This window comes from Carcharodon carcharias, chromosome 1 (genome assembly GCF_017639515.1).
Source record: "Carcharodon carcharias isolate sCarCar2 chromosome 1, sCarCar2.pri, whole genome shotgun sequence".
Classification (NCBI taxonomy): domain Eukaryota; kingdom Metazoa; phylum Chordata; class Chondrichthyes; order Lamniformes; family Lamnidae; genus Carcharodon; species Carcharodon carcharias.
Window position 1 is genome coordinate 149,124,124 of NC_054467.1, and position 144,179 is coordinate 149,268,302.

At 42.1% G+C, this 144,179-nt stretch overlaps 2 protein-coding genes across 2 annotated transcripts in view; one reads left to right on the forward strand and one right to left on the reverse strand.

Moving 5' to 3' along the window:
- The first annotated feature begins 10,583 nt into the window (after positions 1-10,583).
- On the forward strand, positions 10,584-83,305 carry slain2 (SLAIN motif family, member 2). The gene is made up of 8 exons (XM_041192788.1): positions 10,584-11,177; positions 22,153-22,301; positions 37,052-37,222; positions 43,554-43,715; positions 47,981-48,346; positions 56,239-56,382; positions 69,799-70,096; positions 80,287-83,305. Exons 1-8 carry the CDS (start codon positions 10,792-10,794, stop codon positions 80,351-80,353), a joined length of 1,743 nt encoding a protein of 580 aa, XP_041048722.1. The 5' UTR covers positions 10,584-10,791; the 3' UTR covers positions 80,354-83,305.
- A 53,513-nt stretch (positions 83,306-136,818) lies between these two features.
- The window catches only part of LOC121285165 (peptidoglycan recognition protein 1-like), a 24,349-nt gene continuing 16,988 nt past the window's right edge, over positions 136,819-144,179 (reverse strand). The window contains exons 4-5 of the mRNA XM_041201417.1: positions 138,986-139,104; positions 136,819-137,170 (exon numbers count right to left, since the gene is read on the reverse strand). Coding sequence (XP_041057351.1) covers positions 136,995-137,170; positions 138,986-139,104 — 295 coding nt within the window. The 3' untranslated portion in view covers positions 136,819-136,994. The remainder of the gene's footprint in view (positions 137,171-138,985; positions 139,105-144,179) is intronic.

Consider the following 144,179-nt stretch of genomic DNA (forward strand, 5'->3'; position numbering starts at 1 on the left):
TCTCTCTCTCTCTCTCCGCCTCCCACACACACACCTTAAACCAGCTTATATTTCAACTCTTTCTTGGACTCGAACTCAAGTTCTGTCGAAGGGTCATGAGGACTCGAAACATCAACTCTTTTATTCTCCGCCGATGCTGCCAGACCTGCTGAGTTTTTCCAGGTAATTTTGTTTTTGTTTTTGTTGTGGATTTCAATGCCACTGTTCCAGCTCCTCTCACCAAATCCTCACTAATTCAACGTTGCTAAAGTCTGCCCCCTACTGCAAGACCACAGACAGCACAAGTGTACAGGGTTATGCTCCCGCTCCTCTTTCAGCAGCAATAATAATTTGTTAGATCACGTCCTGTGAAGGAACCTCTGCTGGAGATTCAGAAGACTTTTTTTCCAATGTTTGGAATCACAGGATGTTGTGCAGGTAGAATGAGCAGATAAAGCATTGAAGGTGAAATATTGACTTTATTGTTCAGTTTTGGTTTTTAGATGCCATTTAACCTGTGGCTATTTGCAAAGGGTTGGATCACTTGGTGAAGATGTCAGCTTTTAGATCATTACATACCTCACAGATGGTGACGATATCTCTCCTGGGGCCTTCTCTCTCATGCTTCTTGTCTCAACTAGGGTTCTGAAGCAGTAATTGTCTAGGCAGAGCTTGTTGCTTTGCTGGTTGATGCAATAGTCTTATTAATATCTGGGGGGTTATGTATACATATAATGGTCCAATTGTTTTCCAAGCTAATGCCAAATTTCTTGTGATTGGGTTTCATGTGAACAGTGCTTTCTCTGGGTCTGTCTCCACACTGTTGCCCAGGAAATCCAGAATTGGGATTTTGCACTGAAGTTAACCTAAAGCTTTATGAAACTGATTCACAGTGTTTTGACATTTTGCTTTTGTTCAGCCTTTCTACACAGAAATTGTACTGCTTCTCAGCATTGACTTTGCGGAGATGTTGAATTTTAGTTCGAAACTCTGTTATTGTTGAGAAAGAAAGAAAAAAACAAAAACTTACATTTATAAACATTCTGAAGTGTCGTCACTTTTGAAATGTAGGAAACATGGCAGCAGATTTGCACGTCCATGAGATGATAGTCAGATAATCTGTTTTAGGTGTTGATTGAGGTATAGTACAAATGTTGGCCAGGGCATTGAGGAGAAGTCCCCAGCTTTTCTTCAAACATTGCTACATGGGACATTCCATGTCCATATTGAGAAGTAAGATGGGGTCCCTGTTTCAAGTCTCATCCAAAAGTTAGCACCTCTAATAGTCCAGCACTCCATCAGTTCTATATTGATGACTCAGCCTGGATTTTATAGTCATGACCCTGGAGCAGGATTTCAACCCATCAACTTCTGTCTCACAGGCACGAGGAGAGCCACTGAGACAGAATTGACACCTAGCACTGTAGTACTATTGCCAGATCGTTCTGCTTCTGTTTTAATGATTTTCCTGCCGTCATTAGTACATCAGTTTACTGATCTACTTTTGGTCATCATAGGTTTCACAAACTATCAAGTAGGCAGATCGACTGCCCACTGGGCATTTTGCCCATGTCAGTAGACCCACCACCATGTTGGGAGCTGGCCAGATAGACCCTAGAGGTCTCCCAGTGGGTTCCAAGGAGGTGGGGATGCTCCTTAGTGAGTTTCACAATCTATCATCACCTAGACAATGCTTTCTACTAAGTACAATTAGAAGGTTGCCTGGATGGCAGGTTCCTGGAAGTGGTCACCCACAACCAGATAGATTTCAGCACTGACTTCAGCAAGTGGTGAAAAGGTGGAAGAGGCGGATGGTGCAGGAATGCCCCAGGAATGTGGCACTCTCAAACTGATATTGAACATTGAATACCAGCAAGGGTGACAACACTTCAAAGGGGTGCAGTCCTGAACCTGACATTGTGAGGCAAAGAACTACACAGGAGGGTGTCGTGTTGGAACGCAGTAGTAATTGGAGATTGAATAGTCATGGGAAAAAGCAGACTTTTCTGCTACTGCCAACCTGAGAACCATACGGTATGTTGCATCCCTGATGCCAAGATAAGGTAACATTTACCAAGGAAAAGGACTTTGTCAAAGCTATGATAAATGAGGAAGTTGCCAGGATGCTGGATCAAATAAAAATAGGTAAAGAAGAGACACTAGAAAAACTGGCTATACTTAAAGTGGATCCGGTCAACTTGATGTAGGCTGGATGGAATGCATCCTAAGGTGCTAAGGGTAGAAATCACGGAAGTGCTGGCCACAATCTTCCAATCCTCCTTAGATAGAGGGGTGATGCCAGAGAACAGGAGGATTACAAATGTTACATCCTTGCTCAAAAAAGGGAAGAAAGATAAACCTAGTAATTACGGGCAAGTCCGTTTAATGTTGGTGGTGGTTGTTACAAGTTCAAAGACTACAGTCTTTCTATTGCAGTTTCTTTATTGAACTGAATGTAAGATAAGGAGTCCCTTATGGCAGAGGTCACATGACTATGGCAGGCAATATAGGACATATATTAGTGATAGCAATTCAAAACCCAAAAATCCCCATTTTCATACCAAACAAAAGACACAAACACCTCATTTTGCCAAAGAACAAAAGGCAAATGTGCATGCTTCATGTGCAACTGTGAGTTACCCAACTCACCCACTATATCACAACTGTTCTCATGCATTAACAAACTGTTCATTATTCTCATCATTCGCTGCACATGCATTGCATACATAATCATTAAATCATGCAGGTCTCTTAATAGTATGGGTGCACGTTTCATTGGCTGTTTGACTAGGTGATGTTCCCTCTCCAGGGTGTGTCATTTCCATGGCATTTGTTGTCGCCATGGTAACTGGTGTTGTTGTTCCATTTCTGTTGTTGGGACTGGGGGAACTCTGGGAGTGATGGTTGCTCTGTACTCTGCAGTGAGTGAGATCCAACCTCCTGTTCAGTCACTTGCAGTGAAGGAACAGCTCCTATCGTTGTTCGTATATGCCTCTGGCTGCGTCAGTATCTTTAGTCATTCACTTACACTGCATACGATTGAGGTGACAACCACCCTACGCATGTCCCAAGTTGCCACATGGGCTGATTCCTGCTGAGAGGGTTAAAGGTTTGTATCCTGTACTGGGTCTCCAATGCTCAAGCCTGGTAATGGTTTGGCAGTTTTGTCAAAATGGAATTTGGCTTTCTGCTGTTTCATCTTGTTTTATTCACTCACATTTCTGCTTTCAGTAGCTTTTTTGCTATTGGAAGAGTATTTTGAGTGCAGTATGACATTAGCCTTTGGACTGGACTACTTTCCATGCCTTCAGTCGGTGTGTTTCTCCACTCAGGAATTGTCTTGTATACATCTGTGCTAGATTTGCTCGATTTCTTGATTATTCCTTTGGCAAATTTCACTGCCACCTCAGCCTTTCCTTACTACTGGGGATAGTGTGGAACTGTTGTATAGTGTTGAATTTCCCAATCCTTTGTGAAGTATTTGAATTCCTCATTTGTTAACTGAGGTCCCTTGTCACTCATCACAATGTATTGAATGCCATAATGACTGAACTGTGCTTTCAAGCATTCTATTATCTCTCCTGTCTTCATTGAAGTCAGCTGGTCTACCTCTCAGTATTCAAAATAGTAGTCTACAGCGAAAAGATAATCAGTTCCTGCTATATTGAAGAGGTCTTTTCCCAGCTTCATCCATGTTCTGTCTGGGATGTCATGCGACATCAACAACTCTCTAGCTTGCTACTTGTTACAAGAACCGCATTGGCTGATGTGGTCTTTAATTTTATTGCTCATGTTTGACCGTAGAGTACTTCTCTTGCCTTCCTCAGACTCAATTCAATTCCTTAATGGCTTGCTTGGATGTGTTTCAGCATCTCTCTTCCATCTTCTGAGGGATGATGACTCTATTTTCTTTGTACAAGATGCCATCTTGCACTGTCAATTCATCTTGGTATACCCAATATGCTCTGGTGACCACAGGTGTATCCGTGATGTTCTCAGACCATCCTTTTATCAATACTTGCAGCATTTGTAGAATTACATCTTGTTGAGTAGTTCACCTGATTTGAGCAAGGCGCTTGTCTGTCAGATTCACTGTCTCTGCTAGGTTGATGACTTCCAGAGCATGTCAAGCTGCTGTTTCACTTTGAATCTGGAAGATTTCACATTCTGTTGCAACAGCCTCAACTTTTTCATGGGCAGTGTTGCTTTTGACAGCATGTCAGTTTCTCTTGCCTATATGTCACGTCCAGATGATATCTTTGCAAACGAAGCAACATTCTTTGTAGATGCTTTGGAGCAGATAATAGCAGCTTGAGAAAAATGCTTTGTAGTGGCTTGTGGTTAGACTCCACCATTACGTTGTCTCTCCCAAGCAGACTTTGATTAAAATGCTCACAAGCAAAAACAATAACCAGGCACTCTTGCTTGATCTGAGTGTAGTGTTGTTCAGTTTGCATTAATGCCCTGGATGCAAATGCAACTAGTCGTCCTTGCTGCATTAGGGTTGATTCCAGATCTGTCTCACTGGCATCACACTGGCTAAGTGACTTCATCATTGACGTCATAGTGCTTCAGCACAGGCATTATCATCACTAGTTGTTTGACTTTAGTGAAAGCTGCTTTTTGTTTTGTGCCCCAATACCACTGCACATCCTTGGCATTGAGCTTGTGTAATGGTTCACACACTGACAACAAATTAGACAAAAATTTTGCTAAGTAGCTAATGAACCCAACAAATCATTGCATGCTTTCACATTTGTTGGTCGCTGCATCGCTGCTACAGCTTTGACCTTGTTAGAATCCAGGTGAAGTCCTTTCATTATTCATATGTGACCTATGTACTTGACTTCAGACATCTTCAATTGCAATATTTTCTTGTTCAGTTTCAGATTCAGCTGGCGAGCTCTCCTGAGCAGTCATAGCTCTCTCATGGTCAGCTCTGGCTTCTTCCATTGTGTTTCCTCATCCATAGACTAGTAGATCATCCACTATGGCTTCCACTCCAGGAAGATCACTGACTATCTCATGCTGTCAGCGTTGATACTCTTCTGGAGCCATGGAAATGCCAAACGGCATACGCAACCATCTGTATCTCCCAAGTGGTGTCCAGAATGTAATTAGAATGCTGCTTCTTTCATCCAGCTTCACTTGCCAGTAACCATCCTTCGTATCTAGGGTAGTAAAGATCTTTGCCTTGGCAAAGTGTGGGAAGATTCCTTCGATAGTTGGCATGAGATAGTGAGATCTCTTCAAGGCTTTATTTAGTTCCTTTAGGTCTATGCATACTCACAGCTTTCCAGTTTGTTTCACTGCTACCATGCTGCTAATCCAGTCTGTAGAAGTTGTTACTTTCTTAATTACTCCTTTTTTTTCCAGCTCTTCCATCTTGTTTATGAGGCTTGACTAGAGGGCAGCTGGAACTCTTCTCAGCAGATGCTGAATTGCTCTTACAGTCTCATTTACTTCTAAATGATATTCTCCTGATAGACACCTCAACCATGTAAACACATCTTTGTACTCCTCTAGGACCTGTTCAGCAGTCAATGGTTTTGTGTGCTGCGACACATTGTAAATCACTGTTGGCACGTTTAATGTTACCAGTCCAAGCCTTAGACTTGCTGCAGCTGAGATGAGTGGCTGTTGCACAACGTCTATGATATGGAACTCCAGATCTTCATATTTGCCATTGCATTGGGCTCTCAGACTAATTTGTCCTCTTGGTATGAGGATCATGCCATCAATCTTATTTGCTAGAGCTTCATTTTAGGATCGCCATGTTGAGTCACTTCGCACAGGTCTGTGAAGGTCATGATGTTGCATGATGCACCAGTGTCCATCTAAGACTTCTTGTTCATTTGATGCTCTCCTTCTGTGGTCATCATTCGAACAGTCACAAACCATTTATCACTAAAGACTCGACGAAACCAACCTGTTGTATCGAGTATAGTACTTCTTTAGACTCTTCTACTGATATCTCTCCAGTGGCCATCTGTATAGGCTTGTTTTGCTTTTTTCTGGCCAAACACTTGAATGCAAGATGATTCGGCTTCTTGCAATTAAAACACTGCTTTCCTCACACTGGACAATCCTTCTTTTCCTTTGCACAATGTGCTCTACAGTATTTACATCCTGCCCTTTGTCTGCAATTGTTCTGCTCATTTGGTCTGGAATGTCTCTCAGCATAATGTATCTCCTCTTCTGTTTTGCCATACATATGCTCTAATTAATGTTTAACAACTTCTTCATTTCTGCACACATCAATCACTTTCTTGAGAGTAAGTTTCTCCTCTCTCAGTAGACTTGCTCTCAATGTCGCAAATCCTAAGACAATTCTATCTTTAATGAGATCATATTTTAGTTGCCTGAATTCACATGATTCTGCAAGCTGCGTTAGTGCAGTCACATACTGATCAATGGACTCTTTTTCTCCTTGAGCCCTAATGTTGAACACATACATTTAATAAGTTACATTCACTTAGAGTTAAAATAGACTCATAGACGTTTACGGCAACAGAAGGAGGCCATTCAGCCCATTGTGTCCATGCCGGTCAACAAAGATCTGACTACACTAATCCCATTTTCCAGCACCTGGCCCATAGCCCTGGAGGCTTTGGCAGTGTAAGCGAATATCTAAATACTTCTTAAATGTTATATGAATTTCCGACTCAACCACCCTTTCAGGCAGTGAGTTCCAGACTTCCACCACCCTCTAGGTGAAAAGATTTCTCCTCAACTCCCCTCTTAGCCTTCTACCTCTTACCTTAAATCTATGCCCTTGGGTATTGACCCCTATACTGTTGGAAAAAAAGTATTTTCCTATCCACCCTATCTATGCCCCTCATAATCTTATACATCTTTATCAGGTCCCTCTCAACCTTTGCTGCTCCAAACATGCCCTCAAGGTTTTCAATCTTTCTGAAGTCTGTTTTTTCTGTTCTTCAGATAGATTTAGGGTGGAATACAATTTGCAGCAGTCTCTCCCCAATAGTATTAAAAGCATTGCTACTCATATCAGCTCCAGCTTGTTAGTTAAATCTGTTGCAATGTTATAGTTTCACCATTGCAAGTGGAAAAATTTGCAGTTCTGCCATATATCCCCTTTCATTTCAACAGGAGCTGGGAGTAGACATTTTTGCAGCCATTTTTGCCTCGCCCAGTATTTTATTTTCAGTCTTCAGCTTGTTAGCTTTTCCTTGTCTGTGGTTTTTTTCAGCAGCTTTTAGCAGGTTGGAACATTTCAGTGTTCTTCTTTCAGTAGCTATAGGCTTTCTCTTGCTACTTTTCAAAACTCAATTTCAGCTGTACTCCTGACACCATGTTATGAGCTCAAAAATTAAGTCTTTCTAGAGTAGTGTCTTTAATGAACTGAATGTAAAATGACTGCCTGCAGGGAGTCCCTCATGGCAGAGGTCACTTAACTACAGCAAGCCAGATAGGACATGTAGTAATGATTGCATTTCGAAATCCAAGCAGTAGTGAAGCTTTTATAAACAATAATTCAGAAGAAAATTAACATCCTCTTGGACAAGCATAGACTAATGAGGATAACCAGCATGGATTTATTAAGAGAAAATTGTGTTTGATTAACGAGATTGTGTTTTTTGATGAGGGAATTGAAAGAGTGGATATGGGCAGTATAGCTGATGTTGTGTATATAGACTTTCAAAAGGTGTTTGTAAAGTATCACCCATTAGACTTGTTAGCAAAATTTAAGCCTATGGATAAAAAGGGCAGCAGCAGCATGAATACAACATTCATTCAGAGATAGGAAACAGGGAGTTGTGAATGGCTGGTTTTCTGACTGGAGAGAGGTTTATAGTGGAGTTCCCCTAGGTTCATCCCTAGGGCTACTGCCATTTCTGATATACATTAATGACATGGGTTAAGGGGTATAGGCGCAATTTAAAAAACTGCAGATGCCACGAAAATTGAATGAATCTATGGTTTGTCATTTTCTCTTAGGGGAAGTAAGTAGTTGGGGAAAAGGATGGAGCCAAGGATGCATCCTTGGGTGACTCCCATGGTGACAGCACAGGGGTAGAAATTATGATTGACACGTGAGAATAGTCTTTGGATAGAATAGTGGAGACAGAAGCCTTAGATTCATTCAAGAGGCAATTGTGTGGCATGGTGGCTTCTTTTTCTGCATGGATACATATAATATTGTTGATCTTTATTTATCTTATGACACAAAGATTCGACATCAATATACAGTTAGGAGATGTCGCATTTCAGTGTCAAAAAATTTCGTGAGTCCTATTTGTTTCTAATTATAAAAGTGAAGCAGTGAGATGTCAGATTTGAGAACGTAACTCCCAACACCTGTGCTGATATGATACTTCATATTTTGTAACTGTGCCAATGAATAACCTCATTCTTTAATCAGAGATTTTTCCAAGACTTTCTTTCTGTTGGGTGTGCTTTGTGCTTTGGAAATTGGCTGGTATCCAAGTATCAACTTGACTCGTAGGTAATACTCTGACCTTAGAATTGAGTTGCAGGTTTAATCCCAGTCCAAAACATTAGTGCATAATTGAGGCTGATTTTTTTTTTGAAAAATATACTTTATTCATAAAATATCTGGAAGAACATTACAAAACATTTCAAAATCACCATCACAAAAAGTACAATCAGATTCAACTTTTACACATGGATCACAGGTGCTTCAATACAGTCAATGAATATTACAATCATTTCAATATGGTCATTACAGAAAATCAGACAATGGTACTGGGGTTATCAACATACATCATGTTGCACTCTGAGGTGCTTCAATACAATTATAATACAATAAGTATTCAATGCATACATTCATTGTGAGCTCTACAGCCCGAGGGGCTCTAAACAGATCCCAGCCCCTCGGTGCACTATGGCAGAAAGGTCTTAGACAGCGACTTTTCCCCATTGCGCCTTTGCGGCAGCTGCCCCAAGCTTTAGTGCGTCCCTCAGCACGTAGTCCTGGACCTTGAAATGTGTTAGTCTGCAACACTCGGTTGGGGACAGCACTTTGCGCTGGAAGACCAATAGGTTTCAGGCAGACAAAAGAGCGTCTTTCACTGAGTTGATGATCCTCCAGCTGCAGTTGATGTTTGTCTTGGTGTGTGTCCCTGGAAATAGCCCATAGAGCACAGAGTCCTGTGTCACAGAACTGCTTGGGATGAACCTCGACAGAAACCACTGCATCTCTCTCCAGACCTTCTTTGCAAAGGCACAATCCACAAGGAGGTGAACAACGGTCTCATCCCCACCACAGCCGCCTTGAGGGCAACGTGCAGAGGGGGTGAGACTCCTGGCATGTTGGAAAGACCTGACGGGGAGGGCCTTTCTCACCACCAGCCAAGCTACATCTTGGTGCTTGTTGGAAAGTTCTGGCAATGAGGCATTCTGCCAAATGACTTTGACAGTCTGCTCGGGGAACCATCCCACAGGATCCACCCTCTCCTTTTCCCGCAGGGCCTCTAAGATGTTACGTGCCGACCACTGCCTGATGGACTTGCGGTCAAAGGTGTTTCTCTGCATAAAGTTTTCCATGATGGACAGGTGGTACGGCACGGTCCAATTACTTGGATCGTTCCGTGGCAGTGTGGCCAGACCCATCCTTCGCAACACCGGGGACAGGTAGAGCCTCAGCACGTAGTGACACTTGGGTGTTAAGCAGAAACTTCAGTGCAGTATGGATGAGATGCTGCATTATTGCTGCTGTCACCTTTTGGATCGGATGTTAAAAAGCAACCTGTCTGTTTAGTTGGATATAGGTCTTTTGATACATTTTCAAACAACAGCCAGAGTTCACGAAGTGTCCTGGCCAACATTTATTCCTCAACCAGCACCAGCAAAACAGATTCACTCGTCATTTATCTCTTTTTGGGACTGAGTTGCACGCAATTTGGCTGCCATATTTGCCAACAATACAACCGTGATTACATGCAAAAACAGCAATTTATTGGTTGTGGATTGCTTTGGGAGGTCTTAAGAATGTGAAAAGAACAAAGAAAAGTACAGCACAGGAACAGGCCCTTCGGCCCTCCAAGCCTGTGCCAATCATATTGCCCGTCAACTAAAGCATTTTGCACTTCTGGGGTCCATATCCCTCTATTCCCATCCTATTCATGTATTTGTCAAGCTGCCTCTTAAACACCACTATCGCACCTGCTTCCACCACCTCCTCTGGCAGCGAATTCCAGACACTCACTACCCTCTGTGTAAAAAACTTGCCCCGCACATCTCCTCTATAGTTTTCTCCTCTCATCTTAAGTCTATGTCCCCTAGTAAGAAGGGTGCTATATAAATGCAAGCTTTTGTTTCTACATTTACCAGTGATGTAGTGTTCACCTCCTTCTCACCTTACCCAGGTTAGCATTTTAAAGGGATCAGCTGTGGTTTGGAATTCTTGGGAAGTATTTGAATAAACGAAATACTCTAAGGTCGCATTCTTGTGATAAACCTGGATTGAATACCAGCTCAGAGCAAGGGAATCATCACAATCCTAACTGAGGCACGGGGGAGGGGAACATGCTGATGATACATAGCTGCGCTACGCGCTGACGTCATGAATGGGGCCGTGGGTGGATTCCACTGACGTTAAGGCCCTGTTGGTTAGGGAGGGACTCGTTGACGACACGCAGCAGGGTGGAGACCGGCGACAGGAAGATGGCGGCCGGCAAATGATGGCCGAGCCGGAGTTGGGCGTGGGAACCGTGCGGCTGTGATTGTGGGAGCTCGGCCGCGGTTCGTCATGTACCGATAGGCGAGGAGGAGGAGAAGAAAAAGTAGAATAAACATCAAGCGAGGAAACGTCGAGAAACGCGGAGGATGGAAGACGTTAGCTCGAACGTCAGCGCCGACCTGGAAGTACGGAAGCTGCAGGAGTTGGTTCGCAAACTCGAGAAACAAAACGAGCAACTAAGGACCCGATCCACGCTCCTGAACCCCAAACAGCCGCCTCCTTCCCCTGCAGCCAGCGGCAATGCGTGGCAGCCCCTCCCCGGCTCCTGCCCAGACGTTCCGAGTCTGGAAGGGGAGGCTCTGTCCCACTTTCCGCCCCGGGGAGGAGGCGTGTTTCAGCCGCCGGCCTCGGCCTCGGTGTTGGGCGGCAGTGAGAGCCCCGAGCAGGGGGAACGGACGGTGCTGGATGAGGTGACGGCGCTGGATCTGGAGACAATGGCATTGGAGGATAAGGAGGAGGAGGAGGATAGTTGGTGAGTGAGGGAGGGAGGGTTCAGGCTGACAAATGGCACTCCCTCGAGTGTCTGACTGGCGGCAACCTCTGACAACATGTCTAGGCAGACGGGATGGGACTAACTGCTTTTCCTTGTACTGGAGTCTCTTCCCGTTTGTTTGCCATTTGGCGTTTTAATATAGTTACGTATTTTGGGCTATTTTTCAGGACAGTAGCATTGATGTGTAAACCTGAGCGATTGGGGCACAAGTGTTAGTTGTGTGTTATTGCCTTGGGGTGGCTCAAGTTTCTCTTCGTTCTTCAAAGATCTGCAGTTTAGGATGTAATAGGTACTTTATCAGAAGACAATTCGTAGTTGCTCTCTGGGGCAAAGCCGGGGAAAATGGAGCGTTGTTCATGGGGTGTCCAAATGCCAGTTGAGATTTTAACGCAGTGAATGGAGAACTAATGTAGTTGACGACCCTTTTTAATAAGTTACATGAAGAAAACACGTTTGTTTTATCAATTGTTATAGATTACTGCAGTGGGTCTGAAGCTGGTTTTCCAATCTGTATAGCTGATGTCTGCAGCTACCATAATGTAAACAAGCCTGCTCCCTTGTCCCAACAACTTAGATCAATGAAAATTGTGTGCAAATCTGCTGTAAAGATAAGTGGAGCCAGTTTTAATATTAACATCCAGAAAGCTGGTTCCAAGCATTTGATTTTTATGTAACTATATAAAAGAGTAGATGCCTCCTGTAACTACATGGAGATACATGAGTATAAAAATGCCTTGATCACCTTTGCAGCTTTGATTTGGTAATCAAACTCTCACCTCACTGTTTCATGGCATCACCTGCCATGTTTAACTAATGTCCCTTGGTCATAGCCTGCTTCTGCACTGTAGAGCAATCCAGTCAGTACTGTTAATTCATTCTGAAGCCAGATGAAGTAGCAAACCAGATGTCAATGTTTTACGTAATACTAGATTTATTTACAGAATGCAACATTACAAAACCCTGCCTTCTCCCTAACACAGTGTACCAGAAGTCCCTATTTATACGCTTCAAGCATTAACTAATTAAGCCCTTAGGCTACTGTAGCAAAAAACAAATTTTAATGGAAACTTATCAAATTAAGATATAATTTTGAGGGCTGATGATGCACTCCAGTCCCTGTGGTACCCAATGATTGCTGAAGGCCTCAAGCATACCAGTGGACACAGTGTGTTCTCTTGCCAGGGGTACCAGGCACAGAAGAAAGACAGGTAGCCAAATCTAATGACCCTCTCAGCCACTGCTGCCTGGCCCTGTAAATGGGCACCTTGACCAGGCCCAGGAGCAGACTCAAAAGGAGGTCCTCCAATCTGACTGCCCCGCCTCCCCAGTCTGACTTTATACTCTTTTGAGCACTGTAAAGGGGCACTGTAACAAAAATCAAAACTTTAAAGGACACATTGAATTAAATCAACATGTCATCCCATGGCTGATGATGCACTCTAGCACCTGCAGTGTCCGCCAGCTGCAGAAGACCTAAAGCACGCTGGTGAACATGGCGTGTTCTCTCACTCTCTCCAGGGACTCTCCTGGGCACAAATGTAGCCTCAAGTTATTTAATCAGTGTCCTTCACCTATGTATCTTTAACCTGAAAAGTACAGTTAACATACTATTCCCTCAGGTGTCCATCCAGTTTCCTTTTGAAATCATTCATTATCTCTGTTTACATCACTCTCACAGGCAGCAAGTTCCAGGTCAGTACCACTTGCAGAATAAAAAAAAATTCTCACATTCCCCTGGATCTCTTGCCCAACCCTTAAATCTTTGGCTTCCTGTCCTTGTTCCATCCACTAATGGGAACAGCTTTTCTTTGTCTATCTTATCTAAACCTGTCCTAAACTTATACTACCAAATCTCCCCATAGCTCTTCTGTTCCTAGGAGAACAACTCCAGCTTCTCCAACCTAACCTTTGGGAGATAATCCCTCATCCCTGGAACCATTCTGGTAAATCTCCAGTTCACCCTTTAGGATTCTTGCATCCTTCCTAAAGTGCTGTGACCAGAAATGGATTCATTATTCCAGTTTGTGGCCTAACTAGGTCCTTATACAGGTTTAGCATAACTTTCCCTGCTTTTGTACTTATACCTCTATTTATGAAGCCCAGGATCCCATATGCTTTGCAAGCTGCTTTCTCAATATGTCTTACCACCTTCAAATATCTACCCACATAAATCCCCAGAAACCTCCGTCCCTTTTACATTGTGCAATTTAGTCTCTCCCTAGCCCTTATGCCAAAATGCATCACCTTAACCTTTCTGAATTAAATTTAATCTGCCACTTGTCTGCCCATTCTTCTGGTCTATCTATATCTTGTTGCAATCTGTTTGTATCATCCTCACTCAGTCACTTCTCCAAGTTTGGTGCTATTGGCAAATTTAGAAATTCTCTAATTTCCAATATTCAAGTCATTTATATATGTCAAACCAACAGTGGTCCTGGCACTGATCCCTGGAAACACCACTGGCTACTATCCTCCAATCTGAAAAAAATAACAATCTACCGTGATTTGCTATTTTTTTGGCCTTAAGCCAATTTTTTTTTATCTAAGTTGAGGGCTGACCCTCCTATTCCATGAGCCTCAATTTTGTTAACCAGCATTTTAAGTGGTACTTTTCAAACACTTTCCTAAAATTCATATAGACAACATTCATTCCATTTCTTTCATCAAACTTCTCTGTTACTGCATCAAAAAATTAGATTAGTTCAGCACGATCTGCCTTTTACAAATCCATGCCGGCTATCCTTAATTAAATCAAATTTCTCCAAGTGCCTGTTGATTTTTTTTTTCCTCCGATTATTGTTTCTAAAACTTTATCCATGACTGATAAACTAACTAACTGGCCTGTAGTTGCTAGCATTGTCGTAGAGTCGGAAAATAGGCCCTTTGGCCCATCATTTTTGTACAGGCCATCAAGTACCTATTTATTTAATCCCATTTTCCAGCACTTGGTCCGTGGCCTTGTATGCAATGATGTTTCAAGTGCTCGTCTAAATACTTCTTAGATGTTGTGAGGGTTCATGCCACTCCCACTCCCTCAGGCAGTGTGTTCCAGATTCCAACCACCCCTGGGTGGAAAAAAGTTTCCTCCAATCTCCTCTAAATCTCCTGCCCCTTATCTTAAATCTATGCCCCCTGGTTATTGACACCTCCACTAAGGGGAAATGTTTCTACCCTACTTACACCCCTCAATTTTGTATACCTCTATCAGGTCCCCCCTCAGCCTCCTCTGCTCTAAGGAAAACAACCCTAGCCTATCCAGTCTCTCTTCATAGCTGAAACGCTCCAGTCTTGGCAATGTCCTGGTGAATCTCCTCTGCACCCTCTCCAGTGCAATCACATCCTTCCCATAACTCCTTGCACTTTATTGAATAAGGTTGTGACTCTCTGCTCTTATGTGACTTGGTTTTATATTTTGCTTTATAATGTTCATGTGAAATGCCTTGGGGTGTTTTATTACGTTAAGTGCCATATGAATGTAACAGCTTGTATTTATGTAGCGCCATCAGTATTTTGAACAAGGACGGATTCATGCACATAACATAATATATTTTAAAATAATATACATTAAATTTGATCAAGTATCTAAAATATTTAATAATTCAATTTGTTTTTAAAAAGGCACTCATAAAATTTTCTATCAGTCTAATCCTGGAGGAAACTCTAGTTTTTGCATTTGGGTGAATGAGGCTAGCCCAATCGTTTGAAGCACGAAGCTGCACAGGTAGTTGTTCATTTGGTTGCTAGTCTGAATTTCTTATTAAATGAAATGGGTCCGAAATTGAGCTTGACAACAGCAGTTGCAAAATGCGTCCACTCTGTTTAGTTCACACTTCTGCCATATATCATGCCGAGCGTCATTTTGGTGAAGGCATTAGGGTGAGAGCATCTGATGTCCACCAGATATACGCAAAGCAGGCAGATCATGATGTCACACACCATCCAATGATACCAGTACTGCCATTTTGGAGCTTCACAGTCCGGCTGACGACAACTCTTAAACTCGCACTTAACATATCAGCCACATAAGTGCAATTTAAGATCATTAGCTAAGATTAATGGTTAATTCTCCTAACTGTGGCCACAATTCTACAATTATTCAGTGCTTTCCAGAATTTAAGTTGCAAAAGTCTAAGGGAGTGCCATGGCCAGGTAAAAAGAAACTTGCATTCATGCAATACCTTTCACAACATATGAAAGTTCCAAAGCATTTCACAGCTAAGCATTGTCACTATTGTAATGTAGGTAACATAGCATCCATTTTACACGTGGCAAGCTCCCACAACAATGTGCTAATGACCAGATAATATTTTTTAAAATGTTTTATTTTGAAGGATAAATATTGACCAGGAAAGAAGGGATAATTCCCCTGCACTTCGAATTGTGCCATGGAAGCTTTTATGTGCTCCTTAGAGAGCAGACATGACCTTGGTTGAACATGTCTTCTGAAAGACACCTCTACCGCCAGCGCACAATGCAAGATGCACTACAACAATTTGCCAAGATTTCTTTCACAGCGCCTTCCAAACCCATGACCTCTACTACCTATAGTAAGGGCAACCAGGTGCATGGAAACACTGCAAGCAAGTTCCCCTCGAAGCCACACACCATCCTGACTTGGAAATATACCGCCGTTCCTTCACTGTCGCTTGGTCAAAATCCTGGAACTCCCTCCCTAACAGCACTGTGGGTATATCTACACTACATGGTCTGCAGTGTTTCAAGAAGGTGGCTCACCACCCACTTTCTCAAAGGCAGTTGGCTTGGGCAATAAACATTGGCCTTGCCAGCAACATGCCATGAATGCATATTTGAAAAATCTGCTTCAGCCACAGTGCATCTCCCCTTTAAGAGGTGCAGAGTAGCTTTAAGTGGTACTAGGAAGTTATAGTTTTGGGCCCCTTGCTGATGCATACAGCCAGTGAACACAGCAGTCATGCTGGTCAAGCAGCATGGAAATTGGGTGCTGTCTGTATTTTGATCACCACGCAATGAACCTGTGCCCATCGTGATCCCTATGTCCATTTTGAGGGGCTTCAAATTTCACACCATATGGCTTTAATAAGTTAATTGTACAATGGACAGAAAGGATAATTGTTCTTTTTATTTTCCTCATCTTCCTTTCACTCTGAAGTGTACAATTTTTGCTGATTTTTGAATCATGTACAAAAACTGTGACTCTTGCATTGGAGACAGTACAGTGAAGGCTCACTAGATTGGTATCTGGGATGAGAGGGTTGTCTTATGAGGGGCTGAATGATTTGGGTCTATGTTCTCTGGAGTTTAGAAGAATGAGAGGTGATCTCATTGAAACACACAAGATTCTGAAGTGGCTTGACAGGGTAGACACTGAAGTTGCTTCCCCTCACTGGGGAATTTAGAACAAGGGGGCAAAGTTTCAGGTTAAAGGGACAATCATTTAAGACTGAGCTGAGGAGAGATTTTGTCACTGAAAGGCTTGTGAATATTTAGAATCCTCTACCCAGAGGGCTATGGTTGTTTAAGGCTGAGGTAGACAGGTTTTTGGTGTCATGTGGAATCGGGGGATATGGAGAGCAGGTGGGAAAGTGAAGTTGAAGCTCAAAATCAGCCGTGATCATACTAAATGGCGGATCAGGTGTGACAGGCTGTATTGTCTACCCCTGCTATTTCTTATGCTCTTGTGTTCAAAAAGTTTGAAAATGAACAGCAACATTCAATTAAACATTTCACATTAGGCATGAAGGTTACCTTATTTCGCTACATGTATAATGTGTAATACTGAAATAGGTAGACTTTATTTCCAGTATCTCACATAAGTGGGCCTGAAGTCCTTTTCCAAAATACGCTAAATTTGGGATATTTGTGGTTATCTATTTTTATAAAATTGTAAGTTTTTTAACAAGATAATTCCATATTTTGCTGTGGTTTCACCCAGTTTGCTGTATTGAGAGAAACTCCTTATGGTCACCCGTCTTGTGCAGTTTGACTTTTTATGAAAATAATATTTGGGTTATTTGACTGTTTGAAGCAAATGCCTTCTGATGTACGATACTGAACAAAAATTCATCTCGGTGAAGAATTTCTTGTATTTCAAATGTTGAATTACTTTTTGAATCGCTGATCTTATCTGCCTTTTAAAGTTCTTTAAAATTTGCCATCTGGGACAATTTTTAGGAAAAAAATTAAGCAATTTCTTTGAATGCATAACCTAAAACCCCAGCTGAAATACTCATGCATGGTTAAAACTAAATAACATGAAGTAAATGTGCATCTATCCTCACTTTTCATCTAACTTTCTAGTGTGTATGTATGTTTCTTTTAATGTACATGTGTACTCACTGTTGCCAGACTTCCATCAACATAGAAAAGAAGTCTATAGTAAATGCCAAAGTATTTTTGAATATATTAATGTTTTGCCTTTTTATCTTCCTAGAAATTGCTTTCCTACATCCAAACTCTAATATTTTCTAAAAGTCTTGAACTGACACTCTCCAGATTGGAAGAATAAATAATTTTACTAATAGTTTATTTTATTTCTGAAAGTGAACCTCTTCTCTTCCTCATGTAAATAATTTGCCTCGTGGTAACTGCAGTAGTGACAGTTGATGGGTTGAGGTTGGTTTTGCCAACCAAAGTTAGTAAGGAAATAATATCACTCACTGTGATGGCAGAGTTATGTCACTTGTGATTAGTGTTTTTTGCAACCAAGGGGAAAATTAATCATTAACTGTAAATTGTGAGATTTCATTCTATTTTGTTATATCCTGTGATCCTGTTACTTATTTGAAGGTAATTTCTACAGTAAGATGTGCCTATATTTTCTATCTACCTTCAGGACACTGCTTTTTTAATATGTCAATTGTAACATTATGAAATTCTTTTAATTTCTCATTAATTTGGTTTGTTCTGCTAAAACATCCTATGTTTTTTGTTTCACAGTTGCCCAAATTATTCTTTCTGTGCCATGATTATGAATAACAATTATCCCCCCTCCATTAAAATGCTTATGTTTACACACAAGTTTTCAGGCTATAATAGGCTGTTGCACAGTAGATGACTTTAAACGAGATGCAGTGATGAGAGGTACACAAACAATATTATAATGTGTATCATGTAGCCATTTGAACCAGGCAAAGAATCTTTTATAAATTGACCTTGCTGCCATTTAGTATGATTACCAGTTGTATATCAGTTGGTTGTTTAATTATATTCAGGTGGTTAGCATTAATTGAGGGCTCACCTATGAGTATATATATTGTGGTATTGAAAATGTGACATCTTTACTTAATGGTTTGATAAATTATCTTCCACAGCAGAACTGCCCTTTTGCTCGTTCCTCTGTGCTTCATACTGTAGTAATGATATCATACCTGCAACAGACTTTTGCATGTGAATGACTCATATATATCATAAAAGCAAAAAACTGCGGATGCTGGGAAAAACTCATATATATTGTTGCCCAAAATATGGGTTTTTGGTGGGGTTTTAATTTTTACTGCTTTTATGACACTGCTTTGTGTAGCCCTTACGTCACCCTCAGTTAGTTATTTTTTTAAAGAATGCAATATCTAAGGTTAAGTAATAATTTAAATGTATGACCAGTTGACTTTTGGTGGTGGGAGGAAGATTGTTGAGGTTATTGGGAAAACTCACCACTGCCCTTAGAAAGTCTCATCTGAAGGATGGCACCTGTAACCATTGTTATGACAGGTCCCCGGGCAAGGTTCCCCAATTTAACTCCCAAAACGGGCCCTCAATTTTGTTATGCTCCTGGGTGAAGAGGAATGAACTAGCTCCCCTTCTTTATTCAAACCCCACTGTTGGTCGCAATAAGGTTAATTTGTAAGGGATCCCTCCCTGCCGGTGGATACCTTTTTCCCCAGTACAAATGTATTTATTTTTCAGCAGGAGCCAATTTAACCAGGCTTTCTTGAATCGAAGAAAGAGTAAGTCTATTAGTCACTAAAAACCCAAGAAGAATAATAATACAACGCACATACGCACAGATCAGCAACAGAGAGACTTCGCCTGCAACTGCAGGCGTGACTAGTTAGTGGTCTTGTGCTGTCAGACTCCTAGCATACTGCACTGGTCTGCAGTAGGTTTTTAACCCTTTTTCCCGCGCATTCTGAGAGGAAGTAGTCGTCTTGCATTCATATCAGAACTATTTGCACATTGAGATGTAAATCAGCAGAAGAAGGATTTTTGGGTGACGTTGAGACATGCAAGTCAGTCTTTTGTCTCTGCAACCACAGAAGATTAAAGTCCAGTCTTTTGCATCTGTCCTATCTCCCTTTCAAGTGTCCCTGTTTCAAGAAGGCCATGACACCTTTTCAGGTGCGACATTCCATATTCTCTCAGGACAGGTCTGTCAGTATATAATCCACATAGGAATTTTCTGGAAGTGGTCGCTTTACATTGTCAGCTATCTTTTGCTCAGTGTTTGCTTGTATTCCCATAAAAATCCACAAGTCGTCCTTAAAAAGTCCAATATGTCCATAAGTAATTTGTGGTTATTGGCTTTGCATGACACTTCCCCTGCACTATGAATGAAATGAGATTAATTCTCATTTCAATTACAGGGGGGAAATATATAAAACGCCACACACACGTGCACACATCCTAGCCTTGGTCAGTATTATCCCTTCAGTTCTAACTGGGCCTCTTTAAGTTCTGGGCAGAGCTTCTGTAATCGCATTTGATTTTCTGGCAATGTGGGTGATTTTTAGCTGGTATGGTTGGAAAAACACACTCCAACAGAACAAGCTGGCATTCTGTGTCTTAAATTTCTCCACAAAGGTTAAAGGGTTGTGGTCAGTATAGACTGTGGTCCCTCTGTATGCATTTCGGGCATATATCTGTGTTTGAGAGCCGGTAATAAACTTGAGGGTTTCCTTCTCCACTGCAGAGTACCATTTCTGATGCTTGTTTAATTTTTTGAAGAAGTACCCAATTGGTCTAGCCCTGATTGCTCTTCCTGGAGGACAGCCCCAACCCCGATGTCACCCGCATCTGGCTACTTTAAATGCTTAGTGATGGTTCACAGCTGCAAGCACAGGCTCACCCTATTAAAATGGCTTTCAACTCTTCGAAAGCTGTCTGGCATTTATCACTCCATACTACTTTTGCTTTTTTCTGTAGTCAGTTTGTCAGCGGGCCAGCTACTGTACTGAAGTTCGGAACAAATGTGGTAGAACCCACACATATCTAAGAACCTCCATGATTTCCCTCTTGTTACGGGGAACTGTGCTACTGCTTATATCTTTGTCTCTGGGCAATACTTGGCCTTGACCCACTACATGTCCTTGACAGGTCACCTGAGCCTTAGTGAGCAAACTCTTTGCAAGATTGATCACTGGGTCCGCTAACCTCTTTCTGGAAGAGGGTCTCCAGTTGCTCTGTGTGTTTCCCAGGTGTTGCTGTACACTAGGAGGTTGTCTAGGTACACTATGCCATTGGATAAGCCTGCTACTACCTGGTTCATCAGCCTTTGAAAGGTTGGGACATTTTAGAGTCCAGGTGTTATGACTCGACTTTGGTATACCCACTCAGAGTTAAAGGCGGAGATTTCTTTTGCAGGCAGTCAAGAGAACCTGCCATTATCCCTCGAGAGAATCTACCTTTGTAATGTAGGCTGCTTTACCTAGCCTGGCTATGCAGTCTTCCAGGTGGGGTATCAGGTAGGAGTCAGCTCTGGTCACTAAATTAACTTTTCAGTGGTCAGTGCGGAACCTTGTGGAGCCATCTGGCTTGGACATGGCTTTTCATAACACAATGTAGCACCCCTTAAGTGTGGATTGTCAGCCCAGACGATGTGCTTAAACTCAATCTTCTGACCCAGAGGCAAGAGTACTACAGCTGAGGCAGACTGACCCCCAAACTGATTTTGTGCTACGTTCATTAAATATTTTTCTTCAAACGTTTAAAAAGTTTGAAAATATTGAATAATATCAATGAATGAGAATCTACCATAAACGCTGGTAAAAGTTTTGAAACTTTTAAATTGTATTGAAAATACAGTGCAGTCCACCACAGGTCTTTGAGAAATTGTCTGTAGGCTTTTCCTGTATAATAGATTATTGTCAATCCTTGAAACCCCAATGTTTTCAGCTAAGATGGATGGCAAGGAATAGTACTTGTACTGAAGGGCATGGGCCTGAATGAGTAACATGCCAGAGAGTAAGTTTTTAGTGTTGGAGGGCCTTTTATTTTTGGCGTTTTCCATCCTGCACCAGAATGTCCTTTTATGCTCAGATAACCGCTTGAAATTTAAGAATATTTGGCTGCACTTTATGATAAGTAGTGCTTACTGAGAATGTGATTAATGTATTTTTGTACTGTTTGCACATGTCCATTTATTAAATTATATTGCCACTTTGGTTGACAGAGTGGAAATTGCATGTTCAAAGTTGTCATCCCTTTTTCTTTTCTGTGCAGATGTGCACACTCAACACATCAATAAACCTGCCCTTGCATGGTGCTGATTCTGCTGACATTTGTCCTGATAACTATGACATCCTGATTTTTGTGATTTTAGTTCATTCAATGTTATGCCAAAATATTTTTTTTATCAAAGCAGTTAAAGATGGATATTTCTGAGCTTAAGTTTTCTAAGAGAAAGGATAGGAATTAAAACTTGTGATATAAATCTAGTCTTTTTCCCTTTACCTTATCTTGAGATGTATGCCTTCAAATTGACTTTTTTAAATTAAAAGTCTGTATTCCTCTTCTCATTCCTGATTTAATAGCATTGAGAGATTCTGGAGCAAAAAAAGATAGAAAAGACTTAATTAACATTAGTTGCAACTTGAAAAGTGAAAAACTAGACTGTACAGCTATTATGATTTTGCTTTATTGATTTATCTCAGTTTTTTGTCTTGTACTTGAAAATCCATGGAACTGATACTGTTGAATTATGAAAAATAATTCACAGTCATATAATTAACCAGCATTTTATTTTTGTTTTCAACTTTAGGTTGTACACATCACCAAAGAGGTTGCCAACCCCAGTTCAAAAAGCTTTTAGTCCATTGCAATGGTGCAGACAGGTGCTGGATCATCCAAGCTCAGATATTGAAACAGCCAAAAGGTCGTTAATACATAGGCTTGATCAAACAATAGCGGGTAATTATTCAAAGTTTTTGTCTTCACTGCTTTAGTGTGAATTTAATTTTGATTGTCAGAAATAACTATTGTACAATATATGCAAAAATACTTTTATTCAAATTGGTGCACATTGTTTTTCACCTAATGTGTCTGGTTTCAGATGTTGTGTGGGTAAAAATGGACATTGCAGTTAACAAATTTGAAAATATTTTTGAGTAAACTAGGCCACGTGCAATATTTATTCAGTATTGCTGGCACAGTAAGCACCAAGTACTAAACCTGTATATAGTCTTAATGTTGGATTGGAGATGGTAAGGCCTTGTTGCATTAATCTTCATATTGTTATATTGTCCTTAGTTTGCTCTGCTTCAGTTGTGCTAATTACAGCTCAGAATCATTGCATTTCACTTTTGGCTGTTGTTGATAACCTAATTGTAGCTAAGTGTCAAGGGTACATGAAGATATTGCATGCATTACTTAATGCAATGACCTTAGGATATCATTAGTTATTTGGATGATGGAAATCAAGCTCATGTTCTAGGATAGAGATGTCCAAACCTTTTGTAGCTGGGACTCATACATCTGTCAAATCCAGTGATTGGGCCATATATGATGTGCAATGATGCAAATCTCATACACAAAATTAAAGATTCCCCATAAACCCAAAAGCGAGACCTATGTACAAAAAGAGATCCCACATTCACAGCTAGCTCTAAAAAGCATTATCCTTGTATGCAAAAAGCCAAACATCCTGCCCACCCTTTATCTATCTTTCTTCATTCCTATTGTCAGTTCTGTCTTACTTTACTTTCACTCTTTCCCTTCCATGCTGTTCCATATATTTGTAGGTTTTTGTAGAAGATGCTAGTTAATGATGGGGAAGGTTTAGTTCAATGTCTACCAGCATTAAACTATATTTTTTTGAGATCACAAACTTTTTTTCCTCTCGCTTTTTTCCAAAAATGGGGCGCGCACAAAAGTCTGATGTTGCATATCTTAGATTTTTATCTGAATTTTACCCCTTTTATACTTACCAATGCATCTATTTATCTAAGTAATGAAGCAAGAGCTGGAATAATTGCTGTATCTTTCCCAATGGCTAATCTTGGATCTGAGAATCTAATTACACAAGTATTCCACCATAAAATTACTGTCTTTCCTCTGTAAAAAACCATACAGGTTAAAGACAAATGCTGAAGACACATCAGCATTGTATACAATTCACAATGATAACATCTATAACCGATTGAAGTAAATTTCTGTACCAGTATGCGATCTTAATGCAAAGGTTGCCTGCAAATTTCAGTTGTAATAAGAATTGTGAACCCAAAAATTGTTCTTTGGATTAAAAATTAAATTCAAATAAGTGAGTCATTAAGGCTCAAATTTATATTCCAATGCAGTAGATCTAGACTTGTTTTAATCACAGTATACTGATCAAATTTTTTTCCAGTAACCAACATTATTTCACTTGTAGTCACAACAACAAAATTGCATATTGTGAGCTTGTTTGAATTGATTTCATGAAAATCTGAGCTTCTAGGATATTTTGAGCTTTTAACTTTGGTGGTTTTAACTAGTGCCTCCTGTAGTCAGGAATTGGATTATACTGTAATTCTGAGAGCATTATATAGCTGAGTGAGTGGCATCCATTACAGGACCAAACTCTTAAATCATGGTTGTGTTGTCGATAAGGTGATTTTCCCCTCCTTTAGGATATATGTATTGAACTGTGTCCCAAAAACAAACCCAAACACCCATACCAAAGCTCAGAATTGTTTGGGATGCTGATTTCAACTGAGACACTTGGGTAAGCAGTTAAAAGTAACATTAGCACATTGGTCTAATCTTAGACTTTCAGGCTTTTTGCTTTTGGTACATGATAAACTAATAATTTTTAGCAATAACTACTGTAATTTAGCTTTGTTAAAACTACTGGTACAATGTCATCTTCAAGCAGTGGGATAACATTGCTCGCTGCATCTAATACCAAACAACTGAGTGAAGTGCTGAACTAAGGGAATAACACATTTACAACATACTTTGGGATATGTGCCAGATATGTTGCAAGTTACTACCATATCTATTTCTGTTAGCCAGTGTTAATCAGCCTGTTTTAGTTATGACACTTGCATTAAGCAGTGTTCAAATATAACTTCATATGACTAAACATTTATTCTTTCATGATTGCTGGATCTCATCTTAGGAAAAGAAATTACAGCCAATGAGTAATGCAGTGGTGCCTAAAGTAGTTACATATTGCATCATAACTTATTTGTTTCCAAAATTAACTTTTGGCTGCATAAAGGTTATGATAATTTGCACAGTCACTATCTATAGGCATAACGCCATAGTAAAGTTTAATGGGAGAAAGTGGATATCACACCATTAATGGTAAGGCAGCAGAAGTGAATGGTTTTCATGCCCAACTCTTGAAAACTATCCTAGATGTTGTGGAGTGGGGGTGTCTTATAGATCCATACCAAGATTCAGTGTCTGGCTAGTCTTGAAATTGCCTTTGAGGCTGATAAGTAGGATTCTGTGTTTCCAAGTGTAATTGTGATTTCTGTCCATAAGAAGGAAGGCCCTAATTAAATCAAAAACTGAGACCTTGTGGTTATGTTAGTGGTGGCTAAGGTGATTTTTCAATTTGTGGCCTGCATATTGATTGCTTTAGTGGTCATGGCATAATAAGACCATAAGACATAGGAGCAGAAATTAGGCCATTTGGCCCATCGAGTCTCAACCCCATTCTCCCGCCTTCTCCCCGTAACCTTTGATCCCCTTACCAATTAAGAACCTATCTATCTCGGTCTTAAATACACTCAATGACCTGGCCTCCACAGCCTTCTGTGGCAATGAATTCCATAGATTCAGTACTCTGGCTAAAGAAGTTTCTCCTCATCTCTGTTCTAAAAGGTCTTCCCTTTACTCTGAGGCTGTGCCCTTGGGTCCTAGTCTCCTACTAATAGAAACATCTTTCTCACGTCCACTCTATCCAGGCTTTTCAGTATTCTGTAAGTTTCAATCAGATCTCCCCCCCCCCCCGCCCCTCAATCCTTCTAAGCTCCATTGAGTATAGACCCAGAGTCCTCAAACGTTCTTCATATATTAAGCCTTTCATTCCTGGGATCATTCTCCTGAACCTCCTCTGGACCCTCTCCAGGGCCAGCACATCCTTCCTGAGAAACGGGGCCCAAAAAAAAATCTGAGAAAAGTGGCTGAGTTTTCGCTCTCTGGAGGAATATGTAGCACAGATTATGACTTTATGCAAGATCACAGCATTCTAATGTTGGTGGAAACCCACCTACACTTTGTGCAATTTTCAAAAATCATTCAATTCACTGCCTTGTACTAGCATTAAAATGAAGTTTGACAGAGGGACTTGACAGCAACAAGTAAGTTTTAACTCATCGAATCATATATCACAGCACAGACGGAGACCAGGTGGTTCATCATGCTTGTGTCAGCTCTGACAGACTTATCCAATTAGTCCCATAGCCCAGTAAATTATTCATTTTCAAGTATTTATTCAATTCCCTTTTCAAAGTTGATTGAATCTGTTTTCAGGCAATGCATTCCACAGCATTAGGACTCTTACCCAATTTTTCTTCCTCCATGATCCTTCTGGTTCTTTTGCTAATCACCACCTTAACTATGTGTGCAATGGTCACTGTCCCTTCTGCCACTGGAAACAGTTTCTCATTTACTCTTATCGAGGCATTTCAAGATTTTGAACATCTTTAACCTTCTCTGCTGTAAGGAAAACAGCCCCAGTTTCTTAAGTTTCTCCATTTAACTGAAGCCCTTCATCCTGGTGTCATTCTACCCTGTACCCCCTCTAATGCCTTAACATCCTCCTTTGAAGTGCAGTGCACAGAATTGACCATAATACTCCAGTCTAAGGCTAATCAGTGTTCTATAGCATAACTTCCTCCCTTTTGAACCCATATGCCTCTATTAGTAAAGCCAAGGACCCTATATGCCTTTTAATAACTTTCTCAACTATCCTGCCACCATGAAAGACTTGTGTACATATACCCCCCAGGTCTCTGGCCCTGCAATCTGTTAAAATTGTACCTTTTAATTTATATTGTCATTCCACGTGCTTTCTCCTAAAATGAATCACTTCAAGCTTCTCTGTTTTAACTTTGACCTGCCATGTGTCTGTGTATTTCACCATTCCACATTTCAAATCTTTGTCATTTGCAAACTTTGAAATTATGTTTCAAATACCTGAGTCTAGGTCATGGTCTTATTTTTGAATATATCATGTATTTATTTAGATATAAGTAGAAGCGGTCCCAACACTGATCCCTGGGAGCACCATTGTACACTCCCCTAGAGTTTGGAAAAATAGCAGTGCATCACCACTTTCCTTTCTGTACCTTGTCCAATTTCTTATCCACTTGGCACTGCCCTTTTAATCTCATGGGCTTCATTTTGGTAACAACTGTATTTTGTGGTACTTTACAAAAACCTTTTGAAATTACGTACACTCTGCATCATTTGCACTACCTTCATCACCCACCCCCTTACTACATTACTGAATCATATTAGTCAAACATGATTTGCTCTTAACAAATCCATGCTGACTTTCATTAATTAACACATTTTCCAAATGCCAATTAATTTTGTCCCAGATTAACATCTGTGTTTCCACACCACTAATTAGGCTGACTGGCCTATCGACTTTTAGCTTCTGCCTCCTTTTTTAATAGGGAGTAACATTTGGAATTCTCCAGTCCTTGGCACATGTCCCACATCTAAGTAGAATTGAAAAATTGCGGACACTCTGCAATTTCCATCCTTCAGCTAAGATGCATCCCATTCAGACCGTGTGACTTTTCTACTTTGAACACTGCCGACCTTTAAAGTGCCTCAATTTTATTAAACTAATCAATTTCTCTACTATCTCCTCCTTTCAATTTTACATCAGCAAAATCCTTCTCTTTAGTGAAGACAGATGTAAATTACTAATTTAGTACCTCAGCGATACTGACTACATCTACAAGATCATCTCCTTTTGGTTCTTAATTAGCCCCACACTTCCTTTGACTACCCTGAATAAAGAAATGACAGAACATTAAAGTTATAAAGAGCATACATTCACCAAGGTGATGACCAGGTTGGGAAGCTTTAGTTATGAGGAGGGACTTGAGATATTGGGACTAGTTCCATTGGCACAGAAAAGGCTGAAAAAATATTTAGAGTTAAAAATCCTGAAGGATTTTGTTGAGTGAATAAGAAAAATCATTTTCTTTTTGCGGAGCCTGTGCTGCGTGGTGGTCAATTCAAAATGGTTTCTTAGAGCAACCTTTACGTTGTTTCTGGAACATGGAATGCTGAATGGAAAGATGCAGGCTATGGCAAGAATGCAGGACAGTGGGCTTAGTTTTGAATTGCTCTTGCACAAACAATAGGTCAAATTTGCACTTCCTGTGCAAATACCAATTTCAGTAAAACCATGTTAGAATAGTGGATGCTGGAAAGGTGCACTTTTATTGAAGATTAGTGATATAATCTGCATCTGTTATTTGCACATTGTAAATTTTGTTGTTTTGCATTATAACTGGTCTACAGAGCTGAGATCAATTTAGTCACAATAAATACCTTCAAAGTTTTAAATAATTTTGGGCTTCTATCATGTTATAACTGAAAAATATTGGTAGTAATGGTGAAGGAGTTCTGAATTAGTATCATTTTACAGTAGGTTATCAAGAATTCTTTCATATAGTTCATAAAATAATTCAGGCAGGTGTAACTAAAATGGCAGGGACTATAGATTGTGTAGAATGTCACTAGGATTCTCATACTGGCAATGCCTAAACTCATTGTTAGTTATTTGTAAATGGAATGATACTGTTGTATCTATTTAATGTGAAGAATAACTCACCTCAGTTGACACTGCAAAGTAGTTTTAACTAACAGAATAGAAACATTGCTCCACAGACCAGGCACGCAAATAGCCTGATGTTCTTGAGTTCACAAGATCACATCTATCAAATAGTGAACCACGCTCCTCATCCTTCGATATATCATGTCCCAACTGCACTGGAGACGTAGTGATGTATGGTGAGGTGGGAGTAACTCAGGAATCCATATTGACTCTGACTTAAATCCTCATGGCTTCTGGTCAAACAAAGCAAAGAAAATTTCATGCTGATCACCGAGTGCCTTCCCTCTCAACTGACGAAGCAGTACCGTGCCATGAACAAAAAGCTGAGAGGTGAGAGGGCATAGAATTGATGAGAACTTCAGCAGCCCCCAGTGACTTGAATATCACCACAGACTGTTTTGCCTAAGCCCAGAGGACATAACTGCTAGACTGAGTCCAGAATCAGGGTGAACGTAATCAACATGGGGAGGGCTACCTGACCACCTCTTCACAACCTACTTGTCAGAGAATTATATCCATGATGACTTTAGTAGGAGTGATCACTTATCATCTTGCCTCCAGTATTGTAGTGAGTAGCTGACTTGCCTGACTATATATTCCATATAAACCACCACAGCATGTTGTGGCCTTTATCACATCTTGGTCTGGCATCTTTTTTCTTTTGAGCATGCCAACCTTGTTCCACCCCCCTCATGTCTCCCCTAAAATCCTGGTTCTCTGCTGTGCACCAACATCCATGCCAAGTTTCTCACTGAGATCTTCATTGCTTTCCTTTCTCTGCCCCTGCACTGAGTGGCTTCCCTTCATCAGCGATTTCAACTTCCATATCAGTTGATCATATCCTTTCTCTTCTAAAAAGATTGTCCTCTTATCTTCCCTTAATATCTCTCTCCATTTAAATTTCTCTCTCCATGATTACAGGTAACCCCTCATCTCATTGTGTCCATCAGCCAATCCATTTGCACAGCTCCATATCCCATATCCCCATATCCCTTGATTCCCTGAGAGACCCAACAGCCTTGCCTATTTCAAAACTATGGTCAATGATGGAGGGATCCACAATTCTTGGGTAGAGGATTCCAAAAATTTACAGCCCTCCAAATGGAAAAAAAAATTCTTTAGCCCTAAATGATCAACCCCTTACCCTGTGACTCTGCCCTGTGCTCTAATTCCCCAAATGGGCAACCACCTCTGCCTACCCTGTCAAGCCCCTTTAGAATCCTGTATGTTTTAATTGGATTGCCTCACTTTCTTCTGAATGCCATTGAGTATTTGCCCAGTATACTGAGCCTCTCATCCCAGGAACTGATCTAGTAAAGCTTTGCTATCCCACCTCCAATGCAACTATGTACCTTAAGTAAATATACAAACATATGAATTAGGAACAGGAGTAGGCCACCCGGCCCCTTGAGCCCCCTCCGCCATTCAATAAGATCGTGGCTGATTTGTTTGTAACCTCAACTTCATATCCCATCTACCCCCGATAACCTTTTATCCCCTTGCTTATCAAGAATCTATCCATCTTTGCCTTAAAAATCTTTAAAGACTGCTTCCACTCCCTTTTCAGGAAGGGAGTTCCAAATACTCGCGACCCTAAGAGAAAATATTTTGCCTCGTCTCTAAAACAATATAGATGAGTTAGTGGAGTGGGTGGTAAAGTGGCAGATGGATTTTAACAAAGAGAAGTGTGAGGTCGTACATTTAGGGAGGTCAAACGGTTACAGGGAATACACAATAAATGGGAATATACTAAGAGGGGTAGATGAAGTGAGAGATCTTGGCGTACAAGTACACAGGTCCCTGAAGGTAGCAGTTCAAGTAGACAAGGTTGTAAAGAAGACATATGGAATGCTGTCCTTCATTGGCAGAGGTATAGAATATAAAAGTAAGGAGATAATGTTGGAATTATATAAAACACTGGTGAGACCACAACTGGAGTATTGTGTGCAGTTCTGGTCACCACATTACAGGAAGGACGTAATAGCTCTGGAGAGTGTGCAGAGGAGGCTTACAAGAATGTAACCAGGGTGAGAAAAGTTTAGCTACGAGGAGAGATTGGATAGGTTGGGGTTATTTTCCTTAGAACAAAGAAGGCTGAGAGGTGACTTGATTGAGGTGTACAAAATTATGAAGGGAATAGATAGTAGACAGGATAAAATTGCTTCCCTTGATGGAGAATTCTAGAACCAGAGGACATCGATTCAAGATAAGTGGCAGAAGGCGTAGGGGGGACATCATGAAGAACTTTTTTACGCAGGGGGTAGTGGGTGTCCGGAATTCGCTGCCCAAGTTGGTGGTAGAGGCAGAAACTCTAAACTCTTTTTAAAAGGTACTTGGATCTGCACCTCAAGTCCTGTAAGCTGCAGGGCTATGGGCTGGGTGCAGGAAGGTGGGCTTAGAAAGGGGACCTGGGTGTCCTCGGGCTGGCATGGACAAGATGGGATGAATGGCGGCCTCCTGTGCTGTAACTTTTCTATGGTTCTATGGTCTCCGTTATAAATGGATGGGCAACCCCTCATTTCAAACAGTGACCCCTTGTTCTAGATTCTCCCACAAGAGGAAACATCCTCTCCACATTCATCCTGTCAAGTTCCTTCAGGATCTTGTGTTTCAAACAAACTGCCTCTTACTCTTCTAAACTCTAGCCAATCAGAAAATGATCCATTTATACTTACTGTTTCCTTTTAGCTAGCCAATCTTTTATCCGTGCCAATATGTTACCCCCTACACCACGAGCTTTTATTTTCTGCAATAACCTTTAATGTGGCACCCTATCAAATGCCTTCTGGAAATCTAAATACAGCACATCTACTGGTTCCCCTTTATGCACAGCAGATGTTACTACTTCAAAGAACTCCAATAAGTTGGGTAAACACAATTTCCCTTTTACAAAACAGTATTGACTCTGCCTGATTACCTTGAACTTATCCAAGTGCCCTGCTATAGCGTCTTTAATAATAGCTTCTAACATTTTCCCTATAACTGATAAGCTAACTGGCCTGTAGTTTCCTGCTTTCTGTCTCTGTTCCTTTTTGAATAAAGGAAGCTAAATTTGCTGTTTTTCAATCTAATGGAACCTTCCTCCAATCTAGTGAATTTTGGGAAATCAAAGCCAATGCATCAACTATCTCACAAGGTGTTTCTTTTTGACCCTAGGATGAAAAGTCCAACAGCACCCAGGGACTTGTCAGTCCGCAGCTCCAGCAATTTGCTTAGTATCACTCCCCTGGTGATTGTAATTTTCTTGTGTTCCTCCATAAACACATAAGGAGACCAAAACTGCCTGGAAATGGTGTGGCCTCGATGCCCTACACATTTGTAGCAAGGCTGCCTTAATTCTGGTCCTCCATGTTCTCCTGGCTGCCTCCCATCTTCCTCCGTCTCTAAACTTGAACTCATCCAAAACTCTGTAGACTATATCCTGACTGGCAACACCTGTTTTAAATCTCTCATCCTTGTTTTCGAATCCCTTCATGACTTTGCCTTTCCCAACTCTGTAACCTCTTCCAACCTTACAACTCACGAGGTATCTGCCATTCTCCAACTCTGGCCTTTTGCAATCCACGATTTTCTTTGTTCTATCATTGGCAGCAGTGCTTATAGCTCCCTGGGTCACAGGGTCTGGAATTCCCTACCTAAGCCTTTCCACCCCTTTGCTTAAAACATAGGGGCAAGTGTGAGAATGGAATGTTAATTGTGAAGACTCCACTGTAGAATGTGCCTGTTGCAATAAAGATTAGAAGAGTTGTAAGATTAAAATTGAGTAATGAGCATTCATACATGCAGAATGTTCGAAGTCTAATAAACCTAAAAGATATTAATTGACATGTAAACTGAATGATAGCTAATGTATCAATATCATGTATGTAGGTAGTAATTATGTCTTGTTCACAGTAGTTAACGGTATAAGTACAGCTACATTGTTATACTTTAGGAACTCTATGTAGTCTGATCTGTTACAACTATGATGGTGGACAGAAGTCAATTCGCCAGCCTTGATGAGTCTGAAAGTGCTTGATTTTGATTCTATGCAACTAATTACACGCAGTATCTTTAATGTGCCTATTAATCACACGTTTCTATATTTTGTGGAACTTGAATTTACAATGGAGTGGAGGATTGTGACTACGTAAAAACCCAACAACTTTATCACAAGGGAAGCAACAGTTCAAGAAGAAGGCCGATGACTATCTTTTTAAGATAGCTAGGATGGGCAATAAATGCAGCTTGAAAAAGTTACATTTTATGATCCTCTTATGAGGAGAACATTATCTTTTCTCTCTGCGGGGTTTTTCACTTGCTGCCTCCCCACAATTCCACAACTAAAATCAGTCGTACCATAGAAGGAAATGTGGGAAAATCATTCACAAGATAATTATGGATGTGGAAGTCATTCAGCTCATTAGTCCATCCCTTATTGTAGCACCTTATTGTTTCTTAAGATTCCAAGGTTAGCCTATCTGGGAATCCATTCCAAGTGTTCTTTGTGTGAGGAACTGCCTGATTTCGATCTTAAACTTACCTGCTTCTATTTTGTGCCTTTGCATTGCACCCATCTCCTACTCTTGCAATGTGCTAGATTTACTTAGTCTGCTCCCTTAGGTACCAAAGTTATTTCACATATCTTTAAGGTTGAGAAGTCCAAATGCCTCCAGTCTTTCTTCAGAAACTCAATTCTTTGACATTAGGAATCAACCTTTTGGTTGGGTTTCTGCACTGCCTTCAGTGTTCAGCTGCCTCGTTTCTGATGGCCAGAGCTAGAGACATAACTAGCTGTGGCCTGTTGATATCCATGCTCAGAGTACTCTTTAAACTTGTTGCAATTTCCATCAGTCTGTCAGTAAATATGAGAGGCAGGCAAATATTGTGTAATGTACCAGAAACCTTAAACGATTTATCAAAGTTCCTAATAGCACGATTCAGTTATTTCATTTTCAGATAATCAGAGCAGACACGTGCAATCTATAATACAAGTTGTTCCTCCTAATATATCAATATTTAGGATGATTAATGGTCAAGCAATCGTCATACCTATTGAAGAATTGTTTTACTTTAAGGAGATATTGTACGGCAGATTAATATAACAGATTGGACCAGTGACAAAGGTTGAAAGATAATGATAGGGGGTCAGCTGCCAAAAATTGATCCATTTTGTGAAATAATTTAATATCTTAATTTAAGATTTTGTTGACTAATCAGGCAAGTGCTTTTTTTAAACTCTGCGCACCAAATTTCCTGTTGAGATTTCCAACTAGTGTCAGAAAAGCCTAAAAATAAGCTTTGCTGCCTCTTATACTATCCCCTGCATTTTCCTCAGCACTGATAGCATATCACGATTTGATGACAAAAGCACTCAAAACACCAAGTGAGGCAGCATGCACTCCATCCTCATCCACGCAACCATTGTCATGAACATGCACATAAAACCCCTGCAGGGAGCTCTATTTTCGACATGGTTTTACTTTTGAAAATTATCATATACTTCAATTTTGTTCTGTTGGCCATGCAGTTCAGTGCCACTGTGAATCTTGCCTTCTCATGCCCTGTGGGTCTCATTAGAACTGTTTTTAAACCTTTCCACTCCATGGTTCAGTTTCTGGGCATATCGAAATTCATGGGTGTTTCATCCATGTTGCTGGTGTGACATAATGGGTACCTGTGTTTTTGCTGCTTCCTGATAAATCACTGGACATTAGAGTTGAGGTCTTTTGGTAGTCTGTGATCTAAATGCCCCAGTACGAGACATTTCTGTTCCATAAAGCAAACTAGTTAAAAGCAAAATAGTTCAGACACTGAAAGTCTATAATAAAACAGAAATTGCTGGAAAAACTCAGGTCCAGCAGCATCTGTGCAGAGAGAAACGGAATTAACATTTTGCGTCCAATATGATTCTTCCAAAGGAGAGTCACTCTCCATGACACCCTGGTCCATTCCTCAATCACCCCCAATACTTAACCCCTTCCCATGCAATTGCACGAGGTGTAACACCTGCCCTTTTCTCTCCTCCCCTTGTCCAAAGCCTTAAACGCTCCTTCCACAGGTAGCAGCAATTTACTCACACTACTTTCAGTTTATTATACTGTGTTCTCAGTGCTGTGGTCTCCTATCTCTTGGGGATCACTTTGTGGAACGCTTCCACTCAGTCTGTGAGCATGACCCCGAGCTTCTGCTTGTTTGCCATTTTAATTCATCACCTTGCTCTCACGCTCACATTTCTGTCCTACCCTGCTGCAGTATTCCAATGATGTTCAATGCAAGCTTGAAGCACAACAGCTCATCAGAAGATGAGGTACTTTACAGTTTTCTAGAATCAACATCGAGTGCAACAATTTCAGACCATGAACTCTGTCACCCATTTGCACATAAGAACATAGAAATTGGGAGCAGGATTAGGCCATTTAGCCCCTCCAGCCTGCTGTGCCATTTGACAAGATCATGGCTAATCTGATTGTGGACTCTACTTTCCTATCTACCTCCCCATACTCCCTGACTCCCTTGTCAATCCAGAATCTACCTAACTCAGCTTTAAAAATATTCAATGACTCTGCCTCCGCTGCTCTCTGGGAAAAAGAATTCCACAAATTAATGACCCTCTCAGATAGAGAAAGTTCTCCTCATCTCTGTCTTGAATGGGAGATCCCTAAGTCTAGTCTCTCTCAAGGGAAAACATCACTTCATCCTCAGCATCCACCCTGTCGAATCCCCTCAGGATCTTTATATGTTTCAATAAGATTATCTCTCATTCTCCTAAACTCCAGTGGATACAAGCCCAACCTGTTCAAGCTTTCCTCATAAGATAACCCCTTCATCCCAGGAATCAGTTGAGTGAGCCTTCCCTGCACTGCTAATGCAATTTTATCCTTAAGTAAAGAGTCAGGACTCCAGATGTGGTCTCGCCAATGCCCTATACAACTGTAGCAAAACTTTTCTACTTTTATATTCCATTCCCCTGGCAGTAAACACCAACATTCCATTTGCCTTCCTAATCAATTGCAGTACCTGCATATTAACTTTTTGATTCATGGGCACCCAGATCCATTTGTACTGCAGAGTTCTACAGTCTGTATTCATTTAAATAATATACTGCTTCCCTATTCTGTCTGCCAAAGTGGACAAATTTTCCCACATTTATATTCCATCTGCCAAATTTTTGCCCACTGACTTAACCAGGGTGACCAACCTGTCAAGGATTTTCCAAGACTGCCATGTAATCTGGCTTTTCATCCCAAGTGCCGGGTCAGGCCTTCACCACCACCACCACCACCACAACACACATGCCCCACCCCTCCCCCCACCCCTGCAATGCCCAACCCATGGCAAAGTATCCCTTATTTTTTCTCCAGAGTTCATCACCCTGCACTTAACTTATCTGTATCCCTTTGCAGACTCCTTATGCCCTCTTTATAACTTACTCTCCTAGCTATTTTTGTCATCAGCAAATTTCATTGATATATGTTGTAAATGGTTACGGCCCTGCACTGATCCCTGTGACACTCCACTAGTTATAGCTTGTCAACCCGAACGTGACCTGTTTATCCCTATTCTCTGCTTTCTATTAGCTAACCAATCCTCTACCCATGCTAATATGTTACCCCCTACTCCATGAGCTTCTATTTTGTGTTGTAACTTTTAATGTGACACCTTGCCAAATGCCTTTTGAAAATCCAAGTACACAACACCTACAGGTTCCCCTTTAGCCGCATTGCTTGTTACTTCCCCAAAGAACACTTCATCAAACAAAATTTCCCTTTCACAAAACCGTGTTGACTCTGCCTAATTGATTGCATTGTGGTTTTTCTAAGTGACCTGCTGTAACCTCTTTCAGAATGGATTCCAGCATTTTTCCTGTGACAGACGTTAGGCTAACTGGCCTGTAGTTTTCTGCTTTGTCTCCCCCCTTTTAGAGCGGAGTTACATTTGCTATTTTTCAATCTGATGGGACCTTTCCAGAATCTAGGGAATTCTGGAAAATTAAAACTAATGCATCAACTATGTCAGCAGCTACTTCAAGACCTAAGGATGAAGTTCTTCAAGTCCTGGGGACTTGTCAGCCTTTGGTTGTAATAGTTTTCTCAGTACCCTTTCCCTGATTGTAATTGTTTTAAGTTTGATTCTGTTCTTTCTTGCCATGTGCTGGCCTAATCATGTTTTTCATGTTTTTGCTTTTGGCCTGAGCTGTTCACCATTCTGCCATTCCCACTCACTCTGGACAAATGCTTTGTTTCTTCACTACAACCATTACCATTCACTTTGCCTTTTGTCCCAGCATCTTACTGCTTACTGTTATCAAGTTGCATTCTGATGCATCCCGCTCTGTTTGGAATTCTTAAGCAGTCACTTCAAACCCTGAATTTACAGTGCTTGCAGTCAAAACCCCACCACTCCCAACTATCTGTGGAGATACAATGGATGCCAGCAGCTCATTGAAATAATGCATGAGGTCCAGTTACAGACCTGACCCTCGGTTGACATGTACACTGTCTTAAGAACCACTGGCCATGTGCAGGAATACAAGATGTGACCAGCTTTTAGGCCCCTGGATTTTTAACTTCCTACATCCTACAAATTGGGATTCCTTACCTAATCCGTGTCCTCCTTTACTATGGTCCTTTAAACCCACTATTTTGACCTACCTCCTCATCGCACCTCTGATTCTGTCCTGTTGGGCTTTGTGAAAAGCAAATTGATCGGCGTCTGTTGTGCATGCTGGTTGGATACACAAATGATCAAAGTGTTTGTTGAAGTGAACAAAGAACATTAATGATAAAAGGAAGTTAACATTGCCACAAAAATATTTGGCTAATTTCAGATTTATTCCACTTCTGTTGTTGATCTCTTTAGGTCAATGTCACTGTTTTTTGTCTTGCAGAGAGCAAAAGGCGAAGTCTGTTCAATAGCTCTTATTATCCTGCTGGTTACCCAAGTTCTTTCAGTCCCAGTGGAGGCAGCAGTCCCTATGGCAGCGGCTTCAGTTCCCCGTCATCCACACCAGTCCGATCTACTCCACTTGTGAAACAGTTGATGACACCTGGAAGTGCAGGTAGAGTGACCTTCAGATCACAGTGATCATTTAATGGGTTTCATTGTGCGCATGCTATTGTGTAATAACTTGGGTTCTTATTAAAGGCAGTGCATCATTTCAGATGTTTGTGGGGAAATTTGATTTTCATACCATTAGTTGCCAATGGTTTTAAAATCCTTATCTAAGCTTTGAATGAAGTCATCAGCCCAGTAGTATCAAGACACTTGTCTGACATTTTATTTTGCCATATGCTGGTAAGATCTAATGATGAACACTATTACAATGTCAGTTGTACATTTTCCTATGGAGAAAATATAAAATTCCACTATCTCTTTAGCTACTAAGAGCAAAAAATATTATGGTAACATTTCAGAAATGAGGGAAAAAACAAAAAGTAAACCAGTTGTATAAGTGTTGGCAGGTTAGTTTTCCCCTTATTTTTCAAATGTGGCAAATATATTTCAAGTTGGTGGGGTTGGGGGGGCGGGGGGCAGCACATTCCTGTCTCCTAACTCCAACCAAAGAACTCTGCCTTGATTTTCTGGGGAAGAGAGACGAGGAGACTTCTGGACCCCAAAATTCAGTTCGTTAAGGCCAGTGATCTCTCTGCCACAGGACCTGGTTGAAGTTAAAAAAAGGAAGGGGGAGGATGATGCTGTCCTGCCAGTTTCCAGTCCAGTGTGTGTTGATTGCCATGTTGCAAAGTTGTGATGCTTTCATCCTGCATCAGCCTACAGTTCTAGCCGCCTTCAAGCCATCACTAAACTGCTCAGTGAAAAGACTATGTGCATGGTTAATGACTCCCCCTGCAATCCAACCACGTGGCCAATGTTATTACAATGAGAGCTATGTTACAACGAGGAGTGTTACAGAGCAGACCATTCATGTCAAAGCAACAATTCTGATGCCTGCGGGTGGGGTGGGGAGCCATTTAATACTCAATGGAGCATGTCCCCAATTCATGGTGGTCTGCTGCATCCTTGACCATCTGGCCAGCATGAGGGCAATCTTTGTCACCAGTGCTTCAGCAACCACTTCAGGAGGAAGAGGTAGCTGGCATATTTACGGTCCCATTGGGCTGAGCATATTATCAGACTCCAGTCCCATTGAATGGATCCCCAGACCCCTGTAGTTCAACACTTCCCCACCTTACCATCCCTTTGTTCAGGAACATTACAGCGTCCTTTTGGCCATAATATTGAAATAAAAGGCACCACATCATATAAATAACCACATCATGCCCACTATATTCAACACATCCAGTACTCTATTCAATACTCAACAAATCATTTTTGTGTATACCCTATTGCCTGCCTTGGTGTTTGGGCCTGGTCTAGTTCTCAAATGCATTGTTACCCCTTTACCTGCAACAAAACTTGTGGAAGGCAGCTGACTTTCACTGTAGATGGCCTTGAAGGATGACCTTCAGCAACACAGGGCCATGAAAACCTGGCTTTGGATTCAACCAACTCTGCAGTCTGAGCCTGTCTGGCTGACATGCTGGCAGGGGCACTGGCAGAGTGGCAGGTGTGGGAACACAAACGCTGTCATCTTGAGATGGGACAGTGGTTTCAAGTACCATGCACTGCCAGGACAACACCTCAGTAATCCTGAGTAATCTGCTGGAGTACAGATTGCTGTGAGAACCTGCAAGCCCCTTTGAACACTGATACCTACAACCCTGAAGGCAGCAGTCTTGCATGACATCAAGCTGGGCTGTATGGTGACCAACAGATCCTATGACCTCACTATGAGCTTCTCAGCACTTGGACATTGGGTGGTTTCTGCTTGTGCTGCAATGGAAGCTGAGGCATTGGCAATCAGATATTATATCAAGCTGCAGCTGCATTTTTTTTCTTGAGTTCACAGCCATTTGGGCTCTTGAAAGGCTGGGTTGCAAGCTCTTTGTGAAGCCCTGTGCCAAGTTGGAATCAGAATCCTCTATGCTCCTTGATAGTAACAAGAAGTTTGCTGGCAGACCTGCCAATGTACCAAGCGTACATTGTGTGCCCCCATCAACCTTTTCCTGTATGTTGCTGATCAAAGTCCTTAGCTAGTTCTGAAGAAGAGTCGTACGGACTTGAAACGTTAACTCTTGTCTTTCTCTCCACAGATGCTGTCAGACCTGCTGAGTTTTTCAGCATTTTTTGTTCCTTATCTGAGTTGCCTGCAGCAGAACTAGTCTGTGACCCTAGGGAGCACATATATGTACTATCCTTTTCCCACAGCTTGGCTGCAGTCCACACATGCCCAGAAACTTGCCACATACAGTGCCAGAATCTGAGATGATGGCTACAAGCATCACATGAAAAAGTGATGGTACTTTTTCCTCTAGACCTTCATCCTCATGTATCACTGGCTGGCCGGTTAGCAGTTCCTGGATTTCTGAAATCATAAATGCACAAAGAGTGGGTTGGGGTGAGTAAGGGGGTCATATGGGGGAAGCAGGTTGGTTGCCATAACAGATATGATTGAAGGACGAGGGTGAAGTGGGATTTGATAAGCTGCGTAACACAGGAACATGCCATCATCCTAGATAGCTTCAACAATGCTGTTTACCACAGCCTCCAAGAGCCGCACCAATAATGCCAGGCACTGTTGTCTCCTGGGGATTGGAGCATGCAGATATGCCTGTCCCTTGTTGATTCGTTGCTGCACCCACATTGTGGACCAATTTGCCCCGCAAGAGAAAGGGAAGAGTTTCAGGAAATGTGTTGCAAAATGTTTGGGTGACATCCCTCTCTGGTGATGTCTCTGTCATTAGCTGAATAACTGTAAGCTGTAAGATGTGAGGCTTGCAGCAGTGGTAGATGTATGAGGATGAAAAGGAGCAGACATTATTTCTGTTTGCTAGAGCTGATTTCTGGGTGAATGATGGTGTGTGCATTTGAGCAGTGTATGAAATGGGATGTGAGATTGGTAGGACATAGCATTTGAAGATTAGTTCATTGACCTTGACAAGCCGAGTGAGATCATTGAACATTTTCTGGCACTGTATCTAGGTCCTCTGGTTTAGACAACTCTCCGCATTAATCTCCATAGGTTTCTACTCTCACTGCCTTTGCACTGTCTGCCTAGTGGGCTTCCTGGCCACTTGTTGATGGATGACATCTGTTGTCTTCTCAGTGCTCTGCACCAAGGCCTCCAGTGCTGCACTGAGTTTGTGTGGTGCCTGCATTACTTCAATGGACACAAGTTAATTGTGTATTGTGATCCCCACACTTGTTATTGGGTCTTTTTGAATTTTTAGTCTCCAATGTCCAAAAGCTCTAGATCTACTAACAAATTTTCTTTTTAAATTTTGATGTATTGTTTGATTGTTGAGATGGAGATGTCTGAGGACTGATGAACACAAATTATGCCAGGAAGACTGGTTCTCTTCAATTGTTTTGGACTATGCAGGTTCAGAGCACTTTTTTTGTTTGTTGCACCAAACCTGGGATGTGTATACTGCTGCTATCTGCTTTCCTCCTTGTATATGCTTCTCTGGATATGCACTTAATGTTCCTGGAAGGGAAATTGTCATTCATGCCTCTGGAAAGTTAGTCCTGAGTTACTTAGCATTTATTCAACTCTGGGCACCGACTGTGCACCAACTGTTTCATTTAACATATACTTTGCAGGCAATTTATTCATACCTGATGTGGAAAGGTTTACAATATTCCAAAACTGGAGGAAGCACCATCTTGATGTCTCCATTAGTTATGTTAATTAATGATATCTCTTTACTCTTCAGTAGGCATACCAGGCATTACTCTGCCAGAGTTCTAAGATTGTCATGACCTTTAATCTTGATGACCGTCATCCAGGATTTTTGTGTGATCGAAATTTGCATAGCAGTGTGTTTTTCTAGCTACTGCTCCATATCATTTAATAGCAAGTGCTGTTTGTGTAAAAGTGAGGTTCCTTTCAGTCCAGTTCCAGGCTTTGCCAACAGCATTAAAATGGTCCAGGTGAATGTCACTGACAGTATTTTCTGTGACTGCTACCAGGGCATTTTATCCCTCCTTAATCTTCCTGAAGCTTTTGATCAGATTGGCTGTATCACCCTTGTCCATTGGTTCTGTAGTCTCATTGGAAAAGCCCTCGTTCCTGTCTGTCCTAACACAGCCAGTATATCTCCAGCAGTTGTTCCTCCTCTTGCTCCTAACTATCAATTAAGCTAACATTTTCTGCTTTTTGTGGGACTTCCACACTTTTGTCATCCTTTTTCCCTTTAACTTCTCTCCTGAATGGCCTGGCTCTGACTACCTCTTTGTTCCCCCATCCACCAGCTGAAAAAGTTTCTATCTACCTTATCAGTTCTTTTTCAAAGTCCTGAAACCTCAATCAAATCATCCCTTCACAACGTTCTCTTAATTTTTTCCTTCCATGTGTGGAATGAGTTTTACGTGCACCAATATCAAAGTAATGTGCAGATGTGCACTACCAGTAGAACCCAGGAAATCTATGTATAATACTTTTAATATTTGTTTTTAAAAAGTTACCATAGATTTGGAAGAAAGAATATTAAAACGAGAGCTAGTTAACAAGATACACTGCTAAAGATGTTAATTTGCTATGACATAAAAAGAAAATTAACTGCAAAATTTTCTGTAGTCCTTTAGAATCTGATATACCTGTTCCTTAAGGCAGAACATAATTATCCATTTTCTTGATACAGGAAACAAAAATAGTTTTTGTATTGATGCATGAAATAAATTAATTTTTACACTTTAAATTGCCAACTCTTATTATTTAGCAACTCTTATCTTAACTCCTGGTCACTGGTTCCTGCCTCCAGCTCACCACCTTACCTGATTCATTGCTTCCAGCCTACTTTCTGCCTCTCCCATTTTCTGCTGCTTCCGTCCAACCTTGGGAGGGTGGGCAATAATGGAAAGGGGACAAATGGTAGGGTCAGTGAATCAGGAGAGCCTCAAATTTGCTGCCTCCCTCCTGTTTGCTGCCTCCTCCAAGCACAGCAGATTCTGTAAATCCTTGTGTTTCCAGTCCATACTGGACCCTTACCAGCCCATGTGAAAAGCCACAATTCTGCTTTGATAACTTCAGTCAAACCTGAAATGGCACCTCAGAAACAAATATATGCACCCATAAAACTTGGGTTCCCCCAGAAACTACTCATGGGTTCACATCAAGTCAAACAAACTCCTTCAGTGGCGGCTCCTTTTCTCCACCATCATTCAGTTCAGACGTGTGCTGTCTTTATGCACTCTTTTATGAGGTGAGCTGCCAGCCAATTAGCTGTTGCCATGTGGTCTGGCCAGCCACATTAAGCAAGATCAGACACCAATTGAAATGTGGCTATGCACGGCATCACACTTCACTAAGCATCGCTTGGCAGAGCAGCATAATGCTCTCCATGTCCCATGTGCACAAAGTTAATAATCAACTGGGCGGCACTTAAAGGACTGATGGATGGCCACACACATGTACAACTTAGAGGGAACTTTTCCTTGAACTTCTATGTTCCAGGAAATACAAATCTAGTTTATATAGTCTGACCTCCTAATCTAACCCTTGGAATCCTTATAACATTCTGGTAAATCTGCACTGCATTGCTTCCAAGGCTACTATATCCATTGTATCATTCTAAGGTGGCATGCCATGAATCCCAATGTATCTTCAGAGTAAATAAGTTTTAAGTGGCCAAAGGGTCAGTAACCAGAAAGCATGGCTGTAAGGTCTTGACAAAAGAACCAGAGGCAACACAAACATTTTATTACTCATTGAGTTGTTATCTGGAATGTACTGTCAGAGGGGGTGGTGGAAGCTGATTCAGTTGTAACTTCCAAAAGGGAATGGATAAGTACTCAAGTGGGAAAAAAATCTAGTCCTATCTGGAAATAGGGGAGTGAGATGAATTGAGACTAATTGGAATCCATGGCCGCCACCTGTGTTGAATGATATGCTACTATAATTGTTATCAGAACAACTTGTGATATTGTTCGTGTGGACTGGGGTGCTTTATTGACCCCCTTAATCACATTTTGGTTTAAAGTTGTAAGTTTCCTTTAAATTTTGTCATTAGTTTTACAGCTGACCTGAATTAGGGGATGTGCTTGATTTGTCCTTCATTTTGTTAATTTGGTTTGATTGTTTAACTCCAGAAAGAGTTAGACCCTGATCCTGTTGCAATTTCTTGGAATTTTTCTATTGTGCAAAATGGAAGATAGGTCAATAAACATTTCTACTGATTATATAGGTTTCTCCCCTTGCTGATGCTTGGTGTTTGTTAACTATTATTGTCAGTAGTAAGAACATTGAAATGTTATCCAGCTATTGCAAGCGCAAGGGATCTGAACTATACAGCAAATACAAACTGGCAACTTTCTCTTATCCACTTTAGGTCATTTTAAAGGTTCCGTAGACCAGAATCCTCCTATTAGCCCTCCGTCATCTGTGGATAGTGAGCTAAGTGCTTCAGAAGTAGATGAAGATTCATTGGGATCTGGTTACAAGCTTGCTGATGTCACAGATGTGCAAATCCTAGCTCGGATGCAGGAAGAAAGTAAGTATTGATCTAATATTTAATGTAAATTCTGTGAACTTTAAAAAAAGTTGGCTGAAATCAATAAATTTAACTGTTTGCTGAGCAATGAGTGTCTTCTAACACCTTTTAATATAATGAACCCCCTCACAGAGGATGCTTCTTGTGCAACATTTTATGTAAGGAGTACATGGTTTTTGTTGTGGATTGTTCTTTTGTTTTTAAATTGCTTCCTTAGTTTGCCTATTGGTATTGCTATCTAGTGGTTCTGCGACATATTCTTTTTGCATACGGCATATGCTGCCGGATGGAGCTAATGAGCTTTAAATTGGTGCCCAATGATTCGCTGAGAATCTGTTATCCAATACTATCTGCCAAAACAACCTCATTGCAAACAAAATTGGATTTAAAAAAAATTTAAGTTGTCATTTGGTAGTATAGACCTTGACTATTGCTGAAGAAAAAGACATGTCAAACTTTTTGTCCTGCACTCTTCAGGATACTCGCAAGAATACCATTATAAGGGGAAGACAGCAATTTATACTATATGTGAAGAGGTGCTGATTGGTTTGCAAGTGTTGTTCCATGGAGAATGCATCACTGATGGTGATTGACAGTTAACTGCCAAGCATGGTTTGAAATGTAAACTTGTTAGCTTGACCATTATTGCTCAAAGCATTGCCCTGAGGAATGAGTCAGCGAATGGCTGTCACTTATTTTTGTTTAGCTGTAACAGGCGCAACGCATGTATGTATTCTTACGCCTTAATGGACTCCATCCTGCACTCAAATTCACCACTCAAATTCATCTATGAAATGAAGCAGTCAAATGAACTCCCCTTCCTTGATGTACTAGTTGAGAAATCTACAAGCGGATTCTCTACCACGCTCTACCGCAAGCCTACCTCCACTGGTCAATATACATGTTGGGGTTCTTACAGTTCCACGCTCTATAAGATTGGCTTTATCAGCAACCTTGTGAATAGGGCCCAAGTCGTGTGCTGACCAAACTTGATGCTGAAATAGGGCGCATCAAAGGTATTCTGCAGGATAATGGCTGCCCTGATCAGAGCATTTTGCTCTGTGTATCATACAAGCTCATGAACGGGCCTAAGACTGTCACTTGCAGCCCTGAAAAGTGTCCAGTCTACCTCTGGTTACCTTGGAAGGGCAAGGTATCTCAAAAATCTGAGCAGCAGGTGAAGCTGGCTGTTTCACATTGCTACTATACATTAGCTATCTGCTGTCAAGCCAAAAAGATATTCTGTGTATCTCTCAAATAAGTAATGTGTATATGAATTTCAGTGCCTGTGTGATGCTAGGTATGTAGGCCGTACGCCCCAAAGTCTGGAGCATATCAAATAGCATTGCCCAGCCACTGTTTGCAATGAGCAGGATACAGACTGTACCCAACCAGACCGTGCTTGCAAAATTCAGAACAGTGCCCAACATTAATTGTGGTTCTGCGATTGGACAACATTTGCTGAATAATAAAAACAAAAAAACTGCGGATGCTGGAAATCCAAAACAAAAACAGAATTACCTGGAAAAACTCAGCAGGTCTGGCAGCATCTGCGGAGAAGAAAAGAGTTGACGTTTCGAGTCCTCATGACCCTTCGACAGAACTTGAGTTCGAGTCCAAGAAAGAGTTGAAATATAAGCTGGTTTAAGGTGTGTGTGTGGGGGGCGGAGAGATAGGGAGAGAGAGAGAGAGGTGGGGGTGGGGGGGGAGGTGGGTGTGGTTGTAGGGACAAACAAGCAGTGATAGAAGCAGATCATCAAAAGATGTCAACGACAATTGTACAATAGAACACATAGGTGTTAAAGTTGGTGATATTATCTAAACGAATGTGCTAATTAAGAATGGATGGTAGGGCACTCAAGGTATAGCTCTAGTGGGGGTTTTTTTTAAATAATGGAAATAGGTGGGAAAAGGAAAATCTTTATAATTTATTTTTCCAATAAATTATAAAGATTTTCCTTTTCCCACCTATTTCCATTACTTAAAAAAAAAATAAAAAAAAATAAAAAAAACCCCCACTAGAGCTATACCTTGAGTGCCCTACCATCCATTCTTAATTAGCACATTCGTTTAGATAATATCACCAACTTTAACCTTAACACCTATGTGTTCTATTGTACTATTGTTGTTGACATCTTTTGATGATCTGCTTCTATCACTGCTTGTTTGTCCCTACAACCACACCCCCCCTCCCACCTCTCTCTCTCTCTCTCTCTATCTCTCCGCCCCCCACACACACACCTTAAACCAGCTTATATTTCAACTCTTTCTTGGACTCGAACTCAAGTTCTGTCGAAGGGTCATGAGGACTCGAAACGTCAACTCTTTTCTTCTCCGCCGATGCTGCCAGACCTGCTGAGTTTTTCCAGGTAATTCTGTTTTTGTTTTGCTGAATAATCCTCAGTCTGCTAAGAATTACGCTGACAACCAATTTGATTGTCAGTTGGGCTCACAGCGTGGCACATTTACATGTACTGGAAGTAGTTATATTAATACACAGGGTCATGTTCTTTCAGACAAAAAGCACATGTATGTACATTGTGCCTGTTTCAGCTAAACAAAATAAGTGACAGCCATTCGCTAACTTGGTCAAGGCATTGCCCTAAGAAGTATCAGTGTCAGACTTTTGGTTTAAATTTCAAAGAATGCTTGGCAGTTAACTGTCAGTCACCATCTGGCATTCTCCATGGCTATGCCACTTGCCAACCAATCAGCACACTCTTCACATAGAGCATAAATTATTGTTTTCCCCTGCTTCACGCCATGTTGGTATTCTTACCCGTGTCCTGATGAGTGCAAGCTGAAAAGCTTGGACATGTCTCTCTTTTTCAGCAATTCTCAGATTAAGTTCTTATATTACGAAACAATTTCCATTTATATAGCACCTTCAACGTAGTAAAATATCTAAGGCACTTAACACTTAACAAGAGCATTATCGAACAAAATTTGACGTTGAACCACAGGAGCCGGGGGAGGTGATGGTATAGTGGTATTGTCGCTGGACTAGTAATCCAGAGACCCAGGGTAATGCTTTGGGGACCTTGATTCGAATCCCGCCATGGCAGATGGTGGAATTTAAATTCAGTAAAAATCTGGAATTAAAAAAAAATAAATTCAAATGTTTAATGTGACCATGAAACCTTTGCCGATTATTATAAAAACCCATCTGGTTCAAAAATGTCCTTTAGGGAAGGAAATCTTACATACTTACCTGGTCTGACTACAGACCCACAGCAATGTGATTGATTTTTAAATGCCCTCTGAACAAAGGCAATTAGGGATGGGCAATAAATGTTGGCCCAGCCAGTGTCGCCCACATCCCATGAACGAATAAAAAAGAGATATTTGGACAGATGACCAAAGGCTTGGCCAAAGATGTTCTAAGGAGTGTCTTAAAGGAGGAAAGAAACTAGAGAGGTTTAGGGAGAGAGTTCCAGAGTTTAAGGCCTTGGCAGGTAAAGCCACAACCACCTGTGGTGGAGCAGGTAAAATCTGGGAATGTGCAAAAGACCAGAATTGGGGGGGATGCAGCTGAGGAAGGTTGTAGGGCTGGGGGAGGTTGGAGATGAGGGAAGAGCTTATAGAGGGATTTGAAAACACTGATGAGAATTTTAAAATTGAGGTGTTGCTGGACTGGGAGCCAGTGTAGGTCAGTGAGCACAGAAGTGGTGGGTGAATGGAACTTGGAGCAAGTTAGGAGTTGGGACATGGACAGCAGAGTTTTGATTTGGGCTCAATTTCTTGGAAGGTAGATGATGAGTCTGACCAGGAGTATGTTGGAATAGTCAATTCTTGAAGTAACTAAGAAAAGTTTTGCACAGAACAGGGCTTTGATCTATTTTGAGGAACTGCAAATTAGATTAGCAAATCACTGAAATTGTCAGAACAAAACTTTATTCTACTGCAAACTCTGACCGTTGTAACTCAGATCACTTATTATCACTGGTTCTTGGGTGAATTTAAAATGGATTATTTTAAATTAGTTTATTTTCCTAATCTGTGTTCCTCAATCCATGTAGAAATGTAATCGGATCATGCTGCAATAATGCTTTGGTAATTCTTTAGTTAATGCTGTTCTTTTACTTCTTGCATTAATTGAAGTAGTATGGTCTAGTAAATTAAAGCAGCATTCACATATACTTTGAGAAAATTTCCATAGTACTGTTCAATTTTCAGAAATGTAGTATTAGACAGCGTTTCATGTTCTATTCATCCTCGTTATGTAATAATTTAGTTATACCTTGTATTTCTACTTGTGTCCCTAGGCCTCAGACAGGAATATGAAGCCACTACCTCGAGGCGTAGTTCAGGTTCTTCCTGCCACTCACTGAGACGAGGTACATTCAGTGATCAGGAGTTTGATGTTCAAAGTTTAGAAGATGAAGAGGAATGTGTTCCCCATGCTCTGCATCCCACCCTGAACCGATTCACTCCATCTCCACGGCACACCCCTCGAGCTTCACCAAGACACTCTCCTAGGAACTCGCCACGTTCACGCTCTCCTGCTCGGAGTCTGGATTATGGGAGAGCATCTGTCTCGCCACAGCCCATGATTAGCCGTCTGCAACAGCCTCGTCTCTCCCTGCAAGGCCATGCTACAGACCTCCAGTGTAATATTGTAAAAAATGAAGGTAAGTAACTGGCTGTAGTGGTACTGAACTTAGTCATAAATTCTAAATTATTTATGATATAACTGCTGCATTCAATAATAATAACATCTGTAATAAAATCTAAATCTCATACTTGAATGACATGAACTTTCTGCAGAAGCAAACGTTTTATCAGCTTTGCATATCAGTATTCAGTAGTAACATATTACATCAAAAAGCCTGGTTATGTCATAGCTTCCTGGGTTTTATTATTAAAATGTTATGGTAGAAATACTGGCCATTGCTTCCCCAGTGCACTTGTACTTGTGAAAGTAATGAAAAACAAAGAACTGACTTAACATGGAGTTTGATTGGACAGAGAAAAAATTGACGGGCCCTTTCAGCCTATCAAATATGTTTCTCTCATACTGTGTGAAATTTTCCTTCTGAAGGAAAATTGTGGAGCATAGGAACAGAGGTAGGCCATTCAGCACCTTGAGCCTGTTCTGCCATTCAGTTAGATCATAGCTATTCTGTATCTTAACTCTTAATTAACTGCCTTACTTGGCTCCATATCCATTAATAGAATTACCTTTATAAAAAAAAAGCATCAATTTCGGTTCTGCAATTTTGATTTTAACTGAAGAGATCTGGGTGACTACTTAATCTGTGAAATATGATGGCATTTTTAACCTCCCTACTCCCCAGTATTATTGATAGCATAAGTATATATGTTATTAGATTATCTTGGTCTGTACAGTGATAAACTCCCTGTTTGAGAGACAGTTAGTTTATTAGGTAACTAGTTCGAACTGGTTCCCTAACCATTAGCACCTGACTTGCTAACTGGAATTTCAGCTAGTATAAATACAGGAGGTCTTGCTAGCACACTTAAGTATAAACTCTAGCTCAAGACTGAGTGCAGTGAGGCTAAGTGCTTAACTCTGGGCATATGTTAATTGTTAGGTGAGGACATGGCACAGTGGTATTGTTGCTGGACTAGTAATCCAGATACCCAGGGCAATGCTCTGGGGACCCATGGCAGATGGTGGAATTTGAATTCAATAAAAATTTGGAATTAAAAGTCCAATGATGACCATTAAACCATTGTCAATTGTTGTAAAAACCCAAAAGGTTCACTAATGTCCTTTAGGGAAGGAAATCCTGACCTGCATGTGACTCCACAGCAATGTGATTGGCTCTTAATTGCCCTTGATTAGATGGCCTAGCCAGTGGCGCCCACATCCATGAATGAATTTTTAAAAATTGTACAAATTTGGTGCAATGAGGTGGTGCTTTTCTGATCTGGCACAAAAAGGAGTGATCCTGGAAAGAAAACTGGAGTTGGCAATACCTGAGAGTTGAAGCCTGGAGCAGTAGTTTTAACTGATACTGGGGAACTATAAGTATTGTAATAAATTTATGGCATTATTAGTTAAACCAGTATAACTATTGGCTAATCATTGAATGATATTTCTAAACCTTAGCTAATTGGTCAGATAAAAACAGAGTAGATCTTAAAAAGAAACAGAGTAGAGATGACAGGGCAGGTGATGTTGCAGCTGTGGCATGTCATAGCTGGTGGACACCATGTGTGATCCATAGCAACTTTATCTGCAGTAAATGTTTGCAGCTCAAAGAACTTCAACTCAGAGTTGATGAGCTGGAGTCCAAGCTTTGAACACTGATGCATCAGGGTAATTACCTTTGCTCCAGGACAGTCACACCCCTTAGGCTAGGTACTTCACATTTGATCCATTTTCAGGGACAAGAGGCTGTGAATGGAATAAGAAGCAAGTATTGGGATCCAGAAGGCAACAGTGGCGGAGCCTCAGTCCTTGCGGGTTGTCAAACAGGTTTGCTGTTCTTGCAATTTGAGTAGACAAGAGTAGGGACTGCAGAAAAGATGAGCAAACTGACCACGGCACCATGGCGCAGGCAACCTTTCAAATGGAGCAGTAAAATGAATGTAGCTGTAGGAGGCATCAGCATGGTTAGTAGGATAGATACTGTTCTCTGCAACCCAGAGCGCGAGTCCAAAAGGCTGTGTTGCCTGCCTGGTACCAGCATTAAGGACATCACCTAGAGCAGGAGGTGAACTTGGAGTGCTATGGCCCACATGGGGTACCAACAGCATAGGCTAAGAACCAATTCTGCTGAAGGAGTATGAGCAGCTAGGGTCTATAAGCAGAGTCACAAACATAATAAAACTGGATTAGTACCTGAACTACAAACAAATTGGCATAGGATAACTAAGATCAGGGTTGAATTATAAGGCTCAAATAGTGTTGTGGAAGAAATGGATTTTGATTCCTGAGGCACTGGCACCAGTACTTGGGAAAGTTGAAGCTGTACCATCGGATGAATAACCTGGCAAGTCATACACCTAGGGCTGTAGACAGGGCTTTAAACTAAATAGTATGTGGTGAAGATTTGGAAAGTCAGAGGAAGGACAAGGCATTGGTGCAGGGTAGCAATACAGGTAATAATAACCAGAGTATGACAGGAACAGAGTGTATAAGGGAGCAAATAAGGTCAGAGTGGGGAAAAATGATAAAAAGGCAGAATTAGAGACGCTCTATCTGATTGCACGCAGCATTCATAACAAGATGGATGAATTGATAAAATCAGTGGAAAAAAATGAATATGATATGGCCATTACAGAGACATTATTGGGGAGACAGTGGTAATATCATTAGAGAGAGGCCCAGGCTAATGCTTTGGGGACAAGTCCCACCACAGCAGCTGGTGGAATTTAAATTGACAACCATCATCAATTGTTGTAAAAGCCAGCTGGTCCCCTTTGGAATGGAAATCTGCCATCCTTACCCATCCTGGCCTACATGTAACTCCAGACCCACAGCAACATGGTTGACTCTAAACTGACCTCTGAAATGGCTTAGCAAGCCACTCCATTCAAGGGCAAGTAGGAGTGGGCAACAAATGCTGGCCTTGCCGGTGACACCCGCATCCCATGAAAGTTTTTTTTTAAGTGATCACGGCTGCCACCTGAATATTCAAAGGTATTTGACATTTTGTAGTACTAGAAGAAAGGAGGTGGGGTAGCTTAAGTTAAAGGATAAGATCAGTACAGTAGTGAGGAATGATCTTGGTTCAGAGGATGAAGATGTAAAATCAGTTTGAGTGGAGCTAAGAAATGGAAAAGGAAAGAAGTCACAAGTGAGAGTAGTTTATGGAACCCCTGGCAGTCACTACACTGTAGGACAGAGGTGGGCTTGTATGAAAAGTACTGCAATAATGGTGGGAGATTTGATCTTATATATTAAACTAATGAAATTGGTAAAGTTAGCCTCCAGGATGAGTTCATACAGTGTATTCAGGATAGTTTCTGAGAAATATGTTCTGGAACCAACCGGGGAACAGGCCATTTTAGACCTTGCAATGTGTAATGAAGCAGGATTAATAAAGGATCCTCCAGCTGAGACTGTTCATGACATGATAGAATTTCGCATCCTGTTTGAGGGTGAGATATGTGAAGCTGAAACTAGTCTTAAAGGCAACTGCAAGGGTATGAAGACAGTTGGCTAAAATGGAGTGGGAAAATAGGTTAAAAGGCGAGACATTAGAGAAGCAGTTGTAGATGTTTAAGGAGATATTCCATAACTCTGAACAAAAATGTATTCTATAGGAGAAGGATGCACTTTATTTCTCGAGCCTATCCATGATTAACTGAGGAAATTGAGGAGAATATCAAAATGAAAAAATGACTTACAATGCTTCAAAGATTGGTGGTAGCCCAGACTACTGTTATGACCACACCAGTGTTAATTGCTGCGCAAACCAAATCCCAGAGGGAAACTTGGCTTATGGGCCAAGTATTATGGTAACGAAAAGACAACGCACCGATCTCCAAAGTTGGAGGTTCAGTAACACTTGGGTTTTTGAAAAGTAAAAGTTTTATTAACAAAATAAAAAAACTTAAGCACACAAGATTATAGTTGCGAAATTAAGGTTGGTCTCTCAAAATATTCCTCCAAAAGCTTTGTCAAACCCAAAAGGAAACACTTTCCAGGCAACATTCCCATCTAGATATTTAAATATGAAAAATCCAGTAATATCACTCAAGGCAAACTGTTGTAGCTTCATTAAAGGTGTACCACATGACCTTTACCCTCATCCACTCTCTGTGGAATCCACTTCAGAATAAAACTGCTCGCTGCAGCCCAGGACTTCTCAACAGCTCAGACAGCTCCAGCCATCTCCAGCTTAACAGCTATTTCATCTCAGCCCCTTTGTTCTCAACACTTTGAAACTCAAACCCTTCCAAATATAAGATCTTTCATGTTTTCAACTTGCCTTTGCTTTTGGGTCAATAAAGATATATCTCTACTCTATATACCTTTGGACTCCTGCAAGAAGCAAACATTTTCCTTGTCAACTCAGATTCCCCTTTGAAATTCAAACAACCTCTAAAAATGCCAATGTTGGATCTAACCTATTCACTTGTACCTTAAACTTAGCACCTCACTAGCATGACAGATCCAGCAAAGGTGGTGGCACAATGGTATACAGTCAGGAGGGAGTTGCCCTGCGAGCCCTCAACATTCACTCTGGACCCTATGACGTCTCATGGCACTAGGTCAAACATGCCCAAGGAAATCTTCTGCCGATTACCACATACCATTCCTCCTCACCTGATGAATCAGTACTCCTCTGGTGGGTCAGGGCATAGCAGGGATATCCTGTAAACAAAAAGCAGGACAAAACCAACCCAACCAATTACTGTCTCATCAGTCTATTCTCTATTAATAAAGTGATGAAAGGGGTCATCAGCAATACTGTAAAGTGGCACTTGCTTAGCAATAGCCTTCTCACTGATGCCCAGTTTTGGTTCTGCCAGGGCCACTCAGATCCTGATCCCATTACAGCCTTGGTTCAAACATGGACAAAAGAGCTGAACTCAAGGTCAAGTGAGAGTGGCTGCCCATGACATCAAGGAGCTCTAGCAAAACTGGAGTCAGTGGGATTTGGGGAAAACTCTCTGCTGGTTGGAGTCATACCCAGCATGAAGGAAGATGGTTGTAGTTGTTGGAGATCAGTCATCTCAGCTCCAATACATCACTGCAGGGGACCTTCAGATCAGTGTCCTATGCCTAGCCATCTTCAGCTGTTTCATCAATGACCTACCTTCCATCATAAGGTCAGAAGTGGGGATGTTCGCTGATGATTGCACAATATTCAACACCATTAGAAACTCATCAGATACTGAAGCAGTCCATATCCAAATGTAGCATGACCTAGACAATATCCAGGCTTGGGCTGACAAGTGGCAAGCAACATTCGTGCCACACAAGTATCAGGCAATGACCATCTCCAATAAGAGAGAATCCAGCCATCAGCCCTTGACATTCAATGGCATTACCATTGCTGAATCCCCTACTATCATCATCTTGGGGGTTACCATTGACCAGAAACTGAACTAGACTAGCCATATAAATACTGTGGCTACAAGGAGCAGGTCAGAGGTTAGGATTCCTGCAGTGAGTAACTCACCTCCTGACTCCTCAAAGCCTGTCTGACATCTAAAAGGCACAAGTCAGGAGTGTGATGGAATACTTTTCATTTGCCTGGATGAATTCAGCTCCAACAACACTTAAGCTTGACATCATCCAGCCTGCTTGACGGGACCCCATCCACAAACATTCACTCTCTTCAGCACTGACACATAGTGGCAGTAGTGTGTACAAGATACTCTGCACAGAAGGACAAGGGCAGCAGACAGATGGGAGCACCACTACCTGGAAATTCCCCTCCAAGCCACTCACCATTCTGATTTGGAAAAAATAAGGCTATTCCTTCACTATTGCTTGATCAAATTCCTGGAACTCCTTAACAGCACTGGATGTACCTACACCACATGGACTGCAGCTTGCTACCACCTTCTCAAGGACAATTAGAGAGAGGCAATAAATGCTGGCCCAGCCAGTGATGCTCACATCCCATGAACAAATATATAACAAAAAAGTTATCCTAAAATCTGTTATTGGGAAAATGCTAGTATCCATTATTAAGGAGGCAGGACACTTAAAAAATCATAAAATCGTGCTGACTCTGCCTATATATTATGAAGTAGAAATTGGTGTTTGACAAATTTCTATTTTGAGTTCTTTGAGGATGTAATAAGCAGGGTAGATACTGGTTGCTGTAGTGCATTTGGATTTCTAAAAGGCTTTCGATAAGGTGCCACTTAAAAAGGTTACTGCACAAGATAAGAGTTCATGGTATTGGGACAGATATATTAGCATAGATAGAGGACTGGCTAACTAACAGGAAACAGTCTGGATAAATGGGTCATTTTCAAGTTGGCATCTAACTACTGCAGGGTTCACTGCTGGGCCCTCAGCTACTTACAATCTATATTAATAACTTGGATGAAGGGATTGATTGTATCGTAGTCAGATTTGTTGACAACATGAAGGTAGGCAGGCTTGATGTGCCAAATGACCTACTCTTATTTCTTGTGATCTTGGGAAAGTCAGTTGTGAAGAGTGTACAAATAATCTGCAAAGGGATATAGTTGGGTTAAGTGAGTGGATAGAAATTTGGCAGGCGGAGTATGATGTGGGAAAATGTGAGGCTATCCGCTTTTGCATGAAGAATAGAAAAGCAGTGTACTACTTAAATAGAGAGATTGCGGAACTCGGTGGTACAGAGGAATCTGGGTGCCTTGTACATGAATAACAAAGCTAGCATGTAGGCCTAGCAGGTAATTAGGAAGGCAAATGGAATGTTGGCCTTTATTGCAAGGGGGATGGAGTATAAAAGCAGGGAAGTCTTGCCACATCTGTACAGAGCATTGGTGAGAACACACCTAGAGTACTGTGCGCAGTTTGGATCTCCTTACTGAAGGAGGGATGTACGTGCATTGAAAGAAGTTCAGATAAGGTTCACTAGGCTGATTCCTGGGATGAAGTGGTTGTCTTACGAGGAAACATTGAGCAGGTTCAGCCTAAACACATTGGACTTAAGAAGAATGAGAGATGATCTTATTGAAGCATAAGATTGAGAGGGCTTGATAGGGTAGCTGCTGAGATGGTTCCCTTTTGTGAGGGAATCTAGAACTATGGGGCACAATTTTAAAAAGAAGGGGCCTCCCACTTAAGATGGTAATGAGGAATTTCTCCTGAGGGTCATTGGCCTTTGGAATTCTCCTCTGCAGAGAGCAGAGGAAGCCAGGTAATTGAATATATTCAAGGGCTAAGTTGGACAAATTTTTGGTCTACCATGGAGTCGAGTTTATGGTCGTGGCAGGAAATTAGAGTTGAGGCCACAATCATTCATTCATGATATTGAATGGCAGATAAGGCTTGATGGGCTGAATGGCCTATTCCTATTTCTTATGATCCTGCATACTAATTCCTATAATTCTAAAACCTCCAGTTTTTTAAAATCAAATTAATCAGTACACCCTCATTTCTTTCACAGGAAGATTGTTCCAAATGCCCACTACAATGAAGGGAAAAAATCTTTCTAATCGGTTTTCAGCTTGAATTAATTGTAAATGCATACACTAGTTCTGAGTAAAGAGTCAGCTTTTATTTACATTTTCTTTTCAATCAGTTAAAAACCTGAATTGTGCATTCTATTCAATTTTTCTTCAGTAAGAGCAATTTTTGTACCTTGAATTGCAAAACGGTCACTAAATTAACATTGATAGTGATGAAAGTAGTGTGACTGAGATTATTTGTTCAGTTTGAATTTAGGATAAAAATAATTGAGGTTTCTTTGTCTTTTGCAATGAAAGAATTGCTGCTGCTTTTCTTAAAGCAAGTGCATGTTCTGTTAACATTATGATTTAATGTTTTATAAGTAAGGAAAAATCCTTTCCGATAGTTCACTTGATGTGTTAAGACTGCAGACTTGATTTTTGTAAGTGGCTAATTTTTGTCATTTTGTCTTTGTTTCTGTTCTAGAAAAGTTGAGACGTAGTCTTCCAAATCTATTCAGGACTTCTAATGTACAGTCATCAGAATCTGTTAAAAACAGTAGAAGTTGTGACTCAAATTTACAAGTGCCAAATGGGGGAATACCCCGAATTCAGCAACAAGCTTCAGCGAGTAAGTCTGTATTAAAGTCTAAACAAACAAGTTTATACATGGAGTTTCAAAAGACCTTCAACAAGGTACTGCATAGTAGACTCATTGAATAAGGTCAGAGCTTGTGAAGTCAAGAAACAAGTAGCAGAATGAATAGCAAACTGCCATAAAACAGAAACTGGACAGCAGGGATTAAAGATAGACTAGCAAAAGTAGTGGTATTCCGCACGGTTTGGTGCTGGGACCATGATTGTTCACCTTTTATATAAATGATTGGGACTCAGGAATCAGAAGGACAGTATCAAAATTGCAGACGTAGCCAAACTGGAGGATATAGTCAATACTGACGAAGACTGCAACAATGTACAAAATGACTTAACAGCTTAACAACACTGGAGAAGCTGTAAAAAAAAAAAATTATAAAGATGATACCAGAACCGAGATTATATAATTATCTGTACCCTATATGCAACTACATAATAAACGCTGAAAAGGCTAGGTTCCTTTTCTCTAGAAAAAAAGTCTGTTGGTGGTCCTTAAAATTATAAAGACATTTGATAGATTATAGTCCAAAACTAGGGGTCATAAATATAATAAAAGCATAATAGGCATGTAAATGGTAAATTAACTTCAGTATAGATGTGTGAAGTGGTGCATATCGGTAGAAAGAGCAAAGAGGCCACCTGGTCCTAGGAAAATAAGAGTCTAAATGAAGTAGAAGCATAAAGGGTTCTAGGGTAGAGATTCTCAAATGTTCCAAGTAACAAACAAGTTATCGAGGTTATAAAAAGTGCTAACAGCCTCTGGTTCATTTCTAGAGGAATATTGTTCAAAAGCAGAGAATTAAACTTAAGATCCTTAAGTTATCCACACACTTGAGTCTTTTACACAGATCTGTTCTCAATTTTGTGAAAAGAATATATAAGCACTGGAGAAGCAGTAAAAAAAAAAATTGATTTTATAAAGATGATACCAGAACTGAGATTATATAATTATCTGTACCATATATGCAACTACATAATAAACGCCGAAAAGGCTAGGTTCCTTTTCTCTAGAAAAAAATTCTGTTAGTGGCCTTTAAAATTATAAAGACATTTAATAGATTAGAGTCCAAAACTAGGGGTCATAACTATAATAAAAGCAAAATACTGCAGATACTGGGAAATCTGCAATAAAAACAGAAAATGCTGGAAAAACTGAGCAGGTCTGGCAGCATCTGTGGATGAGAGAGTTAAAGTTTCAAGCCCATATGATGACTTCAGAGCTCTGACGAAGGGCCATAAATGTAAAGTGGTCATTAACACAAACAGTAAGGAATTCAGGAGAAATTTCTTTCCTTGAGAGCAGTGAGAATGTGGAATTCGCCACCACGTGAATAGGTTGAGGTGGATGTTATAAACACAGTTAAGGATGAGATGGGTGAGGGAGAGAAAGGAATATAAGGATATGTTAGCGTGAGATGAAGTAGTTTGGCAGGAGATTTGTGTGGAGCATAAAACACCAGCATAGACTTGTTGGGTTGAATGGCCTATTTCTGTGATTTTAAATTCTATTTAATTATAGTAACAAGATTACTGAGGCTTGTTTTGATTTCGTGAGCTATTTAGTGTAAGATACTAATTCCTGTTTTTGTTTTAAACAAATCCACTTTTTAGTTATATGTGTAAGCTTTTCATCAGCCCACTTTGAAAATCTTTGTTTAAATCAATGGCCAACAGTTGGGTTTAGTCCTAAATTTCAGGATGGGAAGGTGACTTGAATAGTTTTCAGTTGACAGCATCCTTGGACTTCATTGTGAGCATCTCCATTAATCCACTGCATTCAATCTACATTGTTTTTGTTCTTGGATCCTGATTTAAAGCTGTTCTTCTATTTTTTAATTCCACACTATCTAAATAGCAATGTGGATTGCTCTTGCCTTCCTGGGTGCAGTGATAAATTTTTAATTGTTTGAATTGATGATCCTGTGCTTTTTTTTCTCACTGGCTGTGTGGGACAGTGCTAGCTATTCCATTCACTGTCTAATCTTGCAATCAACATCTCATGCCTCAATCAGTGGCACTTTAACTCATTTCAATTTTGAAAAGTGTCAGGTAAGAATAGTTGGTTGCTGTCCCAGCAGAGAATCCCTGCGCAATTAAGTGGAGGCAGAGTAATTCTCAGCCCTTCCTGTTGAAGAATTTATCAGTAAGCATAGAATTTGTCATAAATTTTGGGATCAAGTTTATCAGCACTTTACCTCATTCTACAGATTTTTGCAATCTGACCCAATAATCTCCTTTACAGAGTGTCAATATATGTAGAGAATGTGCCATTGGTAAGTAAAATTACTGAATTAATTAGGAGTTAAATTATTGAGAATTCTGTGTATATGAGCAGAGTAATAACCAATAATTAAAAAGGGTATTTTGAGACTATACGCCTCATTGGTTTATCAAGGACCAAAGCAGTCTTTACTAGATAAAAATAAAATGTCACAAATGGTGAGTATAAAGATGTTTGCCATTCATGTTTTATATTTCCCTTCCAGAGTATGCTGAAAGTCTGTCAGAATCATGTATTGCTAGAATTTTTTCTGCACACATTATAGTTTGTGGTGTTTTATTATTTTTAAAATTTAACCACAATTACATGGGAATTGCTTGCCTGATTACAAAGAAGATTTTTTTTTTTGTTTGGAGCATACCCACTAATGCATACTGCTCTCTCTCCAAATTGTTCTTTTTTTTAAATTGCCTTTTTTCTGAGTGTGTTCTGAGCCATTTAACAACAGGACAAGGCAGTGACAGCCTTCAAAAAAAGATGATTCCCTCTGTGTGCAGTTTTCGGTGCTAGTCAGCAGATGTATTTAAAGATCTTCCTGCCAGACATTATTAGAGCATGCCTGTTTAAAGTTAATCACGCTTAGGTACTTTAACAAGTTTATTCTTCCAATATAGTATTTTTCTTTTTGGGAGGATTTATATTTTTGGGAGCCTCAGATGGGGAAAATGAAAAAGAAACCCGTGAATTGGATGTGACAGAGATACCTTAGGGATAAGAATGCAAATTCATGCCCTCTATTACCCAAACAAAAGCTACTTAACTATGATGTGCTATAAGACTGCATGTATGTTATTTTACTATCAAGAATACTCTCAGGTTTGTTTTGGCATAGTGATTTATTTAGCATAAGATACTAATACCTGTTTTTTTTTACTTAATCTGTTGTTGTATGTATAAACTTTTCATTGGCTGACTTTGAAAATCCTTATTTAAACTAATGGCCAACAGTCGAGTTTAGTCCTAACATTCAAAGAGACAAGCTTTAAGGAGTTTCTCAAGGAAAAGAGACAAATAGGTTTAGGGTGGGAATTCCAGTGCTTATAGTCTTGGCACCAACAAGGGTATGATTAAAATTAGGAATGCTCAAAAGGCAAAAAATGGAGGAGCACAGAGATCAAGGAGGGTTGTGGGGCTGGAGGGAATTAGAGTAAGGGCAAGGCAGTGGAGAGATTTGAAAACAAGGCTGAGAAGCTTTCTCTTTGAAAGTGGAAGTGTTTGTCTCTCCATTTTCCATTTTAATAAGTCTGTGATGCTGCCTTTCTTACAGCTGAACTAAGGAGTTAAAGGAATTTGTGGTATATCTGACACTTGGTGTCTAAAATATATCCTTTTCCATGGTATGGTTCATGGTGTGATACAACACAGAAGAAAGCCATTCGGTCCATCATGACTGTTCTGGCTCTTTTGTAAAGCTATCCAATTAGTCCCATCCCCTGCTCTCCTCAGGCCTTTAAATATTTTCCTTTTTAAGCATTCATTCGATTTCCTTTTGAAAGTTATTTTTCAGGCAGTGCGTTACAGCTCACAACAACTTGTTCCATTTAAAAAAAAATTTCTTCATATGTGTCCCTTTATCTTTTAATAGAGCGGTAATTATCAGAGGTTATTTTTAAAAATGGCTTTTGTTTTCCTGTAGCTCAGAACTACCATGTTCACACACCCCAGAATAACAAACTGTATGGAGCCAAACTAGCAAGGGAGATAAACTGCTGTAATTGTTCTTTTGAACATAGTTTATTTCTAATGAAAAAATGTGGGAAATAGCCAACACTTTAGATAACTGATTGCTTCACTGCCTTACCATATTTTTAACAAGTGTCACCAAGCAACATAGCTGTCAGTAAAATTATTCATAAATTATAAATTAAAAAAATGTTAAACTGGCAGGTTGCAGATTTCCTTCTGTAGATCTATCTGCCTCTCTCTTGAACACCAACTCTGACCTCTAGGGGAGATTGTAAGAAATTTCTGCCCTTATTTAGCAAATCCCTCTGAATGAGGAAACCAGGATTAGATCATTACATTTTTCAAATAGTATTTATGCATATAAATCTGTGACAGTATGGGAACAGTGGTGTGAAGCCAATGAAGATCAACAAGTAGCAAGAAAACCAGGGGGAAAGTTCTATTGTGGAATAGCAGAGTTTTTGTTGAATTGGCATTTATGTGTAATGGAATATGGCTTGCCTGGCAAGAAGATTGACAAATTAGCCTCTGAAGGTGACTTTGTGAATGAGTGATTCATCAGCACTGGAAAGAGCAGGAGTAGGTGAAACTTCAAAGTTAGAAATAGACAGCCTTGACAAATAGGAGGAATCATCCCCAATCATGGTGAGGGGGAAGGGCAGAAGATTTGGGAAGAATTAAAAAATTAGTTTGCCTACATTCAGAAATTAGGTCAGAATCTTGTTCTCCTGGTTTTCATGGGTTAATGGTGGGTCGACTTTCTCGCTGATTAACATCGGGAATGCACTTTGCATCTCATGAATGCTCGTTATCAGGCCAACAGTCCAGAATCTTATTTCCCCCATCAAATCTTCCTTCCTTGATGAAGGAGACTTCCAGGACTTACTGGACACTCAGCGATGCTTTCCCCATTCTGAAGACCACTCTCTGGTGCAGGGAGACACCAATGCATGAGATAGTATGCACAAAGCAGGTTGGGGGGGGGGGAGGCGGTGGCGTTGGAAGGCACAAAGGGATGTAGAAAACATGAAGGTTGGAAGGCTGGAAGTGGGTGGGGTGTCCAAGGAAGGAGGGCAGAGTGTTTTATAGGCCAGGATCTGTTGAGTCAATGGTTGAGTCCTGGGGGTCAACTGAGGGGGGAAAGTGGGATACGGTAGAGTGGGAGGGCCAGGGTGTGTTTCATAGGTGTAGTTCTCTTCAGGAGGGTCACTGGGGGGATAAGAAATTGCAGTAATACATACCTCGATAAAAAAGCTGTTTGCAATCCTTGATTTTTTGTTTGACATCTCATATATATATATACACACACTGAATTATTCATTGGAAAACCTCTCCTCCGCCCGGACCCATTGTGATTGCAAAGATAACTATACACTGAGATGATCAAATACTTCATGAAATGCATTGCTGTCAAGACTGGCGGAGGGGAGGGGTGATGTTGTTGAAACGCAGCAAGTAATGATTGAGCAGAAATGCAATGTTAATTGCAAAAACATTCTGTAATTTTGTTTGATCCTTCAGGTGTCAGGTGAGTATTCAGGCATTTAATCAGTGGATTAGAGTTGCAATAAAGGATATTCTTTGATTCCTATAAGGAGCCGCTTTGGGGAATTAAATACTAATTTATGACCGCTTAAATTTTGCTTTGCCACATATTTGTGAAAAAATATCTTTCGTACTATGCCTAAGTGGTGGCCCAGGTTTAACTTAAAAATATTTAAGTTTTTGATATATTAGAGCTTTGTCAACTTTTAATTTTAAGATTTAATTTGTAGAAAGGATCTATCAATTATCAGTAAAATACAAAAAGTGAGATTGTGGCCGTATGGTTCAATTACTGCAATAATTGCATTCCCTGCCACAACTGTGGAGATTTGATTTTTGTGTAGAACTATTTGTTTTCATTGCTGATGTAGTGGGAAATGGGTGAGCTACCTGGGGGCAAACTGACCCAAGTTTCATGGAAGACTGAAGGTGGCAACAGTGACATGGGGCCAAGTTCACTTGAGATCTCTCAGCCACTGTTGCCAGCTGTTTTGTCCTTGGCTAAATTGTTGTAATTCCACTATCAAGTATCTGAGTGCTTTGTAACTGAAGAAGTGAGAGGATAACCTTTTTTCTGAATACAGAATCGCATTTGAACTAACTTGCTTTCCTCATGCAAATATTGGTTCAACTGCTTTAATGTAACAATGGTGTGGATCAGTCAGATAGCAGCATTGATGGAAACTGATTAAGGCTTCTCTCAGACTATTTAACAGAAGAAAAAAAAACAATTACCTGGAAAATCTCAGCAGATCTGGCAGCATCAGCGGAGAATAAAAGATTTGACGTTTCAAGTCCTCATGACCTTTCAGCAGAACTGGTTGAATCCAAGGAGAGGGGAGAAATATAAGCTGGTTTAAAGTGGTTTGGGGCTGGGGTGGGGGGGACAAGCAAGCAGTGATAGGAGCAGATAATCAAAAGATGTCACAGACAAAAGAACACAAAGGTGTTGAAGTTGGTGCTAATTAAGAATGGATGGTAGGGCACTCAAGGTATAGCTCTAGTTTGGGGGGTGGGGGGCATAAAAGATTTAAAAATAATGGAAATAGGTGGGAAAAGAAAAATCTATATAAATTATTGGAAAAAACAAAAGGAAGAGGGAAGAAACAGAAAGGGGGTGGGGATGGAGGAGGGAGGTCAAGATCTAAAGTTGTTGAATTCAATATTCAGTCCGGAAGGCTGTAAAGTGCCTAGTCGGAAGATGAGGTGCTGTTCCTCCAGTTTGCGTTGGGCTTCACTGGAACAATGCAGCAAGCCAAGGACAGACATGTGGGCAAGAGAGCAGGGTGAAGTGTTAAAATGGCAAGCGACAGGGAGGTTTGGGTTATTCTTGCAGACAGACCGCAGGTGTTCTGCAAAGCGGTCGCCCAGTTTACGTTTGGTGTCTCCAATGTAGAGGAGACCACATTGGGAGCAACGAATGCAGTAGACTAAGTTGGGGGAAATGCAAGTGAAATGCTGCTTCACTTGAAAGGAATGTTTGGGCCCTTGGACGGTGAGGAGAGAGGAAGTGAAGGGGCAGGTGTTGCATCTTTTGCGTGGGCATTGGGAGGTGCCATAGGTGGGGGTTGAGTAAGGGGTGATGGAGGAATGGACCAGGGTGTCCCTGAGGGAACGATCCCTACGGAATGCCGCCGGGGGGGTGAAGGGAAGATGTGTTTGGTGGTGGCATCATGCTGGAGTTGGCGGAAATGGCGGAGGATGATCCTTTGAATGCGGAGGCTGGTGGGGTGATAAGTGAGGACAAGGGGGACCCTATCATGTTTCTGGGAGGGAGGAGAAGCCGTGAGGGCGGAATGCGGGAGATGGGCCGGACACGGTTGAGGGCCCTGTCAACGCCCGTGGGTGGAAAACCTCGGTTAAGGAAGAAGGAGGACATGTCAGAGGAACTGTTTTTGAAGGTAGCATCATCAGAACAGATGCGACGGAGGCGAAGGAACTGAGAGAATGGGATGGAGTCCTTACAAGAAGCGGGGTGTGAGGAGCTGTAGTCGAGGTAGCTGTTGGAGTCGGTAGGTTTGTAATGGATATTGGTGGACAGTCTATCACTAGAGATTGAGACAGAGAGGTCAAGGAAGGGAAGGGAAGTGTCAGAGATGGACCACGTGAAAATGATGGAGGGGTGGAGATTGGAAGCAAAATTAATAAAATTTTTCCAAGTCCCGACGAGAGCATGAAGCAGCACCGAAGTAATCATCGATGTACCGGAGAAAGAGTTGTGGAAGGGGGCCGGAGTAGGACTGGAACAAGAAATGTTCCACATACCCCATAAAGAGACAGGCATAGCTGGGGCCCATGCGGGTACCCATAGCCACACCTTTTATTTGGAGGAAGTGAGAGGAGTTGAAGGAGAAATTGTTCAGTGTGAGAACAATTTCAGCCAGATGGAGGAGAGTAGTGGTGGATGGGGATTGTTCGGGCCTCTGTTCGAGGAAGAAGCTAAGGGCCCTCAGACCATCCTGGTGGGGGATGGAGGTGTAGAGGGATTGGACGTCCATGGCGAAGAGGAAGCGGTTGGGGCCAGGGAACTGGAAATTGTTGATGTGACGTAAGGTGTCAGAGGAATCACGGATGTAGGTGGGAAGGGACTGGACAAGGGAAGAGAGAAGGGAGTCAAGATAACGAGAAATGAGTTCCGTAGAGCAGGAGCAAGCTGACACAATCGGTCTACCAGTACAGTTCTGTTTGTGGATTTTGGGTAGGAGGTAGAAGCGGGCTGTCCGAGGTTGGGTGACTATCAGGTTGGAAGCTGTGGGAGGAAGATCTCCGGAGGAGATGAGGTCAGTGACAGTCCTGGAAACAATGGCTTGATGTTCAGTGGTGGGGTCACGGTCCAGGGAGAGGTAGGAGGAAGTGTCTGCGAGGTAGAGGTCAGTGCGCCAGACAACAACAGCACCACCTTTGTCAGTGGGTTTGATGACAATGTTGGGGTTGGACCTGATAGAACGAAGTGCAGTAAGTTCAGAGAGAGACAGATTAGAATGGGTGAGAGGAGCAGAGAAGTTGAGACGAATAATGTCGCGCCGACAGTTCTCAATGAAAAGATCAAGAGAAGGTAAGAATCCAGAGGGAGGGGTCCAGGTGGAGGGAGAATATTATAGGTGGGTAAAAGGATCCGTTGAACGGGGAGAGGACTCCTGCCCAAAGAAGTGAGCCCGGAGATGAAGACGGCGGAAGAAGAGTTCAGCATCGAAATTCATTGAGATGAGGGCGTAAGGGTATGAAACTAAGTCCTTTGCTGAGCACTGAACGTTCAGCGTTGGAGAGGGGAAGGTCACGGGGTATAGTGGATACACGGCTGGGGCTGGGATTGGAAGATAGGGTGGGGACGGAAGGACAGGCAGGGGTGGAGGATCCTAGATGGGTGTTGGTGTCGATGAGTTGTTGGAGCTTGCGTTCCTTAGCACTTAAGAGAAAGAGAAAAAGTTTCTTGTTGAGGTGTCGGATGAGACGAAGAATAAAATGAAACTGGGGGCACGCGCAGCTTTGAAAAAGGGTACGGCGGTGCTGCTGGAGGGAGAGGTCGAGTGTGTTCATATGGCGGCGCATGGCACTGAGTGTGGATCTCAGAATGTGACGGGAACAGCAGTCCAAGAAACGTTTTATGTCCCGGAGACACCTGTAATCCTGGGTGGGTTCGAAACAAGAGGGATGGAATTTCAGTTGAAATCCACGTGGGGTAAGTCGGAGACGGAGACAGTCACTGAGAAAGGAGATACGGCTGTGGAAGCGGGTTTTAGTGAACACCAGGAGAGAAATGGAAAGCAATGAAGGTGAGCAAAGCAAAAGAGAGATACGGAAATCTTGTCGCAGAGACGAACAAAACTTCTTCAAGGTAGGCATTTCTTGAAGAGCAGTGGCAGTCAATTAAACAAAGAGGTAAAAACAAAAAACTGCGGATGCTGGAAATCCAAAACAAAAACAGAATTACCTGGAAAAACTCAGCAGGTCTGGCAGCATCGGCGGAGAAGAAAAGAGTTGACGTTTCGAGTCCTCAAGACCCTTCAGCAGAACTGGTTGAATCCAAGGAGAGGGGTGAAATATAAGCTGGTTTAAGGTGGTTGGGGGGTGGGGGTGGGGGGTGGGGGTAGTGGAGGGGGGTGGTGTGGTTGTAGGGACAAGCGAGCAGTGATAGGAGCAGATAATCAAAAGATGTCACAGACAAAAGAACACAAAGGTGTTGAAGTTGGTGATATTATCTAAACGAATGTGCTAATTAAGAATGGATGGTAGGGCACTCAAGGTATAGCTCTAGTTGGGGGGGGTGGGGGGGCATAAAAGATTTAAAAATAATGGAAATAGGTGGGAAAAGAAAAATCTATATAAATTATTGGAGAAAACAAAAGGAAGGGGGAAGAAATAGAAAGGGGGTGGGGATGGAGGAGGGACTTCAAGATCTAAAGTTGTTGAATTCAATATTCAGTCCGGAAGGCTGTAAAGTGCCTAGTCAGAAGATGAGGTGCTGTTCCTCCAGTTTGCGTTGGGCTTCACTGGAACAATGCAGCAAGCCAAGGACAGACATGTGGGCAAGAGAGCAGGGTGGAGTGTTAAAATGGCAAGCGACAGGGAGGTTTGGGTCATTCTTGCAGACAGACCGCAGGTGTTCTGCAAAGCGGTCGCCCAGTTTATGTTTGGTCTCTCTAATGTAGAGGAGACCGCATTGGGAGCAACGAATGCAGTAGACTAAGTTGGGGGAAATGCAAGTGAAATGCTGCTTCACTTGAAAGGAGTGTTTGGGCCCTTGGACGGTGAGGAGAGAGGAAGTGAAGGGGCAAGTGTTGCATCTTTTGCATGGGCATGGGGAGGTGCCATAGGAGGGGGTTGAGGAGTAAGGGGTGATGGAGGAGTGGACCAGGGTGTCCCGGGAGGGAACGATCCCTACGGAATGCCGCCAGGGCGGGTGAAGGGAAGATGTGTTTGACAGAAGCCCTTGGCAACACAAAGGGATTAAATAATTCAAATCGATGGGAAAACAAACTGCTGTAAAGGATTAAAAATAAATTATCAGTAAAGCTCGTGGTTCTGAATATGCATTCCTTATGACTACCTATATCTTTTTAGATTTAAAGCCTCTGGTAAGATGATTCTCCAGTCCGTTTACCAAGCAAGGAATTTCCAGACGTAGGTGGAATATTCCCTTGCTAACTGCACTGTGGGTGTACCTACACCACATGGACTGCAGCAATTCAAGAAGGCAGCTCACCACAACCTTCTCAAGGGGAACTAGAGATGGGCGATAAATGCTGGCCTAGCCAACGAAACCCACATCCTGTGAATGAATTTTTTAAAGAATGTTGGGGCAATAATGGCTTTGCTGCATTTGTTTCTGAAGATAGTTCAGGCAAGATATTTACGTTGCTGAAATGGGGCAGAGGATTTTTTTAGTGAGTATAGTTGACGTAAGTGACAGGAGACAAGAAGCTCTGGATTTTATTTTAACATTCATTAAATGTGTTTACAGGAAGGTCAGTTTTACAGACATTTATGAACAGTAAAACAACGTAGTATACTAATCTTCCTGATTTTAAAAATGACTGCCAAGTATTTTCTATAATGCTAAAACCTGCAATATCAGTACAGTTTGTGTGCACTGTTCAAAATTGGCAACATTAATTCCTTGGCCTAAGACTCAATGCTTCCAGTTTCTGTTCAATTAACGTAATGGGTGATGGTATTGTACTTCAGTTTGCAGGTGTTTGCAGATTTTGTCTGTTTCACCTACTTAACAGTCCCCATGCGGTATGCGTTTGGTACAAAATTATGAAAAATATGAGCAAAGAGCCTTGTTATCTGCATTGTTCTAACCTGGTGTTTAACTCCTCGAGTTAATGTAGAGCCGGAGCACAAAGATGAGGCGCTCATTCTTGAACCGTCCAGCAGTACCAAATAATGTGTTTGTTATTAGCCAGATGAAATACAGAAGGGGATGCAGTTTTTAAAAAAAAAAATGGATTGAAGGTTAGAGTGCATTCTCCTCATCTACTAATGTGCTGATGAGCCAAAATGAAGAAAAATTGGGGAAGCTATGCCGGCAAACTTTCTTTTTAAAAAGATGAAGGCAAGGGTTATGATCATGGTAGGGACCAGTAATTTTTTTTTTTTGGAGGAGATCCAAAATTCCAGTTGTTTACTGAGTGATGTCCCACAATTCCACAGTTTAAAACAATTATTTTCACTTTACAGAGTCAAAGCAAACACTAAATACTGATTTGGGTAGTCACCCATTCACAAAACCAGGATCAACATAAGTTAAACATGAATTAACAAATAAAGTTGATTAACTTTAAATTGCACATTAGATGACAGATGCAACTAAAACACATCTTACAAATTGGCTCAGCAGTCCACTTCGCCTGTATGTCATCTCAGTCACAAAGTCCTTCAAAACTCTATCATGAGGAATTTCAGCTCCTCTTCCAGGAATTAACCTGATCCCCAGCAGACAGCAGCACACAACCAACTACTGGGATCAGCAACAACTGCGGAGCTTGGATGGCTGTGTCTTTTTTTTATTTGGTTAACCAGTTTGTCTCCTCAGAAGTTTTGATTTCCAATCTGTTCATTTCATTATGTCTCCTTATAACTAGAAGGTCCAGTTTCCATCTTTTGGTTTCCTTTTTTGGTTAGGGTATGCCACAAAAAATACAAGCTTTGAAACCACAGATTCCACCTAGTCACAAACACTGAAATTTTACAGGATTGTTTTTAACTGTCCCCTTTAACTTGAAGTAAAGTAGAAAGTTCCAAAAAAGGGATGGTGAATTCCTGATAAATATCTCTGCTCAAAGACCTCGGGCTGCCATGGGGAGAGAATCTTATAGAACAATTGAGGTGTCAAGACAAGAACACACACTCTGGAGAAGCATGGAAAACTGTGTTAAAAGACCAAGCAGGATGCATTTAAGGGTTCAGTTTCTGCTCAAAAGAAAGGGAATAGAACAAACAAGCTTGTTGAAGACTTGGGGAATGGGGAGTCATCATGATGTGCCTTGCTAGTTATAATGCGATCCAGAAAACTTGGGCAGAATGGAACAATTGTTGACTAACACTGGAGGATTCAACTTTGCTTAGCAAGGAGTGATTGAGCTGGGCCAGAGTGTTGGGAGAAGCTTGTGGACTGCCTTTTGACACTGCATGTGTGCCCAAAGCGTGATGTAAAGTTAAAGAAACTTGTCTTTTTCTTTAATTTGATGTACAGTTATCTGTTAATTAATGTTTGATCGATGTTGATTTTAAGTTTTTTTTACAGTAAAGGTCTTAAGTGAAATCTTGTGCTTTGGTTATTTCCATTGGCCGTTTGAAAAATTCTCAAGTTATCAATGTTTCTCTCGTGTGTGTTTATTTGTGTTCGTGTGAATGGTGCAACTGCCTGTTTCCCTTTTTCATGATAAATGTTTTTGTGGATGACCATCATGAGAGACTTCTGAAATATTCCTCAGGCCAAATATATGCCTTAGTCCTTTGTATTATAGGGATATAAATGGTTTCAGATATTAATTTATTTGAATGAAATATTCAAAAAACATTAACAGGCTTAAAAATTGTTAAGATTCAATAGGAAATAGGCTAAATATTTGAACCATTTGCTAGAAACTGTTACCCAGGTGTGATTGTATTTGACCACTTTTATCAGAGTACAATCACTGTATTACGTATGGAGAGCCACACTGATTTCAATGCTGCCTTTCTGTGTAAGGGTTCTGCTGTTTGAAAATGTGTATGGATTCAGAAAAGTCGTTTCTTCACAAGTTTAGGTTTCAAAACCTCAAAGTAGTCATGTCAAATTTGATTAAAAGGGTAATAATATCAAAATTGTTGTAGAGTGCTCATGAATTATTCAAAAAAAAATGATCCACATGTAGCATTTTCTTTTTTTTGCAGTACCTTCTCCAAGTAAGCTCAGACTTCCTACAACACCATCTCCATTGGCGCTCCGACAGCCACTGAAAGCAATGGCCAATCCAGGGCCTGTTTCCACAAATTCTGCAGCAAGTCACAATAGTTCTGCATCAGGGCCCTCTGTTCAATGTCTCAGTTCTCCAAGTCACACTGCTGCAGGTGGCATTAATCCTAATAAAGGACAAGTTGCAGGGAGTCGTAGTGGCTTGCCGCGACCTAGTGCCTCTACTGGAGGGGGAATACCAGTGCCTCGGAGTAAGCTTGTACAGCCTGTTAGAAGGTAAGCTTAACAGCAGAATCCTTAATTTACACAAAACCAAATCTCTCAAAATGCTAATTGAGGAACGAGGAGAACCGTTTCAACAGGTTATGTGGAAACCCATGGATATAATTTCAAATAGAATAATTGAATTAGTTTTCCTTTATTTTGTGTCTCTGTTCGGTTTATTGCAAAACTTTAAAAATAGAGACTTCAGATGTTATAGAAACGTAAAGCTCTGTCATTTGGGATTTTTCTTAATATTCACTCCAAAAAAAAACGAGATTAAGATGATAGATGCCTGCTGTCAAATATCTTTGGCATTTTTTGTGATTAGCAAATTAGGAGCAGTTTGAGCACTTTCCCTTATATTTTAATTGGCAGTGTGTGCTTGAGCCGTACAGACCAAAAGTCTCCCAATTCAAATCTAAGTTAACTAGGCTCAGATGGGGACATCTGAGGTGCAGCAATTAGCTCCTGTGCTCTTGTCCTGAAGAGAGGAAAATCAGACAGGGCTTTGGTTCCAGCTTCTGATTTTTATTCAAAAGACATGCATAGTTATGATGGCTTAGTGGCATTGTAGCATGATTATAATGTCACGGTTCATATGTGGAGAATGGACACAGTTTTTCAGCAAGACACCAAAGAGAAAGCAGCCCCTCTACTGCAGGAGAAGCCAAAGCTGTCTTTTGCTAAAGATGTAGCAGTTTTGTAAAATTCACCAGAGAATACAAGGTCAAAACTGCTTACACTTTGCAAAGAATAGACTTGCATTGCACTAGAAAGGGGGGGAATTTAAATTTGGGCCCCAAGAGACTGGGGCAACGTGTAACTCATTGACCTACACTGTACCTTGTCTTTTTTCAAAATAAATCATTTTATTCATGCAGAGTGCATATTTCACTGAAATTGCACTGTGGAAAGTTCTGGGTATCTCAATACAAAAGGGTTATAAGGTCACTGGAGAAAAGTGCAAAATGAGTTACAAAGATGATTACTAGAACTGAGATTATAAATATCAGGCAAGACGGACTGACGAGGCTATTATTTTTGTGAAAAAGAGCAGGCTGAGAGTTGGCCCAATATAGAGGTCTTTTATAAGAAGCAGTTTGATGGAGAAGACAAGAAGATGTTACATAGATTAAGATTCTGTGCCAAAGATTAAGCCATTAATAGGGTACTTGGACTGAAATAGACAAGTGGTGATTCAGTTCATATCTATCTTGCAAGTATAGCAACTTCATGACATTCAATGCAGCCTAGTGGTGAGTCAGCCAGAGAATGCCATTTTCACAAAAACCCTTGCAACATTTTGTGGATTCCAAATTTAATCATGCAACTGGCCTTGTTTGATGATGCTGTAGTAGTTGTACCTAAATAACAGTGAGCATCTTAAGGCTTACTGTTATTTTGACAGCAAATTATCCGTTACAGTAAGTAGATGCAATTCCTAATAACTCCTGTAGATAGCAATATAATGAATGTCTTCAATGTTAAATATGATGCGCAGCATTTGCAGTTCTGTAGTAAGATCACTGTATATAAGATGACCCTATCTTTCTGGGCCAAAAAACGTATTTTTTGCATACACTGTGTATAAGTCGACACCGCCCCCCCCCCTTAAAGCATACTCGTGTTAGTAATCAGCCTCAATTTTTAGCCCCACAAATTCATGTTTTCCTTACCTTATAATTGGGCACAAGGGATCAAGCAAATCACATGGTTTGGGTGAATGATGAAGAGAAATGAATCTTCCAGCAAAATGAATGAAGTATGAAGTTAATTTCAAGTTAACAGTTGTAATGTTTGCTAATTTAGCAAATAACTGTGCAGAGAAGGAATTTAGAGTCAGTGAAAAAGTGGTGCAGAATGAAAGGAGGAGGAATCCACCCTGAAGAAGATGCCAAAGACCAGATGCATCACAAGATGGACCAGCCATTGGCCTGATCTTGAAAAGCACATTTCAGAATGGGTTCTCAAATCATCTGAATGGCTACATCACCAGAAGTGTAATGTTTATTTATGCACTTAAATGGGCCAAATCAAACGCCAAGTCCAGAAAGGATTTCAGAGCAACAGCTAGTTGGTGTAGACACTTAATAGAATGCAAATGTCCAATATTGCAGCAGAAGACCAAGATTTTCAAATGTAAAACCAAGCCGAAAATAAAGTTCTCTGCAGAAGATTTTGTTCATGTCCATGACAACAGATGGACAGAAGGAAGGTGGAACCAGTATAAACAAGACGGGTTACATCTGGACAAGACCACTGGGGGTGAGGGGTGTTTGCCAGTGCTGTCAGGGAGGATTTAAACTAGAATGGCAGGGGGATGGGAGCCTGAGCAGGGAGACAGAGGAGGGGGAAACAAGGATAGAAACGAAAGACAGAAAAGTAAGAAGCAAAAGTGGAAGACAGAAAAAACAAGGGCAAGAAAACAAATGCGTGGAGCATTTGCAATAAGGTAGATGAATTAACAGTGCAAATAGATATAAAATGGTTATGATATAGTTGCAATTACAGAGTGATGGCTGCAGGGTGACCCAGGATGGGAACTGAACATCCAGGGATATTCAGTATTTAAGGAGGACAGACAAATAGGGAAAAGAGGTGGGGTGAAGAATGAAATCAATGCAATTGTGAGAAAGGATATTGGCTTGGAAAATCATGACGTGGAATCTGTTTGGGTTGAGGTAGGAAACACTGGTGGGGGTTGTCTATAGGCCCCAAACAATCATGGGGATGTAAGGGAAGGCATTAAACAGTAAATTAGAGACACTTGCAATAAGGGTACAACTGTAATCGTAGGTGACTTTAATCTGCATATTGATTGGACAAACCAAACTAGTAATAATACTGTGGAGGAGGATTTCCTGCAGTGTGTACATGATGGTTTTGTAGACCAATACGTTGAGGAACTAACCAGAGAGCAGGCTATCCTAGACTGGGTGTTGTGCAATGAGAGAGGATTAATTAACAGTCTTGTTTTGCAGGGTCCCTTGGGGAAGAGCGACCATAAAATGATAGAATTGTTCATTAGGATTGACAATGAAGAAGTTGAATCCGAAACTAGGGACCTGATCCTAAATAAAAGGAACTACGAGGGTATGAGGTGTGGGTTAGCAATGATGGATTGAGGAACCTTACTAAAAGGATTGACAGTGGATAGGCAATGGCTAATATTTAAGGAACGTATGCATGAATTACAACAATTATTCATTCCTGTCCGTTACAAAAATAAAACAGGATAGGTTGCTCAACCATGGCTTACAAAAGAAGTTAAGGATAGTATTAGATCCAAAGAGGAGACATATAAAATTGCCAGAAAAAACAGCAAGCCTGAGGATTAGGGGCAGTTTAGAATTCAGCAAACGTGGACAAAAAGATTGTTCAGGAAAGGGAAAATGGAGTACGAGAGTAAACTTGCAGGGAGCATTAAAAACTAATTGTAAAAACTTCTATAAATATGTGAAGAGAAAAAGATTAGCAAAGACGAATGCAGGTCCCTTAAAGTCAGAAACAGGAAATTATAATGGGGATTAAAGAAATGGCAAAAGAATTGAACACATTTTGGTTCTGTCTTCACAAAAGAGGACACGAATAACTTCCCAGAAATGTTAAGGAAGCAAGCGTCTAGTGAGAGGGAGGAATTGAAGAAAATCAGTATTAGTGAAAAAAAGTGGTGCTAGAGAAATTAATGGGGTTAAAGGCTGAAAAGTCCCCAGGGCCTAATGATCTACATCCCAGAGTATTAAAGGAAGTAGCCCTAGAAATATTGGATGCATTGGTGGTCGTCGTCTTCTAAAATTCTGTAGACTCTGGAGCAGTTCCTACAGATTGGAGGGTGGCATATGTAACCCCACTATTTAAAAAAGGAGGGAGAGTAAAAACAGAATTACAGACCAGTTAGCCTAACATCAGTAGTGGGGAAAATGCTAGAGTCCATTATAAAAGACATGGTAACGGAACACTTGGAAAGCATTAACTGGATTAGACAAAGCCAGCATGGGAGAGAGAAACCATGCTTAACTAATCTACTGGACTTTCCTGAGGCTGTAACTAGTAGATCAGAGAGAGCCAGTGGATGTGGTGTATTTGGATTTCAAGAAGGCTTTTGTTAAGGTCCCACATAAGAGACTAGTGGGCAAAATTGAAGTACGTGGGATTGGGGGTAATATACTGACATGGATTGAGAATTGGCTGACAGACCGGAAATGGAGAGTGGGAATAAATGTGCCTTTTTCCGGGTGGCAGACAGTGACTAGTGGTGTACCGCAGGGATCAGTGCTTGGGCCCCAGAAAGTAAACAGGCAGGTGCAGCAAGCAATTAGGAAGGCAAATGGTATGCTGGCCTTCATTGCAAGAGGAATTGAGTTCAGAAGTAGGGATGCCTTACTGCTGTTATACAGGGCCTTGGTGAGACCACATCTGGAGTTTCAGTTTTGGTCTCCCTACCTAAGAAAGAAATACTTGCCATAGAGGGAGTGCAGCGAAGGTTCACTAGGCTGATACCGGGGATGGCAGGACTGTTGTAAGAGGAGAGATTGGTTCGACTGGGCCTGTATTCACTAGAGTTCAGAAGAATGAGAAGAGATCTGATTGAAACATATACAATTCTAACAAGGCTGGACAAACTGGATGCAGGGAGGATGTTTCCCCTGGTTGGGGAGTCTAGAACCAGGGGCCACAGTCTCAGGATATGGGGCAGGCCATTTAGGACTGAGATGAGGAAAAATCTCTTCACTCAGAGGGTGGTCAACCTGTGGAATTCTCTACCACAGAAGACTGTGGAGGCTGGGTCACTGAGTATATTCAAGAAAGAAATTGATAATATTTTGGATATTAGGGGCATCAAGGGGTATGGAAAGAAAGCGGTAATATGGCTTTGAGATAGAGGATCAGCCATGATATTGAATGGCAGAACAGGCTCGAAGGGCCAAATAACCTACTCCTAGTTTTTATTTTTCTATGAGGATAGAATGAAGTTATGGATTGATCATGTATGGAACAGGCATCCTGGTGGCCTGTGTAAAGAATGTAACTTATTAGTGTGGGTCATGTTCAGATCCCATATTACAGATGAGATCAACATCCTGTGAAGAAATAGCACCCACATTGCAGTGGTGCCAAGGGGTCTAACATCCGTAGTTCAACCTTTTTGAATGCATGTCCCGACAAGCCATTCAAGTGTCATATTCACACCAAGTGGAATAGGTGGATATTTGCCGAGGTAAATAAAGCTTCACAAGTATGCACGCTTGATGTTTTGTGTGGTTGCATTATCAAATCGTGGGATGCTGTTAATGCACAAACTGTCATCAGATCACTCAAAAAATGTGGAATATCCAATTCAGTGGATGGAGAGGAAGATGATTCATTGCAGAGGGATAATTCTGAAACCAAAAGGGCCAAATCTGATTCATTGGGATCCTAATGATGCCATAATCAAAGTGACTCCGTACAAATTTGATAAGCTCTGTGTTGGGTGCTGAAGCCAATGAATTTTATGGGTTTTAAAATGCTTTCATTGTGGTTAAAGGTACTTGTACAATTAATTTATTCCATAACCTGTGCCACATTAATTTTATGAATTGCTGGTGTTATTCTTGTTGCATGTTTCAAAATTGTGACCATCCACACCAGTTCAGAATTTATACTCTGCGTACAAATTGACACCCATTTTTGCAATGCCTTTTGGGGACTTCAGAGGTCAATTTATACACTGACTTCTATGGTATGTTATTCTTTGCTTGTGCAGTCAGATCATCAATGCTCAAAATTATTTATGGAATTTTTTTCACCTTCCTCATTTTAATCAGTAACCCTTACCTAATGTCCACAAAAGGGTTTAAACAAAATAAATATTTCACAGAAGCCATTAAGTTTATCCACTCAATTATCTCTTACTGTCTTTATTAAAGATTTTTGCATAAAGGCATCAGTCTTTCTCAAAAGCTGGGGCTTGAACATGATGCTTTTGCCCAGAGTTCTGCTCGGTGAGCCGAAATATACACACGCAGACAGCGCAATGCATGCTGGATGCACCAGTTCTATTCACTGTTGTACTGATGAAATATTTTTCTTTTTCTTGCAATCTCAACTCTAGGTTTTCTTAAAAATAATTTTGGAAAAACAAGGACAAATTAAAAGCTCTTTATTGAGATATAGGGTGTTTTAATTTTGGTTTTCTAAAGTTTATTAAGTATTTTAAGTAGCAGGGATGTGCAAAGGGATCTTGTGTTAATATGTCTGTTTTAAATAAAATGTTAACTTTTGAAGGTGACACAGTAAAAGGTAATTGCTAATCCTTTAAATTTGTGATAGAGATCCTAATTGTTAACATCTATGAGACAGTGGTAAAAAGAAAAATACAGTGGTTTTCCTCATTCCTTAAAAGGAAAATACTTTGAAAGCCACAAGGTGTTAGAAATTGGATATAAATTCAAAAAGCTACAGTTTTCAGGGGCAAACATCCTGTACTTCAGGGCACGTCAAAAATATCCAACCCAAAATTAGCTTGGGCTATTTTTCAGACTTTCTTGGCAGTTGCTTAAAACAAGTCCCTTGCACTAGCATCTGTTTAGGTACTCGCTCACAAATTGGCCTGCAGTGAATGAGGCATGAAATATTCAGTGATCATTGCAGCCTTAACAGCAGCTCCCAGGCATGGGTATATATCTTTAAAAAAAATATATATATATTTACTTCACAGCACCACTGACACTGCTACTGACTGCGGTTGATCCCCCTTCCCCTGTCCTGCTCCCCCCTCCTCCCTGACCCAAACATGTACCAGTGGCATGAAATTAGTTGCTTCAAAAGGGCGAGCTTTCTGTGGAGGCATAATGGGCACCGGCAGCTAGCCCCCTTTATTGCATATCGCTGAACATAAAATTTGCCATGAACCAGCACAGTTGGGCAGAATTCCTATAATTTTTTTAAAATTACCTTAACAAAAAAATCCTTTATCAAAGAGTAGTGGTGCAGTTTGACTAGTTCACCTGAAAATGGGTTTATCACAAAAACAAATATTTTTAACAGTTTTTAGCTTAGCACCCATGAGTAATCCTATTTTAAATAACTGAAAATGATTTCAAGAAACTAGAGTGGTACCATAGGGTTCAGTACAGGGTCTCTTGCTTTTTGTGGTATATTTCATTGTTTTGGACTTGAAATTAAGGGTATGAATAAGAAGTTTGCGGACAACACAAAAATTGGCCTTATGGTTGATAAATGTAGAAAGAAGGTATCAATTGGCTAATCAGGTGAGTGAAATATTGACAAATGGAATTAAGTGCGGAGAAATATGAAATAATGCATTTAGGGAAGGCCTAAATAGCAAGGGAATACACAATAAATGATCGGACCCTAAGTAGTGTAGAGGAACAGAGGGATCTTGGAGTGCATGTCCACAGATACCTCAAGGTGGCTAAACGGGTAGATAAGGTTATCAAGAAAACATACAGGATTCTTGCCTTTATTAGCCAAAGCATGGAATGCAAAAGCAGGGTGGTTTTGCTGGAACTGTATTAAACAGCAGTTAGGCAAGGACTACATGCAGATCTGTTCACTATTATAGTAAGCCCCTGATTAAATTGCCCCATTTTTAAGTCATTCTGCTTTAATGTCAGAGATATAATGAGGCCAGTATGCATTTAGTATTGGGATTTCTGTTTTTAGCACTCTTTTTGACGTCGGGCCAACGACCTCGGTGACTCTCCCTGGCACCTCCCGCTCTCAGCCTATCCATCTTGCTGCTTCTCCCTCTGCCTTACTCTCCTATTCGCACCTTTCTCCAGCTAGTCCCCCTCCAGCTCACATCTCCTTTATCTCCCACATTCGCTTCTTCCCTCTGGCCACCACTTTCCCATGCCCTCACAGTGAGGGTTTGGAAGATCAAAGTGGTAAGCGAGTAGGAGCAGGAGAGGGAAACAACAAGCAGGAGGATTGGCAGGAAAGGGAAGTGGTAAGCGGGAGGATGGGCAAGCAGAAGAGGTGGCGAGCAGGAGTCAAGTAGAAAGAGTTAGCATATTTTTATTTTTAGATTTATTTTGTTATTTCATTTACAAATATGGGAATTTAGGAATGTACGGTATTTCAACCGGGTATAATGTTTCAATTTTTTTATGAGGTCCCACAGAATCTTACTACAGCTTTCGCATCAGTTCTAATGGGAAAATCTGATTCACTTGACTATTTAAAGTTGCACTTTTCAGGATTGCAGCTGTTAAGTGAGGAATTACTGTATTGGAAAGATGTTGCACTAGGGAGGGTATAGAGGAGATATACAAGGATGTCACCTGGATTGGTGAATTTTAGTTGAGGAATGATTGGATAGGCTAGGTTGTTTTCTTTGGAACACAGGGCTGCGAGGAGACACCTAACTCTGAGGGGTCTAGATAGAGTGGATAGGAAATCCCTTATTTCCCTTGTTTCAGGAGTACACAACCAGGGGGTATAGATTTAGGTTAAGAGGTAAGGAGCTTCCAGGAGAATTTTTTTCACCTGGATTGGGGTGGGGGTCTAGAACTCACTGCCTAAATGGCTGGTGGAGGTAGAAACTGTTATTGCATTTAAAGTGTTAAAAATGTAGCGCAGTAACCTACAAGGCTATGGCCCAAGAGTTGGAGAGTGGGATTAGGCTGGATTTCTACTTGTTGGTGGCACAGAAATGATGAGTTGAATGGTCTCCTTTCATGCTGTAAACTTCTATGATTTTCTAGTTATATTGGTGTAGTCAGTTTAGTAAATTTAAGAAAAAATACTTCCAAAAGCTTTTAAGATACTTGAGACCATTAGAGACCTTGGACTCAAAAGAACAGCTTAATTTCATGGGTCGTCTCAAAGGCCTTAAAATAATACAGCAAGTGAAGAGGGCACACCTTCACCATGCTGTTAACTCAATGTTATTACAATTGTCATTCTTCCTTGAGGCTTTTCCCTGTCTGATGCTCTGTATCTACAAAGCTAAAAAAGGAAGTATTTTATTAAGAGCTTGCATTTCACTGAGGAGGTTTCAGGCCAACAACCTGCTTTGAAAACTCTGCTCACATTTTGACAACTGCAACAAATTCCACCACAGCACCTGAGACAATCCACAGCATTCTAAATTTAAAAATCCACTTTTTTTTAAAGCCAATTGCCCTATGTCCCTATGTTAATGGATCCTTTGAAAAGAATTCTAGGATCTTGGTTTGCATATTCACCAAAAACTGCTGAGTTCTTCATTGGACCATATCCTATCTATATATCAAGTTTTGTTGAAATCCATCCATTAGCTTTTGAGATATATTGCTTTCAGACAAACAGGCTAAAAGGAATGAAAACATTATCTCCTCCACCTTAAGTCGTGGAGGTAATTAGTGGAAACCCACAGCGGTGATTAATTTACTCTGGAGGTGTCGACAACCTATAGCACATTGATTTTCAAACTAGTGCAAGAGAGTGCAGAAACTTGATTTGCACATGAAGATTCACAATCTTTTGTGCGGATTTGCCCAATTTTGAGGAATCTTATTGCCAGCGCACTGTCTAAGGGAAACTGTACTCTTGTATTCTGAGTGAACCTGTTTAGCTTTGAACAGGCGCTAGCAATATGGTCTAGATAGAATACTACTAAATTTCACAGCGTCATGCATTGGTTTCTAAACATACTACATATTTGCTATTCAGTAAGAATATGTACATTAACATTTCACATCTGGGAAGATTTGCAGCAGATTTCAAAGATCAGGCAATTTATATACATTTGTATTTCTGATAAGTTGGTTTGTTTTTGAATTTTGCAGGCCTGGAGATTTGAAAAGGGCTGTTCTCAGCTGTGGTCGTATCTAATATTAAAGATCTATTTGTATGAGAAATTTGAACTATATCATACATTAATGGAAACATGGATTTAAATTTAGTATATGGCTAACAAAGAATTTTGACATCCCTGCATTACAATGGTTAGAGCCTCCTATAACTATTTACATCAATGTGACTGATCAGTGAAGGAGTTAAGTTGTGCACACTACCCACTTTATGCATAATGTTTATTATAGAAATATAAGTTGATATAAATGTATAGTATCCGCTTTCTGGTTTCCATTATCCATTGTGTAAATTATCTAACAATTAAATGATGTAAAGTTGTGCGACTGTTAAATTGCAATCAAAGTACAATAGCGTACTGTAAAGTGTATTAATTTCTCTTCCTATAATTTGACTTTCAGGTCGTTGCCAACTCCGAAGACTTATGGCAGCATTAGAGATGAAAGCTGGAAAGATGGTTGCTATTGAACTGATTACACAAGAGTCTGAAGCTTGCTCCGCTACTATTCCTGAAATAAAAGGACTTTTTACTTACTGTTCAGAGAGATTTAGTAGGATTTGAGAAAATCCAGTTCTCTGCCATAAATCAGCACAAGTTGGTGGAGATCATGGAGTAGCACTTTATTGACATTAAACATCAGACTTTTTCATACATGTACAATCGGTTTTTCCATGACTGTCCATTGTTTTAATGCTTTTGAGCAATTTGTCGTCATTCAAAAAAAGCAGAAGTCTGGACACAATCCCAAAAATGCCAAAGAAAAAGATTACAACAACCATTGGTAGGGGAAATGGATAACTAACATTGTTGAGACTTTAGAATAATCAATAAAAGACTACTTGTGGAATCCTGTTTTGTAGAAATCAGATATTGTACCAGTTACAAATTTGATGTTCTGGAAGTAAAGCAGGGCACAATTCCATTATCATGGGCAGCTGGTGTCACAGCAAGCCAAAGCCCACTGGTAATCTGATTTATTTCAGGACAAGAAAAAACATCCAAAGTGTTATAGTTATGAATACATGGATTAACATATAAGACAAATTACACATTTTTCTAATTTTATTTGTGAAATTTTTGGAAGTTTGGCGGAGGGAGGGAATGTTATTTTAATTTGTAGCAATTTATGTTAATACCCAGTAGTAATATCTCACTGAAATATTAGCTTCATGATTTTTTGGTCACAACGTTAAAATTGCACCAATAAGTTATCATTGTAAAAGCTGAAATGTATTATGAGCAAGTTGATGTAATTTTTGATGCCCTGCCGGTGATCACTGGAGTTGTGTCCTGTTGTACTGTATAACTGACTGAAAATTTAGTCAGAAAAGGCAAGTTGTAACCTGAATGGTGCTTTGTGCAGATAAAATACATGTGGATAAATGGCTTAATTTGAAAGTTGAGTGTATATTGTGAGTGAGGCACTTTGTTTAACTTTTGCCCACACCAAGGAAAAAAATACCTTCAGTATCTTTTTTTTTGCAGTTGACAATTTTTGTTTAATTGCCAAAGGGCTTACTGTCAAGTGTGTTTTACACAATTGCTTTTGTAAAATTGTACAGCACTGGCTCAGGAAAGAATGGCTTTAATGTGCAGCCAAGTTTTCAGCATGCAGTGTATTAATAGGACATGTCTGTTTTGGTAACTTGTTTCCTTAAAAGGTATGCAGTGAAAACTTGGTCCATTCAAGTTGTAATCTGATCACACCACAGTGCTTAAAATAATAATGCAACATAGTTCTATCTAAACTATGCACTCATATACAAACAGTTGCTTGGAGCTGTTCAATAAATACTGCAGCCTAATAGGTACTATATTCAGTAATTACATTGTTCAAAGACATCACTACACTTGTGTATATTCTTACAAAAAATTGAGTTTACATTTAAATATATTTGCCTACTACAGGGTGTGTTCTAAGTTTATTATTTTGCAGGTGATGCCATTAAATAGCTTGAATTGATATTCACGTGGTTAATCATAAGCTAATTATTTTGAATTATTTTTGGATTTGGTTACAGGAACTTTTCCTTTCAAATTTAGAAGAAAGCCTTTCCAAATGCCCTTTAATATTAAAGTGCTTGAGCCTATAATACAGTGGGATAGGAGTGCTAGGAGAGGTGGTCAGTGACTGAGTGGAGTAAACATGAAAGTTATCAGTGAGTAGACTGAGTGAATGAGGTGGATGTGGGATGATGGGTAACAGATGAATAGGGTGACTGAGTGGACAGTGTGAGGGGTAAGCATGGATTACAGATGATTAGGTTTGCAGTTAATGTGTGAATGAACATGTGATACTTTGTGAACAAATAGTGAGCAAGTTGAATGTGATTTTTGTTTGTTTACTGATCTAAATGGCCAACTGAAGTGTCATGTCATCTCAGTTCTACAAGTTGGATAGATCTGAAAAACTCTGGATGCATGAGAATGTAATCGTGTGTTGAGGGGAAAGAACTTGTTCAAATGTAATCCTGCATATACAACTGTTTACTGTCAATATCTTTTTAAATATATACCCATAAAACTTGATTGCCCTGTGAGTAATTGCCTAAATAAGGGAATTATATTTATTATATTTTACAAATTGCCTTTTACTATCTAAAATCTAGTCCAAGAGAATAGGCAGTGTAAGAGTTTGGCTTCATTACAAATATTATTTCTTAATTTGTGTTGAGGTAAACAGTACTTTCAAAAGTTAGAGGTTTGGATTAGTCCTTTCCACAGGAAGGATATTATGTTTGAAAACTTGATGCAGAATGAAGGCTGGTAAAATCTTCTAAACAGCACCTCGGGAGTGAAGTGATGTAACCACAAACTCATTCCAAGTTGTGGGACTTCCTTCAGAAAATGACTACGAATGTTGATAGTGCACAATAGTGGGTTTCTTTTGTTTTTAGTAGAAAACTTTTTTGTTTTAACATGTTATACATACACGAGTATACACTTGCACACTGCAATTCTGCGAGACACAATTGGGCAAAAATAAAACCTTACGGTAATCTTAAGAGTATGTTGATCAGTAAAATGAAAGGCATGTTACCACCCCACAGTGGTTTAGTTAACTGTAAGGAATTAATCACATGTGACACATAAACAACTTTGAACTAAAATGCTGTGGACAAAATAAACTTGCTTTCACCCTGAGAAGTGTGGAATTCTTAATTTTATATAATGAAAAATAGTGCCTATAATTTAAATTCATTTTTGAGGTTATAATTTTGTTTGTTGAATGTGGGTTAATTTTTGTGCCAATAGCTTGAGTATTGTCTACTCCAATGTGAATAAATGGTCATATATTGCTTTCAATATTTAATTTTTTGCTCTATGTAACTTTTGTAATGTTAATGAACTTGTTTTAAAAAAAATGCAAGAATCATCTTGTTTGAAAAAAATAAACAGTTCTTGACATTGGAAAACTATTTCATATTGTATTACTGAAGTCTGTTTCTATTGAACAGAGGAACCAATTGATTTGTAGCTGTGCATATACATTCTGCCAACGTATCAGCTATGAAAAAGGAAAGTAACCAGGGAATATAGTCTTGATCAGAACCATTGTAAATAGTATATTTGCATAAATTAGCTTGTCTACAATTTCTTATTAATGAACAACTTAATTAAATTCCTCTGTGCTAGAATTGAATTGCTATGTCTTTGGAATGTAACATCTGCCACGGTTTGTAAAGATTTTCTGATTTTTTTTAATGCTTAAACATTTGGGTCAAGGAGGGTCGGGGGAGTTTAAAACATCATGAGACTATTTTCTTTCATTTAAATCCGAGCTGGAGGACCTGTCTATATCATTATGCTAAATGTCACTGAACTTGACTGGTAGATTCCTTCATTACTTCATGAAAATTGCAGTTAAAAACCTGACTGCTCTATACTGTAAATGGTGGGGAAGAGAAGGATTAAGTAGTGTTAGGAATGACTTTCTAACCTTGGAAAGCAAATGCTGCCTTGATTCATTATTCCTCCTTTTGCTTATGGAAATCTAAATCTAATGGCTCCCTAATGATTTTTCTTTGGCTGAAGTCTTATTGTTAAATACTTTTATCAGCTCAATTTTTTTCTAAATTACAAATGAAGTTATCCTAGGGATGTTGGTCGCTAAGATTTTTTGCCAACACTTCTCTCTACCCCCTCTTCCCCATTACACAGAAGGGAGTAGCTAACTGAACCTGGACTGTGGGCCATGAGTTCCTCCATTCTGAAAGAGAAATTGAAGATGATTGTCGCTCAGGCCCAACATCCTGCAAGAGTGCAGAATCAACATAGTAAATCTAACATTGCAGTCAACCGAGATGTGATGAAAGAGCTTATGTACTTTCATTACCTGAGTGCCAATATTTCAGGTAGCCTTACTATCAAAAGGGCTGTAAATACCAGGAAATTCATAGGTTCAAGGCAAGACAGAGAAACCAGCACAATTTGACCATTCTGCATTTGAGTTCAAACTTTGATCTCCAAATACCCATGGATCCTAACTGCAATGAAAGGTGCAAAGTATTGAGTTCTGATTTCTCATGAACTAAATTCCAATGTTTATCACTCATGTTGACGTTATAACACACTAAGGAACTGGAGAATGTATCAGCTTGTGATAAGTCAGTTTAATTCAAATAATTTCCGTTCTGGTTTTTCCTTTTGTTAAAGGAGCTGAGATAAAGCAATGTAGTAGTGCCTTCTGACAGCAGGTTTAATGACACTGCAAGCCATAACTGCATACTTGCATACGAACATATGAATTAGGAGTAGGCCACAGTTCCTCGAGCCTGCTCCACCATTCTATAAGATCATAGCTCATCTGAATGTTAGCTCTGCCCCACATTCCTGCCTACCCCCGATAACCTTTCACCTCCCTTGTTAATCAAGAACCTAACTAGCTCTGCCTTAAAAATATACAAAGACTCTGCTTTTGAGGAAGAGTTCAAAAGACACTCAACCTTCAGAAAAAAATTCTCCTCATCTCTGTCTTAAATGAGTGGCCCCATATTTTTAAATGATGACTCCTAGTTCTAGATTCTTCCACAAGAGGAAACATTCTCTCCACATCCACCCTGTCAAGACCTCTCAGGATTTTGTGTTTCAATTAAGTAGCCTCTTACTCTTCTAGATTCCAGTGGATATAAGCCTAACCAGCTTTTTCTCATAAGACAAGGCGCCCATTAATGGTATTAGCCTAGTAAACATTCTCTGAACTAATGCATTTACACCTTTGTTTAAATAAGGAGACTAGTACTGTACACAATACTCCAGATTTGGTTTCTCAACTGAGACCTGTTCAGAGGAAGCATAACCTCCCTACTTTTGTAATCGATTCCTCTCACAATAAATGGTAACATTCTATTAGTTTTCCTAATTACCTGTATACTAACATTTTGTGATTCATGCACTAGGACACCCATATCCCTCTGAATCTCAGAGCTCTGCAATCTCTCACCATTTAGATAATCTTTTTTATTCTTCCTGTCAAAATGAGCAATTTCATATTTGCCTAAATTATAATCCATTTACCAAATCTTTGTTCATTCACTTAACCTATCTATGTCACTTTGTAGCATCCTTACATCCTCTTCACAATTCTTTGTGTCGTCGGCAATTTAGCAACCATTTCTTTGGCCCCTTCAACCAAGTCATTTACATAATTGTAAAAAGTTAAGGCCCCAACACTGCTCCCTGTGGAACACCACTCTCACATCCTGCTAACCAGAAAAAGACCCATTTATATCATCTCTGTCTCCTGTTGGCCAGCCAACAGTACAGTACATCCACAGCACATCTGACTCCTTCAAAGAACTCCAATAATTTGGTTAAACATAATTTCTCTTTTACAAAACCATGTTGACTCTGCCTGATTGCTTTGAATTTTTCTAAGTGCCGTGCTATAACATATAATATATAATAGCTTCTAACGTTTTCCCCATGACAGATGTTAAGCTAACTGGCCTGCTTCAATTTCCTGCATTCTGTTTCCCGTACTTTTTGAATAAAGGAGTTATATTTGCTATTTTCCAATCTAATGGAACCTTCCCTGAATCTAGGGAATTTTGGAAAATTAAAACCAGTGCATCAACTCTCTCACTAGCCACTTCTTTCAAGGCTTTACAGTGAAGTCCATCTGGACTTGGGGATTTGTCAGCCCGCAGCCCCAACGATTTGCTCAATATCACTTCCCTGGCGATTGTAATTTTCCCGAGTTCCTCCAACCCTTCCATTTCCTGATTTGCAGCTATTTCCAGGATATTACTTGTGTCCTTTATAGTGAAGACCAAATAAAGTATCTATTTGATTCACCTGCCATTTCCCTATTTCCCATTATCAATTCCCCAGATGCACTTTCTAAAGGACCAATGCTCACTTTGTTAACTTTTTTCTTATTTAAATTTCTATAGAAACTTTTACTATCCATCTCTATATCACTGGCTAGCTTTCTCTCATACTTATTTTTTCCCTCTTTATTAATCTTTTTGTCATTCTTTGCTGTTCTTTGTTCTTTCCACTCTTCTGACCTGTGACCTGTCTCTGCATAATTATATGCTTTTTCTTTAAATCCCCCCATGATTATTGCTGTACCTTTCTGGCAAACTCCCATTATCTTTTCCTTTATACTCTGTCCTACTGTGTGGTTACAATTAGGAGGCCTGTACACCACTCCCACAAGTGACATCTTGCTTTTATCATTTCTCATCTCAACCCAAACCGCTTCCACATCCTGGTTTCCTGAACTTAGGTAATCCCTCTCTGACGTGCCATCATTAATTAATAGAGCCGCCCCTCCACCTTTTTCTAACTTCCTGTCCTTCCTAAATGTCACAACCTTCAATATTCAGGTCCCAATCTATGTCATCCTGTAACCATGTCTCTGTAATGGCTATCAGGTTGTATTTATTTATTTCTATTTGTGCTATCAGTTCATCCACTTTGTTTCGAATGCTACATGCATTTAGATAGAGCCTTTAGTTTTGTCTTATTATTTTTGTAGTGTCTAGCCTTATCGCTGATTTACTCTTAGATTTGTACTCTGTGTCCCTGTCACAGTCTGTTTATCATTTCCCATATTAATAACTGTCTCTTTTTCCTTGTCTCTACTCTTTGGTTTTCTACATCTTCCCAAATTTTATCCCTCACCCCCACTATTCAGTTTAAATCCCTCTCTACTTCCCTAGTTAGGCAGCTCGTGAGGACACCAGCCCCTGCGTGGTTCAGGTGTAGACTGTCCCAATGGTACAGATCCCACTTTCCCTAAAACTGGTGCCAGTGCCTCACAAACTGGAACCCACTTCTCCCGCACCAGTCTTTGAGCTATGCATCCATTTCTCTAATCTTATTTGTCCTATGCAATTTGCACGTGACTCAGGTAATAATCCAGAAATTATTACCTTTGAGGTTCTGCTTAATTTGGTGCCAAGATCCTCATACTGCCTCTGCAGAACCTCCTTCCTTATTCTGCTTATGTTGTTGGTACCTACCTGGACCACGACCACTGGATCCTCCCCCTCCCACTGCAAGTTCCTCTCCAGCCCCGAGCAGATGTCCTGACCCTGGCACTGGGCAGGCAACACAGACGCCTGGGCTCGCACACTTTGCTATAGAGAACAGTGTCAAGCCCTCTCATTATACTGTCCCCTACTACCACTACATTCCTCCTTGCTCCCCCAACTTGGATGGCTTCCTGTGCCACTGTGCCATGGTCAATTTGCTCATTCACCCTGCAGTCCCTATTTTCATCCAAACAAACTGAAAGAACCTCAACACAAAAACAGAATTACCTGGAAAAACTCAGCAGGTCTGGCAGCATTATGAAAGAACCTCAAACCTGTTGGACAATTGCAGCATCTCACACTCCTGCCCTCTGGGTCCCCTTACCTGCCTGACTCGTAGTCACACCCTCCTGTCCCTGACCAAATCAGAAGACCCTATCCCTAAATGGTGTGACTGCCACCCGGTATAAAGCATCCAGGTAACTTTCCCCATCCCTGTGTCGCAGAGTCTGCAGCCCAATGACTCTGAGCCAAAGTTCATCAAGCCACAAACACTTATTGCAGATGTGTTTGCCCTGGATCACAATGTTATACGGGAACTCCCACATACTGCAGCCTTGACACGACCTGTCCCACCATCCTTCATGTGTTTTAAGTAATGACTTAATTACATTAATTACTTATTTATATTGCTTTCTTATACATTTTATTAACTTTACAACCAAATTATGTACTATTTTAAATCTTAGGAATAGAAAAGAACTGAACTGGGGCTACAGTAACCAGATTCAGCCACTTAGCTAATTAACTACTCAGTTTCTACAACTGAGAGTGAGTTTACCCTGTCCAAACTACAAGAAAGAACTTAGCCTGCTTGCACAGTATTTCTCAGTTACTGCTAATTACAGATGAGATTAGATTTTAAGAGCTAAATTTAAGAGCAAAATTAACATTTAAAACTCCCCTCTCACCAAACTCCAAGTTTTCACTCAAGTAGTCAGCTGTACTCAGTTTGCCAAGGCTGCAATGGAGAAGAGTCTGAAGAAGAGTCATAAGGACTCGAAACATTAACTCTGTATTTTTCTCCACAGATGCTGTTCGACCTGCTGAGATCTTCCAGCATTTTCTGGTTTTGCTGCACTAAACAACCCTGAATTAAAATAAGTAATCTGGGATCTTGGTTGCTTATCACAGAATCACAGTGCAGAAGAGGCCTTTCGGCCCATTGAGTCTGCACCAACACGTGAGAAACACCTGACCTACCTACCTAATCCCATTTACCAGCACTTGGCCCATAGCCTTGAATGTTATGATGTGCCAAAAGCTCATCCAGAAAATGTTTAAAGGATGTGAGGCAACCTGCTTCCACCATCATCCCAGGCAGTGCATTCCAGACTGTCACCACCCTCTGGGTAAAAAAGTTTTTCCTCACATCCCCCCTAAACCTCCTGCCCTTCACCTAGAACTTATGTCCCCTAGTGACTGACCCTTCAACTAAGGGGAACAGCTGCTCCCTATCCACCATGTCCATGCCCCTCATAATCTTGTACACTTCGATCAGGTCGCCCCTCAGTCTTCTCTGCTCCAACAAAAACAACCCAAGTCTATCCAACCTCTCTTCATAACTTAAATGTTTCATCCCAGGCAACATCCTGGTGAATCTCCTCTGCATCCTCTCCAGTGCAATCACATCTTTCCTATAATGTGGCGACCAGAACTACACACAGTACTCCAGCTGTGGCCTCACCAAGATTCTATACAACTCCAACATGACCTCCCTACTTTTGTAATTTATGCCTCGATTGATAAAGGCAAGTGTCCCATATGCCTTTTTCACCACCCCACTGACATGCCCCTCTGTCTTCAGAGATCTATGGACACACACGCCAAGGTCCCTTTGTTCCTCAGAACTTCCTAGAGTCATGCCGTTCATTGAATACTGCCTTGTCAAATTACTCCTTCAAAGTGTGTCACCTCTCACTTTTCAGGGTTAAATTCCATCTGCCACTTATCTGCCCATTTGACCATCCCGTCTATATCTTCCTGTAGCCCAAGACACTCAACCTCACTGCTGACCACCTGCCAATCTTTGTGTCATCCACTAACTTACTAATCCTACCCCCCACATAGTCATCTATGTTGTTTATATAAATGACAAATAATAGGGGACTCAGCATGGATCCCTGTGGTAAGCCACTGAACACTGGCTTCCAGTCACTAAAGCATCCTTCTGTCATAACCCTCTGTCTCCTACAACTAAGCCAATCTTGAATCCACCTTATCAAATTACCCTGTATCCCATGTGCATTTGCCTTCTTTATAAATCTCCCATGTGGGACCTTGTCAAAGGCTTTGCTGAAATCCATATAAACTACATCAACTGCACTACCCTCATCTACACGCCTGGTCACCTCCTCAAAAATTCAATCAAATTTGTTAGGCATGACCTCCCTCTGACAAAGCCATGCTGACTATCCTTGATCAAACCTTGCCTCTCCAAATGGAGATAAATACTCTCCTTCAGAAATTTCTCCAATAGTTTCCCTACCACTGATGTGAGACTCACTGGCCTGTAGTTCCCTGGCTTATCTCTACAACCCTTCTTAATTAGCGGAACCACATTAGCTGTTCTCCAGTCCTCTGGCACCTCCCCTGTGGCCAGAGAAGAATTAAAAATTTGTGTCAGAGCCCCTGCAATCTCCTCCCTTGCCTCCTCAGCAGTCTAGGAAACAAATAATCTGGACCTGGAGATTTGTCCACTTTTAAGCCTGCCAACACCTCCAAAACCGTGTCACTCCCTATATCAACTTGCTTAAGAACCTCACAGTCTCTTTCCCTGAGCTCGATACCTTCATCCTCATTCTCTTGTGTGAAGATGGATGTGAAGTATTCATTCAACACTCTAGCAATGTCCTCTGGCTCCACGCACAGTTCACCCCCTTGGTCCCTACTCTTTCCCGGGTTATCCTCTTCCCATTTATATACTTATAGAATATCTTGGGATTTTCCCTACTTTTATCAGCCAGAGCTTTCTCATATCCCCTCTTTGCTCTCCTAATTGCTTTTTTAAGCTCCACCAGCACAGTCTGTACTCCACTAATGCCTCCGCTGATTTGCTTCCCTTGTACCTGCTAAAAGCCTCTCTCTTCCTTCTCATCGTAACCTGAATATCTCTGGTCATCCATTGTTCTCTGGGCTTGTTACTCCTTCCTATCACCCTAGTGGGAACATGTTGAGCCACTACCCTCCCCATTTCCTTTTTGAACACCTCCCACTGCTCCTCTGTAGATTTCCCCACAAGTAGCTGTTCCCACTTTACCTTGGCCAGATCCTGCCTTATTTTACTAAAATCCACTCTCCCTTAATCCAAAACATTTTTTTGCAACTTGTCCATAACAAACTTAAACTGCACCAAGTTGTTGTTGCTATCACTAAAATGCTCGCCTACCACCACCTCAGCCACCTGACCGGCTTCATTCCCCAGAATTACGTCCAGCAAAGCACCGTCCCTTGTTGGACCCTCTACATATTCACCTAAAATGTTCTCTCCTGTACACATTTCAAGAAATCCACTCCATCCAAGCCCTAACACTGTCTATCCCAATTAATGTTGGGAAAGTTGAAATCATCTAATATAATTACCCTATTGTTATTGTTTTTACACACCTCCACAAATTGTGCACATATTTGCTCCTCAATTTCCCACTGACTAAAAGAAACACCTAACAATGTGGCTGACCTTTTTTTATTCCTAAACTCTACCCACAAAGCTTCATTCGATGCCCCCTCCAAGATATCATCTCTCCTTACTGCAGTAACTGATTCCTTAACTAATAATGCAACGCCTCCTCCTCTTTTACCCCCTCCCCTGTCTCACCTGAAGATTCTATATCTCGGAATGTTCAGCTGCCAATCCTGCCCTTCCCTCAACCATGTCTCAGTGATGGCTACTATATCATAATTCCACCTGTCAATCCTCACCCTTGACTCATCCGTTTTACCTGTAATATTCCTGGCATTAAAGTAGAAGCCATCCAGCCTTGCCTTACTCCCTTGAAACTTAATGCAGCTGATCTTGATTGTTTTACTGTATTATGATGTGTACCTATTCTGCTAACATTCTGTGTCTCTTTACCCTACCGAATTAGTTTAAGCTCCTCCCAACAGCACTAGCAAACCTGCCCACAAGGATGTTAGTCCTGCTCTTGTTCAGATATAGACCGTCCCGCTTGTACAGGTCCCACCTTCCCCAGAAATGGTCCCAGTGATCCAGGAATCTAAAACCCTCCCTCCTGCACAAGCTCTTAAGCCACGTATTCATCTGTGTTAATCTCCTATTTCTGAGCTCGCTAGCATGTGGCACTGGGAGTAATCCAGAGATTACAACCCGAGAGGTCTTTCTTTTTAGTCTACTGCCTAACTCCCTGAGTTCTTGATGCAAGACCTCATCCCTCTTTCTACCTATGTCATTGGTAGCAACATGTACCATGACCTCTGCCTTATCACCCACCTCCTTCAGGTTGCCCTGTAGCCGGTCAGTGACATCCCAGACCCTGGCACCAGGGAGGCAACATACCATCCTGGAGTCACGTTGAAAGCCACAGTAGCGCCTATCTGTTCCCCTGACTATAGAATCCCCTATTACTATTGCTCTTTCTCCCCTCCTATACAGGCAGGCTGCTTGTGGTGCCAGAATCTTGGCTCTGCTTGCACTCCTTGGAGGAACCAGCACCCTCATCAGCCTCCAAAATGGAATACCGATTTATGAGCGGGACTCCAGGGGACTCCTGAACTACCTGCCTGTTTCTCTTTGATTGCCTGGTAGTCACCCATTCCCTTCCTTCAAGTCCCTTCATCTTCGGTGTGACCACCTCTCTAAATGTGCTATCCACGATACTCTTAGACTCACGGACGCTCCACAGTGTCCCCAGCCGCTGTTCCAGCTCTGAAACCTGAGCTTTCAGGAGCTGCAGCTGGGCACACTTACTGCACACAAGCTGGTCCCAGGCACCAGAAATGTCCCCGGCTTCCCACATGGAGCATGAGGAGCACACCACGGCTTTGAGCTCTCCTGCCATGACTTATCCCTTTAAATTAAACCATTTAAGTCAATTACTCGAGGGTCTTTCTTTCCTGATCCTCGTTACTATAGAGTATACAAACTGTAAACCACAAAAAGACCTTAAACTATAAGCAATTAAAGTAGTAAATACCTTAACCACTACTTACCAGTGATTCCTTTCCCTTGTAGCCTCTACTGCTGCAGCACACTCTGAAGATTTAAGAAGTTGGGTAGCAAGGAAAAAATGCAAAGAGCACCTCGTCCTCTATGCACCAATTTCCCACTTTGCACCAAATTCCGAATACCTATTCTGGATGTGCCCCACTCAGGATGTGCTCTCTCTCCTGTTCATGTGCAAACACACTGTAGTGTGCTTCTAGATAGTCCCTTTCTTAAATAGAGCTGAGTTGACTCAGTGCTGGATTCATGAGACTTTAGCATCATGTAGAACTAAGCAGCCCTATTCAGCTTTTGAACTGTTCATCTTTTTTAAAACATTGCTAATCTTAACTAGATCAATTAATTGCATTTGGCAAGCCACACTTAACATAGTGCAGGCAATAAAAACACCAGTAGCTTTCGCAGACAAGATACAAAATAGAGTGGAGAATTGTGTTGATAACACCACAGCCAGCTAAAAATGCTAGCATCACTGCACCGAGCAAAACTGGACAAGCTGAAAAGGTAGATGTGCTGCTAGGATAAGATTTGCAATGGAATCCCTCTGCACTAGTCTTGCAACAGATATCTAAAATGCTGATGATAGAGACTACAGCAGAAATATGAACACTAAGTAATTGGTGCATATGCACCAGTGATAATGGATGAAAACCAGATAAAGAGATTTTATGGAAATATGAGTGATGAAATTACTGCAAGATCCACAGATGAAATTTTCATACATCAGTATATAGGTTGGTTGCAATGTCTTTTTATTCATTCATTGGATGTGGGTGTCGCTGGCAAAGCCAATATTTTTATTGCCCATCTCTGTTGGGAGATAGTTCCATGATTCTAACCAGTCAACAGTGATATATTCCCAAGTCAGGTTGGAGGTAGTGGTGTTCCCAGATACCTGCTGCCCTTGTACTTCTAGGTTGTAAATGTGGGTTTGGAATGTGTTTAAAGGTGTTGGAAAGAACGTAACAGAAGAAGCATAAGTAAACCAACACGACCACTTGAGCCTGCTCTGCCATTCAATCCTATCCCCTTATATCCTGATTCACTGACAGACCAAAACTATGTTTATCTCAGCCTAAAATATCATCAACGATGGAGCATCTGCGACCTTCTGAGGTAGAGAATTCCAAAGGTTCACAACTCTTCAAAGATGTTTTTCCTCACCTGCGTCCTAAATGATTGACCTCTTATTCTGAGACTGTGCTTCTGTGTTCTAGATTACCCTGTCAGGGAAAACAACCTCCTGGTATCTACCATGTCATGCCTTTCAGAATCTTGTATGTTTAAATGAGATCACCTCTCATTCTCCTAAACCCCAGAGAGTATAAGCACAATTTACACAGCCTTTTATCATAGCACAAGCCTATCATCCCAGGACCCAAACTAGTAAACCTTTGCTGTACCACCTCCAATGTAAGTGCATCTTTCCTTAATATTGGAGGCCAAAACTGCACACAATGCTTTGTAGTATAAGGGTCTGGTACATGCAGGGTTAATGTGGGATTGAGTACAGTACTGCCCACACAGTGATGTAAGAAGGCACATGACCCAGACCCAGCATCAGTGTGGCATTGAGCAGAGATGAAAAGACCTAAGTATGGAAATAGATCCTAGTCTGTACTCTTTACCGTACATGTGTAAATAGTTCTACTTGTTAATAAAGGATTACACTTAATCTACTGAAGACTAAGAAGACTTCTTCAAGAGATACTGTTATTTAACCAATACCCACCCAACATGGTGGCAGCTGGGGATCAAAAACCCGCAACCTTTCTAAAATGATGAAACAAACTGAGATGCTGGAAGACTAAAACAAAACTTCAATGAAAATTCTGACCTGAGAGAAACTCCGAACAGAAGCTGAAGATGTAGAGAAACTTTGCCTTTAGCTTCCAGGCTTTTTCCCTGGAGCATTTTCTGACAGAGATTTTTTCTGCATTGAATCCAGCTTCAGAGCGCAAAGACCATAAAGCCTTTAAAGTTCCAGGCAACAGGCAGCTCTGAGAACCGTTTTCCTAATTCAGTGTCAGAGGTGCCATTGAAGGAAAGCCCATCACCAAAACACAATTCCCCAGCCAAAACCCCCAACACGTGGCTTCCAAATTCATAAGACAAGAAAAAAGAATTAATTATTTAAATCTCTCAGGAACATCATGGCTGTGCAGCTCAGAAAACAGCAAGCATAACTTTAAATTCAAATGCCTCGTTGCTTGTCATAGCAAACCACGGAACGAAGAAGTTGACATACAGGCAATCCAGGGTCTCCTTCAAGAAGCGCGCCATCGCCAGTTTGCAGAGCACGCCATAACCAGCAAGCACAGGAAATCCCTTTGTCTTGGAATCAATGGTGATGTTATCTCAAAAGCCTGTAAGCTCTTAAAGCCGCACATACAATTTAAAAATTTTAACATGGTTCACAATTGAACACATGCAACTCAACTTGGACTAACCCAATGCCCAGGCCAATTAAAAAATTGGGGTCTTTGGAGGAAAATTTTTAAGATACAGCATCACTTCTGGTTTAAATGAAAAGTCGGAAGAAGAGCAGTTGAACACATTGCTTTACTCTATAGGCCCGATTGCAGATGACATCATTGTAAAAAAGTGTATTAATGAATCACTCAGCCAAATTGGAGGAGGTTTTAAAATCTTTTAACATTTATTTTAATTTGCAAACCAATAAAATATTGGAGAGAGCTAAATCAAATAAAAGGTTGCACTGCCTGGTGAACCTATTGATTCCTTCATAAATCATCTCTATGGGATGGCAGAGGGATGTGAATTTGGAGATTTAAAGCCTGAACTCATCAGAGACAGAATAGTGGTGGGTGTAACAAATGATAAACTTCCTACGAGCTAAAAAAAATTTATCCCTGGACAAGGTAATCCAGATATTTAAACTATCTGAATTCTGCAGGCAGCATTGAACAATCTTAAGGGGCAGAAGCCAACCCTCACTCAAGCTTATCAGGCCACAAAGATATAGGGACCATTCAGATCAGGGAAAGCAATTCCCCAACTATCTAGTAGAGTGACCTTGCCAGCACTTTGGGTGCGAAGCGTCCTGTGACTACAGCTCAATGCTTCCACTGTAACAGCATGGGGCACCATGACAAACTGTGCAAGTCAAAACCCCAGAAACACGCAGAAGGCCCAAAAGTAATCCACGAGGCCGAGACCGATAACCCGGAAGACACACAGCCCCGTTCCTTGGGTGAGGTGAAGGATTGTGGTTTCTCATTCTGGAATGCAGATGCCTTTGTCAATGGTCATCAAACAAATTTTAAATTCGATTCAGGTGTCAGCGTGACAGTCCTGTCAGACAAGGAACCATGGCCGAAAGACCTCAGGCTTCGAATGGCGGACACTCCACTTTACAAGGCAGGAGGAACCCAACTTCCAGTCATTGGCATGATCCTGGAACAACTGAGGAATGGCAGCCAGCAGATCTTTGAGCTGATGTATGTCATCTGCAACCAGCCTTTTTTGTTCCTGAGCAGGGATGCCTGCATAGCCTTGGAACTCCTCCAGATGGCAGAGGATGTCAAGACAACCACAATCATTAGTCAGAACAGCACGGTCCTGAATCCTCAAATACTAAAGAGTATTCAGACTCGAACTTCAGCTCTGAACTCTCTTTATTTGCAGAGAGGGTTTTTCCATTCTCATGGCAGGTCCCTGACAACTCCAAGTGGTCAGACCAGCCTACCATCCATGAGATAACCATGATGCCTCCAATAAAAGTGGTAAAAGAGAATGATCAGCAGTCTGAGAAGCCTGTACCTCCAACCTTGGCACAGTATGTACAAGTCGGTCAACAAGGCAACCAAAATGCAGACACTGCGAATTTCAGCCAATGTGCCACGACCACATGGAAGCTAGAAGCTGGTAGCTGTCTCCCAACATCGACAACAAAAAGCAGAGGTGAGAGTACCACTAAACTTTCTTCTCACAAACAGGGACACTGTTCCTCAGCCATAGCGGCCATCGAGATGGCTACATGTAGAAACAAGAAAAGAAAAAAGTGACAAGGAGATGAATACAATGTTCGTCTACCCCGCAAGAAATGATTTAGAGTAGCAGCAACCACTGATCAATGCAACAGCTGAAGTGTGGTTCAACACAAAGGAATGAAAGAAAGGAATAAAAACATACCCAAATGCCAGCCCAACCTCCAAGCCAACAGGAAGAACCAGAACCAGCAGAGCCAACAACTCCTCCAACAGAACAGCGAACAAGATATGGAAGTGTTATAAGGCCTCCTGCCTGTCAGAATCTGTAAGTTCAAGGACTTGAATGGGAAAGATGGGGTAGTGAGAATGTTGTAATAATGCTAATACAATAATGGCAATAGTGTTGTAATAGCAGTGATGTGGTAACAACAATGTAAAAGTACAAGACTAATAACAATGTAAGACATGAAGTAAACTAATGGAACTCCACATGCATTGGCCAAAGGCTTGGGAAGTGTAATAGTACAGGGGTCTGGGACATACAGGGTTAACGTGGGACTGAGTACAGTATCACCCAAGCAATGATGTAAGAAAATACATGACCAGACCCATGGATCAGTGTGGTGTTGAATAGAGATGGGAAAAGACCTAAGCATGGAGATAGCTCCTAGTCTGTACCCTTTACTGTACATATGTAAATAGTTTTACTTGTTAATAAAGACTTACAGTTAACCTACTGAAGACCACAAAAACCTCTTTAAGAGAGACCATTCTATAATCAAACCAACCCAACATACTCCAAGTGAGGTCTCACCAGAGCCCTGAACAATTGTAGAAAGGCTTCCTTGTTCTTGTGCTCCAATCCACTTGCAATAAAGGCCAACATGCCATTTGCCTTCTTGGTAGCTTGCTGTACCTGCATGTTATTGTGTACCTTGTGAGTACACCCAAGACTGAACATCAATTTTTAGAAGGGCAATTGCAATGGTCCCTTCTTTTGAGAAAATGTGTTGAGCACAAGCTCGCCAGCAATAGGCTCTTCATTAGCCAGGTATGCAGAAAAATACATTGAATATATCTCAATCCAAGAACTGGCATCTAACTGATTGTATCTTTATCCAACAATCTAGCTTCATTATCCACAGTGTGAACTGCAGGATGCAAGAACTATTAGAATAATGAATAGAGCAGAATGCTGGAACAACCATCATATTGTATGTCCCACGCTATTACAAGTAATCAACCACGGATGGTTTTGGCAGTTCTGTGATGTTGAGTGCTTAAATGTAAAGCAACTAAAAGAGGAGCTCTGTTTCTTTCTTTAAGAAATTTTCCTGGTATATGTGCTCTGCCTCAAGGCAGACCCTTAGCTCATTTTGTGCTATCACTTCATCCTGAGCTGTTTTCATTGGTCAGTGAAGGTTTGCCATTGTCTTCCACTCAAAGGGGCAAGGCCCAGAACTACCCTATCCAGAACAAGAATTGGACCCATGCTGGGAGCTTTACCCTGAATCACGCACTAGCCAACTGAACTAATTGACTCCTACTCTCTAACAGAAGTAGTCTTCAATTGGAGAGCCCAGGACTAAGAGCACGCGAGGTGATTGGTGATTAGCTGGTGAATTCTTTTCCATCCAGCTAAGGGACAAGTCATTTTTATATCTGGTAAGTTTAGCTAGTCATCAAATAAATAGATACAGGGCAGCATCCTCCAATCCCATCGGATGCACATCCTGTGGCATTTAGAAGTTTCAGGACATATTTTTATGCCCTAAATAACCCAAATGCTGAAAGTGTCATGAGCTGGAGGAGCTCAAGTCCCTGGTTTTGGAACTTGAGTAGCAGCTGAAGTCACTGCAGTACATCCACAAGGCTAAGAGCTATATGGATAACATTGATGTAGGGAGTCAACCAATTGCTTAAGATTGTGCAAGCAGACAGGAAATGTATGATGGCCAGGCAGACAAGGAGGACCAGGCAGGTATTGCCACAGTCCTCCGAGGGTATCTAGCTCTCTGACCGGTTTACAGTTTGAGGGGGGCGGGGATAGGTGCACAGCCAGAGGTCATGGTCTGTATTGATATCAATGACTCAAGTGAACAGAGGGATGAGGCCCTGCAAGCAGATTTTAATGAGCTGGAAAGAAATTAATGAGCAGGACCTCAACAGCAGTAATCTCTGGATTGTTGCTGGTGCCATGTGCAAGAGAGTACAGAAATAAGTGGACATCATAGAACCATATCATAGAACTGTCACAGGAGGCCCTATGGCCCATCGTGTCTATGCCTACTCTGCAAAAGCAATTGACCTAATGCCACTCCTCAGCCTTCTTCCATAGCCCTGCAAATACTTCCTCTTCAATCAATGGTCGAATTCTCTTTTTGAGGCCACAGCTGAATTTGCCTCCACCACACCCTCAGGCAGTGCATTAAACCTCTTACTGCTTAAGAAGGTTTTTCCTCATGTCACCATTGCTTCTTTGCTGATCATCTTAAATCAGTGTCCTCTGGCACTTGATCCTTCCAACATTTGGAACACATTCTCCCCATCTACTGTCTCCACCCTCCTGATTCTGAACAACTCTGTCAAATCACTTCCCAACCTTCTCTTCTCCAAGGGGAACAGCCCTAACTTCTCCAATCTATCTATGTAACAATACCTGGAACCATTCTTGCAAATCTTTTCTGTACCCTCTCTAATGCCTTCACCTAAACTCTGGCCCCCTGAAGTGGATACAATGCTCCAGTTGAGGCCAAACCAGTGCTTTTCATAAGTTTATCATAACTTCCTTGCTATTGCACTCAATGTCCCTATTTATAAAGTCCAGGAAGCCGTATGCTTTATTAACCATTCTCTCAACCTGTCCTGCCACTGTCAATGATTTGTGCACATATACCTCCAGGTTCCTCTGTTCCTGCACGCCCTTTAGAATTGTTCCCTTTAATTTATATTGGCCTTTCAACTTCCAAGCTCCAGGGCAGGCTATCTGGGGGGTACCCCAAAGTTCAAACTTCCCATGGGCAATTTCCTTGCACTGGAAATTATCCAAACATGTGATTTAAATCACAAACTTTGGACAGTTCCAGCCGTCTTAGAGCAATAGTTACCCAGGGAAAGTTAGAAGAATTAAATTGCATACATATATTGCCACTGTCCCTTTTATTCCAAAGTGCTGTAGCTTTGCACACAAGTTTGTTGTGCAGAACTTTCTCAAATGCCTTTTGGAACTTCAGGTATACCACAATTGCATTACACCAACAACGACACCAACAATTACCCTCAGCAACCTTCTTTGTTACCTCATCAAAAAATTTGAAGCAAGTTAGTTAAACATGGTTTGCCCTTAACTGGAATTCCTTAATTAATCCACACTTGCCCAAGTGAATGTTAGATTTGTCCCAAATTATCATTTCTAAAGCTTCCCTACAACCGAGGTTAAACTCACTGGCCTGTATTGATCCAAAGACGAAGAGTTTTCCTGACGTTCTGGCCAATATTTAGCCATACACCTACAGTGTATCTGGTCATTTATCTCATTGCTATTTATGGGATCTCGTGTGCCATTTGTGTTCTAGCCACTGGTGCAGGCAGATAATGGTGCCAGTCTCCAGTCTGGATATATAGGGAGGGTTAGTGGCAGGAAGGGGCATCAGCTGTGAAACTACCTGTCAAATCCGAAAAAAAATGAAGGTTGATACGAAGGGTGATCAACCAGCATTGTGGTGACCCAATGTAACATGAGAAAAGCTGAAAGAGGAAGCAGTAATGTGCAATTTGTGTGTCACATTTCCTACATTCCAATAGAGCTTCATTAGCTGTAAAGGGCTTTGGCATGACCTAAGGTCATGAAGCTTTCCCATTTGTCTGTAAAAAAGTTTCTTCTATGATGGGAGGTTTGTAGCCTAAACTGCTTTAACTAAGGGAACATGTATACCATGGTAGCCTGGTAAACTTCTATGAGGAACTGCCTTTTAAGTGTGCCTACACAGGAACATAGCATTTAGGAGCAGGAATACAACATTCAGCACTTTGAACCTGATCTGCCATTCAATAAGATCACGGCTGATCTGAATCTAGTCTCAACTCCAATTTCCTGTCTGTCCCCCATAACCCTTGACTCCCTTGTCTGTCAAAAATCTATCTAACTCAGCCTTGAAGAAATTCAATGACTCAGCCTCCATTGCTCTCTTTACAAGAGAATTCCACAGAATAACAATCCTCAAAGAGAAAAAAAATTCCTCATCTCCGCCTTAAAAGGGAAACCTCTTATTCTTAAACTGTGTCCCCTAGATATAGTTTCCCAACAAGATGAAACATCCTCCCAGTATCAACCCTATCAAGTCCCCTCAGGATCTTATATGGTTCCATAAGATCACCTCTTAATCTTCTAAAGTCTAATGGATACAGATCTAACCTACCCAACCTTTCCTCATAAGATAACCCCTTCACCCCAGAAGTGAACCTTCTCTGGGCTGCTTCTAACTCAATTATATTCTTTTTCAAATAAGGAAACCAAAACTGTACACAGTGTTCCAGATGTGGTCTCACCAAGGCCCTGTTCAGCTGCAGCAACACTTCCATACTTTTATATTCCTTTCACCTGGCAATAAATTCCAACATTCAATTTGCCTTCCTAAACACTTACTGTACACAATACTCCAGATGTGGTCTTGCCAATGACCTGTACAACTGAAGCATAACTTCCCTACTTCTGTAATCAATTCTGCTTACAGTAACTGATAACATTCTATTAGCTTTGCTAATTATCTGCTGTACCTGCATATTAACTTATTGTGATTTATGTACCAGGACACCCAGGTCCCCCGTAGCACCCAGTTCTGCAATATCTCTCCATTTAAATACTGCTTTTCTTTTCTTCCTGCCAAAGCGGACCCAAGTTAACATTTTCCCACATTATACTTCACCTGCCAATTTGTTCCCACTCACTTAACCTACCTAAGTCCCTTTGAAGACTCTTTACCTCCTCTTGGCAATTTACTTTCCTACCTATTTTGGGGTCAACAAATTTAGCTATCATACATTCGGCTACTTCACCCAAATCATTGATGTAGTTTGTAAATTGTTGAGGCCCCAGCACCGATCCATGTGGCACTCCACTAGTTACAGCTTGCCTACCTGAAAAAGACTCATTTATCCCTATTCTCTCCTTCCTGATAACTAACCAATCCTTTATCCATGCTAATAAGTTACCTCCCACACCATGAGCTCTTATTTTAGGTAGTAACCTTTGATATGAACATACGAGCATACAAATTAGGAGCAGGAGTAGGCCATTCAGCCCCTCTAGCCTGCTCTGCCATTCAATAAGATCATGGCTGATCTGATTGTAACCTCATTCCCACCTACCCCCTACAACCTTTCACCCCTTTGCTTATCAGGAATCTATCTACCTTTGCCTTAAAAATATTCAAAGACTCTGCATCCAACACCTTTTGATGAAGAGAGTTCCAAAGACTCATGACCCTCTGAGAGAAAAAGTTTCTCCTCATCTCTGTCTTCAGTGGATGACTCCTTATTTTTAAACAGGCGCTCCTGGTTTTAGATTCTCCCACAAGAGGAAACAGGCTTTCCACATCCACTTTGTCAAGACCCCTCAGGATCTTATACGTTTCAAAAAGTCACCTCTTAGTCTTCTAAACTCCAGCAGATACAAGCCTAGCCTGACCTACCTTTCCTCAAAAGACAGCCTGCCCATTCCAGGTATTAGTCTAGTATAGCTTCTCGGAACGGCTCCTAATGCATTTACATCCTTCCTTAAATAACGAGACCAGTACTGTACATAATACTCCAGATGTGGTCTCGCCAAGGACCTGTACAACTGAAGCATAACCTCCCTACTTTTGTAATCAATTCCGCTCACAATAAATGATAACATTCTATTAGCTTTGCCAATTATCTACTGTATCTGCATACTAACCTTTTACGATTCATGCACGAAGACACCAGATCCCTCTGCATCTCAGAGCTCTGCAATCTCTTACCATTTAAATAATATGCTTCTTTTTTATTCCTCCTGCCACAAGGGACAATTTCACATTTCCCCACATTATACTCCATTTGCCAGATTTTTGCCCACTCACTTAACCTATCTATATTCCTTTGTAGCCTCCTTATGTCTTCTTCATAACTCATTTTCCTAACTACCTTTGTATCATCAGCAAATTTAACAGCCAAGTCATTTATATAAATAGTAAAAAGTTGAGGCCCCAGCACTGATCCCTGCGGCACACAACTTGTTATATCTTGCCAACCTGAAAATGACCCATTCATATTGACTCTGTTTTCTGTTAGCTAGTCAATCTTCTATCCATACTATTTCTGAAATATTACTTATGTCCTCTATAGTGAAGACTGATGCAAAATACCTGTTCAATTCATATGCCATCTCCTTATTTTCCATTATTAATTCCCCAGACTCACTTTCCACAGGACCAACGCTCACTTTGTTAACACTTATCTTTTTAAAATATCTGTAGAAACTCATTCTACCTGTCTTTATATTTCTAGCCAGCTTTCTCTTAGTACACTAATTTCCCTCCTTATTAATCTTTTGGTCATTCTTTGCTGTTTTTTATACTCTGCTGAATCTTATGACCTGCCCCATCTTTGTGCAATTATATGTTTTTTCTTTAAGTTTGATATTATCTTTGTTAAACATGGATGATGGGTCCTCCCCTTAGAATTTTTCTTTCTCATTGGAGCTTATCTATTCTGTGCATTCTGAAATATCCCCTTAAATGTCTGCCACTGTATCTCTATTGACCTATCTCTTAGCCTAATTTGCCAGTTCACTATAGACAGCTCTACTTTCATGGCCTCATAATTGCCCTTGTATAAGTTTAAAATACTAGTCTTAGACCCACTCTTCTCTCCCTCAAACTGATTATAAAATTCAATCATATTATGATTGCTACTACCTAGGGGTGCCTTCACTGTGAGGTCATTAATAAATCCTATCTCGTTGCGCAATACCAGGTTTAGTATAGTCTGCTCTCTAGCTGGTGCCAGAAAGTTTCTTAGAACAGTACAATCTCAAAAACATTCCAGGAATTCCTCATCTAGACTTTGCCCATCTGATCTTTCCAGTCTATATGCAGATTACAATCCTCCATGATTATCACTGTGCCTTTCTGACAAGCTTCCATTATTTCTTCCTTTATACCCCATCCTACCATGTGTGGTTACTGTTAGGGGGCCTGTATAGCACTCCCACAAGTGACTTCTTGCCTTTATCATTTCTCATCTCTACCCAAACTGTTTCTACATCTGCTTTCCTAAACTTAGGTCATTCCTCTCTATTGTGTTAATACCATCATTAATTAACAGAGCCACACCTCCACCTTCTCCTAGCTTCCTATCCTTCTGAAATGTCATGTACCCTTCAATATTCAAATCCTAATCTATGTCATCCTGCAGCTATGTCTCTGTAATGGCTATTAGATCATATTTATTTATTTCTATTTGCACTATCAGTTCATCTGTTTTGTTTCGAATGCCACGTGCATTCAGATACAGAGCCTTTAATTTTGTCCTTTTATTATTTTCGTAACCTCTAGACCTATCTGCTGATTTACTCTTAGATTTGTACGCTCTGTCCCTTCCTGTCATATCCTGTCCCATATTAATACCTTTCTCTCTTACCTTGGGCGGAATCATTTCAGATTTGCACTAAGTGCGGTACTGGGCGGATAAAATGACATTTTACCCGTTGGCCACAATAGCATCTTTTCATGCCATATCATTCCAAACCTGCCACATTAAATATGCATTTCCGGGAAACATGCCATTTCGATGGCGGGTGGGTTCTCATTCACCTTGCCATTTCATCACGCCAGGTGCCATATTTAAAGTGCAGCTGCATGCACACCTCTCAGCGCTTCCAGACCACAACTGTTGCACGGAAGACATGGCCCTGAAAGGCAAGAAGTTTGCAGACCGTAGGTTCAATGACAAGTTCCTCGAGTGCCTTTTGGACACAGGGGAAGTCCACTGTGGTGTCCTCTATCCCCACTTTGGCCGCAGGATGGGCAGTAACATGGGCTTGGGAGGTGGTGGCAGTGGTTGTCAGTGCCAACGTCCTGCAAACGAGTTCAGCAACCCAGTGCCACAAGAGGGTGAATGATCTCTTCCACGAGGTTATGTCATTCTTCTCATCACTCTCAACTCACACACTCACAAACCCATCACACATCCACATTCACTGACAGTTCAAGGGACATCACCATTCATTCTCTCACACATACCTTCATTGTACTCATCTTGTCCATGGAACCATTCACAACCCACATATGCCAGGCATACTTATCATTTGGGCTGGCAGGCATCCTGCTTACACTCTCTCCATCTCTATTCATGCAGGACAAGCTGGCACACAGCAACAAGGGAGGCTGCTTACCGGTGGAGGAATGCCTGAAGTCAAAGTCATCACGGACTTTGAAAACAGCCATCCAGCTGGCTGGTGACGATCTGGACCAGTCCTGTGCTGACAGTGAGGTCAGCGATGTTCTACCAAGAGAGGGTCCAACAATGCAACATCCATCAGACAACTATGCTGTGAGTGATGTGTCTTGTTTCACAGCCCACTGCCATACACTAGGCACATCTGGGAAACTGCCAAGAGAGTCCACGACCCAGGGCCTCCAATTAAGCCCCGAGGGAAGCTCAGAAGAGGAATCCACTGAAACCCTCCCTGAAGACCCCTCATAGTGCTCACCCACACCCTCCACCAGTGCAGAGACACACACCTCGGTGGGACCTAGCATTAGAGTAGCCTCAGGATCACAATCTGGTGAGCACATCACACTTCCTGATCCACAGCAGGTGGCAGCAGGGACTTCCCAGATGTTCAGCACTCGAAGGAATGCTGGAAGCCCGAAATTTGCTGAGTCTGAGGCAGATGACGAGCCTCTGGACTCGGTCATGTCACAGTTGCTGGTTCTGCAAAGCCAAGCTTGGGAACATCAGGAAGGGATGTCCGCTGCGTTCCTCAGATTGCAAGATGGAGGAGTACATCCATCTTCAGGCTGAGGTGATAGAACCACCATGCCAATGCACCGAGGCCAGCACTGGTAGCATGGTGGCCGCCATGGAGATCTTGTTTCAAGTCATCAGTCCTGCACTACTGCGCGGGCTGAACTCCATCGCTGATACGATAGTTGGCCTCCAAGAGTGTGTCCATGAAAGGGGTGCAGGGCAGCCCAATCTCACTCCAGCTACCCCTTCTCCTCAAGGAGTCAGCCAGGGGCCCTAGGGCACCCATAGGGAGGAGGATCAGCAGGTGCACCCCCCTAACCACCCCCCCACCACTCCACAACCCCCCACACCAACCCCCACCCCCACCCCCACCCCGCCAGAGCCATCCATCCAGGTGACTCTGGGAGTGTCTGTACCAAGCAAATTCCCTCTTCATGTGACCTCAGCAGCTCCAGCTCCACAGCTCGATGAAGATGCCACTGCCACACAGCAGGACCCCAAAAACAGGCCAGAGCCCTCCAGGACTTAGCCCTCCAGAGGATGTACACAAAGGTCATCACAGACAGGGTACAGTAGTAAACAGGCTGCCTCCACCTCCGCTGTGTGGATGTCCAGGGAGCACGAAGACATAGCAGCAGGGTTAGGAGAGTTAAGAAGATGTATCTCTTTTTCATTACAAAACAAATAAACTAAGTTAACAAATCAAGGCACAAATTAAAATGCAGCCCCTTAAAGAGAAACTGCAAAAACAAAAGACAAAATTTAAAGGAAACTTACAAACATTAAACAAAAATGTGATTAAAGGGGTCAAAAAGGGATCTGTGCAGTGCCCACCGAGCACAGAAGGCCTCGATGGTGCCGGTAGACACTGTGTGCTCCCTCTCCAGGGACATCCAGCCGCAGACATAGCCTCGGAAGAGGGGCAGAAGAAGATGTAACTCTTTCAGAGTCAAACAATTAAACTAAATGAACAAAATGAGGAATAAAATAAACACAGCCCCTAAGTTAGGTTACCTGTAAAACCAAAGACAAAGTTTAAAGGAAACTTACAAACATCAAATTACATATGAGGAATGTTTGAGGACTCTAGGTCTATACTCAATGGAGTTTAGAAGGATGAGGGGGGAATCTGATTGAAACTTACAGAATACTGAAAGGTCTGGATAAAGTGGACGTGAGAAAGATGTTTCCATTAGTAGGAGAGACTAGGACCCGAGGGCACAGCCTCAGAGTAAAGGGAAGACCTTTTAGAACAGAGATGAGGAGAAACTTCTTTAGCCAGAGAGTGGTGAACCTATGGAATTCATTGCTACAGAAGTCTGTGGAGGCCAGGTCATTGAGTGTATTTAAGACCGAGATAGACAGGTTCTTGATTGGTATGGGGATCAAAGGTTACGGGGAGAAGGCGGAAAAATGGGGTTGAGAAACTTATCAGCCATGATTGAATGGCAGAGCATACTCGATGGGCCAAATGGCCTAATTTCTGCTCCTATGTCTTATGGTCTTATGGTCTAAAATGTGATTAAGAGGGTTGATAAAGCACCCTACCACAGAAGGCCTCGATGGTGCCGGCAGACACTATCTGCTCCCTCTTCAGGGACACCCGGCCATAAACATAGCCTCAGAAGTGGGGCAGAAGAAGATGTAGTTGCATAGTCCGAGCTTGGGTATTAATCACTTGTACATAATATTCACTGTTGTAAATAAACTCCCAAGAATATCTCGCTGCCAATGGCTCCTTGTTCTAATGAACAGTGTTTGTGTCACTCAGATGTGAAACCTTTCTGCACAAGATAAATGTGTCTCAGTCCAGGGCCTCTCCCCTCTGCTGTGTGCAGCCTCCAGACCAAAGTGATGGTCCAGCCTCATTCCCTGGACACATTAGTGATTCTTGCACCTTGATGGTGCTTGTCATTGCTGCCAGAATGTTGCGGGCAGGCATCACAGAGTTCCATCATTCTCTCTGTGTGCTCTCAGCACCTTTGAGGTGGGGCTGACCCCCCATCTCTTCAGCATCTGTGACCAATGACACTGCTCCTGAAGGGGTCAGGTGCTGAAGGCGGACAAAGGATCAGGTGCATTTAAAGTTTCATGGCTGCGTCTCCATGATATGACCTTCATCACAGAGCACATGGGAGCTGCCTGCAGCCAGACAAGAGTCAGACATTCTCAGAGGCGATGTGACGATCTATGGAGTGTCCTCACCATATGTCATCATCATCTCCTGCAATTGACTATTAGGGCCTCCACTACATCTCCATGGCAGGAGCATTATCATGGAGATTATGTGTGCTGCCATAAGCCAGTCTGGAGTCAAGCAAGCACAGGTGCAATGTGAAGATCTATGGGGTTTCCTCTCTGCATGTCATCATCATCCTCCACAAATCTAGCAGCTATGAGGGCCCCCCCAAGTGCGCCTGCTTCATTTGGCCAGTGTGAGGGCCTCACCCTATCATTGTTGCCTTTGAGGACCTCCTCACCCTTATCACCGTCAGCATCCTCTTCATCAGAGGAAATCTCCAGCTCTTGCATTTCCCCCTCAGCCAGCTCCTCTCCCCGTTGCACGAGATTGTAAAGGGCGCAGCAGGTGACAACAATGCGCAACACCCTCTGTGGACTATATTGCAGGGCTGCACCAAACTGGTTCCATGTACCAGATTCTCATTTTCAGCATCCTGATGGTTTGCTCCACCAAGTTGCGAGCTGCAGCATGAACCTTGTTATACCTTCACTCTGCTGCAGTCTGAGGCCGCCACATGGGTGTCATCAGCCACGGCCTCTGTGGGTAGCCCTTGTCCCCGAGGAGCCATCTCTGCAGCCTCTGCGGACCCTGGAAGATGTCAGGGATCTGAGACTAACTGAGGATGTAGGAGTCGTGAACACTCCCTGGAAACCCTGTGCAGACCTGCAGGATATGTTTGTGGTGTTCGCACACCAGCTGCACATTCAGCGAATGGTATACCTTGCGATTGACATAGTTGATCGCTTGTTGTGATAGATATCTGAGTGCCAGGTGAGTGCAGTCGATGGCACCCTGCAGCTGTGGGAAACCCGAAATCTGGGCAAATCCAATCGGTCTTGCATCCTGACTGTCCTGGTTCCGGATGAAATGCACAAAGTTGTGTGCCCTTGCGAAGATGGTGTCCACAACCTCATGGGTGCATTTGTGGGTTGAGGCTTAAGATATCCCACAGAGGTCACATGTGGAACTCTGAAAGGAGCCACTGGCGTAAAAATTGAGTGCCATGGTCACTTTCACAGTCACTGGCAGTGGATGCCCTCCATGTCCCCGTAGTACCAAATCCTGCAGTAGTTGATGGATGTGACCAACGACTTCCCTAGACACGCACAGTCTTCGGCAACACTGATTCTCGGTCATCTGCAGGAATGAAAGGTGGCGTCTGTGGACCCTGGGTCTAGTCACGCACTGGCCAACGACAGCTCACTGTGGCTCTTCAGCGATGTGTACGGGAGCCCCAGCCGTCTCTTCTTACTGAGGGTGCTGGTCCTCCCTCTGCGCAGCCAGGCAACTCTGTCACCCCCATCTCTGTCGTCTGCCCTCTCTGTAGGCCATGAGGCATGCAGTTAGTTCATAGAGATAAAAACAAAAAAACTGCGGATGCTGGAAATCCAAAACAAAAACAGAATTACCTGGAAAAACTCAGCAGGTCTGGCAGCATCGGTGGAGAAGAAAAGAGTTGACATTTCGAGTCCTCATGACCCTTCGACAGAACTTGAGTTCGAGTCCAAGAAAGAGTTGAAATATAAGCTGGTTTAAGGTGTGTGTGTGGGGGGCGGAGAGATAGAGAGACAGAGAGGTGGAGGGGGGGGGGGTGTGGTTGTAGGGACAAACAAGCAGTGATAGAAGCAGATCATCAAAAGATGTCAACGACAATAGTACAATAGAACACATAGGTGTTAAAGTTAAAGTTGGTGATATTATCTAAACAAATGTGCTAATTAAGAATGGATGGTAGGGCATTCAAGGTATAGCTCTAGTGGGGTTTTTTTTTATATAATGGAAATAGGTGGGAAAAAGAAAATCTATATAATTTATTGGGAAAAAAAAGGAAGGGGGAAACAGAAAGGGGGTGGGGATGGGGGAGGGAGCTCACGACCTAAAGTTGTTGAATTCAATATTCAGTCCGGAAGGCTGTAAAGTGCCTAGTCGGAAGATGAGGTGTTGTTCCTCCAGTTTGCGTTGGGCTTCACTGGAACAATGCAGCAGGCCAAGGACAGACATGTGGGCAAGAGAGCAGGGTGGAGTGTTAAAATGGCAAGCGACAGGGAGGTTTGGGTCATTCTTGCGGACAGACCGCAGGTGTTCTGCAAAGCGGTCGCCCAGTTTACGTTTGGTCTCTCCAATGTAGAGAAGACCACATTGGGAGCAACGAATGCAGTAGACTAAGTTGGGGGAAATGCAAGTGAAATGCTGCTTCACTTGAAAGGAGTGTTTGGGTCCTTGGACGGTGAGGAGAGAGGAAGTGAAGGGGCAGGTGTTGCATCTTTTGCGTGGGCATGGGGTGGTGCCATAGGAGGGGGTTGAGGAGTAGGGGGTGATGGAGGAGTGGACCAGGGTGTCCCAGAGGGAGCGATCCCTACGGAATGCCGATAAGAGGGGTGAAGGGAAGATGTGTTTGGTGGTGGCATCATGCTGGAGTTGGCGGAAATGGCGGAGGATGATCCTTTGAATGCGGAGGCTGGTGGGGTGATAAGTGAGGACAAGGGGGACCCTATCATGTTTCTGGGAGGGAGGAGAAGGCGTGAGGGCGGATGTGCGGGAGATGGGCCGGACACGGTTGAGGGCCCTGTCAACGACCGTGGGTGGAAAACCTCAGTTAAGAAAGAAGGAGGACATGTCAGAGGAACTGTTTTTGAATGTAGCATCATTGGAACAGATGCGACGGAGGCGAAGGAACTGAGAGAATGGGATGGAGTCCTTACAGGAAGCGGGGTGTGAGGAGCTGTAATCGAGATAGCTGTGGGAGTCGGTGGGTTTGTAATGGATATTGGTGGACAGTCTATCACCAGAGATTGAGACAGAGAGGTCAAGGAAGGGAAGGGAAGTGTCAGAGATGGACCACGTGAAAATGATGGAGGGGTGGAGATTGGAACCAAAATTAATAAATTTTTCCAAGTCCCGACGAGAGCATGAAGCGGCACCGAAGTAATCATCGATGTACCGGAGAAAGAGTTGTGGAAGGGGGCCGGAGTAGGACTGGAACAAGGAATGTTCCACATACCCCATAAAGAGACAGGCATAGCTGGGGCCCATGCGGGTACCCATAGCCACACCTTTTATTTGGAGGAAGTGAGAGGAGTTGAAGGAGAAATTGTTCAGTGTGAGAACAAGTTCAGCCAGACGAAGGAGAGTAGTGGTGGATGGGGATTGTTCGGGCCTCTGTTCGAGGAAGAAGCTAAGGGCCCTCAGACCATCCTGGTGGGGGATGGAGGTGTAGAGGGATTGGACTTCCATGGTGAAAAGGAAGCGGTTGGGGCCAGGGAACTGGAAATTGTTGAAGTGACGTAAGGTGTCAGAGGAATCACGGATGTAGGTGGGAAGGGACTGGACAAGGGGAGAGAGAAGGGAGTCAAGATAACGAGAAATGAGTTCTGTGGGGCAGGAGCAAGCTGAGACGATTGGTCTACCGGGGCAGTTCTGTTTGTGGATTTTGGGTAGGAGATAGAAGCGGGCCGTCCGAGGTTGGGCGACTATCAGGTTGGAAGCTGTGGGAGGGAGATCCCCAGAGGAGATGAGGTCAGTGACAGTCCTGGAAACAATGGCTTGATGTTCAGTGGTGGGGTCATGGTCCAGGGAGAGGTAGGAGGAAGTGTCTGCGAGTTGACGCTCAGCCTCCACGAGGTAGAGGTCAGTGCGCCAGACAACAACAGCACCACCCTTGTTAGCGGGTTTGATGACAATGTCAGGGTTGGACCTGAGAGAATGGAGTGCAGTAAGTTCAGAGAGAGACAGGTTAGAATGGGTGAGAGGAGCAGAGAAATTGAGACGACTAATGTCGCGCCGACAGTTCTCAATGAAAAGATCAAGAGAAGGTAAAAATCCAGAGGGAGGGGTCCAGGTGGAGGGAGAATATTGGAGATAGGTAAAAGGATCCGTTGAACTGGGAGAGGACTCCTGCCCAAAGAAGTGAGCCCGGAGACGAAGACGGCGGAAGAAGAGTTTAGCATCATGCCGAGCCCAAAATTCACTGAGGTGAGGGCGTAAGGGTATGAAACTAAGTCCTTTGCTGAGCACTGAACGTTCAGCATCGGAGAGGGGAAGGTCAGGGGGTATAGTGAATACACGGCTGGGGCTGGGATTGGAAGATGGGGTGGGGACGGAGGGACAGGCAGGGGTGGAGGGTCCTAGATGGGTGTTGATGTCAATGAGTTGCTGGAGTTTGCGTTCCTTAGCACTTGAGAGAAAGAGAAAAAGTTTCTTGTTGAGGCGTCGGATGAGCCGAAGGATAAAATGAAACTGGGGGCACGCGCAGCTTTGAAAAAGGGTACGGCGGTGCTGCTGGAGGGAGAGGTCGAGTGTGTTCATATGGCGGCGCATGGCACTGAGTGTGGATCTCAGAATGTGACGGGAACAGCAGTCCGAGAAACGTTTTATGTCCCGGAGATACCTGTAATCCTGGGTGGGTTCGAAACATGAGGGGTGGAATTTCAGTTGAAATCCATGTGGGGTAAGTCGGAGACGGAGACAGTCACTGAGAAAGGAGATATGGCTGTGAAAGCGGGTTTTAGTAAACACCTTGTCAAACACCAGGAGGGAAATGGAAAGCAAGGAAGGTGACCTCTCTGTCTCAATCTCTGGTGATAGACTGTCCACCAATATCCATTACAAACCCACCAACTCCCACAGCTATCTCGACTACAGCTCCTCACACCCCGCTTCCTGTAAGGACTCCATCCCATTCTCTCAGTTCCTTCGCCTCCGTCGCATCTGTTCCGATGATGCTACATTCAAAAACAGTTCCTCTGACATGTCCTCCTTCTTCCTTAACCAAGGTTTTCCACCCACGGTCGTTGACAGGGCCCTCAACCGTGACCGGCCCATCTCCCGCACATCCGCCCTCACGCCTTCTCCTCCCTCCCAGAAACATGATAGGGTCCCCCTTGTCCTCACTTATCACCCCACCAGCCTCCACATTCAAGGATCATCCTCCGCCATTTCCGCCCACTCCAGCATGACGCCACCACCAAACACATCTTCCCTTCACCCCCCTTATCGGCATTCCATAGGGATCGCTCCCTCCGGGACACCCTGGTCCACTCCTCCATCACCCCCTACTCCTCAACCCCCTCCTATGGCACCACCCCATGCCCACGCAAAAGATGCAACACCTGCCCCTTCACTTCCTCTCTCCTCACCGTCCAAGGGCCCAAACACTCCTTTCAAATGAAGCAGCATTTCACTTGCATTTCCCCCAACTTAGTCTACTACATTCGTTGCTCCCAATGTGGTCTTCTCTACATTGGAGAGACCAAACGTAAACTGGGCGACCACTTTGCAGAACACCTGTGGTCTGTCCGCAAGAATGACCCAAACCTCCCTGTCGCTTGCCATTTTAACACTCCACCCTGCTCTCTTGCCCACATGTCTGTCCTTGGCCTGCTGCATTGTTCCAGTGAAGCCCAACGCAAACTGGAGGAACAACACCTCATCTTCCGACTAGGGACTTTACAGCCTTCCGGACTGAATATTGAATTCAACAACTTTAGGTCGTGAGCTCCCTCCCCCATCCCCACCCCCTTTCTGTTTCCCCCTTCCTTTTTTTTCCCAATAAATTATATAGATTTTCTTTTTCCCACCTATTTCCATTATATAAAAAAAAACCCCACTAGAGCTATACCTTGAATGCCCTACCATCCATTCTTAATTAGCACATTTGTTTAGATAATATCACCAACTTTAACTTTAACACCTATGTGTTCTATTGTACTATTGTCGTTGACATCTTTTGATGATCTGCTTCTATCACTGCTTGTTTGTCCCTACAACCACACCCCCCCCCCCCTCCACCTCTCTGTCTCTCTATCTCTCCGCCCCCCACACACACACCTTAAACCAGCTTATATTTCAACTCTTTCTTGGACTCGAACTCAAGTTCTGTCGAAGGGTCATGAGGACTCGAAATGTCAACTCTTTTCTTCTCCACCGATGCTGCCAGATCTGCTGAGTTTTTCCAGGTAATTCTGTTTTTGTTATGCAGTTAGTTCACATGGCTCCATGCTGCTTATGTATTCCTCCTGCAGGATGAAAGTGAAAGATGCATGGGTTAGCTTGAGCATACTAAGAACCTCTCTTGGTTAATTCTGAAGACACCATATTGCATCCTGGAGAGTGCTGGTCACCACTTGCATGGCCAGAGTTTAGTGCACTGCATGGCTGCCTGAAACCCCACCACCTCCGTCCCACTCCACCTGACCGATTGGCGGCAGCTTTGCCCATTGGACTGCACACTGTGCTCTCAGCTCAGGTGCAGGCATTCTCCTAACCCACACTGCTAGGCTGCGCTGTTAGCTTGAACCATGGGGGAGACTGGTCCAAACCAGGATGATGACATTGCAAGGGGCTTTGAGCACTTCCACCAGTGACTGCTCCATGGCCAGCTTTAGCAAGGAGATGGAACAACGTGCCCAGTCATCCAAATGTTCTGCAGTCCACTGAAATGCTCATTAGTTTGCAGTCTGTGCCCAAGGGGTCAAAAGCTCTGGAGCACTTGGTGGCTCTTTCATGCCTCTGTGTTGCTTGTGTGGGGAGATAAGCTAGAGGCCCAACTCCAAGCATGTCAATGTGGCTGCACCTGAACTGTCTCAGCTGCAGAGGAATTGTCACTTGTGCACTTGAAGTCCAACAGGTGACCCAGGCAAACACTAAGTAACATTAATGTGCACTCACCTCTGAGCTCCTCTTAAAGTGCAGCCCACCAAGTGCACGCCTTATATATGCTGTTGTGAAACACGAAATGGGTGGACAATCCAGCGGGACGGAGTTGATTCCAGCGGGCTGACTTTATAATGATATGCAGATGTATTACAAGGAAGTTCCCGACGTTCGATGGTGGGAAACACAGCCTGCCTTCAACAGGCTGTGCAGTTGATCGCAATGTGGTTTCACAACGCCATGAATCCGATTTTTGGCCTTCTTCTCATATTATCCACTCACACCGCCGAGCACACCTGACGCCAGCAGTCACGGACAATTCTGTCCCTTGTCTCTACTCTTTGGTTTACCACATCTTCCTAAATTTGATCCCTTGCCCCCATTATTTAGTTTCAAACCCTCTTTATTTTCCCAGTTATGCAGCTCACTAGAACACCGGTCCCAGCACAGTTCAGGTGTAGATTTTCCCCAGTACTGGTGCCAGTGCCTCACAAAGCAGATCTCACTTTTTTTTAATTATTCATTCATGGGATGTGGGCTGCGCTGGCTGGGCCAGAATTTATTGCCCACCCCTTATTGCCCTTGAGAAGGTGGTAGTGAGCTGCCTTCTTGAACCGCTGTAGTCCATGTGGTGTAGGTACACCCACAATGCTGTTAGGAAGGGACTTCCAGGATTTTGACTCAGCGACAGTGAAGGAATGGCGATATATTTCCAAGTCAGGATGGTGAGTGACTTGGAGGGAGACTTCCATGTGGTGGTGTTCCCATCGATCTGCTGCCCTTGTCCTTCTAGACGGTAGTGGTCATGGGCTGGAAGCTGCTGTCTAAGGAGCCTTGGTGAATTCCTGCAGTACATCTTGCAGATGATACACACTGCTACTACTGTGTGTCAGTGGTGGAAGAAGTGAATGTTTTTGGTTGTGGTGCCAATCAAGCAGGCTGCTTTGTCCTGGATGGTATCAAGCTTCTTGAGTGTTATGGGAGCTGCCCTCATCCAGGCAAGTGGGGAGTATTCCATCACAATCCTGACTTGTGCCTTGTAGATAGTGGACAGGCTTTGGGGAGTCAGAAGGTGAGTCACTCGTCTCAGGATTCCTAGCCTCTGGCCTGCTCTTGTTGTCACAGTATTTATATGGCTAGTCCAATTCAGTTTCTGGTCAATGGTAACCCCAGGATGTTTCTAGTGGGGGGTTCAGTGATGGTAATGCATTGAACATCAAGGGACGATTGTTGGATTCTCTCTTGTTGGAGATGGTCATTGTCTGACACTTGTATGGTGTGAATGTTACTTGTCACTTGTCAGCCCAAGCCTGGATATTGTCCATATTTTGTTCCACTGCGTCATGGACTGCTTCATATCTGAGGAGTCATGAATGGTGCTGAACATTGTGCAATCATCAGCGAACATCCCCATTTCTGACCTTATGATGGAGGGACGGTCATTGATGAAGCATCTGAAGATGGTTGGGCCATGAGGAACTATTGCAGTGATGTCCTGGAGCTGAGATAACTGACCTCCAACAATCACAACCATCTTCCTTTGTGCTAAGTATGACTCCAACCAGTGGAGAGTTTACCCCCTGATTCCCATTGACTCCAGTCTTGTTAGGGCTCCTTGATGCCACGCTTGGTTAAATGCTGCCTTGATGTCAAGGGCAGTCACTCTCACCTCACCTCAGGAGTTCAGCTCTTTTGTCCATGTTTGAACCAAAGCAGTAATAAGATCCCACACCAGTCTTTGAGCCACACATTCTTCTCTCTAATTTTATTTAACCGATGTCAATTTGCACGTGGCTCAGTTAATAATCCAGAGATTATGACCTCTGAGGTTCTGCTTTTAAATTTAGTACTTAGCTGCTCAATCTCTGCAGGGCCTCTTTCCTAGTCTTACTTATGTCACTGGTACCTACATGGACCACGACCATTGGATCCTCCCCTCCAAATGCATGTTCCTCTCCAGCCCTGAGCAGATATCCCAAACCTTGGTAACAGGCATGCAACACAGCTGCCTGGACTCACAGTCTCGACTGCAAAGGAGATTATCTTTTCCTCTGCCTATGCTGTCTCCTATTACTACCACAATCCACTTCACTCCCCCCACTTAAATCACATCCTTCACCATGGTGCCATGGTCAGTCTACTCATCACCTTGTAGTCCTTCTCCTTCATACAGGTAGCAATCACCCTGTTGGACAAAGTCAGGGGCTGGAGCTCCTCCATCACTAAATGCTGGTTCCCCTTACTTGCCTGACTTGCAGTCACATTCCCTGTCCCTGATCTTTGATCAATTCTAAAGTTCTGCCTAACCTAAGGGGAATGACTGCCTCCTGGAACAAAGCGTCTCCCTCCCTGAAGCCCTACAGTGTCTGCAACTCCATCTCAGCAATTCTGAGCCGAAGTTGCTCAAGCTGCAGACACTTTCTGCAGATATGGTTATCCAGGATTGTAGTGCATTCCACAGATTCTCACATGCTGCAGTCAAAGCACACCACCATCCCTGCCATTTCTGTCCAACCTTATTTATTTAATTAGTAAATTAGTTAATAATTTACACAGTTAAAGTAATAGAAAGTTGCCCTCACTTAGCTTGGAGACAAGGAAGGAAATTCACCAACTGCTGGATACTGCAAAAAGGTAGAAAAAGGAGTACCACTTTGCTTCAAATTCCCACCTGAACCAAGTTCCCTCAATCTACGTCTCACTCAGGCATGCGAGTTTAAAATCTCTCTGCTTTTATAGAGTCTCTGATGACTCACTAGCCAGCTTAGCTTTCTGCTACAGTAATTAACACCTATTGAGGGCAACTAATCAAATGTTTTTTGGAAATCTAAGTTACACCCCACCTACAGGTTCCCCTTTAACCACCTTGCTGTTACTTCCTCAAAGAACTCTAATAAATTAATCAAACATGACTTCCCTTTCACAAAACCATGTTGATTCTGCCTGATCCCATGATGATTTTCAAAATGACCTGCTATAACTTCCTTAATAATACATTTTAACATTTTCCCTATGAGACATGTAGACTAACTAGCCTATAATTTTCTGTCTCCCTCTTTTGAACAGCGGAGTTACGTTTGACATTTTCCTATCCAATGGATCCTTCCTGAATCTAAGGAATTTTGGAAGATTATAACCAAGGCCTCTACTATCTCTGCAGCCACTACTTTTAAAACCATAGGGTGAAGTCCATCAGGTCCTGGGAACTTACCAGCATTGAGGTCTAATAGTTTTCCCAGTACCTTATCCCTGGTGATGGTGATTGTTTTAAATTCCTCCTGCCCTTTCACCTCTTAATTTTCGAGTATCTTTGGGAAGTATTCTACCGTGAAGACAAGCACAAAATATTTGTTCAACACTTCCACCATTTCCTTGTTATCCATTACTAACTTCCCAGACTCATTCGCTAGAAGACCAACACTCACTTTTGTTGCTCTTTTCCGATTTAAATACTTGTAGAAACTCTTACTATCAATTTTTATGTTTGCTTTCTTCCAAATTTCTGAAGAAGTGTCATATTGGACTTGAAATGTTAACTCTATTTCTCTCTCTACACATGCTGCCAGACATGCTGAGATTTTCCAGCATTTTCTGATACTACATCTTGTTCTTCCAAGTTAAGTTCATCTCTCACTAGTGTCATCCTAAATTAACAGAGCTACCCCACTACCCTTCCCTAGCCTCCTGTCTTTTTGAAATGTCAAAAACCTTCCATATTCTAAACACCCTTCATAAAACGGGAATATGGCGTTGAGGTAGAGGATCAGCCATGAATCAGCCACGTTGAACAGCGGAGCAGGCTCAAAGGGCCAAATGGCATACTCCTGCTCCTAGTTTCAATGTTTCTATATTCAAGTCCCAGCCTTGAACACCCTGCAACCATGTATCCGTGATGGCTATCAGGCCAGGCATATTCATTTCTATTTATGCTAACAATTCATCCATTTTGTTATGAATGCTGTTCGCATTCAGATTTGGAGCCTCTAACTCTGTGTTTTTACTGCTTTTGTAATCGCTGGCCTTATCTGCTGGTGCACGCTTAAGTTTGTACTCTCTGTCCCTTCCTGCCACAGTCTGCTTATAATCAGGCAAATCGTTGCCCTACTCTGTTCCTTTGTCGTTTCCCTTTAATTTACCACATCTCCCCTCACATGTTCCCTTTCCCCCACTATTTACTTTAAAGCCCTCTCTACCACCCTAGTTATACGACTCGCCAGAACACTGGTCCCAGCGTGGTTCAGGTGAAGACTACCCCAATGGTCCAGCTCCCACTTTCCCCAGTGCTGATGCCAGTGCCCATGAATCAAAACCTAGTTCTCCCACATCAATATTTGAGTTATGCATTTAATTCTCTAACCTTATTACCCCACATCAATTTGCTCATGGCTCTGGTAATAATCCAGAGATTATTAACTTTGAGGTTCTGCTTTTTAATTTAGCCCTTAGCTGCTCATAGTCTCTAAACAGAATCTATTTCCTAGTCCAACCTATGTTGTTGGCATCAATGTGGATCACGACAGGTGGCCTCTCCCACTGCAAGTTACTTTCCAGTCCCGAGCAGATGTCCCAAAGCCTGGTATATCATAGGCAACACTGAATCCTGGACTCTCACTCTTGGCTGCAGAGAACAGTGTCTATTTCCCTGACTATATTGTCCCCTACAACCATTACATCCCTATTAATTTGCCCTGCTTGAATGGCTTCCTATACCATGGTGCCGTTGTCAGTTTGCTCATCCACCTTGCAGTCCCCACTCTCATCCTTACAAACTGCAAGAACTTCAAGCCTGTTGGGCAATTGCAATGGCTGAGGTTCCTCCACTTCTACCTTCTCAGTCCCCTTGCTTACCTTGCTCACAGTGACATCCTCCTGCCCCTGACCACTGACCTAATCAGATGACCCTATCCCAAGGGGTATGATGGCCTTCTAAATTTGCCCCTCCCTAGATGCATTGCAGCTCCTGTAGCTTGGTCTCCAGCTCATTGACTATTGGCTGAAGTTCCTGGGGCTGTGGACACCTACTGCAAATGTGTATGCCCTGGATCACACTGGCATTCTGGCTACTCTCCTTGTGCTCTTTTATCCAGAGTCCCTGCCACTGTCCTCATGCTCTTTTATCCTTTGTCCCCACCACTCTCCTCGTGCTCTTTTATCCTGTGTCTGCGCCACTCTCCTTGTGCTCTTTTATCCTGAGTCCAAGTCTCAGTCAAGCCTCTTCATTTCTAACTGAAGTCTCATTACCTACAGCTGTGACTCACTAGTGTCAGGTATCACTTCCAACTTTAAATACTGTGCACACCTTTAATTATATCCGCTTTCTTAACCCCTGCAGGTAACCCCAATTGTAATTTATCTGCCAATTTCATTAACTTAACTTTAGTTACCTTTTGTAAACCAGCCAAAGTTATGACTTCAACTCCCAGACAAGTCTGAGCAACTGTCAAAGCCACATTGTAGTCTCACCACTTCAAAAATTCTCACACCAACTCCTGAATTCAAAATGCTTCTCATACTCGTAGCCTTAAGATTCACCATCTCCAGCCCAAACAAGGAATTTCAAACATATCCCACAAAGACCCCCACAACTATGTTAAGACACAACCTATGGTAAGTTCTGAATTGTTCAAATCCCAAAAGGAAACTTAAAACAACTGCCACAACTTGTTTTGCAATTTGTATAAATTTCGAGATGTGTGCCTTGGATTCAGTAGTAATGAGACTACCAAGTCTTATAAGTTTTTACCTAGATTAAGCACTTATTAACAAAAAAATGGTTTTTAAGCACAAACATATATCTACAAATTACAACTACATTAACTTCTAAATCCCCTACATAATCTGACTCCCAGTTACACTTTTGTTAAGGCAACAGTAAGACACACAGATTTTAAAAGACCCAGGCAGAGTGACACACAAAACCCTGAACCAGCCAAATTCAAAATGAGTTTTCTTAACTTCAGGTTTTTGAAAACAGCAGCTTGAGACATGGATGCTGAAGGCTAAGCATACTTGTTATATCTTAAAATGCCTACCCTTACACACAGCCTTCGCTCCTTTATATATATTTTCCACTTTGAATGCAAATACCCATTGTTTCACTATGCCTTTGGAGTTTGCCATTTTGATAATAAAAACCTCATAGTTTTACTAAGTTTTACCAGTAATCTTTAGGGAAAATAAACACGCTGTTTCTAAACTTCAGCTGGCTAGGTGACACATTTCACCCCTCCTTTGAAAACAATCTAGCCTGCATTATTTAAAAATGCAAATGTTCCCTTGACATCTATGTTTACCAACTTAACATTTCATAGAGTCATAGAGTCATAGAGGTCTACAGCACAGAAAAAGGCCCTTCGTCCCATCAAATCTGCGACGGTCAAACAAGTACCTAACTACTCTAATCCCCTTTTCCAGCACTAGGCCCAGCCTTGTATGCCATGGCATTGCAAGTGCAGATCCAAATACTTCTTAAATGTTATGAGGGTTTCTGCCTCTACCACCCTTTCAGGCAGTGAGTTCTAGTTTCCCACCACCCTCTGGGTAAAATATTGCTTCCTCACATCTCTTCTAAATCTCCTGCCCCTTACCTTAAATCTATGTCCCCTGGTTATTGATCCCTCCTCCAAGGGGAAAGTTCCTTCCTGTCTACCCAATTTATGCCCCTCATAATTTTATACACCTCAATCATGTCCCCCCTCAATCTCCTGCTCCAGGGAAAATAACCCCAATCTATCCAATCTCTCCTCATAACTAAAACTCTCCAGCCCAGGCAACATCCTGGTAAATCTCCCCTGCACTCTCTCTAGTGTAATCATATCCTTCCTATAATGCCGATTCCAGAACTGAAATACTCTAACTGTGGCCTAACCAGCGTTTTATACAATTTCAGCATAACCTCCTTGCTTTTATATTCTATGCCTCGGCTAGTAAAGGCAAGTATCCCATATGCCTTCTTAACCACCTTATCTACCTGTCCCGCTACCTTAAGGGACTGGTGGACATGCACACCAAGGTCCCTCTGATCCTCGGTACTTCCCAGGGTCCTACCATTCATTGTGTATTCCCGTGCCTTGTTTGTCCTGCCCAAGTGCATCACCTCACACTTATCCGGATTAAATTCCATTTGCCACTGATCAGCCCATCTGACCAGCCCATCTATATCCTCCTGTAATCCAAGGCTATCCTCCTCACTATTTACCACCTAACCAATTTTTGTATCATTCGCGAACTGACTGATCAACCCTCCTACATTCAAGTCTAAATCGTTTATATATACCACAAACAGCAAGGGAGCCAACACCAATCCCTATGGAACCCCACTGGACACAGGCATCCAGTCACAAAAAGACCCCTCGACAATCACCCTCTGCTTCCTGCCACTCAGCCAATTCTGGATCCAATTTGCCAAATTGCCTTGGATCCCATGGGCTCTTACTTTCGATATCAATCTCCCATGCGGGACCTTATCAAAAGCCTTGCTGAAGTCCAAGTAGACTACGTCAAATGCATTGCCCTCATCTACACACCTGGTCACCTCTTCAAAAAATTCAATCAAATTGGTCAGACATGACCTCCCCTTAACAAAACCTTGCTGACTGAGCTTGATTAATCCCTGCCTCTCCAAGTGTAGATTAATTCTGTCCCTCAGAATTGCTTCCAATATTTTCCCCATCACTGAGATTAGACTGACTGGCCTGCAGTTCCCTGGTTTATCCCTTCCTCCCTTCTTGAATAATGGTACTGCATTGGCTGTCCTCCAGTCCTCTGACACCTCTCCTGTGGCCAGAAAGGTATTGAAAATTATTGCCAGCCCCCCTGCTATCTCCTCCCTTGCCTCATTCAACAGCCTAGGAAACATTTCATCCGGGCCTGGAGATTTATCTACTTTTAAGCCTGCCAGAACATTTAGAACCTCCTCCCTTTCTATGCTAATTTCTTTAATTATATCACAGTCCTTCTGCCTGATTTCCATACCCACATTGTCCCTCTCATTTGTGAACACCAACACAAAGTATTTATTTAGAACCGTACCTGTGTCTTCCGGCTCCACACACAAATAACCACTCTGGTCCTTAATGGGCCCTACTCTTTCCCTAATTATCCTTTTATTCTTAATGTACTTGTAAGACAACTTTGGATTTTCCTTTATTTTACCTGCCAATGTTTTTTCATGCCCCCTTTTTGCTCTCCTAATTTTCTTTTTAAGTTCCCCTCTACACATTCTCTACTCCTCTTGGGCTTCCATTGTTTTGAGCCCTCGGTGTCTGCCATAAGCCTCCCTTTTTCTCTTTATCCAATCCTGTATATCCCTCAACATCCAGGGTTCCCTGGATTTGTTGACCTCACCCATTGTCTTTGCTGGAATATGTTGGCCCTGTACTCTCCCTATTTCCTTCTTGAATGAGTCCCACTGCTCTGACGCAGATTTACCTAAAAGTAGCTGCTCCTAGTCCACTCTGGCCAAATCATTACTGATCTAATTCAAATCGGCCTTCCACCAATTTAGAACTCTGATTTCTGGCCCATCCTTGTCCTTTTCCATAACAACCTTGAATCTAATGGAGTTATGATCACTATTTGCAAAATATTCCCCCACTGATACCTTTACCACTTGCTCAGCTTCATCCCCTAAAATTAAGACCAGGACTGCCCCCTCTCTTGTAGGACCTTCTAAATAATGGCTTAAAAAGCTCTCCTGGATGCATTTTAAGAATTCCGCTCCCTCTAAACCTATCACACTATGACTAACACAGTTAATGTTGGGGAAGTTGAAATCCCCCACTATTACTATCCTATTATTTTTACCCTTCTCTGAAATTTGTCTACACATCTGCTCTACTATTTCTCTCTGACTGTTTGGGGGCCTATAGTACATTCCCATCAATGTTGTTGCTCCTTTTTTGTTTTTCAGTTCTACCCTTATGGCTTCATTTGAGGAGCCTTCTAAGATGTCATCCCTCCTTACTGCTGTAATTGATTCCTTGATCAATACTGCGATACTCCCTCCTCTTTCACCTCCTTCCCTGTCTCGCCTGAAGACCCTATATCCTGGAATATTGAGCTGCTAATCCTGCCCCTCTCTGAACTATGTCTCTGTGACAGCAATGACATCATTCTTCCATGTGTTAATTTGTGCCCTCAACTCATCTGCCTTATTCATCAGACTCCTTGCATTAAAATAAATACCATCCAACCTTGCCAAGCTCCCTTGTGCCTTAACTGACCTATAATTTCTATGCCTTCCAGACTCACTTGCTCTCTCCTCTAATTTTGGCTATGCATCTCCCTCCACTGAACCTCCTCTCATGATCCCATCCCCCTGCCAAGTTAGTTTAAACCCTAGCTCATCTTCAAACATTTCAAATCTAGCTCATCTTCCACCACATCAAAGCTTTCAGACCAGTTGCCTTTCCTCCAATTAAGTCACACACACACACATCACTATTTTATAGTAAATTCCAATAACATTATGAGAATTATTATATCTTCCTGACATCCCCTCCTTATTAAAAAAAGTGAACCATCATAGTTTTAAAAGATGGATTCATTTTTATTAACCCATCTTATACTATCTCCTGTACTTATCTATATACTTACACTATTACATTACCAGATGCATGCATTAACATAATATATATAAATATCCTTGATATGAACAGAAATCATTTCAGTTCAGTGTCCAGGTATTTAATGTCCAATTTTCCCTTTCAGCTTCAAACTCTTGATAATGTATCTACAATCAGATTTTCTCATCCAGCCACATGTATAATCTGTAAGTTAAATGGTTGCAGTAATAAACTCCATCTTAATAGCCTTGCACTTCTGTCTCGAAATTTGTCCAGGAACTTTAAAGGATTGTGGTCTGTATAAACAATTGTTTCTGATGAATAGTTTGCAACATAAATCTCAAAATGCTTCAATGCTAACACCAGACCCAAAGTCTCCTTTTCAATCGTTCATTATCTTCTCTGTTGTACATTCAACGTTCGTGAAAAATACCCTATCAGTTTTTCAATTCAATTTTCATCTTCTTGTAACAGTATGGCCCCAATACCAATATCACTGACATCAACGGTCAACTTAAATTGCTTGGCATAATTGGATACTGCCAAAACTGATGTCATGGTTAATACAATTTTCAAACTGTCAAGTGCCTTCTGACACTCCTGTGTCCATTCTTGTCCTTTTAATAGTTCAGCCAGTGGAGCAACCACACTGCTAAAATTTGGTACAAATTTCCAATAAAACAGACTCATGCCCAGAAATCTCAAAACTTCTCATTTTGTTGTGGGCACAGGGAAATCCATGACAGCCTTAACTTTCACGTCTCTCTGAGCCACCTCATTGAATCCAATGGTATGGCCTGGATATGTAACTTGCCCTTTTGCAAATTCACTTTTAGCCAAGTTCACCACCAAATTAGCTTCTTGAATAAATAATTCTTCCAGATGCTGTAAATGCTGCCCCCACATCTGACTGAAAACTATCAAGTCATCAATGTAAACAGCACAATTGCTTAGACCTGCAATTACTTGTTTGCCTGTCTTTGAAATGTTGCAGGTACATTTTTCATACCAAACAGCATGACTTTAAACTGATAGATTCCAACTGGCATCACAAAAGCCGATATCTCATTTACTCTCTCCAATAATAGTAGTGCCAATATCCTCTCAGCAAGTCAATCTTTGTGATAAAATTTGATTGTCTCAATTTCTCAATACAATTTTCCAATCATGGGATAGGATATGAATCCACTTTTGTCACTGCACCTCATCTGGTACCAGCACAATAGGCGAACTCCAATTACTTCAACTAGACTCAATGATATCATTTTGAAGCATGAATTCGATTCCATTCTATACTTGTGATAACTTTGCCAGGTTTAATCTATAAGGATGTTGCCTTAGTGAAAATGAAGCTTCTACACATACATCTTGTACAGCTAAATTTATCCTCCCAACAAATTTACGCAAGTACCTTTGTGTGACCACAATAGCTTTTCCAAATCACTTTGACACTTGTCTGGAAGGTAACTCAATATTGCATTAAAATTTTCAAGTACCCCCACCCCACCCCCCCAAAACACCCGCCCCCCACCACCCCCCCCCCACCTGCCCCCCAACCCCCAACCCCCACCTACCACCCCCCCACCCCCCACCCCCACCACCACACCCCCCCGCCCCCCTGACCCCACCCCCCCCGCCCGCCCCATTATCCAATTTGATTAGAGGAAAATCAATTTCAGAATCTTGTATTTCTACTTCTTTCTCATTACATACCACCACTAATACCTCCTTTTGGTCCTCTTCCCCGTCATATTTACATGACACACCCTCTGCTTCTTTCTTCTATCTGGAGTGTTTATTAAATAATTTACTTCACTCAGTTTCTTTTCAATCCTGTAAGACCCACTGAACATTGTCTTTAATGAGTCACCCAGTCCTGGTAACAGAACTAATACCTTCTCCCCAGCAACAAAACTATGAGCTGTAGCTTTCCTGTCTGCTTTCATTTTCATCACTTGCTGTGATATCTTTAAGGGGAGAATTTTCTCCCCATCAGGCAGGCCTGTCGGGAGTGGGTGCAGAGCCGATTGCCACCCACGATGGGCTCCACGTTGCCATTTTACGTGGGAGGGCCATTTAAGGCCCACCCAGCATGAATCGCAGCTCCCAAGGATAGTGGGAGTGGGCAGGCGGCGGCGGGAGTGCAATGACCACTGGGTCCAATGGCGACCTGGGGGCCTGTTCAAATAGAGCGCAGGCAGCCTTGCAAAGGCTGTTCATCATGGCCAGTTGAAGGGCTCCCTAGAGAGCTGATGGAGAACAAGTCAGGCGGGAGGGTAGGGCAGTGGGGTAGTGTGCCCCTTGGTTTTCTGACATGTGCCTAGCTGCCCTCCTGGAGGACGTGGCAGCACAGCAGGAGGTCCTCGTTCTGAGGAATGGGAGGAGGAGGCCCCCCCCCACCTGACAAAGTGTGCCTGGGAGCAGGTGACAGACATAGTCAGCTCCCAAGACGTGATGCAATGCACGTGGGTCCAGTGTGGCAAGCGATTCAATGACCTCTTGTGCTCAGGAAGGGTGAGTATCATGTTGGCAGAGGTCACTTAACACAGCAGGTAAGCTTTCCCCCCGTAGCATGCCCCCCCACCCCCTAATCTGAGTGCAGTTACAGCATTGAATCCTTCATGGCTTGTTTTCCTCGCTGGGTGGCCCACCAGATGTTGCCCTTGCCTAGTTCACCCTGAGAGGGTGGTGCTGAGATGGGTTCTGCACCTGCAACATGTCACCCAGAGTACTGTTTTGAGGATCTGCATCTCAAGGATCTGCACCTAGGCAGAATGCTGGAACTGGGAAGTATGTCAAAGTCAGGGTGCTAACATGCTGGGAAGGGAGCTTCCAAGCAGTGGGGCACCAATCCATCTGCTGCCCTTGGCGTTCCACATGCTTGTGCACCCTTGCTTTGCAAGGTTAGACCGTGTGGTGCCAAATGTGATGGAGGCAGCATTTGGGCAAGGGGGGTCAGCCTTGGCTCCTTGGTGTGTGAGTGTGTGGCAGCTGCGGGGTGATGAAGCACTGGAGCCCTGCAATGTCCCACTCAAGTTGGGGTGGCAGGGATGCGATGGGAATCCAGGTACAGGGTGGACTAATCATTGCTCCTCTGTCCTTTTCAGGAGAGGATCAACCACAATGCCGCCGAGCGGAAGCGAACTGGCAGAGGCCAGCCCCAGTTGGCCATTGTCACCAGATACAAGCAGGAAGTGATGGATCTGGAGAGGCACCATGCGCCCAGGTCCACCGGTGGCGATGAGACTGGTGTGCCACGGGGAGGTGAGATTGCCGAGCACTGAGGTCACCATGTGTGTCCCAGCAGCCATGGCACTGCTGAATGTTCAGTGATTGAAGCTTGCAACATGGGTTGACCATTGATTACGGAAGGATGAGTGCATACTAATATGGGGGATAGGGATGCACATTGACATTGTCTCCACTTTAACTAATCAAATGTCCTAGTTCTTCCTTTCAGCATCTGCGGAACAGAGCCGGAGGGAAGAGGCAGAGGGGCCAGCTCTCACACCTGAGTGTCATGAACAATTGGACTCACCAGTGTCACATCATCTATGCCAGGCAGGCACCAGCGCAGATACTAGCACCTTGGTGGGAATTAAATCATCTGCTAGTGTCCCAGGGCACAGTGGTGAGGGAACTTTACACTCGCTTGAGATGCAGGTGGAGGCAGAGAGTACCCATGGCACCAGCAGTCAGAGGACTGCTGAGGACTAGGCACATTCTTGGTTGATGGCTGATGATGTGCCTCTGGAGTCATCTGTAAGGCAGCAGATGATAGATGTGCAGCAGGGAATGCAGGAGAATCTGGTGGTGATACATGAGGCTATGAGCTGCATGGTGCCCGTGCTGGAGGAGTCCATGCGGAGCATTACCGATGCAATGAGCCTTGTGGCCAAGCATCATGCTTCCTCCATGGAGAGAGTGGCAACTCTCGTGGAGAGGCTTCTCCAGGAGAACAATCTGGGCCTCCTGGGGTTGCGCTCGGATCTGCAAACCCTCACAGCGGCATTGGCCACAGCTGGCCAGTGCCAATGTGGGAGATGGTTTGGGCACCAAGTATCCCAGCTTGCTGCCCATCCATCTATGGTGAGCAGGGAGGTCTGAAGTGACCTCACGTCAGTGTAGCAGCTGCTTGTCGTCTCTGTGGTCTCCTCTCAGGGCGCTCAGGATGAGGGCAGCAGCTCTTCCGCCCCTCTGTCAGTGACCATGGTGTCCAATGAGGCTGTGGTGACTGGGGAGAAGCCAGCTGTGGAGCTGGCCACTTCCTCCCAGGCGGGGCCATCAAAGGCTCCACTGGCCAGAGAATGGCCGCCAAGGTTATCGAGGCCAACTGGACAGCACAGTGAGCAGGCTGTCTCAGGTGACAGTGCCAGCAAGGGGACAGCACCCGGAAATGTAAACTTAAGGCACCGTAGGAACACGACAGATTTCTCACTGGTAGTTTTATGTTGCCTCGCTACTAGTTGATGACCACTCAGTTTGATGCGTAACACTTTTGCAATTTCTTTTTGTGCTTCGTTTTGTTAAAGCATTAAATTTCGATATGTGAGCATGGCCCAGCATAATTCCTTACTTCTGCAGGTGGAGGAGAATCTATGATGTTATGAGTGTGTTGTTTGACATTGAGCTTTATTGACAAGGCACATAGCTAATGTTCCTATCCAGGCAGCTTTTGCACTCAGGTATCAAGTATGGAGCCTGCAGCCCTGGTGTGTGTTAAAGGTCCATCTGTGGTGGGCTAGCTGAAGGTTCTTTGGATTAAAGCCTCCCAGGTGTCCCTGCCTCCCTGGAATTTGCCTGGGTCAGCTTCTGTCCTTGGATGGTGGAGAGGTGTCATGAGCCACCTTCTGAGGGGATAGCCCTTCTCACCCAGCAGCCATCCATCCAGCCGGGCTGGAGCACTGAAGGGTCGCTGCACCTGGGAGTGTCTGAGGATGTAGGTGTCGTGGGAGCTGCCTGGGTATCTTGCACAGACTTGCAGAATCTGCATCTTGTAATCACACACTATCTGCACGATCATGGAGTGGAATCCCTTCCTGTTGATGAAGGTGCACCCGCTGATGTCTTGATGGCCACATGTGCACAGTCAATTGCATCCTGAACACGGGGGAACCCAGCAATCGCTGCAAAGCCTCTGGCTTGCTCTGTCTGGCCTCTTCCCAGCAGTAGTAGATGAAAGTAAATGTATGCCTGAACAGAGCATCTGTCACCTGCTTGACATAAGTGTGGACAGCTAATTGGGAGACTCCACAAAGATCACTCACCAAACCCTGGAAAGAGCCAGATGCATAGACGTTGAGGGCAGCCGTGACCTTCAACACCACTGGCATGGGGTGCCCACCCACACAGTTGGCTCAGATATCAGGGCTTATCATCTGACAGATGGAGGTCACTGTCTCCCTTGAGAGACGGAGCCTCCTTTGGCATTGCACATCAGGCATATTGAGGTAGCTGTTTCGCCGCCTGTATACCCGGGCAGCAGGGTAGTGGCGTCGTCTACGGCCCCTTCCGCCTTGGACATCCTGTTGGCCCTGAGCATCTTGTGCCTGAGCCTCTCCTCCCAAAGATGGCTCCCCTGGAGGTTGAATGTAGACTCCTGGCCTCCTCCCCTTTCTGGCCCTCCCTTCTTACTCAAAGGAGGTGCCTCCAGTGGAAAGCACAAAGCACAACTCCCATTCCCAGGCTAAGTGAAGGCTTCCTAAAAGCAACAAGGCCCCAGAAATTATGTTTACTCAGAGTCCTGACCTGAAGGCTGTTACTACTGTCCAAGCAGCTGTAAAGAATTTTGAAGTATTCCTGCTCACACAGGCAAGTATCAGTAACTTTAAGCATTAAATGTCTGACAAATAACACTTGCGACCCCACTCACCCCTCTTATCCTGCCCACGGATGAGGTTTATACAAATGTAGCCTACCTGCCTGCCCGTTGAGCCCATGCAACTACCTGAAGATCACATGGCCCCCAAAAAACCACCATCAATTGCTGCCTCAAAGGCCTTATGTGGCCCACTAATTAATGGTGGGTGCGCATCAGAGATCATCACCCGCCTGCCAACGACATATCGCGATGGTGCACAGTGACGTCGGGATGCTTGCCCAACGTCGACACGTATCGTTTTATGCATCAGTGTGCAGGGCCCACCCCTGCACGCCAACAGGAAAATTCTGGCCTAAATGTTTCCTAGCTAACTCACATGTTCTGTCCAATCTCTCTCTCTGAAGTTTGATACTTAATCCAGGAGAATAGTTTCTGAATTATGACCCATCAAATCTCATGAATCAATTTCAGTGGTCCCCTCACCTCATGACCATAAACTAGTTCAAAAGGACTGAAACGAGTTGATGTATTAGGAGCATGGAATGGAATTCCCTATCCCAATCCTGTGGGTAATTTTGACTATACGCTCTCATCATAGCTTTCCAAAGCCCATTGTGATTCAGGGTGGTAAGCTATTGACTTAAACTGTTATATCCCCAAACTGTTCATTATTTCCTTAACAGCTGTGACATGAAATTTGAACCCAGATCTGATTGTATTTCTTTTGGGAAACCATATCTTCTAAAAAAAAATTAGTTATCTCTTCTATAATCTTCTTTGTTGTAATATTTCTCAATGCTGTTTCTTCAGGAAACCTGGTAGACATATCCATTATTTTCAATAAGTACTGATTTCCACTTTTTGTCTTTGGGAGGAATCCTACACAATTAAGTATGACTCTAGTAAAATGTTCTGCAAATGTGGAATTGGAATTAAAGGTGGCGGCTTAATCACTGCTTTTGGTTTCCCTATCACCTGACATGTGTGACATGTTCTACAGAAATTGATTACATCCCTATGCAATCCAGGCCAATAAAAATGTTTTTGTATCTTCACCTGTGTCTTTCTAATTCCTAAATGTCCTCCCATTGGAATTTCATGAGATATCCTCAGAATCTCATTTCTATATCTAAATGGTAGTACAATCTGATGCACCTCCATCTAGCTTTCAATTGCTGAAAGATGAAAAGACCTCCATTTTCTCATTAAAACATTGTCCTTAATATACTAACATTCTGGGATACATTTTGTCTGTTTCTGAGTAAGCTGTCTGATTTGCAAAATGTTGTATTTGCAAATCTTTTTTCTGCAACTCCACTAACCGCCTTGAGTTAAACACTTCAGCTGAATTGTCTTCCAGTCTTTCTTCCTGAACAATGTTATCAAACACAGTGTCAGCTAATTAGATTTCCACACCTTCTCCCTGCCTTTGAACTTCCTGTTCTACTTGTTTAAACCTATGAGTCTGTGATCTCAATATCACACTATCTGGAAACAATCCAGGATGATCTCTCTGCAACATTTGTTGGAAACACATATATATGTTGCTCAACTATCATAGGCATCACCCACATTTGTGATCCAGCTATATCTTCACCCAGAATAAATTGAAGCCCTGCAATGGGCATTTTTCCCACTACTCCAACAATCACCTCACCTGTTTTCCACTTACTCTTTAAATTTACCTTCCACAATGGAATAAGTTTAGCACCACCATGAACCCCACTTATCACCTGTTCCTGCAATAGTCCCTCTGAACAACAAATGTCACTATCCCACAACATTAAGGATTGATGTGCCTCTTAAAATTTTAACATCCACCCTGCACACATGGGAAGACATTCCCTTCACAAAAAATCTCTAAACATTTCTGCAACCTACTCCTCCAAATTCTCTTGGGTAAATTGTGAATAAGTTCCCACTTCTTTGCCTATCACTGATTCTTCCTGTTTTAATGGTACACAAACCACTGTTTTTTTCTGTGCCTGAACCTCAGAACCCATAATATTTTTACTTCTGCATCTGTATAATTCCAACAGATTTTCGCTGCAATTTCCAGCACCCAGATTTCACATGCCTAACTTTATTACAATGAAAACATCTCAATTTTCGAATGTCAATTCTACCCTCAGCACCTTCCTTTTCATTGAAAAAAACTTCCTGCGAATTTCCACTTTCTCCTTCTCTTCCCTGACAATGCACCTTCCTTTCACCTTCCTATCCTTTTCTGATTTAAAAGGGTGACAAAAAAAGGTTTAGCTCTATGAACTAACTCATAATCATCAGCTATCTCTGCTGCTTTTCTCACCGTTTTAACCTCTGTTCCTCCACATGAGTTCACATTATCAAAGTAATTGAATCTTTAAATTCTTCCAAAAGAATTACCTCTCTAAGAACTGCATATATTGTCTCTATCTTTAATGCCCGTACCACTGGGCAAAAATATTTTGTTTTACTCTTTCAACTCAATATAAGTTTGCCCATATGTTTTCTCATATTCCTAAATTGCTGCCTGTATGCTTCAGGAACCAACTCATATGCCCTTAAAATAGCCTTTTTTTACCACATCATAGTTCACCAACATTTCTTCTGACAGTGAAGCATAAACCTCATGTGATCTACCCACCAACTTGGATTGTAACAACAATGTCCAGTTTTCCTGTAGTCATTTCATTTGTTTAGCTATCTTCTCATATTAAATAAAGAATGCTTTCACATCACTTTCCTCAAACTTTGGAAGAGCTTGTACAAATTTAAACACCTTCCTACTTGGTTTTAGGTTAAAGGTTTTTCCCCTGATCAGAACTTTCCTCAGAATCTGAGATCTTTTTTAACTTCCAGCCTTTTAAGTTGGTATGCCCTTTCTCTATCCTTCTCTCTTTCCTTTACCTCACTTTCTTTATCCTTCTCTCTTGCCTGGAATTCCAGTCCCAGCTTCCTTTCTTTCTCCTGCCTTTCCACTTGCCCTCTTTCAAATTACCTTTCTTTATCTTTTTCTGCCCTTTCCTTTTCTGCTGCCTCTAGCTCCAGTTTTTTTTCATTTCCAATTCTTTTTCCTTTTCATTTGCCTCCAATTTAAGTTTTCTCAGCTCCTTTGCTTGTTCAAATTCAAGCCTTTTCATTTCTAATTGATGACTCACCAGCCGTGGCTCACTGGTGTCAGGTATCATTTCCAGCTTTAAATGTTGTGCAATATCTTTAATTATATCTGCTTTCTTAGCCCCTGCAGGTAACCCCAATTGTAATTTATCCACTAATTCCATTAACTTAACTTTAGTTACCTTTTGTAAACCAGCCAAAGTTATAACTTCAACTCCCAGACAAGTTTGAGCAACAGCCAAAGCCACTTTGCAGTCTCACCACTTCATAAAAACCTTACACCAAATCCTGGATTCAAAATGCTTCTCTTACTAGTAACTTAAAGATTCACCATCTCCAGCCCAATCAAGGCATTTCAAATATATCCCGCAAGGAGCCCCCAGCTATGTTATGGCACAGCCAATGGTAAATGCTGAGTTGTTCAAATCCCAGATGGAAACTTAAAACAACTGCCACAACTTGTTTTGCAATTTGTATAAATTTCAAGATACGTTTCTCTAATTCAATAGTAATAAGACGACCAAGTCGTATAGATTTTTAGAAAACTAGATTAAGCAATTATTAACAAAAAATGATTTTTAATCACCTACATATATCTGCAAATTACTACTACAATAACTTCTAAATCCCCTACTTAATCTGACTCCCAGTTATACTTTTATTAATGCAACAGTAAGACACATAGATTTTAAGAAACCCTGGCAAGGTGACACTCAAATTCAAAGTGAGTTTTCTTAACTTCAGTTCTTTGAAAACAGCAGGTTGAGGTATAGATGCTGAAGGCTTTTCACACTTGTTAGATTAGATCTTAAACACACAGCCTTCACTCCTTATTTTCCCCTTCGAATGAAAATACCCATTGTTTAATTCTGTCTTTGGACTTTACCTTCCTGATAATAAAAATCTCTCATAGTACTAAGTTTTACCAGTAAGCACTGGGAAAAATTATTACACTGCATCTAAACTTTATCTGCCTAGGTAGCACATTTCACCACCCACCCCCCCCCCCACCCCGCACCCCACACCACCCAACACCCCACCCCCCTCCCCCCACCCACCCCCCCACCCCTCCCCCCACCCACCCCTTGAAAACAATCTGGTCTGCTTTATTTAAAAATGCAAATGCACCCTTGACACTTATTCTAACCTACTTAACATTTCAAACCTAGTTTATCTTCAGACCAGCGAATTAAGTCTTAGACATACACACATGGACATTTATAGACACAGATACCATTATTTAACAGTAATTTCCAATAACATTATGAGAATTATTATATCTTCCTGTGACACTCTTTTATCCTCTAACAACGCCACTCTCCTCCCCCTCTTTTATCCTGTATCCCCGCCACTCTCCTCCCCCTCTTTTATCTTGTATCCCCCGACTCTCCTCCCATTCTTTTATCCTATATCCCCCCACTCTCCTCCTGCTCCTTTATCCTGTGTCCCCGCTACTCTCTTTTATACTTCATGGTTTTGACAATACATTGCATATATAGTGACATATGTACTATTCTGGCATAGCCAATGCCAGGCTTTAATTGTCTTTAAACAAGTAAATTGATCATTTGTCTTGTTTGCTGTTTATGGAGCCTTGTACTTACATGTGCTATAGAGGTCTTGTGGCATGGTGAATTGCATCCCTGGCTCTCTGCCACAAGCTCAGTGTTCAGGTCCCACCCCGGGACTTGATGGCCAAGGAAGGTACTTCATAACGCAGCCAAATAGGTTGACTTTCAGCCTGCAAACCCTTCCAGAGATTCCTTCAGCTATGTGATGGAAAGAAAGTTGAAGCCCCCACCATCACTATCCATAGCTCCAGACCACAACATGCATGTAGAAGTGTTGCCCAGCAACTCAGACTCCCTGAGTGATTTATAACACACCACAACACACCTTTACTACCACGCTTGCCTATAAAAAGTGAGAGGCGGAATTTCAACTCAGGATCCCCTGTTTTACCTCCAATAAATGAGCGCTCTGACACTGAAAGTCAGGTTGTGATCTCATGAGTTCCGAAGAAGAGTCATATTAGACTCGAAATGTTAACTCTGGCCAGGATTTTCCAGTCCCTCCAAATTCCCACCAAAAGTCAATGGGCATTTTGCTGGGTTGCCAAATTTTCCATCACGCCTGTGGCAGGTCCTGCCCAGAAAATCTCAGTCTGTTTCTCTGTCACAGATGCTGCCAGTCCTGCTGAACTTTTCCAGCATTTTCTGTTTTTGTGACCTAACATGACTGATCTGATCTGAGATTATCTATTTAAACACGTTAATTAAGGTCCTGCAAATTCTAAATCAGTCACAATCGTCGGTGAAAACAATCTGGAAGTTGCCATTTCTAGTGCAGAGCATCAACTTCTTTCATGGATAGTTTATTTAGAATGTTTGTGTCCTATTTTCGCACGTTTTTGGAGCTTTTGACTGCTGCAATTGGCAAACCTCTGATTGGTTTCAATGAGTTTGCTGATTTCACTGACTTGCTGGCTGGAAAAGGAGAAGGGACCCACAGGCCGGGGGCTAGGGAGCTGAAGCCAGAGATATAAGGAGGACACCTTGCAGGAAGTTTTGGCCCCACGCCCATGGGTGTGCATGCTCAGAACATCTTACGTGCAGTTCATCAAGATGCAGTGTGTGAAGAGGCTCCATTTCACCACGAAGTTCTCATTGTGCTCTATCAACTGTCGCTGGATCAACTGCAGCCGGGCACTTGGGTGCATACAGGGCATCCTTACATGTGGCTATCAAAGTCATTATGGCTCTGAACATTTATGCTTCAGTAGCATTCTAGGCTGGAGCAGATGACATCTGCAACGCCAGCCATTCAGGTGTGAAGGTTTGATGGATGAACACTTTGGCAAAGCTAGTGATTTGACATATCTACCACCAGCAGGAAGACTGAGCTCTAGGATAGAAACAAAAAATGTTGGAAAGAATCAGCAGGTCAGATAGGATCTATGAGAGGAAGGTAGGGTTAATGTATCCGTTAGATGACCCTTTGTCAGCACCTGGAGGTGTCACAGGTGAACAGTTTATAAGAACGAATAGAGCCAAAGGACCAGGTTGTTGGTGGGGAGGGGGAGTGATGGGTGGAGGGAAGAAAGAATGTTTTTTGATTAGGTGGGAGAAAGGAGATGATTAAATGACAGCAGTGATGGTAACAAGATAAAAAGAGAAAATAAAGAGTGAAATTAAAGAAATAACAAAGGTAATGAAGTCCTGGAAGACCCAGTCCTACATTGGCAAGCTGCAATAGATCATGTTATCTGCTACAGCAGTTGTTGTGTGTGGTCACACCTGTAGTGCAGAAACCATCCATAAAGGTTAAAAATCTTTCCTTACACTCATACAGGCCATAGCATACTTTTTGTTTGATTCACAAAAGGCTGTACATTAGACAAATTATGAGGCATATAAAATAAAGTTGCAAATAAAATCCTACAGGTTAGGAGTATTTTGAAGTATATGGTGATATTCTTGTCAGAATTCATAATTAAATCAATTCATATTGTTCTGACAGACCAAAAGGTTTGAATGTATATGCCTTGACCAGAAATGTAAAATTTTCTGCTTCCATTTAAAATCCTTGATGGTGTATTTCCATTCTGCTCAGCAGTTGGCCTTCCAGTCCCACACTACAAATCAACACCAAAGCATTCCGCCCTCACACTAATTTTGGATTTATACTTTCAGCTAAATTTATTGTGATCATTTGGTGCAATATGTTGCAGAATGCAATGCCAAGGATTTTATTTAAAGCAAATTCATGTACTACCTGCATAGACAAAGAGCTTATATAAATCGTACTAACACCACCTTCTCTAAGCAACAAATGCAGGCCAGATCCTGAGAATTTACAAAAAAGACAATTACTATGTGCATTTAAAAGGATGCTTGGCATATCATTGATTTTAATATGAGCAGAATCTGTTATACAAACACAGAAACCTTGCATTTTTCCAGGTTTCTTTATTCCAAGCATATATATTCCTGAAGTACCACAATGATCAGCTTGGCAGATTTGAAGAAGCAGCAATCAAAGCGTGAACAGCATTTATTAGGCCCACCTAGGCCATGTCTGTATGACTTTGAAGAGTGCATTTCCAGGACAATCAGTTGATCTCAGTTGCCTGTGGCCCTTCAACGTGTATTTGGATGACAGGTAGCCTCTCAAAGCAGAACATTGAATCAGACTCTGGGCAGCATTCAGTGCTTTGCTGTTTGGTGCAACACCTGCAAACATTCAGAGACTTTATAATAGAACCCAACTTGTGTTTAAAGAAAATTGAGTTAAATCACAAATTATATTAAAACTGAAATAAATGAAAATCACTTAAAGTTGCTGTGCTACAAGACAGAGCCTTACTGGTCCTCTATTTCTCTTCATGTTCTGTCCTTCATTGTCAGAAGGACATGCCTCTCCACACATTTCTATCTCTATCAGTCTTGCTATGATATTATAAATGGGCAGAGAGCCGGTCCCACACCGGGACTGATCCTACGTCATTAATGTCCTGCATTCTGACCACCTGAGCTAACTGGTCCTTACTGGTTGCAACAGAGAGAAAAATCAAGTGATTTCTGTAATGGAAATTTCTAAAACATCTTATGCTTGTTTTTTTTTCTAAGCAGCCAGCAGTGGCCCCTTTAGACTTTATGCCTTGTACCAATCAACGAAGCAGATAAGGCACACACACCATTATTTGGTATCTCAGAGTTGAGTTGGAGAACTGAGTTTTGGATGAGCTGAGGTTTATGAATGGTGGAGGTTGGGGGACCAACCAGAAAAGCATTAGATTAGTTGAATCAGGAGGTGACAATGACAAGATGAGGGTTCCAGCAGCAGCTGGACAGAGGCAGAAAATCTTATGGACATTGAAGTTGGTAGTTTGTGATGGAGAGAATATGGGATTGGAAATTTAGCATGGGTTTAAATAGGATTCTGATGCTGCAAATAGTCTGGTTCACCCTGAGACAAGTGGATGGAGATGAAGGCGCAGTGTTTGTGGCAGGGGCTAGCATTTAAACAAAAAATACTGCAGTTCATCCAACATTGAATGTTGGACAAGTAATCCGACAACATGGAGGCAGTGGAAAGGTTGAGAGAGGTGGTGTAGTTACAGCTATGCATCATCAATGTACATGTGAAGGCTGACCCCATTTCTACAGATGGTGTCACCGATGGGGGTTGTTGATGAAAAAATGCAAAGGCCAAAAAAAAATCCTTAAAGGCATCTGCATGTAATAGTGTGGGACAAGAAGAAAAACCTTTATAACTCTGGAGTTGCTAGGGTTAGATAGGTAAGCATGGAACAAAGTGAGAAAAAAAACCCACTGAGCTGAGCTGAGCATCAGGGGAAAGCCATTGGGGGAAAATGGTGTGGCTGACCATGTCAAAAGACTGCAGGGAGGTAAGGAGTGTGAGGGAAGATAATGAACCGAAGTCCCCAAGTTTTCAAGCTGCAAGTGGCACTGAAAAGGTGGCCAAGATTTGAATATTTTGTGTATGGGATGACGCACATTTTTCCGCATGGGTGTTTCATTTTGCCATGTCAGATGGGGTTCTTGCAGGTTTGTCAAAGGATTTTTCACATCTTGTGATCATACACAGCATATTGATTGGTTTTGAGATATGTATCCGGCCTCCTGCACCAACAGGTGAGACATTCCTGCCCTATAAAGTAGCAATATTTTATCATGTTATAGCTGGCAGACATTGTAACATTGTTGAAGCAATGTTTAACTACTTTACTGCTGAGTTGAAATGAATGGTTACACCTGAATCATAACCAACCCTTCTCTCTCACATCCTACTTGCCCACTTTGTTCTGCAGTATTCTTTGCTTTTATTTTAAACACGCTTTAGGTTGACAATACAAACATCAACCAAGATTGTGATGTATGGTATTCAGAACAAGTTATTGATATTTTGACGTTAGTGAGGAATAAGGGTTTATTTCATTAGAGTTTATCAAGGTTTAGCATATTCAGTGTTTTCACTGATATAACACAAATTATTTGGCAAAATATTCAAACATATTTACTCACTTGTAAAGTTTCCCATAATGCTTATGCCAAGGCTGATTTGGTTGTATCCACGGGTTTGGGCTCCCATTTTGGTCCATCCTCGACCTTCATAAATATTTCCATCTTCTCCAATGAGGAAACTGAAGTAATGACATGAGAGGGAAACATGGATTCTTTTAAAGTATATTTTTCCTTTGAAAAATAATTCTGTACATTTCCAACTTTAAAAATGAGAAAAATGTGATGAGCAGAATTAGAAAACATTGGTTAAAGAAAATAATGGAACATTTCTTAAATCATGTTATTCTGCAAATCAACTAAGAATAATCTTTAACACTTATGCTACTTGGCAGGGAAAAGATTCCAAATAACTAAAGACATTGGCTGGAATCTTCTGCCCTGGGCAACAGGCCTGAGAATTTGGCATCAGTACTGATACCCAATGCCTTCCCGCCTCCAGTGGAAATAAATTCTGGGTGGAAAAGGCCCACTTCCACTTGAGTCCCTTAAGTGACAAATTAATGACCACTTAAGGGCCTCTTCCCACTTCCGCTGTAATCTTCCCAGCTCCAGGTGTACCTGCTGACACTCAACCTGCATGACTGGTTAAACTGCGTGAGCTGCATGTCAGCTGGATGGGGGTGGGGGGTAGTGGTCCCTCAACCTGCACTAATCTGTGCATAATCGAGGGCATGGACATGGGGCCAGGGGGAGCAGTTGGCTGCTGACATCCACCCCACTGCTCTTGCTGCCAACCCCCTTGCCCTCTTCTGCCCACGACCCCCACCCCATGACCCCCAACCCACGGGAACCCCCCCACCACGCCCCCCAACCAACAGCACTTATCTTTTGCCTGGGTCACTCTGCAATCCTGGTACTCCAGAGGGTTTTGTTCTGGAATCAGCCACGGCCTCCTCTATGGCACTGCCGAGTTAAAGAGCTGCTGGCGTCTGATTGGCTGGCAGCTCTTGGCAGATGGGAGGTTGCCTTCCAGGGTCCTCAATCTGAATGAAGGCCTACCACCTTCCACTTAACTGCCTGATGGGCAGAAGATATGGTGGACCTTCCTCCTCAGAGTCAGCTCAGTTCTCTCACCATTTCTTCACACGGCGAGCGAGCCTACCGCCAAGAACAGAAGATTCCATCCATTGAAAGAAAATAAGGAGAATATACTTTGAAATGAAAACGGCAATATTCAAAGAAAAGCTGCCTGAGTGAACATTTATCACCCAAGAAATATCACCAAAATAGAATAAATGATCATTTATCTCAGTTGCTTTTCTGACTGCTGCCTCTGCCTATGGAATATCAGTAGTTTCAAAAGTAATTCATGTGGGAAGTGTAAGGTTATTCACTTCAGTTGTAAGAATAGAGAAGTACAATATTTTTAAAAAGGCTTGAAACATCTAAATGTTGATGTTCAGATGGATATTGGTGCACTCTTATAAGGAACACAGAAAATTAGCATGCACATATAGCAAGCAATTAGAAAGGCAAATAGCATGTTGGCTTATATTACAAGAGGATTTGAGTACCAGGATAGACAGGTCTTGTTACAATTGGAATTTGGTGAGACCATACTTGGAGTGCCGTGTGCAGTTTTGGCCTCTATATTTAAGGAAGGATATATTGCCTTGGAGATGGTACAGCCAAGATTCACTAAATTGTTTCCTGGGATGAGAGTCTGTGCAAATTGGGCCTATACTCTCAGAATTTTAGAAGAACGAGAGGTGATCTCATTGAAACATACAAGATTCTGAAGTGGTTTGACAGGATAGACACGGAGATTGTTTGCCCTGGCTGGAGAATCTAAAATATGGGGAAACAGTCTCAGGATAAAGGGGCCAATCATTTAGGACTAAGATGAAGAGAAATTTCTTTATTCAAATAGTTGTGAATCTTTGGAATTCTTTACTCTAGGAGCTTGTGGATGCTGCATCATTATTTGAAGCTGAGATGACATATTTGTGATCAGCCAGGGAATCTAGGGAAATGGGATGCAGGCGGGAAGTTGGAGTTGAAGTTGAAGATCGGCCATCATCGTTTTGAATAGCAGAGCAGACTCAAGGGGCTGTATCGTCTACTCCTGCTCCTATTTCTTATGTTCTTACTTGCTCTGTAAGACAGTACATAACTACAAATTCTTCTTTACATTGTGTGTCCCTTATTAATATCAACCAAAATGAAATAGTCCATTAATTATACATTTGATGCAAACCCTTCTTTTACAGTATTATTAATTTGTGATCTCAAAAGAATGCATTTAGATGAGTTCTACAACATGTGGGGGCATTCTCTTTTTCAGCTGTTGAATGTCCAGACAGTGAAATTGAAAATAACCTACAATATCATAGTCCTTAAGTGTTGCCACTTAATAAGATTGAATAAGATTGAAAAATTAACACCACATAATTGCTCTGGAGAGAGTACAGAAGAGATTTACAAGAATGTTGCCAGGGCTGGAATCTTGCAGCTATGAGGAAAGATTATGTAGGCTAGGGTCATTTTCCTTAGAACAGAGGAGGCTGAGAGGTGACTTGATTGAGGTGTACAGTCCCAGCAGATTGGAGGGTGGCAAATGTAACCCCACTTTTTAAGAAAGGAGGGTGGGAGAAGACAGCAAATTACAGGTTGGTTAGCCCAACGTCAGTAGTAAGGAAAATGCTACTTTCTATTATAAAGGTTGCAATAAAAGGACAGTTAGAAAATATCAAGGGGATTAGACAAAGTCAACACGGATTTATGAAAGGGAAATCATATTTGACAACCTACTGGAGTTTCTTGAAGAAATAACTAGCAGAATAGATAAGGGAGAACCAGTGGTGTGGTGCATTTGGATTTTCAGAAAGCTTTTGATAAAGTCCCACATAAGGGGCAGAATTTTCTGCCTGTCCGGCCTGACCCAATCTCCGGCAGGCGGGGAACTGATCTCCGCCGGAGAAGCGGGCCCTGCCGCGATTTTACGTGGGCGGGCCTTTACGTGACGTCCGGCAGGAAGCGCTATGCGCTTCCTGTGCATACGGGGTGGGGATGGGGTTCCCCAAAAGCGAAAGTGCACTCTTTCATGCATGCGCATGAAAGAGCACACATCTCCCTGAGGCTAAGTGCTGCACTTTGAAAAATATGAAAAATGGAAAGAAAAATTTCCCTAACATGTCCCCTTCATGTGACAATGTCACATGAGATGGAACATGTTCATAATTTACATAATAACTTTATTAAACATTTTAAAACCCTACATGGAACCTCATCCCGCCGGTGGATGAGGTTTCATGTTTTATCTGTTTGCTGCTGGGGCTCTTGGCCTGCCCACCAACGTTAAGGTTGGACAGGCAGGTCCTTTAATTGTTTAACTGATCCTGTCAATGGCCTCAATTGGCCATTGACAGGTCGGCAGGTGCACAGCTGATTTTGCTGCGCTACCGCCTTCCTGAATATTTAAATGGGGCAGGATGACGTCGGGGGTTCCGCCCAATGTCATCCCACGTCATTTTAAGCATCGGCGAGCGGGCCCCGCCCCCAAATCACCGACGGTAAAATTCTGCCCAGAATAGTGTGTAAAATTGGATTGGGGGTAATATATTGGCATGGATTGAAAAGTGGTTAGCAGGCAGGAAACAGATATTAGGAATAAATGGGTCTTTTTTGGAGTGGCAGGCAGTAACAAGTGGGGTACCAGAGGGATCAGTGCTTGGGCCCTGATATTCACAATATATGTCAATGATTTGGATTAAGGAACCAAATGTGATATTTCCAAGTCTGCTGATGACATGAAACTTGGTGGGAATGTGAGTGATGAGGAGGGTGTTAAGAGGCTTCAAGATGATTTAAACAGGTTGAGTGAGTGGGCAAATACATGGCAGATGCTGTATAACGTGGATAAATGTGATGTTATCCACTTCAGTAGAAATAACAGAACGGCAGAGTTTTTTTTAAATGGTGATAGATTGGGAAATGTTGATGTACAAAGGCAGCTGGGTGTCCTTGTACACCAAGCACTGAAAGCAAGCATGCAGGAGCTGCAAAATTATAAATAATGGGCTGTTTCATTTAGGTGGATATTAATAAGGAACACAATGTAAAGAAGAATTTGTATTTATGTACATTAAGAAAGCAAATGGTACATTGACTACATTGCAAGAGGACTTGAGTACAGGAGCAAGGATGTCATATTGAATGGTGGAGCAGGCTCGCAGGGCCGAATGACCTATTCCTGCTCCTATTCATTTTATTCATGGGATGTGGGCTTTGCTGCCTGAGCCAGCATTTATTGCTCATCCCTAGTTGCCCTTGAGAAGGTGGTGATGAGCTGCCTTCTTGAACCGCTGAAGTCCATGCGGTGTAGGTACACCCACAGTGCTGTTAGGGACGGAGTTCCAGGATTTTGACCCAGCGACAGTGAAGGAACAGCAATATATTTTCAAGTCAAGATGGTGAGTTACTTGGAGGGGAGCTTCCAGATGGTGGTGTCCCCATCAATCTGCTGCCCTTGTCCTTCTAGATGGTATTGGTCGTGGATTTGGAGGTGCTGTATAAGAAGCCTTGGTGAATTTCCACAGTAGGTGGTACACACTGCTGCTGTGTGTCGGTGGTGAAGGGAGTGAATGTTTGTGGATTTGGTGCCAATCAAGTGGGCTGCTTTGTCCTGGATGGTGTCCAGCTTCTTCAGTGTTGTGGGAGCTGCACTCATCCAGGCAAGTGGGGAGTGTTCCATCACACTGCTGACTTGTGCCTTGTAGATGGTGGACAGGCTTTGGAGAGTCAGGAGGTGAGTTAATCATTGCAGGATTCTCAGCCTCTGACCTGTTCTTGTAGCCATAGTATTGATATGGCTAGTCCAGTTCAGTTTCTGGTCAATGGTAACTCCCAGGATGTTGATAGTGGGGAATTCAGTGATGGTAATGCCTTTGAACATCAAGGGACGATGATTAGATTCTCTCTTGTTGGAGATGGTCATTGCCTGACATTTGTGTGGCGCACATCTTACTTGCCACCTGTCAGCCCAAGACTGTATACTGTCTAGGCCTTGCTGCACTCGGACATGGACTGCTTCAGTATCTGAGGAGTCGGAAACGGTGCTGAACATTGTGCAATCATCAGCGAACATTCCCACTTCTGACATTATGATGGAAGGAAGGTCATCGACGAAGCAGCCGAAGATGGTTGGACTGAGGACACTACCCTGAGGAACTCCTGCAGTAATGTCCTGGAGCTG

What these genes read in the sequence shown, in the direction of transcription:
- slain2 (XM_041192788.1), top strand. Translation starts at nt 10,792, where the DNA reads ATGGAAGACGTTAGCTCGAACGTCAGCGCCGACCTGGAAGTACGGAAG. An exon ending in GAGGAGGAGGAGGATAGTTG is followed by an intron (nt 11,178 to 22,152) that starts GTGAGTGAGGGA and finishes TTTCAACTTTAG; the next exon opens with GTTGTACACATCACCAAAGA. An exon ending in CTTGTACAGCCTGTTAGAAG is followed by an intron (nt 70,097 to 80,286) that starts GTAAGCTTAACA and finishes TTTGACTTTCAG; the next exon opens with GTCGTTGCCAACTCCGAAGA.